Here is a 144179-nt window from a genome sequence, read left to right as displayed (position 1 = left end):
AACTCAATCCCAATATATTTAGAGCCTCCCTCTTAAACTCACCCAAGAAATTCTTATTTTCCTTTTATTTTTCCTTCAAACCTCTCACCCAATTTGATGACAACCTGCTTCTTGTTTGGCCCTTGATGGTTAGTCAAAATGGACAATCTTTGGCAATCTTTCGTCTTTCAATTCCTTGGAAAACACCTAATATATCCTTCCGTCGTGTTTCCGAGCGCTCACGTTTCACAGCTATACTTGACCATTGTCATCACTGTAGCTTCTAATAGTCTGATTTATGGCTGACTTATCTTCCAATAATGCCTAACTTTTCTTCTACTTAGTAGAAAAACATACTGGGCCTTGGCTATTCTACTGTTAACACCTTCAATCTTCTACCGTCTTGTCAATAACACTACCTAGGTAAGTAAAGTTATCCACTTGATCGACCTTCTCGATACCCAACATTACCTCTTCATCTACACTTCTTCAGAGTTCAAGAAACTTAGCCTTCTTAACGTTAATTTTAAAACCTGTTGGCTACTGGCTCCTCGAGCTCCCAAAAACTCCAATAATCATTCATTTCGCTAAAAACCTTCATCTAAGACGCTAAAATTATTAGGATAACCAAACTCTCTAGCAGAATTTATTCTGCTAGAATTTATTCTCCCATAATCTTTGACAAGTTTCTTAGGACCAAATTCGTAAAAATGAACCATAGAAATGGGGATTGAACACAACGCTGCTTAGCTCCTGATCAAACAGTGTGTGGTAACGAACTGTAGTAAGGAGTGACCCGGCGCAAGAGTAACTGAAACTCTAAAATATGGAATTTTGATACCAATAGTTACATCAAAAGATTGCATTTTTATGCTGATTTTAAATATATAAGTTTCATCAAGTTTAAACTTACCCATCAAAAGTTACGAGCCTGAGAAAAACACCCCCTAAAAATCACAGAATCTTAACGAAAATCGCACCATTAGATTCAGCGTATTAGAGAACCATACTGTAGAAGTTTCAAGCACCTATATAATCTCCAAAAATGTGACAGAATTGGCGATTGCTATATGTCACTTGGTTAATACCAAGTGCCATAAACATTATAGATCTCATCTAGATGATGTTTGCATTTATTAGAAAAATTCTGTTTTGCAATGAAAAATTTTGAATATTGAAAATTTTACTGTAAGTTACAGTACTATGCTTCAACTAATCGATTACCTATGAATGCGCATACACATCCTGTCAGTAAATCCCAGGTTTCCCCTCTAAATTTCTTTAAATAAAACAAAATTCTTTTAGTATGTACATTATTTTTCTAACTGAAACAAAGGGCGAATTCGCACTAACTATTTCACTAGTTATATTATATTTTATTTTAATGGATATTTTTATGATTTCCTCCGTTAGGCATAATAATGAAAAAGTGTAATTTAATTCAAGGATAAAAGGTAAAAGATCATTCCAGATTCCCTCGCTATTTCCCCCTCGCCCACAATCTGTCTATGTAAGCCCTTAAATGCGTATACTTTCAATTCAAGTTATAATTACAGAGAGAATCGCAATATCTATTTTTACACATAATTAAATATAAAAAAAAAGTTTTTTTTTTAACTGCAAGCAAGGAGCGACATTAAAACTTAAACGGACATAAATTATTCCGTATATGAAAGGGGTTGTCCCCTCCTCAACGCCCCACTCTCTACGCTAAATTTTGACTCTTACGACTCTACTTTTTAAAACAATGAAAAACTTTAGCGTAAAGAGCGAGGCATTGAGGAGGGGAAAACCCCATTCATATACGGAATAATTTCTGTTCTTTTTAGTTTCAATGTTGCTCCTTACTTGCGGTAAAAAAAAAACTTGCTTTTTTTATTTAATTTCTGAACGTTTTCTAATTAATATATGTTTTGATTTTGGCTCACCGCACATGAATAATTAAAACAAAATTTACATATTATTATTTTTTTTTTTTTTGCTAAATGGCTTTTTCATTGTTTTGATCGGACGATTGATTTTTGCCAGGTTGTCAACAACCCTAGAGACGGCTTTCAGTGTGCCACACATACCAGGGGGTACTAAGTAGAAGCCACTTGACAAGTCCCTAATTTCAGTGTTCAGGTAACTAATAAAGTAATTTAGATACCACTTTTGTCCATTCCTTGGGATACAATAAAATAACTACGAACTAAAATTGCGATGGTAGGAAAAATGGTATTCAGCGACGGGGGGTTATTACACTAAGAATTTTGTCATTTCGAAAGTCGGCTGGAGTTGGTCTAGAATTTTACTCGTATAGAATTTTCAACAATCAATTTTCAGAGTGAATTTACCTAGTACGAAAATGAAAGTATCTGTAACTCTTCTAACGAGTCAATGCAAAGGAAAATTTCGAAATTAATATTTTGATTATTATTACAAAAACAACTTTTTTTTGCTAGTTAGAAGTTCATAGATAAATTAAATTTCAATTTTATTAAAATACAGTAAGTTTTAATGTACAAGACATATATTTCCATTTTTCTTCCTTTCCGATAAAAGTAAATAAACAACGAACAGAAATTAAATAAAAAAACAAGTTTTTCTTAACAAAATCAAAGAGCAAAAATATGTCTTCGGTAGATTAAAAAAAAAATATATAAAAAATAATAGACATTATAATGAATAAACAACTAAAAGTTAAAAGAAACATTCTAATAAAAATGAAGACAATAGTGAAGTTATTGTTAGCAACAAAGTAAAATTAATATTCAACTCAAACTCAAAGCAAACAGAAACTTCTAGATAAATTAAAAAGGAAGTCGTCTTTTTTGTACCCCAATTAAAAAAAAAAGATTTTAAGTTAAAAGAAACAGGTATTTGACTTATCAAAAAATTAAACCACTAATGAACTTAAAATGTACCAAAAATAAAATTGATATTCTAGTCAAACTCAAAACATTCAGTCATTCAAGTCATTCGTGCCTTACTGAAAGTAATTAATAAAATTTTAAACAATTTCAAAGCAATAGTGAGCAAAAAAATTGAATTTTTTCAAAAATAAAATTCAAGACCAAATCTAGGGTGATGAGTTTACTTGGGTTCAGCTACATAAACTACTGTTACCACTAGAAAGACACAAGTACTGCTAAGGCCAAGGGTCTGGAGCAAAATTTCAAGAGAGCATTAAGGGGAAAGTTAAAATAAAGCAAAAAACTACACACATGCAGGTTATTAAACAGGCTTATCTCAGGAATGCTTCAGGAGACTGATTTGGAACTATAAGTAAAGGCGCAGGGGAAAGATTAACTGGCCAGAAGGTAATATGTGAATTTTACTACTATTACTGCTTCTGCTACTACTTCTACTAATAGGCTAAAACTTCAACTAATGCTACTTACTACTACTATATCACCATTGCTTCTGTTTAGACTAAGACTAAGAGAACTATGGTAAAAAAATTTAAGCACATTTTGAGGAAAAAGTTAAACAAAATTTAGATAAGCTATAAAGATTATCACAAACGTATATCGGCAACATCATAGTAATGACTTGGTATATTAAGTTTAAAATTCCAAGTTTTTAATTAAGAGAATGTTCAACTCAATAAAAGTGATAGTTAGCATACTATTGCTGGAACTACAACTGTTGCTTTATTACTAATAGGCCTACTAATCCCACTACTACCACTAGTACCTCTACTGCTACTACCACTACAACTACTTCTATGACTAATTTACGCCTGCTATACGCCTACCAATACCACTGTAACTACTACAAAACTAAGGCTAAGGGTTTTAAAGGTGAAAATTTAAGAGAACATAACGGGGAAATTTAAAAGAATGAAAAGATACTTTTGTGCATGCACGCAATCTTAGGAGTGGTGTAAAGAATGATTTTGAAAGTTACAGGTCTTAAAAATTGCATGAATACTGGTGACATCTTAACCCTCGCATGTCTAAAATGAAAAAGATTCGGGTAAAATTTAGAGGAAATAATCCCCTCTCGATAAGATATTGTAATTGCAGGAGATAAGGTCATGTTTAAAGGCATTTAGATATTAACTGACCGTCGTGGATGCTGAGGGCATTGAGAGGATGGGAATGTTGATATGTTGGGAGTGTTAAAGAGCCGTTCGGAGCTTTGAAGAGGCATTGAAAGTTTTGAAGAGCTGTTGGGAGCATTGAAAAACAATTGAGAGCGTTATATAACTACTGTGAGGGATAAGAAGCTGTAAGGAGCGTTGAAAAGCTATGGGGAGAGTTGTAGAGTCGTTGGAAGCCTTCTTAAATTGAAGAAAATTTACTATGAATAGGCTACAAGGGAAATGGTGCCCATTGACTTAACGATAGAATACTTAGTGTGATTTGGTTCTCAGAGGAGGAAAAACAGATTGGAAATAGGAACTAAATGATAGGGGAACTCCTTTTTCGCTCGGGGCAGATTAAGGGAGTTAAACTTAACAATGTAGGGAAAACAATAAAATTGTATGATTCTTAGATATTTTAGCTCTCTCTATTTTTTAATTAATTAAGAATTTGAGTTGGGAAGAATTTAACACTTTATTCATTAAATTTCCCGACAAAAACTTTGCAACATTTTTATATATCTGTCTTAAAACTAAACAGTTGCCAACTATATAGGCTACAATAGTGGGTTTACCAGTCTAGAAAAAGAATACAAAATCTGAAGTTAGAGCAAGGAAGAGAGCAGTCTTGGAAATAAAACTTAGAAATATCTCTACTTTTCGGCTATCTATCTTATGTATTTATTTTGGGATCAAGTTCATTTTTCGAGAGTTCTTCTTAAAGAGATATTTCTTGATAATTCAATTTGGGTCTATGCTTGATAATATAATTTAAGTTATATGTAATTTTGATAAAGCTATGACTATCTCCCAGTTTAGCCAATAACACTTAACGAAAGAGTGCAAAGTCAAACATAAGGTGTCTCGCTTTCATGAAAGCGCCTTTTCCCCGTTCTTAGCATTTATCTCTACTCTACTGATAGTGGAACTTTGGCCAATGATATTTAAGTACACTGAACATAAAATAGTTTTAACATCCCATTAACCACTTTAATGCTCCCTTTGATACTCTGAGCTCCAGACTGGCGCATTTAATGCATTTCAGAATTGGCTCAAATTAGCTAAGAAACTTCGGTAGTCTCTAGGATGATACATTAAAGAGCTGTATGACTCAATTTTAAGCTAGACATCTTGTTTTCCTTCCTAGAGGGTATACAAGCCCCTAGAATCAGCTTAGCCCTGAACATAGATAGTATATCCTGATTCTCAGCCAACGTTCCCTGAGTACCAAGGGAATACCTGCTTGAGAATTCTAGAGGGTGTGTCGGAAACTAGACCTGGTTCAAAAATACTTTCTATAAATAACTAAAGGTCCTTGAGTTTAAAACTGGCAATAAAAAACTAGTTTAAAAAAACTAGCCCATGCTGTAATAAGATTTTGTGAGCGTTAGGAATTCAAGAACATCTTATAATATTTAGATTAAAAGAAGGGATAACTGTAGGGGAATAGGTCCATAAGAATTCTTGTCCTGAAGGTTAATAGTAAACAAATAAGAAGTTTGTGACTGGCCCAAATTCCACTGAAGACTAAAGAAACAGCAAAATTAATCTGCCTCATTCTTCGTTCTTATGATCTTCAGATAAAACCCAGTTCATAATAAAGAAGAGAGACAAATCCAAAGACAAACCCCTTAAAACAAGAAAAGCTGTTAACAAAACCATCAAATTATTTAATATTATAAAAATTGTTAATAAAAAAAAGTTTTACTTTGTCCTCTGAGTCTAAAATCTTAGCAATTCTTTTGAAGTTTAGACCACACTACCAATAATCCTGACTTAAACAATAAATCATTTAGCGCAAGTATTGGGGTTTAATCCCACCATAAAGCAACAGAAGCAGCCGAAAAAGCGGTCGTTGTATTAGTAATATCGTCGATATATATCCTTTTGGTTAATTGATAATTCCTTTCAAGCATTACTTGGAATATTTGCAACTGAACACCTTAATCATTACTGAGATAATATTTTTTCACAATCTGTATGCGCAGAGTAAGATTTAATCTAGTTCCAATTCACCCTCGGTATTCTCTTAAATTTTCAACTTCATACCCTTAGCCTCAAGAGTGCCAGTAATACTAGCAATGGTGTTAACATAGTAGTAGCAGTAGTTGCAGCAGCTTATCATAGCCGCAGCAGTATGAATGTGTTACTTACTGATCAGTTGAAAATCCTTTTCATGATGAACAGAAGGTTTTAGCTGTATATGGTAACATTCAGCAATACCATATCAAACTGTAACTGTATCAAGCTTGTTAGGTAAGTCTAGCAATATCAGAAAAGATATTGCAGACACGATTTGCTTACAATCTTTATATACATAGTGTGCTTTGAACTAGTTAAAGTTTTCCCACAGCATTTCAGGAAATATTCACTTCAATTTCGTCAGCCTTGGTAGTAATCACTAGAAAAGCAGTAGTTGCGGTAGTAGTGGCAGTAATGGTAATAGAAGTAGCAGCAGTAGTAGTAGCAAATAAATATTACCTTTCTGGCTTATTCGTCATCCCCTTCATTGTTTCCTGATAGTTTGAACTTGATACGGCTAGTCGTTCAGTTATTCTTAAGTTATACCGTTGTGACAGCCCGTGCCGGGATGTTTCACCTGAATGCCATGAATCCTTTGGACACCAAAGGTCAAAAATACCTGCCTTTCAATACAACAAATGTTATACACATGTCAAGAGAAATTGCATTACTTACAGCCCTTGCTGGAGGGCCAAAATCACAAGAGACATAGTTCTGGATCTTCCAACTATATTGAACAAAATGACTCTTAAAATTTTGATTTGAGGCGTTTGGGGAATGGATGGGCACAGAAAATGTGCTTGTTGCTTACCAATTGCTTTACTCTTGAAAAAAGACTCAAATTTACAATTCTTTGTCCACTGAACTTCTTCTTAAGTCTCTACGAGAACGACTTCTATATATAGTGCCTTGATAGAAAAGAAATACTTTGTGCCCATATCGTTCTTTAATTAGGCAGTACTTTCTTGCTCTCTCTCTGACAATTTCACCACTATTTCTTTACCATAATACTACCTTGTTGCAACATATTCTTACCTCAACCCTGTCAATGGCAAAATCTTCCCTGATATTCCTGGTAATCTTCCATGTCGCATTCTCCAAGTCTAATTCGGAGTATTCCAATTTGATATTTCTGAAATAGGTAAAAAAAATTATCGTCTAAAAGGAAAAATAAAAAAAATTGTTATATTAAATAGATAACACTGAGTAGACAAACATAGTTTTTCAACTTGCTGTTTGAAAGGAGAAACAGCGATTCAATTGAACTTCATATACAAATTATTAGGTAAGGAAAAGCAATAGCTAAGGACGTTGATAATTCCAAGGGCGTTGACAAAATTTTATCGGTAAGTTTGAAGCAGAAGCTGGTAAAACCACAAAAGATGTAACGGTGAGAATCACACAATTTCCAGAAGAAAACAAATCCTATAAAATTGATGATTCTTCTATATATTAACAGGAAGGGAGAATTGAATTCACACCGGATTTTCTTAGCTCAATTGTGACAACTTATTTCACATCTCGTGAATTAAAACACAAGAATAATGAATATATATACTCCCTTTAACCGAACAACTGTGTCTTTATTTACAATATATTTTTGTTAGAATTATAAAAAAAATTAGTATTTTCCCAGGTTGGTTCCATCAAACCTAAACTGAAGCCACGACACTATGATGAACCTGATATAATGTCCAGTTATAAGAGAAGCGACAACCAGAGCCAATATATGCGAGCCTGCCGTTTGCCGGGGCCCAAACTTGAAAGCGGCCACATAGTTTTATTTTCAGCTTGCATGTTGAGATATCTGGTGAAAAAACTACTACTACTACTAATAACTCACTGCAGCACCAAGCTGACTGAGGCCAACACAGCTACGCACGCTCCTCCTCCAACCTAATCTATTCAAGGCCTCCCTCTTTACACCCTCCCAGGAAGTTCCCGTTTATTTATGATTTATATCTTTATTTATGACATCCTCCCAACCCAGACGAGGACGACCTGCTTTCCGTGAAGCCCCAGACGGTTGGCCAAAAAGGTCAATCTTCAGCAATCTGTCATCCTTCATCCGCAGAACGTGGCCTAGCTATCTCAACCTTTCTTTCATTATAGCCCTAGAAAGCGGGATTGAACCACATTTTTCGTACAAAATAACGCTTGAAATACGGTCAGTCAGCCGGGTACCCAGAACAATCCGTAGGCAATTTCTCTAGAAAACATCTAGTAAAATTTGCATCTGCTTTTTGGAGCGCCTATGATTCAGAGCCATATTTGACCACTGTCATCACTCCAGCTTCCAATATTCTTATTTTGGTTTGCAGACTTATCTTTCTATTCTTCCAAACTTTTTTTAGCTGTGAAAAAAATACCCTGAACCTTAGCTATTTTAATTTTAACATCTTCACTGCTCCCACCGTCTTTGCTAATAATACTACCAAGGTAAGTGAAGCTCCCATTCTGATCAATCTTTTCGTTATCCAACGTCACCTTTTCATCTTCACTTTTTCCTAGCCTTGGTGACTTAGTCTTCTTAACATTAATTTTCAAGCCTATTCTAGCACCCTGAACTTGCAAAACCTCTAAAAATTCATTCATTTTGCTCATACTTTCATCTAATATGCTTAAATCATCAGCATAATCTAAGTTCAGGAGCGTTTTCCTCCCCATTTGATTTCATGGTCTGCAATCACCGCTACTGTACTCCTTAAGATGAAGTCCATCAAAATGATCCATATAAAGAGGGATAGAACACAACCCTGATTTAATACAAAACCAGTTGCTAACCTCATTTCCTACTTTATCCGCAGCCGTATTATTCTCATACATAGCAAAAATCACTTCAATGTATATTTCTAGTATACCATATAAGGATAAGACCTTTGCTAACGCTCTTCTATCAACAGAATCGAAAGCTTGCTCTAAAACCGAGGACTAAAGGTGTTTGACAACGAAGAGACTTCTCAATTATTAACTTAGGAGTGAAAACTTGGTCGACACATCCTCTACCTTTTATAAAGCCGTCCTGTTCTATCCTTAAAACTTTGTCTACAGCATATCTCAGTCTAAAAAGTATCATATTGCTAAGTAATTTGCTACCTACAGAGACCAGACTAATGCCTCGATAATTACCACACTCACTCTTGTCACCTTTCTTATACAGTGGTTTGATTAAGGTTTTCCTAAAATCATTAGGTACTTTCCCTTTTTCAAAAATCATATTCATAATCTTCCGTAGCTTATTCCTAACCGCAGAGCCACCATACTTAAGAAACTCATTTATCACACTATCAGCACCTGGAGCCTTATTATTTTTGAATCCTTTTAGTACTGTCGCTAATTCTTCCTCACAAAACAAATATTCCTTCACATCAAAGGTATCACAAACTTTTTCCTTTTCAACAATATCTTTTTCTCCAACTATCACGGTTTAGCACATTCTCAAAATATTCAACTCATCTTTTTTTAACTTTTTCCTTATCACTAATTGTCACCCCATTCCTATCTTAAACTGAGACTAGTCCAGATTGACTACTCCCTTTCAATTTATTAACATGTCAGTATAATATTTTACTATTATGGCATCTAGCTGCATCTTCCAGATCCTCAGCAATTTTATCCATGGCCTCCACTTCACATCTCCTTAGTTCATATTTTCATACTTTCTCAACTGTCTTTAAATTCCTTTTGTTTTCATACGACTTATTACTCAGATAATTCTTGTACAAACCCCTTCTACTCTCTATTAAACATAAATCGAAAGCTTTTTCACTAATATTCCTACTTGCAGTCTTAGCGCTCTTCCGTAAGACACCATCAGCAACTTCACAAATTGTTTTTCTAAAACTATTCCATCCATCTTCCACATTGTCAAATTTTAGACTCATAAGTTTAGTATTCAACTGTTCCTGGAAGGTTTTTCTCAAATTTGTATCCTGGAGTCTACCAACATCATAACTTTCTAGGACATAGTTACCCTTCCGAAATATCAGCTTTAAATTAACCTTAGACACTACTAGATGGTGATCTTTACTTTTAACATCAATAACAGCATTCCTATACACTTTACTACCTTGTATTGATCCTGCTAGTCTTCGGTTGACAATAACAATCAGTAAGGTTTGCTGTCTTACCATCACGTGAAAACCATGTCAACTTATGGGTCATTTTGTGACCAACCACTGTATTGGTCATAACTAGGTTGTTATACCTACAAAATTGAAAAAGTCTATAGCCATTACTGTTTTCTTTTCCTACACCAAATTTACCTAGGCTAGGATACCATCTATCCCTATTTCTACCAACCTGGGCGTTAAAATCTCTAGCAAAAACACCCTATTTCTAACTGGTATCCTGTCTATTTGCCCCTGTAACTGTAAGTAAAGTTCATCTGAGTCACTAGTATCTCCGTCAGTTGGTTCAACAGGGGCGTATACTACTATAACTGATACTCTGAACTTTTTAGTCATAAAGTGAGCAATTAGTATTCTATTATTAATACCTTCCCAGCCAAAACAAGACTTAGCAGCTTCCTTATTTATCATGAGTCCTACTCCCTGTCTATGTACCCCATCCTTCCTGCCTGAACATACAAACTCTATGTCACCTAATTTCATGCTTCCTACCCCTGGGATTTGAGTTTCTGGTGAAAATAAGTCCTAACAACAATCTGGTGAAAATAAATCACAACTTTGAAAAATAATTCAGATTTTTCTCAGTGTGGTTATATTAAATCTATGGTAACAAAATTATTTTCGCACATACAATATATCATTATTTAAGATATCCTCTTAGACAAAAGGGCTAAACAATTATTAGTTGGAATAATGTTTTCCCAAATCACGGCTGGTCTTTTTGAGTGAGCTGATTTAAAGCCCCATAATTGTGCATGCGAAACGCAGGGGAATTATTTAAAGTCAATGATACTGAAATAAAAAATAGAATGAGGAAACGGGCAAATTAAATTTAAGGAGGTCAACTTCAACTGAATGAAGTAGATTGTTTCCATTTTTAACATAATAATGCTCCGACTCAGCTGCAACTCATTATTTTTGTCGTATTCGTGTACAGGGTTTTATTTCATGTATTACCGATTTCAGAAATTGCCGAAATGCCTTCTGCTTAAAATAATAGTTACAATAGCTTAATTATAAATCCCCACTTTAAAATACAGTTAAAACTTGAGCAAGAAAACATGAAAAAAAGGAACCAGAATGAAAAATAACTGGATGAAAAACATGAAATAAGACCATGAAATGGCAAATTCTTCAAAATAGCAGGCCTTGAGAGTCGTTCACGTAGCAAGGCTAATTTTACAGCAGTGTCTGAAACATTAAAGTGAGTATCCGAAGCTTGGTCAAAGCCCTGGATAAATGGGGAGCAAAGATATTTAGGCTATCATTTCTTTTCGAAGCATGGATTGAAAGAGAAGAAAGAGCCCCACTGGGCATGCTGACTGTCAAAACCCCTCTAGGTTTCATTAAACATTTAAACAATATCCGAAACTAGGTCAAAGCCCAGGATAAATGAGGAGCAAAGATATTTTGGCAACCATTGCTTTTCGAAGCATGGATTGAAAGAGAAGAAAAAGGCATTGGACATATTGACAGTCAAAACCCCCTGTGAAACCAAAGCCAATTTTTCGCGAAAGGAATTTTTAGAAATATGTGACTTTACTTCTAGTAACAGTGAACCATATCTAAATGACTGGTAAGGTTTCTTTTATTCTATAAACTTCGAACTGCTAAGTTGCGTAATTAGTGTTTACATATCCTCTTCAAAAGTAGTATAAGACCTTGAAAAATCAAACTCATAATTTAGAGATATAACTTTAACCTCGAAAGCAACATTTTTCAATTCAATTTACTATAACACTGAAAAACTGTTATTTTCATTTATCTGACAAAAGACTTACGTTTATAAGCTACGGCCGACGCTCATGACTATAATATGTTTCTAACTACAGTGGAGAGGTATAAAATACCCAAAAACTAGTTCTGGAAGCTAGACTGTGTTTCTGAGGATTCACCTGCATTTGAACGTTGGTTAACTTTGGAGCATTAGGTACATCTGAAAAAGAAAAGTTAATTAAAAAAATGTTAACGACATAAATAACCTCTTTCCAAATCCCCCTTTTCAACACAGTATTCACAGGGAAAATGAAAGCTAAGCCTCCTATTGCTAAAATTCTGATTATATCCTACTCTTTCATAAAATTAATAAAAAGTTTTTAAACAAAAGTAAAAAGTGAAGCTATGTCGTAAGTAGAACAAAAACAATAACTGAAATTATAATTAACAATGAACTAAAATTGAAAAAAAACAAATATTATGCTTAATCAAAAAGAAGTTTTTTCTAGGTTAGTTAAAGTTTTTTTTTTTTTTTAAGTAAAACATGCCAACTGTCTTCAGTATATGTGTTGAAGATGGTCAATGTATATGGGACCGAAATAGCCAGAGATTTTGTTATTGTTTTCACTGTCAAATAAAAGGATTTATCCCTACTAAACTGTTATTTGTACGTAATAAAAAGGTAGTGTAGAATTTGAAAATAACTACAAGGGACTTATTTTCCGCTCCAAAGTCCTGTGGTGGCGCAGTGGATTTGACCTTAGCTTGGTAATACGGGACCCAGAGATCGAATCACGCTGCAGGAATGCACTGCAGGGCCGACGCAGGGACCTTAGTAGTCAAGAAGCGTCGTTAATTCTTAAATAATAATTTTCCCCTCCTCCCAAATGATTATCAACTTTTAATAGGATTCTTACTGCGTATTCAAAAATAACTCATACGATCTCCCTATTTCCTTTGGTTGACTTACTCAGTTTTCTACATCGAATAGAAATCAAGCTATTTGTCAACTTAATCACCATTTAATTTATTCAAGTCAGCTCTGCTTTCCGTTTGAGTGGAAGTATGACTTTTTTGGAGATTAACAATTTTGGCTAGTTTAAGCAGCAAAGTAGTGGGTTACCATATCAATTTTCCAACCAATAAAATGTCCTAACTTTCATAGTTTGGTTACTTTTCATCATTTTTTTTTAATATTAAATAAGAAGCAATGCTATAATTTAATTATATTGATCAATAATAGGCCGTAACTTTAGCATGGTGCATAAAACTACAAACTGAACTTTCAGCTGTATGTTAAAATTGGAAGCAAAATATGACTAGTATTTCCTACCTATCGTAGAACATTTGCAACTCTGTAACTACAATGAGCAGAAAAAAAATACATAATATATACTATCCTTAAAATATTCTCCTCCTTAAAGAATTCCGCCTCCCTACCTTGGCAGTCCAATATGTCACTCTATACTAATTTTGGGAATAATCTGCGTTGTAACCAATGCTTTCAATGTATGCTATCAGCCCCTTATTGCTCTCTAAAGGACTGTTTATCATTGTTTTGGCCATATGGTGGTTCAGTCTGATATACTAAAGATTATCCAGAAGAAACCCCTGAATATTATTTAAAGTCAGGTCCACCCTAAGGCCAAAATGCCACATTGGACATGCATACTCAAGCAGCAGAATGACAAAAGATATGTAAAGGTGGAGGATATGTGATTTTGGGCATGAAAATTTAGCAAATAGCTTAAGGAGGGACAGAAATCCACTAGCCTGTTTAACAAGAGTAAATGTAGGCCTCTCATTTCAAATCGCTAGTCAGTGTGACCCATAAAAGTGTAAGCCCCCCCCCAAAAAAAAATTTTTTTTAGAATTTCAGTCCAATCCCTTTCAAAATATCATATAAAACAACAACCCTGAAATGTTGGCTATATATACAACAATAACTTCTCTATTAAATAATAAATAAAATTAATAGAAGGTAAACCACCTGCTATCAGCAGGCAATAATTCTACCAGCATGATCTTAATTGCATTTTTATCTCCAATTATTGGCAGTTTTGGGCATTTTAAGGGTGAAAAATAGGTGGTTTGCTGACAACGTCTACCTTGAGGAAAAAAATTAAGCTTTTTATAAAAAAAAATCTATATCAAACTACTTAAATTCAAAAGCTGGCAAACTAGTAAAGTCAAAATGTTTTTAGATGCCAGCAAATAGTACAGAACATTATTCTTCAAACAAAGAATTGTTTGTGTTAAGACAGTATAATTAATTATACATATTTCCAATCTTTATGAGGAAGCCATACACTTTTTTTAGTGGAAGGTGACTTTCCCTTATCCTTTAGTAAGAATCCCCCCCCCATACACAGGAATGTTCAGGATTTTTTTTTCTCTCTTGTAATGGAGGTAGTTTTTTTTTAAGACCACACTTGCCACACTACACAGGAGAATTATCGCCAGCAGATATACTCAGTCTATTTGCCTGTGACAGCCACTTTATATGTGATCAAAATAAGTAGAGATTATTTTGTTGCAGTTCACTGTCTAATAAAAGTATTTTACATATTGATATGTTATTCATAAGTAATGGAGGTTGAACCACTGTCTTACAAATACACAAAAAAAGCTTACCTATCCACAGTGTAAGCAGCCTTGTGTAAGCCCCTTGTGAGGCCATCATTGATAAGAGCGTGTTTAAGGACCTCTTGAAGGGATGAATTCAAATCCATAGGCCCAGAACCAGCAGGGACATCATCCCTAAAAAAAGGTATCCAATAAAAAAAAAGCTTGAACAAGCAGTGAATAACCATATTATTTAATCAAAATAAATTAGTATTTAGTCTTAGTCTTTATCATGGCAAGTCTGTGCAGATGGTTGAGTTAAATTGAAAACTTGGGATAGACTTGTATAGAAGTGGCAATAGTATCTACATTGCAACATACTTGAATAGATCTACTATAAATAATCTTGTGAATTACAATTTGAAGTCAAGATATTCATTAGGTTTTCTCATGGGCAATGAAGCAACACAATTTCATTTTTTGTAGCATTGTAAATGAAACACAATTTCATTTTTTGAAAATGTAAATGAAGCAACACAATTTCATTTTTTGTAGCATTGTAAATGAAAATGACCACATTCCCTATGAATGTGCCTTATTTGATTTATAATGGAAAAAAAATTCCTACATCATAAGTAAGCCAACCGAAATGGAACAAGTAAACTGAAATGAAAAGCAAAAATGAATAGTTGGTTAAGAATTCAAAAAACCTTCAGCCAAATTTATGGTTAAATATGGTTGCCCTGACTCCAAACCTGTCTCACTGTGGCTAATTGTAACTACAATTGGAAGCAAGAAGAAGAAGATTAGAAGCAACTGAACAAGTGAAAAATTTGTATGAAGCTAAAAGCACTGTTTGGACTCCAAGTGCTGGTTTTCAGAAGAATAAGTTATTTTGTTTTTTAAGATGTTGAGAATGTCTATAACACTTAACCTTCCATATTTCTTGAAGATTGTTTTAAGCTTCAAGTTAGGAACTCCTTCTAGAATAAAATATTATAAATAAATATCTTCACTGTAAAGCTAAAAAATAATAATAGCCATAACAAGAGCAGAACATATAAAGTTGTGAGAAGAAAGCTCAGAAATAAAGATGATTTGAAGAGGAGTTCAAGTCCAATGATGTATCATTTTCCCAATTTCAGGCCCCATTAATAAAACATCCCAGCTTCCCTAAGGATCAAACCTGGGCGTAGGCATGGCTAATGCCCATAGATGGACAGTTATGTACAAAAAAAATGACAGAGCACCAATTTATGAAAAAAAAATCTCAAAATCTAGGGGCAAGGGACAAGTCTTTTGCTTTTTTTTACTGAAAATATATAAAAAGGATACTTTTCAATAAATATACCAAAAGTTATTTTTCAAATCTAGAGGACAAAACACAGGGGGAGGACACGTAATCCCCTCTTCAATTGGTGCCAAAGAGGGGGGGAGGGCAGGATTTCCCCAAAGGATTGAAAAAATACCAAAAGTAGGGAAGAATTTTCAAACCCCTACAACTTCTCTATGCAGACTTTATCTGTTCATGAAACTTGTAAGACCCTGTACTGCAAGTTTGTGACCACACAAAGAAATATCTTCCAGCATACATCAAAACTGTCCACCCCCCCCCCCCCCCTGGATGTATCTACCCAAGGCTCCAATACCCAAAGTTAGTAAGTGTGCAGCTGTGACCTTTGGGTATAACAATTTCATAAGCTGTTTGTCAATTATGACATTGCCTCTCAACTCCCTACAATCCAAGGCTGGCCCATGCATCTGGCAAAACACTGATAAATAATTAACTCTCCTGAAAGCTAGGATAAAAAAACATATCTAGCATAATACTGACCCAACAATTAGCCCCTTAGAATTCAAGACTAGCTAGACCCACATATCTAGCATAACACTGACAAAATAATCAAATCTCCTAAAAGCTACAATATAAAATTATCCTAAGATGATTCCAAAGGCAAAGGGTGTCAATCCTTTTTGCTACCTTATAGTCTCTTTCATTCAGATAGTAATGCTGTAGCTATGAAACAGGATTATGATTACAAGAACACATGTTGAAAATGACTTACATGAAACCAAAGCAAGAGAAATATTAGTCCTTTTCCAGGAGAATTATATATAGGCCTATAATATATTACCAGAAACCACTAGGCCAGGGCAAAAAACTAGATTAAAAAATTGTATCTAAATAGGATCTTAAGAATATAAACAGATTTACATTAAAGCTACACAAAAGTCTAGCAGTATGTAAATGTAATTTTTCACTTCACTTTCAAAATATGTTACAGTAATTGGGAAGCAAAAATTCAATTAGGCTATACAGGCAGATCACTCGCTGTACCACTGCAGGTTTAACCAAGATATTATGACATAAACCTAGAATTAAGGCAAGGAACCATATTAATGAAACAACTTCAGTAAATATTTTGCTGTTCATTATTGACTAACAAATAAAGCAAATTTACCCCTTGATGTCTTTTTTTTAATGCTCTTTACAAACATAATAATTGTTTTTCTTGAAAATTCAAATTTAATCCACAGCAATGAATTAATAATCCACAAGCATTGATTTATTACAATTAAGTTGGATAGGATATTCAAAACAATTCCTCCATTTTTCTGTCCACCATGTTTCTTAAATCACAGCTTGGAGTGACATAAGGATTTTTTATCCTTGTGATGCTCCAGTGAGAAAAAAAATTTGTTTGGTGTAGATTGTGGTTGTTGATCTAGACTCTTGTGGAGGACTCCCAATTGTAAAGGATAGGGAATGGCTCTGCCAGGAGCCATTCCCTATCAAGGTGGGACTCTTGTGTCAGCTTTTATATTTTTTGACATATAGGTTAAGTGGCATAAAACTGAATATGGTGGATTTATTTTGAATTTCTTTCATCAACTTAATCTTGACAAATCAATGTTTAAGAATTAGCCTATACAACTTTTACAAAATTGATTTATAATGAAAGATTAAGTTTGAAACAAATGTTATAACCTAACTGATCTGGTAAATTTATGGCAAACCATATACTGGTAACTGGCTTTTGTATAAAGTGAATATACCACTTGATGCCTTTTTTTTATGCTCTTTACAAAAATAATAATTGCTTCTACCTTAAATTCAGATTTAAGCACTTTTTTTGCTCTGACTTAGCTCTGACATATAACTGACTTACCAATAAAGCAAACATACCACTTGATGCCATTTTATGTTTTTATGGATATAACAATAACTTCTACCACAAATTCAAACTTAAGCACTTTTAAAGCTCTTAAAAATTACAAATTTTAAATTAAAATGTGAGTTATCTGTTGTTTCTGAAAAAATAATACTATGTTTTCTCCATGCTGTTTTAGACAAACTAACTAAGCTACATTTTCTCAGTGCTAAAATTATTTGTAATAAGGTTAGTTTATGTTAGGTTAAAAAGTACTTAAATCTCAATTAAAGGTAGAAGCAATTATTATATTTGTAAAGAGCATAAAAAAGGCATTGAGTGGTATATTCACTTTGTACAAAAGCCAGTTAGGATAGTGGTTTGCTATAAATTTACCACTGATCTTTATATCCCAAAAGTATAGAATGAAATTATTTTCTTGGGTCCTACCAAGGGCTTAAAATTGAATTGGCAAGAAAAAAATTATATTCAGAAAGAGCATCTAGTGGTAGGCTATGTTCAATTTATGCATAGGTGAATAATATGAACAACAAAATAGGTAAAATTCTAGTTGATTGACTTCTTGCTATCTTGGAAAGGGGTTAGGTTAGGCAAATGAAACTTTCAGGGATGGATCTAAAGGCTAAAGTATGTCCAGGAAAGGTATTTTGAAGTACCCACCTCCACTCCATATCCCTCTAGAGGGCCCAAAAATATGCTTACATGAATGGTCTATACCTATTGAAATTTTGACAAAACAACATTTTACCTTAATTTTCAGTTACCAGTTGCTTTTTCTCTGCCTTTAGTTCTGAAAATACAATTCCTGTTATTTGAGTAGAATTCAGAGCCATGTCAATGTTTTTTTTTCAAAATTTAGGAAATGTATTTGCATATCTGTAAAACTTCATAAATTGGGATTAATCAAAATTGTGAAGCTGAAAAAAAAATTATTGTACTTCATTTGAAGCAGAAGATCTATTTTGCAATGTTTCACTTTTATAACACACATATTTATAGGGATCATCAAAAGTGTGGACCCTCTAGAGGGAGAAGGAGTGGAGTTGGGTACTTAAAAAAAAACCTTCATAGGACATATTTTAGCCTTTAGACTCATCATTGAATTTTACCACAAATTTTACCACAAAATGTTTACCACAACTTTAACTTCATAATATGCAGAAGAATAGTAGGCCTAGTTGTCAAATTTTGAAAAAAAATTCTACATAGCCTACTTTGCCCAAAACCTTTACCTAATTTGCCAATATATAGCCCAGATTGCATGAACTAGGCTTGACTTCAGATCCTTTTTTCCATTTCTTGACTTGGTCATCATTAATCAAATTTATTTTCATTAATAATGACCAGTAACATGGCAGAATGCAAGAGAAATTCATAAGTTGGGCTATATATTTGCATTATGGAGGGAGAGAGTACACCATAGGCCAATCAAATTAATTTCAAAACTTGCCAACTATAATTTTTCTCCATATTATAAAGCAAGAATTGTCTTCTAAACATGTTTATTTCTCTAAAGCCTAATTTGCTAGGCTGTCAACTGTAAGCTGTAGATTTCAATAGAGTACCTTCATCAGGGCCTCTATGGCCTCAGAAGGGCATAAGGCCAAGGTGCAATTTCAATGGTAGTGGCTGTAATATTTGGAGAGCTTGTTTTAATGAGATTTTTAGAATCAGATCTGAAATGCAAATAAATCTCAAGAAGATTCCTTTGAACCAAATGGTTCCTTAGGTTATGGCTTAATATTCTCAATGGATCCCAAGTCTAAATCAAGAACGAGAACTGTATTTGGAAACAGCTACGTACATACAACCCTCCCCCCCCAAAAAAAAAAAAATTGATACACTTACCAGACTTAAAGTTTCATGATTAATAGTCATAAAACTCGCAAGATTCCCAAATTGATTTAAAAAAAATATTTCTTCTTTAATCAAGAGTCAAGACCGACAAAATCACTGAAATAACTACGTGGGTGAAATTTGAAATCCTTTAAGCAATCCAGAAAGTCCTTGCTTATTGGGCATTTTAATAATAATATTAAGAATTTATTTATTATTCACAAAACACTATACAATTTTTAAAATGTCTGGTAAAAAAATTAATTACATACAAAACATACAAAACGCGAAAAATAATAACTATAGGAAAAAATTAACATTAAATAAACGCAAACGCACAAAAAAAGAACTAAAGAAAAATAGAAAATTTCAACATTAAATACACACAAGAAATGAAATTCTCGACAAAAGCACAACGATTATGTGGAGAAACCCCATCAAGAGTAACATCAGAGAGCTTTCGGTGCAGCATTTCCAATTTTAATGTTTATCAGGTATATTATATTTATTAATTATGGCACTTGGTATTTACCAAGTGACATATAGCAATCGCAAATTCTGTCGGTCTGTCGGTTTGTCTATCCCGGTTTTGCTAGTTGATGCACTTCCAGATAAGCTAGGAAGATGAAATTTGGCAGGCGTATTAGGGAACGGACCAGATTAAATGAGAATAAAATGTTTCCCCGATTTGACCATCTGGTGGAGGGGGGGGCGGGTTATTTCAGAAAAATTAGAAAAAATTAGGTATTTTTAACTTACAAAAGGGTCATCAGATCTTAATGAAATTTGATATTTAGAAGGATATCGTGTCACAGAGCTCTTATTTTAAATCCCAACCGGTTCCAGTGACATTGGGGGGAGTTGGAGGAGGAAACCTAAATTCTTGGTAAACACTTAGAGATGAGGGATCGGGATGAAACTTAATGGGAAAAATTAGGGAAAGTTCTAGATACTTGATTTATATAACCAGAACGGATCCGATCTTTTTGGGGGAGTTGGGGGGAGGGTTAATTCTGAAAAGTTAGAAAAAATGAAGTGTTTTTAACTTACGAGGGAGCGATCGGATATAAATCAAATTTCATTTTTAGAAGGACCTCATAATTCAGACCTCTTATATTAAATTTCGACCGGATCCTGTGTCATTGGGGGGGACCGGAAATCTTGGAAAAGGCTTAGAGTGGAGAGATAAAGACAAAACTTGGTGGGAAGAATAAACACAAGTCCAAGATACATGACTGACATAACCGGGCCGGGTCCACTCTTTTTGATGGAGATGGGGGGGAAGGCGTAATTCGAAAAAAAAAGAAAAAAGAGGTATTTGTAACTTACGAACAGGGCTCAGATGCTAGTGAAACTTGATATTTAGAAGGATTTTTTTATTCAGAGCTCCTTTTTTAAATACCGACCAGATTTGGTGAAATTGGGGAGGGGGGTTGGAGGGGGGAAACGGAAAGTTTGAAAAACATGAAAAATTGAGGTATCTTTATCTTACGAATGGGTGATTGGATCTTAATGAAACTTGATATATAGAAAGATCTTTATGTCTCAGATGCTCCATTTTCAATTTGAATTGGATCTGGGGACATAGGAAGCTGAAGGGGGGAAACAGAAATCTTGGAAACCAGAAATCTTGGAAAACACTTAGAGTGGAGAAATCGGTTTAAACTTGATGGCAGGAATAAGCACAAGTTCTAAATAAGTGATTGTCATAATTCGAACAGATCTGCTCTCTTTGGGGAGTTCTGGGGTGGGAGGGGGTATTAATTCCGAAAATTTAGGAAAATTGAGGTATTTTTAACTTAAGAATGGGTGACCGGATCTTAATGCAATTGGATATTTAGAAGGATCTCATGTCTCAGATCTCTTATTTTAAATTCCGACCAGATATGGTGACATGAGGGGGAATTGGAGGGGTAAACCGTAAATCTTGGAAAACGCTTAGGGTGGAGAGATAAGGATGAAACTTTGTGGGTAGAATTAGCAAATGTCGTAGATACGTGATTGACGTAACCGGAATGTATCCACTCTCTTTGGGAGAGTTAGGGGGGTCCAGTGCTTTGGCGAGTTTGGTGCTTCAGGACGTGCTAGGATAATGACAATTGATAGGCGTGTCAAAGACCTGCACAAATTGACTTGATAAACTTGTTTTCCTCTATGGACCCTCTGGAGGGCTAAAGGGACAGGAAAAATTAGAAAAAATGAGATATTTTTAACTTACGAGTGGGCGATCGGATCTTACTGAATTTTTTATATTTGGAAGGACCTCGTGTCTTAGAGCTCTTATTTTAAATCCCGACCGGCATTAGGCCTTTGATTTTCCTTTTAAATCACTCTATTGATTTTTAGACTTTTGCTAGAGCTCATACAATATCAGCTCTTGGTTTTTCCGACCTCGTCACAAGCGCCACATATCATGAGCTCTTAGCTCTTGTTAGAATCTGATTATCTGTTCAAGTAGGAATGGAAAGGAAAACCTTACAATGTCTGAAATAACTACTCTGGATTTTTTTTAAATCAATTTTTCTCAGGATGGGGTAAATTATGGCCTTGTAAAGGATTGATTGATCGCAATATGTAGAGTAGAGTTTTTCCAGAACCAGTCTATTGCACTTTTCTCGATTGGGAACAGTTTCCCCATATCTAAGTTGTAATCTTTTAGAAATTTTGTAAACACCACGCTGATGGAAACTTAAAAGATTACTAGTAAGGGTTATGCCCATAGATTTATAATTTTAAATGATAATTTTAATAATATCTCTATGGTTATGCCCAGCCACTGCAAAAAATCAACAGACGGAATAGAAAAATTATCACAATTAAGAGGAGATGAAGAAGTTGAAGTGAAAAATAAAAACTCACATTTCTCTTCGTTCAACGAAAGGCCAATCCCAGAAAAAGTATTGGAGACACAAGATGCCATTTTGGAGAAACCAGTCCTAGTCTGACTAATCAGGAGCAACTCGTCAGCACAAGCAAAATCAGAAACATCTGAAACATCGCAGAAATACTTAGAGGATATTTTCGCAAGCACGCCATAGATACAAATTTTTAAAAAGTGTAGGTGACAAAACGTCACCTTGTCTTACGCCTCTTTTAACTTTAATAGCATTAATTGAAGAAGATTTCAAACTAAGGAAAAAATTAGAATACCAATTCTGCAGAAGTAGAATAACGGAAAAAATCAACACCAGAAATATAAAAGGAATAAACAAGCTTTTAATGGATAAACTTTGAAATGCTTTGGAAAGATCTAAAGCACAAATGTAAATTCCTTTACTCTTAGCATTGTTATACAGAAGAAAAGATACTTAAATACGATGAGGGTGCTGACAGCCCACCCAAGGCCAAAAATCAAACTGGTTCTCTTTTTCACTATTCCTATCAGTTAGATGGGGAAGAATTATATATTCAAGGAATTTACTTATGTTACAGGAAACAGTAATGGGCCGGTATGAAAATCAATAAGAAGAATATTTTCACCGTTTTAATATTGAATTAAATAAAAAAAACAAGTTTTTTAACTGAAAATAAGGAGCGACATTAAAACTTAAAAATAACAGAAATTACTTCATATATAAAAGGGGCTGTTCCCTCTTCAACGCCCTGTTCTTTGCGCTAAAGTTTGACTCTTTTTTTCAACTCTACTTTTTAAGACAGTAAAAACCTTTAGCGTAAAGAGAGGGGTGTTGAGGAGGGAGCAGCCCCTTTCATATACGAAGCAATTTCTGATCGTTTTAAGTTTTAATGTCGTTCCTTACTTTCAGCTAAAAAAAAACTTTTTTTATTCAATTTCTGATCGTTTTTTAACTAATACAAGTTTTGATTTTGGCTCTCCACAAATGAATAATTTAAAAAAATTGCATATTTATTTTTTTGTCTAAATGGCTTTCTCATAGTTTTAATCGAATGGTTTTGAGAAAAAAAGGCCTCCAAAAATTGGAGGCCTAGTTGCCCTCCAATTTTTTGGTTACTTGAAAAGGCAACTAGAACTTATAATTTTTTACGAACGTTTTTATTAGTAAACGAAATACGTAACTTACAAATTAGCCTACGAAACGAACTTCTGTATTCGCATGTCTCTATTACGTATATGAGTGGGTTCACCCCTCGTCAGTACCTCGCTCTTTACACTAAAGCTTCAATTTTGTCCCAGTTCCTTAAGAATAACCCCTGAATCACAAAGACCGTAGAATAAATAGTTGAAATTACTAAAAACACTTTAGCGTAAAGAGCAAGGTATTAGGAGGAGGTGAACCCCTCATATGCGTAATAAATAATAATGCCAGAAAATCCTGCGCCCCCTTCACGGAAATTTTCTTCCCGCATGACAAATTCCTCATGGAAAGTTCCACCAACATATCCCCCTCTTCTCAACCCTTCCCTCCCCCCCAAGCCAAAAAATCCCCCTGAAAACGTCTGTACACTTCCCAATAACCATTACTATGTGTAAGCACTTGTCAAAGTTTGTAACTCGCAGCCCCTCCCACGGGGACTGTGGGGGAGTAAGTCATCCCCATAGGCATAATTATATGGTTGGTTTTTCGACTATGCTGAAGAAAATGGCTATCTCTGAATTTTGAACCGGTGACTTTGGCAAAATAATTGGCGTGGGAGGGGGCCTATGTGCCCTCCAGTTCTTTTGGTCACTTTAAAAGGGCACTAGAGCTTTTCATTTCCGTCAGAATGAGCCCTCTGGCAAAATTCTAGGACTGCTGGGTCGATACGATCACCCTGGGGGAAAAAAAGAAAGAAAGAAACAAATAAACACACATCCGTGATCTGCCTTCTGGCAAAAAATACAAAATTCAACTTGTTTGTAGATAAGAGCTTTAAGCTTCTACAGTAGGGTTTTCTGATACGCTGAATCTGATGGTGTGATTTTCGTTAAGATTTCATGACTTTTAGGGGATGTTTTCCCCTGTTTTCTAAAATAAGGCAAATTTTCTCAGGCTCGTAACTTTTGATGGGTAAAATTAAACTTGATGAAACTTATATATTTAAAATCAGCAATAAAACACAATTCTTTTGATGTACCTATTGGTATCAAAATTTTGTTTTTTAGAGTTTTGGTCACTATTGAGCCGGGTTGCTCCTTACTACAGTTTGTTACCACGAACTGTTTGATATTTGTGCCACAGAGAACACTCTCTGGTACACTAGATGTGCATATACACATCTGGAAAAGTACTCTGTAAATGAAAAACAAATGCAGGGCAACTTAGCGAAAGATGAAATTTAAATATCCCTCCTGTATCAATAGAATCAAAATCTTTTATTTTTAATATGCCTACATACAGCTAAATATGTAATGGGAATTGCATGTCGCTCTGAAATATGGATAGAAAAAAAAGGCAAAAAGAGACAAGAATACACGGCTTGTATGAAATAGTTAACAACCGAAAAAATAGAAGAATAATGCTTCTGCCAGATAAATGGTGGCATGGCATCACTGCTAGACCAATCATTTTCAAGCTTTAGAGAATTAATTAAAAAAATTACTGAAAGTAAGAAGCGACATTGAAACTTAAAACGAACAGAAATTATTCTCTATATGAAAGGGGCTGTCCCCTCCTCAATGCCCCTCTCTTTACGCTAAATTGTTTTATTGTTTTAAAAAGTAGAGTTTCGAGAAAAAGTCAAACTTTAGCGTAAAGAGCGGGGCATTGAGGAGGGGCAGCTTCTTTCATATACGGAATAATTTGTGTTCGTTTTAAGTTTTAATGTCACTCCTTACTTTCAGTTGAAAAAACTTGTTTGTTTTTTTTATTTCTAAACATTTTTGAATTAATGCAGGTTTTGATTTCGGCTCAACGTACGTGAATAATTAAAACAAATTTGCATATTGATTTTACTTTTATTTGGTTTAATGGATTTATCAATGTGTTGATCAAATGATTTTTTTAAAAATAGGGCGGGGGAGGGTGAAAAGTGCCCTCCAATATTTGGTCATTTAAAACGGCAACTAGAACTTTTCATTTTATTTACAAACAATTTTATTTGTAAAAAAATACACGTAACTTACAAAATAAACTTACGTAACGAGCTTTTATAATCGCATGTCTTTATTACGCGTATGAGGGGGTTTGCCCCCTCGTCAATACCTCGCTCTCTACAATAAAGTTTTATTTTGTTCTTATTCCTTAGGAATGGCCCCTGAATCATAACGGCCGTTTATTTGAATAAATTGCCCTTTTAAAATTGCTAAAAATACTTTAGCGTAAAGAGAGACGCATTGAGGAGGGGACAAAACCCCTCATATACGTAAAAATTTCTGTTCATTTTAAGTTATAATGTTGCTCCTTACTTTCAGATGAAAAAACTCTTTTTTTTCTGTTTAATTTAAGAATGTTTTTAAATTAAATGCAGGTTTTGATTTTGGGTCACCGTACATGAATAATTGAAACCAAATTTGCATATTAATTTTATTTTTTGGGCTAAATGGCTTTCTTAAAGTTTTCATAAGATGATTTTGAGGAAAAAGGGGCCGGGGAGGGGGCGTAGGTGCTCTCCAATTCTTTTGGTTGCTTGAAAAGTGCACTAGAACTTTTAATTTTATTTTAAGAACGTTCTTATTAGTAATAAATATACGTAACTTACAAATAAACTAACACAATAAACTTCTATATTTGTATATTTTGATTACGTGTATGAGAGGTTCGCCCCCTCGTCAATACCTCGGTCTTTACACTAAAGTTCGAATTTTGTTCGAATTCTTTAAGAATGACCCCTGAGTCACAAAGGTCGTTCAATAAGAATAAATAGCATTTTTGAAATTACTAAAAATAATTTAGCTTAAAGAGCGAGGTATTGAGAAGGGGACGAACCCCCTCATATACATAATAATTTCTCTTCGTTTTATGTTACTCTTTACTTTCAGTCGAAAAAAAACTTGCTTTTTTATCCAATTTCTCATTGTTTTTTTTTAAATAATGCTGGAGGATTCAGCAAATCCTTCGTGGAAATGCTATTCCCCCATGATAAATTCATCCATGGAAAGATCTTCTCACTTAACCGCCTTCACCACCACTAAAAATACTTCCCATCACCACTATATATATATATATATAAATATATATATATATATATATATATATATATATATATATATATATATATATATATATATATATATATATATATATATATATATATATATATATATATATATATATATATATATATATATATATATAGCCATTCCCCTGGGACTGTGGGAGATTAAGCCGTCCTCAAAGACATAGTTATTAGATTTTTTTTTACTATGCTTAACAAAATAGCTATCTTAAAATTTTGATCCGCTGACTATGAGAAAAAAATGAGCGTGGAAGGGGGCCTAGGTGACCTCCAATTTTTTGCTCACTCAAAAAGGGCACTAGACTTTTTAATTTCCGTTAGAATGAGCCCTCTCACGACAATCTAGGACCACTGGATCGATATGATCGCCCCTGGAAAAAAAAACAAAAAAAAAACAGATAAACGAATAAACACGCATCCGTGATCTTTCATCTAGCAAAAAACGCAAAATTCCACGTTTTTGCAGGTAGGAGCTTGAAACTTTTACAGTAGAGTTCTCTGATACGCTAAATCTGATTGTGTGATTTTCATTCTTTTCCTGGTTTCAGACCAGGGCACTCCGTATAAAAGGAATTGTCGTAGAAACTTTGAAAGAGGCTCCTTCGATTGGAAATTGCAACGTCTAGTGTACTCTTTACTAGTTGAAAGGGATTGGAAAGAAACCATCTGTCCGCTTACGCCCATGATTTCCCCGAATACACCCAATCAAAATTTTGATATAGTCATTTTTTTCAGCGTAGGTGAAAGCTCCAGTAATTATATCTTTGAAGATGACCCCCCCCCCCGCAACCCTTAAGGTAAAGGTTGTAAACCATGCCCTGAGGAAATATAGGGTTTTTATGGAAAAGATGGTCGCATAAACTTCACAGAGGGCTCGTTGGATTAGAAATTGGAAGTTTTATTGCACTTTTAAGAGTCAAAGTGATCGGAAAACAACTAGCCCCCCTTGCGGTCTATGTTCCCAAAGTGCCTCCAGAAGAAATTTTAAAATAGTTGTTTGTTCAAAAACAATCCAACGATCACATAACGAGACCTTTGGGGTAGACAAACACCCGCCTGAGTCTGAAGGCAAGGGCTGTAAATTATACACCTGGGGCATATAAGCTTTTTGGAAGGAGCAGTTATTTGAGCTTTAGAGGAGGCTCATTTGATTGGAAATTTTAAGCTATATTTCCCTTTTAAAAGTCAAAAGTGATGGAGGGCCACTAACTCTTTCTCTGACACCCTCTTTTGCCCAAACGTATTCGATCAAAATTCTGAAATAACCATTTTGTTCAAAAACTACCATTTAGTCCAAAGAGCAGATATCAAAGCCTTCAAGGTAAAAAAGAAACCCTCCAGAGCCCAGGGGAAAGGGTTTAAGTTGTGCCCCGGGCATATAAGACTTTATGGATGGATTGTTGTACAAACTTCGGATCAGATGGGCTCATTTGATTGAAAGTTGGAAGATCTAGTACCCTTTTTAAGAGTCAAAAGTGAATGGAGGGCAACCATCCCCCTCCCCCACAAGCCTATTATTCTCCAAATATATTCAATCAAAATTTTAAGTGATCTATTTTGTTCGGGGGTTTGGGGGGTGTTAACCTCCCCCACAGTCTACAGGTTAAGGGCTGTAAGCTTGGCAATTTGTTCATTGTTTTAATATAATACATGTTATTGAGGAAAGTATGCCTTTCTGGACTTTATTTACCATAAAACGAATAGAATTCTGATGAGTTTTTCAGAGAATGTTGAGGAGAGTGATAAACTAAATCAAAACACGTTATGTGTATACGAAACGTCAAAAGGGGCATAATCTATGAATAAATGGGTACACTAATTTGGAAGTTTCAGGAAATGATAAGGGACATGACCAAAAAGGGAATATTTGTATGCTACCTCTACTACTACAACTAACACTATCACTAGTGCTATCACTACCAATACTACCTCCACCAGGAGCGCTATTAGCCAAAATGTTTGGAAGGGGGGGGGATTGATTTTTACCGTATGGCTCATCATTCATACCGACTTTTTTCAACAATAATTAGCATAATGTCCATTTCTAATATGAAACTTGGAATCGCAATTCAGCCTGAAAAATCACACAATCTGAGGAAGAATAGCTGCTGAGTTCTTTTTCCCACAAGAAGCGTATGAACCATGTCATATTAAGAGAAAAGTGATAACAAGATTTATATATAAAAGATTCAAGAGGTGTAAAATCTGCAAATTTAAATTAAAATACACAGATTAAACAAAAAAAGAAGAAAATTCAACTATATACCTTCAGTTAAAAATTCAAACGTTTTGGTTTCGAATACAGTGAAACTTTGAATAATTCGTCGAGTTTCAGCTTGTCCGTAATGCCAGTCTCACAGCACATCGTGACAAAGTGATCCAAACGGTCATCGTTCATCATTGTGCGTAAACGTATCAAGACCAGTTTTAGTTTGCTAAAATTTCTTTTTGCTGTGGTCGCAGTTGGTGGCACTGTCGCAACCCACTGGTAAACTGACCAGAGAGTCGGGAATATCAATCTAACAGCGTTATTTTCACGGAATAGTCCCTCAACTATACTGTGATTTATGACTTTGCTTTCAACCTCATTCCTGGTCAAAAAGTGCCCGAAAGCCTTTAGCTCTAACATTGTTTCCGCTGACCTAATCCTTTTTTAGGAAACAACTTCATGAGATCCGAAAGGCTTTCATAGCTGTCATCCATTTTGCCCAGTAAACTTTGGTATGCTGGCCCCAGAATAGATGAGTTATCGTAGACTGCGTTATCCAAGCCGTTCACAAGGGCTCTAAGGACACCGCTGAGATCCGTAGCATAGAAACATTTCCAGTCATCCAGTGAGTTGGCTCCAGAATAAGAAATTGTCTCTGAATAACAAGCAGGTGGATGTCTAGGATGATGTTTAAGCTGGAATCATTACCAATTTTACTGAAAAACAAACGAATGTGGATTGACAGTTCAACATATATAATGATATTCATTCTTGAAAATCTTAAAAATTTTGGATTTATTAAAGTAAAACAAGAAAAAAAAATTAAACACTGTTTTGTTTTCAGTAAAAAGCAAAGTTTGTTCTGGCTAAAGAAGACTTCATCCCTATTCCTCTTAAATACACTCATTTATCCTAGAGATGCATGCGCAATACCAGCATGCACAAAATTTATTTTGATTTAGTTACAAAGCAACATATACCTTCCGTGAAAGTTTCTACTTTATACCCAATTCCAGTTCTTAGATATTCCGCCTGCATATCTTGACAACAAGGATGTACTTAGACAATTTAGATTTATTCAGTACCTTTTGGTTGGTTCAAAACCCCCCTCAACATTCAATGAAAGTTCCATCTTAGTAATCTAAGATGTTCCTGGGATATAGATATTACGCCCTTTTAATAACCTGCATCGAGATTATATGTTTCGTTTCAGTTCAACATTCCTTGAAATTTAAACCAAAATATGTTTAGTTTCATTAGTACTAGTAGTACTAGCCTTCGCAGTTAGTGGTAGTAGTCTTAGCTGCAGTTGTAGTAATAACAGTAACAGTTGTAGGATTAGTAATAGTAGTAGCATACGTATAGTGGCTATTGGTTAGTCAACATCCCTGAACCTACGCTGAAAGTTTTAACTGAATAACCTAGACCAGGGGTTCTCAAACTTATTTAGACACTCAACCCTTTACCCACAACACATTTTAGGTACCCCTTTTCAACTACCGATATGAAGTAAATTACGATTGTTTTGTTGGTCGGCCGTACCTAAGAAATTTGGTGTACCTCCAAGGGATACGCGTACCACAGTTTGAGTACCACTACCCTAGATCATGCCCAATGGCATAGTCATTAGACCTTCCAATTATGCTGAATGAATAGGCTAATCACGCCCTTTGTAATTGTAACTACAATTACTACTGCATGGCACTTTGGCTCCATTAATCCCAAATTGGCAGGGATAGACCACCTGGTAGGCTTTCAAGCTTGAAATCCCCAACTGTCACTACACAAGCCTGAAACCACAAGATTGGGTCAAGCAACAAGCTTTAACAGGGTCAATATTGGACAATTCTTCTCAAACCTGAAGTTGGTTCTATAAAATTCTCTTAAAAGTTCCACCCTCCTTAATACCCTTGGTCAAAATAATTACAATAGTGACAGTATCAGTATTAGAATTAGTAACAGTAATCACATAGCCCCTACTGTTTCTTTTTCAACATCCCCCTCGACACATACTGAAAGTTTTAACTTCATACCCTAAGCAGTTCCTGAGACATTGCTGATACATCTGTGTAACAACCTGCATGCATATAGTATGTTTTGATTTAGTCCAATATGCTCTCTATCTTCCCTGATAATTTCTGTTTAATAGCCTTAGCTTTATTAGTAGTTGTAGCAATAGTAGTAGCAGTAGTAGCATGTAAATATTGCCTTATGGTTAGTTCTACATCTACCGCAACAAGCCCTGAAAGTTTCCAATTTATACTCCAAGCCGTTCCTAAGATGTTGTTGATACACCCTTTTAACAAATTGCATTCAGCGTGTTTTGATTTTTTAAACTCTCACCTTAATATCTCTTTAAGTTTTTACTTTGCATCCTTAGCCTAGTGGTAGCAGTAGTCTTAGAAATAGTAGTAGGAATATTAGTAGCATTGGTAATATTAGCAGTTGTAATAACTATAGTTGCAGTAGCATAATGCTCACATTGCCTTTTGGTCGGTTGAACATCTCTCTCATCATGCCCTGGAAATTTCTGTTTTAAGCTTTTTGTAAATACATTGCTAATCCGCACTTTTGACAACCTATAACACATAGTGTATTTTTTAGTTAAACTTCCCCATCAGCATTTCCTGAAGTTTCCACTTTAAAACCCTTAGCTTTAGTAATAGTCACGATAGAAATAGTAGTAGTGGTAGGTGTTGTAGTAGTAGCATGTACCTATTGCCTTTTGGGCAATTTTTCATCCCCCTCATCATTCCCTGAAAGTTCCAACTAAATACCCTAGGCCATTCCGAGATACGCCCTTTCGTCAACCTTCTTGCTCCGAGTGTGTTTTGATTCAGCTCAGCTTCCCCTCAATATTCCAGGAAATTTTCTTCCTCATGACCTAAGCCTTTGCAGTAGTAAAAGTTATAAAAGTAGTAGTAGGAGTAATAGTAGCTGCAGTGGTATGAATATTTTTCCATTTGATCAGTTGAACATCCCCCTCATTTTGCCCTGGAGTTTCAACTCAAGAAACTACTGTAGCGTGAATTGGCTCGTTTTTGGCAGATCCTTCACAAAAAGTAATGGGAATGGGGGCTGGAGTTCACCCCCTTGGGAAATCCCCCGGGAAAATTCACATCGTGGGAAATCCCCTCCAGATAATTCCCCCTTCCCCCACAAACATTTTTAATACACTGAAAAATTTAACCGTAACGAGCAAGGGATTGACTAAGGGGCAACCCGCTTCATCCACGGAAATTTCTGTTAGCTTTAAGTTTTAATGCTGCTCTTTACTTTCAGTTGAAAACTTTTTATTTCTTATCGTTTTTCAAATCATGCCGGTAAATCCCCTCCCCTATCTGTGGAAAATTTCCCAATGAGAAATCCTTCCCATGTTAAATCCCCCTTCCCTGTAAAATTTCCTCCTCTTTAAAAACTCCTCTCGGCAGTTTTCTTTGCTTTCATTTGATAAAACTCATTTTTTCATTAAATTTCTGATCTGTTTCAATCAGTCCAGAATTTACCTCCCCCTCTCCACGCACAAAAAAAAACAGACAATTCCTTCCCCGCTAATACTTTCCCCCGGGACATTCTCTCCGCATGTATAATTGAGCAGCCAAAGAAAAAGTTAGATAAATAAAACTAAATCTGTATACAGATTTGGGAAAATTACCCTCATGTAAAACTTCCCCTGGAGAATCCCCAATGTTTAAAATATCCCCTGAAAAATTCTGCCAAAAATTTTTATCCCACGAAAAATCCTCCCCCACAAAAATTCCCGTCGAAAAAATATAAGTATAAAAACAATGGGGAAATTGTATGACTCACAGCCTTTCCTCATGGTTGGTGGAGGGTATATCACCCCCAAAGGCATAGTCATTAGACCTTCCAATAATGCTGAACCAATTGGCTATGTCAAAATTTTGATCGGGGGTATTTAGCGAAAAAAGGGCGCAAGAGGAAAGCTAGGGGCCTTTCGATCTTTTTGGTCACTTAAAAAAGGCAGTATTACTTTCTACTTTCTGTTTTAATGAGCCTTCTCCTGATCTGCTTATTTTCAAGACGATCACCCCTGGGACAAACAAAAACAAATTCTTAAAAAAAAAACAAGCATATATCCACGATCTTCCCTCTGGAAAAAAAAATTCAATTTTCCAATTTCTTGTAGAATAGGTTTTACCATATAGTTTTACCATACCTCTAAAACAGGGTTCTCTGGTAAGCTCAATCTGATGGAGCAATTTTCAATTTATTATTTTGTATTATTATCTAAAATTTAAAATATTGTATTTTATTATTATTTTAACCTCAATTTATTATTGTGTATTTTATTGAGGCAATCACACACTCAAGTGTATCTGTTGAGGTATTTCCTGCTTTTAAGGTCTACTTTGAGTTTGTGCAGTGGTAGATACAGTAATCACTTTAAAAGTGCAACATATGCCATTTTGGTCAAAAATAAATTATGCATGATTCGTGGGTAAAATCAGCACAAGGAATTAAATGGTGCAGTCAGACCCGTCCTATCTTGTACCGTTACAAAGGCAAAAAGAGACATAACCCTCTATGTGGTATATGTCTCTTTTTTATCAGGTCTTATCAACTCAGAATGACAAAAAAGGATTATCATGTGGAGCTATAACATGGGGACCTGGCACTTGTCCTCTGTTTTAGTCAAGGAAAAAGGAGACATACGTCATAAAATGGAATAATTTTAAATTCCCTTGGAATACTTGAATTTAATTTATACCGCTGAAGAGCATATAAAATTGGTTTAGAACTTGTTTTCTTTATCCCCATTAGCCTTATCCTTCCAAGCGGCCATGGCGACAAGCTCTATTTCGTTTTTTGGCTCTACAAAAATTTCATGTGTCGCAGTTTAAATTATCACAGCCGAAATTTGGATGAACATAATTTCTTTTGATTTAGTTTAACATCCACAATAATATGTTCTGGAAGCTTCAGCGTACCTCCACCTTTTTTTCTTGGGATATTGCACATACACCCTTTTGAGAATCTGGATATGTACTGTAAATTTTTCTTTAATTTTACTCCCTCTTTAGCTCTGAAAATTGAACCTTAGTGACTAAAAAAACTTTGTTCCTTAGTCAATGTATCTTGCTTCTTTGACAACTTGGATGTACTAAAGCCCTTTTGGAGAAAATTACCTTTCCGATAAAAAAAAATATATCCCTTGGTTTTGTAAATGGGTGTCATCTAGTATATACTGGGATATGTCCCCCTGTGTATAATTTTTTCCTGTTCCAATATATACCAGATGACAGCCATCTACAATATCGAGTGTTATATTTTTCTTATCAATATTTTGAAACAAGATGGCCACAGAACATGACCTTATAATTGGGTTTTCGTTAGGTACCACAAGCTCTAAATTTTACTGAACAAAAAAGAATAGACAAAGGAAATCTAAAGGCAAAACATTTGTCAGGGATATTTTCCGAACTTTGAGGCAGGCTTACTCAAAGATAAAAATGATAAAATACCAAAATAATTAGTTTTGGATGGTTAAACATTAAACTAAGTATGCTAGATGGCATTTAAGGATTTTTGAGAATTCCTAGATGACGCTCGCTTTCACTCTGTTGTGTATTGGTGTGGTGTGCAAAAAGGTCCGTCTGGTGAGTTGCAGAGAGGATCTTACGGGCGACACCAAGACGGCTGGTGGGTGGCATTTGGCCCGCAGGTTACCAACCCATAGTCTGGGGTATTAAGTTAAGACTTTCAGGGTGTGTTATGGGGGATGCTGAACTAACCAAGAGCCACTAAGGTCAAGCTGCTACTACTACAACTGGTGCTACTGCTCCTATATCTGCAACTGCAACAACTACTAAGAGCATGCTACTATGACTGTTACAATTACTATTGCTATTACTACTATAACTGGTACTATAGTTACTAAAACTACAACTACGACTACTATCAGTTACTGCTAGAACTATTGTAACTAAAGGGATTACAATGAAACTATCAAGGAAAGTTGAGGAGAATGTTGAACTAAATCAAAATACATTATGTTGATACAGATTATTTAAAGGGCGTGACATTTACATCCCAGAACCATTTGGATTACTAAGATGAATCTTTCAGTGCATATTGAGGGGGATTTTGAACCAACCAAAAGGTACTGAATAAATCGAAATTCTTTATTATGATCTGGTAAGTTAAAAGTTTATACTTTAAATCATATTAACAATTTATGCTATTATATATGTTATGTTTATACTTTATACTAAAATCAATACTTTAGATGTTAATTTACTATACTTGTAGTAAAGTCAAGCTTTACTACAGCTTGAAAACTTCTACACACATCGATTAAAATTATGTTTTTTCCTGTTATTGTCCAGTTGTTTAGCCTTCCAAAATGTGGCAATTAAAAAGAATAGATGTCAGAAGCTCCATTAATCGCAACTTATAGGGGAAGATTTTACCCAGTTTTTTAAAGCTAGAAAGTTCTGGACAATTCGAGAAATAAGAACGATGCGGACAAACAAATGAGAGCGATATATAAGAGCAAAAGTTCAAGAACTTTTGCTCTAAACATTTCAAGATAAACGTTTATCTTGAAATATAGCTTACTAAACAATTTTTTTTTGTCTGCGTCAGTGGTTCTTTTCACTATTTCGTTTTTTATAGATCTTTGTGTTCTTCTATTGATTTGTTTGATTTGTTGATAAGTGATGCCTAATTAATATTTGCAGTTGAACATCTGAGACGACACATCGACTTTTCTTTCTGTTTTGATTTTGAGTGGGAATGTGACTAATAAATCTAAAAGGGGTGGCTTTAAGGGTTTAGGTGTAAATGTTTCAAGTGAAGGGTTTAAATTTCTACGTAACAAGTTGTTCATTTGTATATTAGCTACTCTTCTTCTTCTCTGGCTTTATGGGCTATTAAATTTGGTCCAAATAATCTTTTTCTTATTTCTTCAGGAGAAGCTTTGATAAGCAAAGTTTAAGGAAGCTGAAGCTGCACTTTTAAGACATATATTGATTTCTCCTTCTTCTTTGGTTTGTTGAATAAGATACAGAAACATGGGAATCGGACTAATTGATCAAACCTGTGAGTTTAAGGTTTTGCCTTTAAGCGTAAATTAATATCAAACCTGAATTGTTTTGAAAGATAAAGAGACTATCTCCTTAAAAAATGTGTATCTAAATAGTAAAACACTCTGTCAAACGTGAAATTTCGAGAAAATCTGGAACAGAAACACAAAAGATTAGGAACTAATCTGGAGCTACAACACATAAATATCACACACAGCTATTCTTCTCATTATTCCGTTTTCTTATGGACCTTTATGGTAGTTTATTAATTTGTTTGATTTTTTACCGTTTGATAAGCGATGCTAAAAGTAACTTCTGGAGCTATACTTCTGAGACGTCATATCGAATTTTTTTTCCCGCAGTGACTTTAATCAACTTCTCCTTCTTCTTTGATTTGTAGACCAAGATAAAGATACGCGGAAATGGGACTAATCAATGGGACATTTGACTTTAAGGGTCCGGCTGTCAGCGTAAATTATTACCTAGCCTGAATAATTTCAGAATGAAACACAAAGACCACATCTCCTTCCAAAAATGTATGTCTAAAGAGCACAATCCTCTTTCAATGGTCAAAAGTTCGCCCGAATCTGGAACAGAAACACAAAAGACTGGATAATGAAAAAAAGCCAAATTAAAACGGGCTAGCTAAAATCGAATTAAAATCAAAGTTATGTATTTTTTCCATTTTTGAAGGTTGTAACTACAGCTTAGCCGATAAAGCCGATTACGTAAATTCATGACGTCATACGAGAAGTCTATTTCAATTTACTGATGGAATTGATTGTCCCTAGAACTTTTATGAATGTAAACTTCCCTCGTTGGCCATCCAGACACAAATTCATTGTGTGTTATATTGATTTAATCGAATGTTCTTATTTCTTTCTTGACGTCATAAAAACGTAAGGATCCCAAGAAAATAGGATAAGGTTAAGTTTCCTCCTTTTGAACTGATCTAGAAAACACTATATATTCAAAACTCTAAATAAAGATTTGACAATTAAATATGATACCATTTTTAGCGAAAAAATATGACACATTTTGTGGAAAATTATGGAATCTGAGATGACACAAAAAGTACATTTTCGGAAAACTGTGATATACCCCTTAAAAAAAAATTGGCAGCCCTGTTACCAGACATCTCCCAAGAATTATGTTTACAAACTGACGAATCAGCCTACGGAATTGGAGCAATACAACTAAATATAAATTCTGAAGGGGGTATAATCTAATTCGCCAGGCACTCTTTAACTTAGGCAGAAAGAATATATTCAACACTTGAGAGGGAATGATTAGCATTGGTAGTTTACTATGAATATTTTGACAGTTTTCGCTCGCTAAAAAGTCAACCTGAATCGTAGATGAAAAATCGCTTTGGCTGCATACTATGCAAAATATTCCAGCACAACTGACAACATGGGCTCTCTACTCACAAGGGTATACCTACAATCCTGTATGCATAAAAGACCGTACAGATATCTTGCCAGATTATCTTTCAAGAAATCCAGAAGAAAATGAAAAATTACATATAGCAACAAATATAATCAGCGGCCTTGTCGATACAAATTTATTTTCAAATAAAAATATCTCGTCACATCAAGACAAAGATGAATTTTATGAAGCCATGAAATCCTTTTTATTAAACGGGAAAGAGCTGCTGAAACATTGCTAACGCTCTCTGAAAGAACTAGATTATTTGGATTTCTACGATAGCAAAAATATTTTAATAAGATATTAAAGAACGCCTCGGGAGTACTGAACAAATGAATTAAAAATTATTCCCGTAATTCCAAAGTCACTAGAGGGAGAAATATTACAGATGTCAAACGGAGTTCTTATGTCGAACATTTAAATTATTAAAACACTAAAATGGTTGCCAAAAAAAGTAGGGCCGAAATTAATTTTATCCGCCTATTGGATGCAACAACAAATGCAATTAGCAATGAAAACACAAAGGAAAGTTTTGGAAATAAGCTGAAAAAGTATATTGAAGCCCTTGAAGACTTTCATTTTGAAATGAAAAATTCTCCCAACCCACCTTCAAATCAAGCACTGGAAGGATATACCAAAAAATTAAAAGTTCGGCGAGGACTTATTATCTCTGATGAAATGCCATCTGTTGAAGAAAAGAATGCTGCATTAGACTGTGTTAGTCATGGTGAAGCATCAATAGGTGAAGGCACCACTTTGAAGATACTCCGTCAGCGTTTGAAGACTGACTGTAATAGAAAAATGAAAGAAAAACTTCTGGAAAAGGACGAAAAGGGTGGCCAAGTAGTTGAAGATGAACGAAAAAAGTTGCTAGGGCGCAGCAATGCGGATGAGAAGACGAAAACCAGTTCAAAAAAACTGTTAGAAATCCAAAGGCAAAAGGAGGTGGAAACTATTAGCAACATTTCTGGTCTTATCAGAGAGATGAAAGACCAAGCTCTGATGTCAAATAAATTCATCAACGCCGACATAAAGAATTTGGATAGCTGCAATGATTTTGCTGATGAAAATGCAATCCAACTCAGCACACATATGATGCGCCTAAAAGGGCATAACTCAAGTTTTTGGCGTCTCAGCCGATGGTTTTTTCTCATCTCAGCTTTTATGTTTTTCTTAGGAATTGTGTACATTATCAACCTTTTCCCCAAAAGAATCTACCAAAAGGAACTTTAGCGTTTTGTTCAATCTTATATGTGTTTTGATGCTTCCATTCGGTCTATTTTTTCAAAATTGCTGCAATTAATAAAACATCAAAAACTGAAAAAAAATAGTCGTTGTTTAGATTTCAATAAGTACACATCTAAAATTGTATATCCTTTTGTAACAACAACTGACTTGAGATTAGTGACGAATAATCCTCTTCTATGGTTACCAATTAATTCAGTGACCCAGTGATTAAATGAAGTAACTGGATTTTTACTGAAGTTGTTTTCCCGGAGGGAGTTCATATTTTCGTCTTGCGTATATAGAATGATTGTTTGGATTTTGACCTGCCAGATCTATGGACTGTTTTTAACTTTGGATTGGCATTGCCGTTATTGTTGGTGTGACGTGAGCAAGATAGTAGTGGAATACGTATATTCGCCTGTTCTGAATTTTATTCAATCGAATTTTCCCGAAGGAATCGATGAAGTGACGATAATTAATCACGCACTGGAATTTTTTGATGAAAAAGACATTAAAGATGCCAAAGCGAAGTTTTGGGGAACAGCAGATCTGAATAAAGCTGTTCCAAAGAGGCAAGGTGACCTAACTTCGCAGAGAAATTTGAAAGATATTTTGGACTTGCTGTTTCAATGTGACTCTGATAATTCCCAGCTGCCTATGTTTGTTATTGTCTCGCCTACTGAAGTTCCAGTTATCCCCGCAGTAGCGTATTCCAGGTTGGCCAGTAAGATTAGCTCCCTTGACAGAACCCTTAATGAGATAAAAGAAAAAGTGACATCTTATGATCTGAATTTTCTCTCCTAGTGATTATCAGTACTTACCTACCTCATGATAAAAACACTTCTGTCATTTACTATATTCCCAAAAGTTGCGTCATCTCTGATGAATTTCCTTCGCAATATTGAAAGTCGTAGTTATAAGCGGATATTCGTGGGAGACCTAATTTGTAACATAAGTAGAGAGTCAACTCGGTCTGATCTTGTACTTCAGTCTTTGCAAGATGGATATCAGATAGTAACTAAGAGTGAAAATTTTTTGTATATTCATACAGACCACTGTGTTTGCTCGGCTGGTGTGATATGCTATAATGTTGAGGTTCATGATGAAGAACGAGCTTTTGATCACCTCACCCTATCTTGTACCGTCTCTGTTTCGCATTCTTCTGGCCCAAATCAGTGTGGGTCTTCTGTACGAGGCACAAAATGGTATAATAAGCATGAATAGAATAAAGCTAACTGGACTTTTTATATCTGTGCTTTGGCAACTCTGCTCTCATGTGTGACAGTTCCCTCCCATTTTCTTTTGTACCAGTGTCTTATCACCAAATGCTCGATCACAACTAAATCTTACGATTTTAAGATTGTTGCCTGCCTCAAACAAGCCGAGGCCATTGCTAGCCCTGTTTAGTGTATTCGTTAGAAAACTAGAAGTTCTTTATGGAAAGAGGACCCTCAGTTAAAAAGTGTTAAAAATCGGGCAAAAATGTGGTTTTGGATATGGAACGCGTGTGGCTACTCCACTTCAGGTCATGTATTTAATATTAAAAGTACAACTAAGTCTGAACTCAAATCTTACTTGCGAAGTGTCCGGTATAAGGATAAGGAATTTCTGAAAAGTCCTTGGCAATGGAGTGAAGTGGTGAATTCTAGCAAGCTAAACCCGACTACTTCGTCCAGTTCAATTCCTGGTGATTCATGGGTTTGTCATTACTCGGCAATTTTCAGTACAGTGAATTATGCATTCCATTCCGGGTTTTCTAGACTGCTTGATCCAGTTACTCCGCGTAGGTTACGCCAGAAAGATATTATCCCTCTTAGTGCTGAGTCTGTCGTGAAAAGCATTGAAAGACTAAAATCTAAGGATTTGGATGGAATTTGTGTTCAACATTTAAGAGCTGATTCTCCCGAGTTGATTGGCCATCTGCAACTACTTTTTCAGATATGTGTTAGTAGCTCACTGGTGCCTGCCTATTTCCTATGTGGTACCCTTCACTCTGTTCTGAAGCGAGGAAAGGATCCGATTGACTGTGGATCCTACTGCCCTATCACTATAGCGTGTAATTTAAGCTAACTATTTGAATATGTATTGCTCCCATTTTTTCTAGATAAGGTAAACTATGATGCGAATCAGTTCAGTTTTAAGTCGCGTATAGGATGCCAGCATGCCCACCGTTTACTTGCAACGGTGTTACAAGACACTCATCGCTCAAAACGAATGTTCACTTTTGTGTGTTAGACCTATCTAAAGCTTTGTATACAGATTGGGAAAACTTACCCTCATGTAAAATCTCCCCAGGAAAATTCCCAATGTTTAAAATTTCCCCTGAAAAATTCTGCCGAAAATTTTCTTCCCGCGAAAAATCCTCCCCCACAAAAATTATCGTCGAAAAATGTAAGTGTAAAAGCAATGGGACAATTGCATAGCTCACAGCCCTTTCCTCATGCTTGGTGTGGGGGTATATCATCTCCAGAGGTGTAGTCATTAGACCTTTCCTACAATGCTGAACCAATTGGCTATGTCGAAATTTTGATCGCATGTATTTAGCGAAAAAAAGGGCGCGATAAGAGAGCTAGGGGCCCTCCGATCTTTTCGGTCACTTAAAAAGGGTAGGATAAATTTCAATTTTTCGTTTTATTGAGCCTTCCCCTAATCTCCTTTTTTTCTGGTACGATCACGCCTGGGAAAAACAACCAACTTCTTAAAAAACAAATCATGTATCCACGATCTTCCGTCTGGAAAAAAATTTATAATTTCCAATTTTTTGTAGAATAGGTTTTACCATAAAACCCCTACAGCAAAGTTCTCTGGTATGCTCAATCTGATGGAGCAATTTTCAATTTATTATTGTGTATTTTTACTGTGTATTATTATCTATATTTAATTATTTAATTTAATAATTATTTTAATCTCAATTTATTATGGTGTATTTTATTGAGGCGTTCACACACTCGTATCTGCAGAGGTATTTCCTGCTTTTAATGTCTTCTTTGAGATTGTGTAGTGGCAAATACAGTAAGCACTTTAAAAGTGCAACATATGCCATTTTGGTCAAAAATAAATTATGTATGATTCGTGGGTAAACTCAGCACGAGGAATGAAATGGTGCAGTCGGAATAGTCCTATCTTGGACCGTTACAAAGACAAAAATAGACATCAACCCTCTAAATGGCATATCTCTCTGTTTCCTCAGGTCTTGTTGCAACTTAGAATGACAGAACAGGATTATTTTGTGAAGCAATAACATGGGGACCTGGCTCTCGTCCTCTGTTACAGTCAAGGAAAAAGGAGACACAAAATCATAAAATGGAATAATTTTTAATTCACTTGGCATACTTGAATTTAATTTATATCACTGAAGAGCATAAAAAATTGGTTTAGAGCATGTTTTCTTTATCCCTATTAGCCTCATCCTTCCGAGCAACCATGGCCGGCAAATTCTTTTCTGTTTTTTGGGTATCAGGAAAAGTTACAAAAATGTCATGTGTCGCACTTTTAATTATCATAGTCGAAACTTAGATGACCATAGTTTCTTTTGATTTAATTCAACATCCATAATAGTATGCTTTGGAAGTTTCAACATACCCCCCCCCCTTTTTTTCCTGGGATATTGCACATACACCCTTTTTAGAATCTGGATATGTATTGCAAATTTTGATTTAGTTTTACTCCCTCTCTCGCTTCTCTGAAAATTTAAACTTAAGGCTTTATTCTGTTCCTTGGTCATTGTATCTTGCTTCTTTGACAACCTGGATGTAAGTGAACCCTTTTGGAGAAAATTACCTTTCCAAGAAAAAAACTTACCCTTAGTATGGTAGATGGGTATCATCTGGTATATACTGGGATATGTCCCACTGTGTGTCATTTTTTTCTGTTCCACTATATACCAGATGACAGCCATCTGCAAAATCCAGTATTACTTTTTTTTCTTATGAATATTTTGAAACATGATGTCCACACAACACGACCAGATAATTGGGCTTTCGTTAGGTACCACAAGCTCTAAATTTTACTGAACTATAAAGAATAGACAAAGAAAATCTAAAGGCAAAAGTTTGTCAGGGGCATTCCCCAAACTTTGATGTAGGCTTACTCAATAATAAAAATGGTAAAATAACAAAATAATTAGTCTGGATGGTTAAATATTAAACCGACTATGTTAGATGGCATTTAAGGATTCTTTGAGATTTCCTAGATGGCACCCTTTCACTCCGTTGTATATTGGTATGGTTTGCAAAATGGTCCGTCTGGTGAGTTGTGACGAGGATCTGCCGGGCGGAACCAAGACGGTTGGTGGGTGGCATGCGGTCCGCAGGTTGCCGACCCATAGTCTAGGGTATTAAGTTAAAACTCTCTGGGTATGTTAAGGGGGATGCTGAACAAACCAAAGGCCACTAGGGGCAAGCCGCTACTACTACAACTGGTACTACTGCTGCTACATCTGCAACAGCGACTACTACTAAAACCATGCTGCTATGACTATTAAAACTACTATCGCTATTACTCCTACAACTGGTACTACTGCTACTAAGACTACAATTATGACTGCTACCAGTTACTGCTAGTACAAATGAAACCAAAGATATTACAGTGAAAATTTCAGGGAAAAGTTGAGGAGGTTGTTGAACTAAATCGAAATTCATTATGTTGATAAAGATTATTTAAAGGGCGTGACAGCTATGTCCCAGAAACCATTTGGATTACTAAGATGAAGCTTTCAGTCCATGTTGAGGGGACTTTTGAACCAACCAATAGGTACTGAATAAATCAAAAATTCTTTATTTTGATCCGGATTTTCAAGATGGCCAGGTATGCAATCTTAGAACGGGAATAGGGTATAAAGTAAAACTTGCATGGAAGGTTTATGTTGCTTTATAACTGTATCAATAGGCTTTTTGTAGAGGCTGAATGTCAAAAAAACATATATCAACAATATCTCAAGAACTAATAATACATCAGAGATGTATCAAACAAAGGTATAACTAAAAAGGTGTAACTATACAAAAAAGGTATTCACCATGTCTAGTTTATGTACTGCAACTGCTTATGTTAGACTTTCTGATAAACGCCTTCCTCATTTCTATCCCCACACAGGTTGAGTCTGTTTCAGGGACGTTGTTTGATATGGGGCATGGGATTGCAACCTCCCCCTCTAGACCCCAGTATGCCCCCACCATAGACTGCAGTTTTCTCCCCCTACCCCTTTTCCTGGAATTAAGTTTCTTCAAAAATCTTGTCAAAAAGAAGATAAGCCAGTATAATTTAGAGAAACGGGTCAGTTTTCTTCAGTGTTTCTTTGTATTTATGGCTTATTTTTCAAATATGTATATATATTATATATAAGGCTTATTTTTCATTTCTCACTGTCATTTTCGTTTGATCTGAGAAAGTTTGGTCCACCTTCCCCCCCCCCCCCCGAGGATTTTGACGAAATTAGGCCCTTGGTCTGTTTCTGATTCCCAAACGACATAACTAGGACACAAACTCTTATTTGTCACCGAGTTTAGTCAATAAGTGATTATCCCTTCTGGGATATCTCTGAACTACTCCTTCTAACTGATTTTCTTTTTGAGGGTACTTGCTTTAACTCCTTATAAAGTTTGGTTCGCATGCGACAACCTCTTCTGGACATTTATAGACGACAAAAATCTGGAGAATTCCAAAGAAGTGTGCTTTTACATATAGGATAGTCTTGTTTTGCTTCTTGTCTAAAGTGTTCAGTGGGCTGAATAATACTAGTTTGAGCTTTGCCTGGAAAATTAATTGACATTTGGCGAATTTCAGTGGAACTTTTCTCTCTCTCTCCCCCTCTCTCTCTCTCTCTCTCTCGCTCTCGCTCTCTCTCTCTCTCTCTCTCTGTCTCTCTGTCATTTTTTTTGCTCTTCATTTGTTTTTTTTTTTTTTTTTTCTACTTTAGATATCATGTTTGCCAAAGGAAATAACGAAATACCTCCTATTTGGAAGAAAGTGTTTGTTTTCGACGCACTATAACCTAGAGAACCTGTGTTTTGCTGGTTTGATCCAATTTGGCCCATCTTTAATGAAAGGCAAAGACCAAGTTATGGTATATGTAAATAAGCACGGAGGCATAAGAGATACCACGACAACTCCTCCAAGCTTTTTATGTGTGGATGACAATTTGACGTATCAAACTAAAGCTGACACCTTTGAGAAGATGGAAGATTTATACAAGTACTGGGAGGATTTGAATTTAGGTGCTCGTGGAACATTACTTAGAAGCTATGAAGGTATTTTAGTTTTCTACCGCTTTTTATTGGATGATGAAAGTACGTATTCTGAAAAAAAGATGTAAATCAAACTTGGCGTCTGAGCTCACCTCTGGCAACCACTTCCTCATAAGAATGAATAGATCACTTCCTCCTCTCCACCACCACTTCCTCATATGAACAGTTTCTCAACCATGTTGAATACATCAGTTTTGGTTATTGATTTTTACGCCTAAAAATGGTAATACTGACGTAAACGCAGTACAACCCTAAAAAACTTCAAAATTTTTAAGCAGCCAAAAGAAAAATCTGAGAAAATCAGGGTTCTAGGGTATGTATAGACCTAACACTGTTCCAGAGACCAGAAAATGTTTTCATTTTGATTGCCTTGGTACTTAAAGTAACATATGAAACAAAGTTGGATATAGCCTTAAGTTGTTTTTTTTTTTTTTTTTGAAGTTTTCGAAAAACAAAGAGAAAGAGTGAGCAATTTCATGAATAGAAAACAAACGGGACAACGGCCAATAGAAGGAAAAGACAAGACTAAATCGACGCAGGTATTTCGCCTGTATGAAACAAGGACTCTTCAACGCTAAGAAAACCAAGATAAAAACTAATATAATCTAAAACCAAATAAAATCTAAAACCAAGGAATAAAAACAACAAATAACTCCGTATACAATTGTCGCTAAATAGAAGCTAAATAAATTTTCTTCAATGAAAACATCAAAGCGACTGATTCGCCTTAGTTCTGTCATTTCCTTCTACTGACTGTAGTCCCGTTTGTTTTCTTTTCGTGAGATTTCTCACTCTGTTTTTCATCATCACTGGTGATTTTGGCTTTAGATCTTTTAAAACAGTCGAATAGTGACACTTATTAAATAAAAAAAAACAAGTTTTTTTAAATGAAAGTAAGGAGCGACATTAAAACTTAAAACGAACTGAAATTACTCCGTATATGAAAGGGGCTTTTCCTCCTCAAGGCCTCGCTCTTTACGCTAAAGTTTGACTCTTTCTCTTAACTCTACTTCTTAAAACAGTAAAATACTGTCCCAATTCCTTAAGAATGACCCTTGAATCACAAAGGCCGTCGAATAAATAGTTGAAATTACTAAAAATACTTTAGCGTAAAGAGCGAGGTATTACGAGGAGGTAAACCCCTCATATACACAATAATTTCTGTTCGTTTCAAGTTTTAATGCTGCTCCTCACTTTCAGTAGGAAAAACTTCTCATATTTATTTTTTCATTTTTTTTAAATAATGCTAAAAAACCCTGCGCCCCCTTCATTGAAAGTCTCTACCCCCATGAGAAGTTTTTCCATGGAAATATCCTCCCACGCACCCCCCCCCCCTACCTCAACTTTCCCTCTCAAACCAAAAAAAAATCTCCCTGAAAACGTCCGCACACTTCCCAGTAACCATTGCTATATGTAAACACATGTCAAAGTTTGTAACTTGTAACCCCTCCCACGGGGACTGAAGAGGAGTAAGTCGTCCCCAAAGACATACTTATTAGGTTTTTTGACTATGATGAATAAAATGACTATTTCAGAATTTTGATCCGGTGACTTTGAGGAATAAATGAGCGTGGGAAGGGGCCTAGGTGCCCTCCAATTTCTTTGGTCACGTAAAAAGGGCACTAGAGCTTTTAATTTCCGTTAGAATGAGCCCTCTCGTGACATTCTAGGACCACTGGGTCGATATGTTCACCCCTGGGAAAAAAACAAAAAAACAAATAAATACGGATCCGTGATTTATCTTCTAGCAAAAAATGCGAAATTCCACATTTTTGTAGATAGGAGCTTGAAACTTCTACAATAAAGTTCTCTGATACGCTGAATCTGATGGTATGATTTTCGTTAAGATTGTATGACTTTTAGGGGGTGTTTACCCCTATTTTCTAAAATGAGGCAAATTTTCTCAGGCTCTTAACTTTTGCTAGGTTAGACTAATCTTGATGAAAGTTATATATTTAAAATCAACATTAAAATGCGACTTTTTTTTATGTAATTATCTGTATCAAAATTCCATTTTTTAGAGTTTCGGTTACTATAGAGCCGTGTCGCTCCTTACTACAGTTCGTTACCACGAACTGTTTGATGACCTGCCTCAGAAAATGTATTTCAGATAGGCATTCAGGACTACTAGTGCGGGTTAGAAGACTATCGCCAAACCCATGTGCTTTCCATATGGGTTCCATAGAGAGAAAGAGAGAGAGAGAGAGAAGAGAGAAAGGGGGGTAACAGAGAGCGAGTGGTAAAAGAGAGGTAGAGAAGGGTAAGAGAGAAAGAGAGAGAGGGTGGGGGTAAAAGAGACCGAGTGGTAAAAGAGAGGAAGAGTAGAGGTTACTCTAAATGGAGAAAGATCAATGGATGAACGAAATTAAAATAATAAGGGATGCAAAGTTAAAAACACCTGAAATTATCACAAATAATAGATTAGCATCAATTCTTTTTGAATCTTGACTTCTTTAGTATTGCGTTGGTGGTTCAATCTTCTTTTCTTCTAATTAAGGTCAATCACCGAGGTTTGAAGCCAATGCTATTTTCCTATAGCAGTGAAATGCGTATTAGCAACAGACACGAGCAGATTCTTGACAACAGACACATGAATAGGCCGAACAAATTTGCATTTTTTTTCTTTAGAGCTTCATAAAAAATTAATTAGTGGGGATACCTCTAATTTTAAAAGTAGCAATAAAATTACTTTTAGAAGACGTAGAGAATTGTAAAGTAGCCTCTCGATTTCCCACAAGATTTCAAAATTTTTGGCCGTGATTTTTTTTTTTTGTTATCATCAGTTTCCTTTAAAATTTGCCATTTTAGGTATTCTTCCTTTACTGTTTAATAGGGTTGTACTAATCATATAGCCTTGATTTTTGTGTCGTTTTGTAGATCTTATACCGACAAATAATCCCAAAGATTTTTAAGTTTGTAGTTATAACAGATGATTTTTAGCAATAATTCTTAGTATTCAAGATTTCCTCCTTTCTCATTGGCTTAAGCACTCCTTGAAGGGTTTGCCAGAATATCATTAAGAATGTTGACATCTCCCTAGCATTAAGACCAGATTTAAAAGGAAGTTGAACACATGTGTAATTGGCAACAACACCTTGAGGCAATATCATTTTAACATCATACGAATTGGAATTTGTTAGGTTACAAAGTAGATAACAGTTTGGCTTTAAAAGTAAAGAAACACCGATTGTATGCCTATAAAATGTATGAACATTATTTTTAAAAAGAACATTATTCTTAAAAACACATTATTTTAAACATTATTGGCCTTTAAAAGTAAAGAAACATCGATTGTAGGCCTATAAAATGTATGAATATTATTTTTAAAAAGAACGTTTTTCTTTAAAACACATTATTTTAGACATCATTGGCTCTTAAAAGTAAAGAAACATCTATTGTAGGCCTATAAAATGTATGAATATTATTTTTAAAAAGAACGTTTTTCTTTAAAACACATTATTTTAGACATTATTGGCTCTTAAAAGTAAAGAAACGCCGATTGTAGGCCTATAAAATATACGAACATTATTTTTTAAAATCTAAAGTTGTAGGATATTCGTCCATTTTAGTTCCACGGGATCTCATTTTATTCCTAATAGTGCCGTATCTTAGAATATTTTGGTTTTCCCCATCATCTCCTATAGTTGATGATTTATAGGATCGTTCATAAATGACTGATTACCCCGGTTTGGAACCGGGGTAATCATATACTTTGCTTTACGGAGTAATGCATATACTTATTAAATTAATGTCATTTAAAGTGATAAGTTCCTGAAGGTACATAATAAACATTAAGCACCCTTGCCCTGGGGTCATAAATACAGGTAAGGGAGGAAGGAAACGCCTTAGGGGTATTTAATAAATTTTTGAAACTGCTTAATTTTATATACTATTCATCAAAAACAGGAGCTAAGAGCTCATATGGCACTTGTGACAAGGTCAAGAAGAGCCAAGAGCTCATATGATATGAGCTCTAGCAAAATTCTAAGAATCAATAGATTGCTTTAAAAGGAAAATCAGAGGCTTAATGCTGGTCGGGATTTAAAATAAGAGCTTTTAGATACAAGGTACTTCTAAATATCAGAATTCATTAAGATTCAATCGCCCACTCGTAAGTTAAAAATACCTCAATTTTTCTAATTTTTCCCCTCCCTTCAGCCCTCCAGATGGTCGAATCGGGGAAAACAACTATAACAAGTCAATTAGTGCAGCTCCCTGACATGCCTACCAATTTTTATCGTCTTAGCACGTCCAGAAGCACTAAACTCACCAAAGCACTGAACCACACCACCTAACTCCCCCAAATAAAACGGATCCAGTCCGGTTACGTCAATTACGTATCTACGCCATTTATAAGCGTTTTCCAAGATTTCCAGTTTCCCCCTCCAATCCCCCCCCCGAGACCTGAGTTTCTTCTAATTATAAAATTTTATTAAGGTCTGGTCACCCATTCTTAAGTTAAAAATACCTCAATTTTTCAAATTTTTCCAAATTAACAACTTTTAGTTCCCTCAAAGAGAACGGATCCGTACCAGTAATGCCCCCCCCCCTAATAACACTGAATATGGTAGGGATTTAAAATGAGAGATCTGAGTTTCGAGGTCCTTCTAAATATGAAATTTCATAAAGGTACGATCACTCTTTCATAAGTTAAAATACCTAATTTTTTCTATTTTTTAGAATTAACCCTCCCTCCCCAACTCCCCCAAAGAGAGCAGATCTGTTCCGGTTATGTCAAGCCCGTTTCTAGGGCTAGTACTTATTTTTACCACCAAGTTTCATCCCGACCCCTGTACTCTAAGCATTTTCCAAGATTTTAGGTCCCCCCCAACTTCCTCTTCACCGGATCCGGTCGGGATTTAAAATAACAGCTTGGAGACGTGATATCCATCCAAATATCAAATTTCTATAAGATCCAATCTCTCCTTCGTCAGTTGAAAATACCTTATTTTTTTTAACTTTTCAGAATTAACCATCCTCCTCCCAACTCCCCCGAAGAGAGCAGATCCGTTCCAGTTATGTCAATCTCATATCTAGGACTAACGATTATTTTTACCACCAAATTTCATCCCGATCCCTCCACTCTAAGCGTTTTCCATGATTTTAGGTTCCCCCTCCTATCTTCCCCCCAATGTCACCGGATCCGGTCGGAATTTAAAATAAGAGCTATGAGACACGATATCCTTCCAAACATCAAATTTCATTGGTGTCTGATGACTCTTTCCTAAGTTAAAAATGCCTCATTTTTTCTATTTTTTCAGAATTAACCCCCCCCCACTTCCCAAAAAAGAGCGGATCCGTTCTGGTTATGTCAATCGCGTATCTAGGACTTGTGCTTACTTTTCCCATCAGGTTTCATCCTGATCCCTCGACTCTAAGCGTTTTCCAAGATTTTAGGTTCCCCCCTCAATTCCCCCAATGTCACCGGATCCAGTTTGGATTTGAAATAAGAGCTCTGAGACGCAGCATTTTTCCAAACATCAAATTTTGTTAAGATCCCGTCACCCGTTCTTAAGTTAAAAATATTTCATTTTTCTATTAACCGAAATTTTTCTGAAATATTACCGGCCCCCGAAAAAAATATTATTTTTCCGAATTAACTGGACCCCACTCACCCCCCAGATGGTCAGATCGGGAAAATGACTATTTCCAATTTAATCTGGTCTGCTCCCTGATACGCCTGCCAAATTTAGCTGTCCTAGCTTACCTGGAAGTACCTAAAGTAGCAACTAAATCTCAACGTAATTAGAGTTTATTTATCAACATGGTTTGGACTTCGACAGAATTCTGAAATTCTACCCGTATATCATACTAATATACCCATATATCATACGGATGTTTAGTTTGGAGAAGCAATTTTTTGTTAATTGCGAGCTAAATGGCTTTCTCATAGTTTTGATCGGACGATTTCGCTAAAAAAAGGGGGTGGGAATGGAGGCCTAGTTACCTCCAAATGTTTGGTTACTTAAAAATACAACTAGATTTTTTTTTTATTTTTACAAACGTTTTTGTTAGCAATAAACATACGTACCTTACGAATTAGCTTATGTAACGAACTTATATATGTGTGCATTTTTATTACGTATATGAGGGAGTTTGCCCCCTCGTCAATACCTCGTTCTTTACACTAAAGCTTGAATTTTGTTCCAAATCTTTCAGAATTACCCTTGAATCACAAAGGCCGTAGAATAACTAATTGAAATTACTAAAAATACTTTAGCATAAAGAGCAAGGTATTATGGAAGAGACAAACCCCCTTATTTAAGTAATATTTTATGTTCGTTTTAAGTTTTAATGTTGATCATTACTTCCAGTTGAAAAAAAAATTCTCATTGTCTTTTTATAAATGATACTAGAAAATCCTGCGACCCCTTCATGGAAATTCTCTTCCCTCATGAAAAATTCCTCCATGGAAAGATCCTCCCACGTAACCTGCCCCCCCACGTAAATGTGCGTTGGAGGGAGCCTCGGCGCCCTCCAGTTTTTCGGTCACTTAAAAAGGACACTAGAACTTTTAATTTACGTTAGAATGAACCCTCTTGCGACATTCTATGACAACTTGGTCGATATATTCACCCCTGAGGAAAAAATCAACAAAGAAAAAACCTAAAATACGCACCCGTTATCTGTCTTCTGGCAAAAATACAAAATTCCACCTTTTTTATGATAGGGGCTTGAAACTTCTACAGTAGGGTTCTCGGATACGCTGACTGATGGTGTGATTTTGTTAAGATTATGTGACTTTAAGAGGGTATTTCCGCCTATTTTCTAAAATAAGGCACATTTTCTCAGGCTTGTAACTTTTGGCCGGTAAGACTAAACTCGATTAAACTTACATATTTAAAATCAGCATTAAAATACAATTCTTTTGATGTAACTATTTGTATTAAAACTTCGTTTTTTAGAGTTTTGGTTACTATTGAGCCCCATCGCTCCTTACTACAGTTCGTTACCACGAACTGTTTGAAAATGTAACTTGTGCATGAATAAAAGTAATATAATCTACAATAACGTTGGAATAGAACTTACCAATGTCTCAGGTTTTCCCATCCTTTATTTGTTCTTATTTTCTTTCTGCCCATTGTGAAAATTCAAATGCTTAACTGTTATCTGACTTGTAACCAACCAAATTTCAATGGTCAGCTGTTACCAATTAGACAAGTGAAAAAAAAAATTAAATTCCCTTTAAATCCGGTCGTAATATTCAACAGTATCAACAGAAAGGAGAAAATCTCGTTGTGTATTTCAATGCTATAGGAAATAGAATTTGCTTTCAACCTAGGAGATTGACCTTAAAAGATGAAATTTTGCTGAGTTATAGTTGCTGAATTTATTTTCTATTCTTCTAAATGCAAACGAAATGCTTTTGAATTTAAAGTCAGTCTATCATTCCCATATATCTTAAGCTGGTATTTTTTTAAGACCACATTGTCTTTTTTATAATAAAACCGGTTTGGAACTCTTACTTGTTTCGTAATAGAAAAGGCAGTATAGTCTTGGAAAAAAAATATGCCAAATAACGCTAAAAGGATAGAATGGCAGGGAACTCTGAATAGAAATTATTAATTCTGGCAATTAGCGGTCTATTATATTGATAGTTGGTTCCAATATATATATATATATATATATATATATATATATATATATATATATATATATATATATATATATATATATATATATATATATATATATATATATTTGAGGGAGAGAGATTGTTTGATAGAGAGAGAATAACTTATTAACAAAAATAACACTTACATCATTTTTAAACAATAATCGGGGAAACCGATTGGGTTGGATTAAACATGGGAACTAAAGAGCGGATTTAAAATTAAAACGAGTTAAAACCAGCTTATTATCAAACCTAAAGTAGTATTTGTTCTAAGCGGAGGAAGTTGAACGGATGAACAGAATATTCGGATAGTTGCAAGGAATTATTGTTGAAATTGAAGTTTAACCAGGTTTTCGATTTTATAATGGTGGCTTTTCCATTATTTTTCTTATTCAATGGCTTAATGTTAAGCAAAAAGTCACGGAAATATTGTTATGCCATACATAAAGGTTATTTGTAATGCTGCTTTATTACACTATTCTTGCACTTTGACATAGTGTTCAAAATGTTTATTGGGAACTCTGAATGGCAATTATTAATTTCGGTTCTCATCATTTTAGGAATGGAGGGTCAAATGATTGAAATAACTGAGCTTAAGAAGAAACAGGAATAATTCGTTCCTTGGGCCCTAAAACAAATGAAGAAGCGCTTGCGAACGATTTGGGAATCATACCTGGTGACAACTTAGGGGTATGTGGTTTTGATTAAGCCTTTTACATTCATCTAGGCAGAAACTGGACGTTTGTCTCAAATATGCCAACTGAGGGAGAAGTTGGCTGCTTTGAAAACATGCATTTATTTCGAGAATTTGAGAGTCCTGTTTTGCCGATTATATTCAAGAAAAAAACACAAAAAAAAAAACACAATGAAGCATAGGGAATAAAATTTGAAAATTAAGAACGGGCAAAAATTAGTTATGAATGAAAAGTATAACAGGTATAGCACCTTACTATGCCCAGGCCATCAATGGCAATGTTCTGGTGCTGCCTAACTAAAAAGCCACATGAATGCAAAAAAAGTATTGTTTATTTTGTTTCTCCCCTAAAATTGAAAATTCTGCGGACCTTTTAAAGGGTCGGAAGTAATTTGAAGACAACCAGCCCTTTCAAGAACCCTTATTTGTCACCTTGTACACTCTCCCCCCTCAAACTTCTCCGACATCAGATCATAATTTTGAGATAAACATTTTCATCGGTATAGTCGAAATATCTAACAAATATAATTCTGGATATGGTGTGAGCCCTAACAGCCCATGATTTTCTAACAAATATAATTCTGGAGATGGCGTGACCCCCAACAGCCCACGAGGCAAGGTTTGTAAATTTTGAAAATTGCCAATTGTTTACAGATGGGTTCTATAGATTATTAAATAAAGAAAAACAAGTTTTTTCAACTGGAAGCCAGGAGCAGCATTAAAACTTTAAACGAACAGAAATTAAACAGGGTTGCCCCCTCCTCTATACCTTGGTCTTTACGCTAAAGTTTGACTTTTTGATCAAATTATCTATAGTGACTCCAAATGCACAAGGATCGTCTTATTAGAATAATAAGCGTTTTAAAATTTCAAAAAACGCTTTAGTGTAAAGAGCGAGGTACTGAGAAGGCGTTAGCTCCTCATATAGTAATAATTTCTGTTAGTTTTCAGTTTTAATGTAGCTCCTTGCTTTCTGTTGAAAACCTTTTTTTATTTAATTTCTGATAGGTTTTTAATTAATGCTGGTAAATCCACCTCCCCTCCCATGGACAATTCTCTTCCCTTGTGAAAACTATTCAATAGAGAGATCCTCCTACGTAAGCACCCCCACCATACCTCCATCCCCGAAAATATATTTATACTTCCCATTAGTCAATACTATATGTAAGGAATGGGCAAAGTTCATAACTTGCAACCCTTCCCTGGGGGCTGTGGGGGTCAAGTCATCCTTTGAGATATAGTCACTAGATCTTTCGACCATGCTGAAAAAATGGCTAGCTTAAAATCTTCATCGGACAATTTTGGGTAAAAAAGGGGAGTGAGAGGGGGGCTTAGCTGCCCTCCAATATTTTTTGGATGAGCCCTCTCCCGATCTTCTAGGATCACTGGTTCAGTACGATTACCTCGTGAAATAATAATAATAAAAAAAATCAAACAAATACGCATCCGTGGTCTTGATTCTGGCAAAAACTTCAAAATTCCACATTTGTGTATATAGGAGCTTGAAACCTCTACAGTAGGGATCTCTGATATTCTGAATTTAATTGTGTGATTTACATTAACAACATTTGATTTCTTAGGAGTCCCCCCTCTTTTCAAAAATTAGTCAAATTTTCTCTCTTTTAACTTTTGATGGGTAACATTAAACTTCATGAATTTTATATATTTTGAGTAAGCATTATTGTTTTCATATATCTATCATTATCAAGGCTGTTTCTTATAGTTTCGGTTACTATTGTGGCGCATCGCTTCTTACTTGCAATTCGTTACCATGAACTGTTTTAAAAAAGGTGGTTTTAGACTTTCAACGATCGATTCCTGGGTGAAGGTGGCATTTTATAGAGGAGAAAGGAATCGGGTCTTTTGGGGAATGCGTCAACAAGCTTTGTTTCTGATTAGTTTAAACCTTACAGGCGTAAATTATTGAACCAAGACGAAAATAACGCACAAAAAAGAAAAATGCGTCTTAAAACTTGCGCCTGAAAAAGAGAAAAAAGCCTTCTTTTTCTGATTAGCTTGCAACTTTTTTTTCTTAGGTCTCAGGCTAAGAGGACTCCAAATGCACAAGAAAAAAGAGAAAAGGTATTGGTTCCTGCAGAGAAAGGACTGAAAACTTTTTTTTTCTCCGTGTGACTAGAAACTTGCACCTTAAGTTCCTGGTTGATGGAAACAGTTTTCTTTCGATTGGCATGAAACTTATACTTGAAATTCCGTTAGCCTGGAATACCCCAATTTACACTCACATACACACACACACAGACACACACACACGCACACAGAACACACACACATAAACAGAACACACAACACGCATATACAAGAAAACTTATGAACGTATTAAAATTGAAAACCGTAAGTTCCTGAAAGAAGCAGACTCTTGTTTAAGAATTTGTTTTGGGGGCCACGATCTTCCTCTTTTCAAAACAGACAAAACAAAATGCAAAAAAAAAATCTTCTGATTGGCTTGACTTTGAAGAATCATTGTTGGGATAAGAGATAAGTATAGTTTATCGTGGCGGGGAGGGGGTATTGTATTTTGCGGGCCAAAAAAATTTGTTGTTCTTGATGAGTTTAAAACTTTCATTTTTTAGTCCGTGGGCGATGTTGAGCATAGCCGTTTGGTCACAGTGGGACTGAACAATAGAGTCCTCAAGCTTGTTTTCTAACGGCAGATTCGTAAAGCTATAGATAGATATTTCCCCGTTGGCTTTAAAATTAAATTTAGATCCGGCCAAGAGTAATGAAGATGAATTATTTTGAGAAGTTTTGTTGCATCGATTTGTGGATATGGTCAAATATGACTTGTTCTTTAAATATGCTTTAAATTACCTTTGCTTAAGAGAAAGCGATATAATTCTCCGTCACTGTAAAAAAACATAAGTTCAAACGTGATGATTTGAATTTCTTAGCGATAGTAACTAAACTTGTCTTATCATAAAAAAAATAGCAGCTACAAAAAAAAAAAACAATCGTGTAAGTAATTGAGAGAGAATTGTTTTTACAGAAATCAAATATAATTTGTGAAAACAAAATTCCATGCTAATTTAACACCCGACATTTACCTACAATTGGTTTTGTCTCTGATGAGCTTGATGCTTACATAGGTAGGGTAATTAGACTTAACTGAGTAGACCTCAACGAAGACGAAGCATTTTGAACTTCGGTTGATTGGCTGAAGCATTTTTTTGATTGACTGAAACATACAGGGACAATGGGATATCAGTGAAGTAAAAAACTACTGAAAATGAATTTGTTTTAAAAGTTGTGCTTTCACAGAGATTGGGTTTTATCGATTTGTGACATCCAAAGTGGGTCATACATGGTTTTTGTCCGATCGGTACGAAACTTTCAGGATAAGTTTACTTGACCAAGTAGCCTTGTGATGGACAACCAATTTTGGGGAAAAATTGGGATGTATCAATTTTTAGCGTAAAAAAACTCAATTCTTTCTGTTAGTTCGCGTGAAAATTTCAGGGTATTTAGGCCCTGAAATTTTTGTTATCCTTAAAGGAAATCTCTAGAAATCAATTTTAAAGAAAGGCTAAAACGTCAACGTCAACGAAAAAGAGAAAGTTACTCTTCTTAGCACAAAGCCTCAAATTGAAGGCGATAAAGGTAGGCATGGCAAATCTAAAGTTATCAAAAAACAGGGGAAAAGCCAAATAACAATAGTGCCTGAGCCAATAAAAAGAAAGAGGGTGCCTATATATGACAAAAAGGACCAAATATCCCTAGAAAATATTCATATAGAGTTCTTTTTCATATAGAGTTCTATCCGAAAGACGTAGTTAGGGAAGTGAGTAGACCTTAGACTTCAAAATGACATTATCTGGCTTCGTGATAATTTCATTGTCGATATTCATAGTAAATAATTTCACGTATTTTTCTTATACATGGTTCTCTTATGCAATAACATTCTATCGCAAAAAATTGGGATAGTAGAGGAGCGTGTACAGCTATGTTGGGATCAGACAACTTGATCCTGTTGTTAGTTTTTGGTAGTAATCAACGCCATATCCCGGGGTGGGGTAGGGGGTTTGACCTCCCCCCGAAATGTTTGTCCGACTTACAAAAACGTAACAAAAATGGATGTAAAAAGTTTTTGATACGATTTTTAAAGTTTTTTTTTCGCAGTAGAAAATGAATAATTTCACCTACTTTTTCTTATACATGGTTTTCTTATGTAATAACAAGTTAACTTTTTTTCTTTTGTTATGTCTATTCTATTCATTCATGAATTGCATATTGGCAATAGCCCAGTTTTGCGAAGTTCAGGTATTACTTGCTACTAGTCCTAAAAAAGCAAAGGCTTGACAATCCAGTATTTTTTATCTCGACACCCAAATCGCTGGACAATTTTTTTAAATCAGTAAGTACAGTACCAAATTTTATAAGTTTATTTTTTTGTTTTGAGTTGCATGACAAAAATAGAAACGAAAGAGGTTTTCCCACTTTGTGAATAAGCCTGGATTCACACAACTGTGAAATGAAAGTGGGCGGTATAGAAAAAGAAAAACAAAGAGCTATGTTAGTTGTGTTATGCTAAGCTCATAAACAGCAAAGAACAAGAGATAAGAGCTTATATGGCACTTGTGACGAGGCAAGAAGAGCTAAGAGCCAAGAGCTCATCTGGTATGAGCTCTAACAAAATTTAATAATCAATAGATTGATTTAAAAGGAAAATCAGAGGCTTAATGCCGGTCGGGATTTAAAACAAGAGCTCTGAGTTACGATGTCCTTCTAAATATCAAAATTCATGAAGATCCGATCACCCACTCGTAAGTTATAAATACCTCATTTTTTCCAATTTTTCCTCTCCCTTTAGCCCCCCAGATGGTGGAATTTGGGAACACAACTTTATCAAGTCAATTTGTGCAGCTCCCTGACACCCCAACCAATTTTCATCTTCATAGCACGTCCAGAAGCACCAAACTTGCCAAATCACAGAACCCCTCCCCCCAACTCCCCCGAAGAGAGCAAATCCAGTACGGTCACATCAATGACGCATCTAGAACATTTGCTTATTCTATCCACCAAGCTTCATCCCGATTCCTCCACTCTAAGCGTTTTCCATGATTTCCGATTTCCCCCTCCAACTCCCCCCAATGTCAACAGATCTGGTCGGTATTTGAAATAAGAGCTCTGAGACATGAATTCCTTCTAAATATCAAATTTCATTAAGATCCGGTCACCTGTTCTTAAGTTAAAAATACCTCAATTTTTCTAATTTTTCCAAATTAACACCCTCCAGCTCCTCCAAAGAGAACGGATCCGTTCCAATTATTTCTATCACATATCTAGAACTTATGCTTATTCTTCCCATCAGGTTTCATCCCGATCTCTCCACTCCAGGCCTTTTCCGAGATTTCTGTTTCCCTCCTCCAGCCCCCTATGTCCCCGGATCCAATTCGAGTCGAAAATGGAGCATCTAAGACATAAGATCCTTCTATATATCAAGTTTCATTAAGATCCGATCACCTATTCGTAAGATAAAAATACCTCAATTTTCACGTTTCCCAAGAATACCGGTTTCCCCCTCCAACTCCCCCCCAGTGTCACAAGATCTAGTCGGAATTTAAAATAAGAGCTTTAAAGCACAAGATCCTTCTAAATATCAAATTTCATTAAGATCTGGTCACCCGTTCTTAAGTTACACATACCTCATTTTTTCGAATACCCCCCCCCAACTCCACCAAAGAGAGCGGATCCGGTCCGGTTGTTTCTGTCACATATCTTAGACTTGTTATTATTCTTCCCATCCAGTTTCATCCTGATCTCTCCGCTTTAAGTATTCTCTAAGATTTCCCCCCCCCCAACTGCCCCCCCCCCATTTACGCTGGATCCGGTTGAGATTTAAAACAAGAGATCTGAGTCACAAAGTCCTTCTAAATATGAAGTTTCATGAAGATCCGATCACTCCTTCGTAAGTTAAAAATACGTCATTTTTTCTAATTTTTCAGAATACCCCCCCCCCCCCAATAGAGAGGATTCCGTTCCAGTTATGTCAATCACATATCTAAGATTTCAGCTTATTTTTCCTACCAAGTTTCATCCCGATCCCTCCACTCAAAGCGTTTTTCATGATTTTAGGCTCCCCCCCCCAAACTCCTCCCAATGTCACCAAATCTAGTCGGGATTTAAAATAAGAGCTTTGAGACACGATATCCTTCTAAATATCAAATTTTATTCAGATCCGATCACCTGTTCGTAAGTTAAAAATACCTCATTTTTCTAAAAAAATTTAGAATTAACCCCCCCCCCCCCAACTACCCCAAATAGAGCGGTTCCATTCCGGTTATGTCAATCATCTATCTAGTACTTGTGCTTGTTTTTACCACCAAGTTTCATCCCGATCCCTCCACTCTAAGTGTTTTCCAAGATTTTAGGTTTCCCCCTCCCAACTTCTCCCCAATGTCACTAGATCCGGTCGGGATTTGAATAAGAGCTCTGAGACACAATATCCTTCCAAACATTAAATTTCATTAAGATCTGATCAACCGTTCGTAAGTTAAAAATACTTCATTTTTTTTATTTTTTTCCGAATTAACTGCCCCCGCCCCCAGATAATAAAATCGGGAAAACGACTATTTGCAATTTAATTTGGTCCGATCCCTGATGCGCCTGCCAAATTTCATCGTCCTAGCTTACCTGGAAGTGTCTAAAGTAGTAAAACCGGGACCGACAAACAGACAGACAGACCGACAGAATTTGCGATTGCTGTATGTCACTTGGTTAAAACCAAGTCCCATAAAAACAGTTGTCAAGCCTGAAAAGGGCAGTCTGGGGAGCATTTCATTTTACCTTTTGTTATCCTCTTTATATATATATATAGTAGACCGCTCTATTCTTGAGTAAAATTCATCAGCTAAGGAATCAGTTTTTTTTTCTTTGCTAAAGAATTTTAATTTTAGGGTTTCCTTTCTTGTTACGTAGAAATAATAGAAAGCTTTTACTTTTTCTTAGAGAGGGAGGTAGAAAAGAAAAACAAAGAGCTGTATAAGCTATGTATTATACTAAATTTTTATTTGGTAAAAATACGGTTTCTAACCGGTCGGACGGTCGAGGAAAGCGGCTGCTTAATCTGGGAAGCGTTTCAAGTGAGCTTCTTTTTTTCAGGCACAAAAAAGCCTGGCTGGTCGTTTTCCTCTCTCTGTTTATATCTATTTAGTAATCTGTTTCATTTTTGAAGAATATATGTTAACAATGTTTTTGTAACTAAAAGTTTTTTTCCTGTTTTCTATTGGATTCAAACTAAAAACAGAAAAAATTAACGTGAGTAGGGCTAATAACCCCTATGTTTTACTGAAAAAAAAAATAACAAAAAACAAATGACCATGGGTTGTCACTTAAATTGACATGTACTGACATGTTTTCGTTAAGGTTTTATTATTGTCCGTTTACGAAAGTAAGAAAGGTAAAACAATTTCAAACGTATTTGTTTTCAGTAAAGCGTAAATCGTGTTCTGGTCTGGAGAAGGCATAGTGGTTATAAACCCTACCCATGTTAATGTTTGCTCGTTTTGAATTTGACTTGGCTATTCATTGTAATTTCTTTTCGTTTTTAGTTTTGTCTATTGATAGTGATTTATGATAGTTTTACGCTTGGAAGATTATTTGACTTTATTTTTGCTCATTCTTGGCTTAATGGAGCTCTTTACTTTTCTTTGAAAAACTTGTCTATGGAAGTTTTTTAAATTAATTTATTTTCTGTTTTTATTGACATATTCTTTTTTGTGAGAAAAAAATTATTTATCTTTTCGGTTTTCAAACAGTTCGTGGTAATAAACTGTAGTAAGGAGCGACCCGGCTCAATAGTAACCGAAACTCTAAAAAATGGAATTTTGATACCAATAGTTACATGAAAAGAATGGCATTTTAATGCTGATTTTAAATATATAAGTTTCATCAAGATTAGTCTTACTCATCAAAACATACGAGCCTGAAAAAATTTGCCCCATTTTAGAAAACAGGGGAAAACGCCCCCTAAAAGTCATACGATCTTAACGAAAATAACACCATCATTTTCAGCGTATCAGAGAACTTTATTGTAGAAGTTTCAAGCCCCTATCTACAAAAATGTGGAATTTCGCATTTTTTGCCAGAAGACAGATCACGGATGCGTGTTTATTTGTTTTTTTTTTTGTGTTTTTTTTCCCAGGGGTGATCGTATCGACTCAGTGGTCCTAGAATGTCGCAAAAGTGCTCATTCTAACGGAAATTAAAAGTACTAGTGCCCCTTTTAAGTGACCAAAAAATTGGAGGGCATCTAGGCCCCCTCCCACGCTCATTTTTCCCCAAAATCACTGGATCAAAATTCTGAGATAGCCATTTTATTCATCATAGTCAAAAAAACTAATAACTATGTGTTTGGGGACGACTTACTCCCCCGCAGTCCCCGTGGGAGGGGCTGCAAGTTACAAACTTAGACCTGTGTTTACATATAGTAATGGTTACTGGGAAGTGTACAGACGCTTTCAGGGGGATTTTTTGGTTAGGGGGGAAGAGTTGAGGGGGGGTTACGTGGTACGATCTTTCCATGGAGTGTCTTCTCATGGGGGAAGAGACTTTCAATGCAGGGGGCGCAGGATTTTCTAGCATTATTTAAAGAAACAAGGAAAATACAAATACGAAAAGTTTTTTCTACTGAAAGTGAGAAGCAGCATTAAAACTTAAAACGAACAGAAATTATTACGCATATGAGGGGTTTACCTCCTCGTAATACCTCGCTCTTTACGCTAAAGTATTTTTAGTAATTTCAACTATTTATTCTACGGCCTTTGTGATTCAAGGGTCATTCTTAAGGAATTGGGACAAAATTTTAACTTTAATGTAAAGAGCGAGGTATCGGCGAGGGGTGGAGCCCCCTCATATTTGTAATAAAAATATACGAATATTGAAAGTTCGCTACGTAATTTAGTTCGTAAGTTACATATATTTTTTACTTATGAAAACGTTCGTAAAAAATTATAAGTTATAGTTGCCTTTTTAAGCAATCAAAAAATTGAAGGGCAAATAGGCCTCCTCCCTTACTCCTTTTTTCTCAAAATCTTCCGATTAAAACTATGAAAAAGCCATTTAGCCCCAAAAAATTAATATGCAAATTTCGTTTTAATTATTTATATGCGGAGAGCTAAGATCAAAACATGCTTTAATTCAAAAACGTCCAGAAATTAAACAAAAAAGAACAAGTTTTTTTTAATGAAAATAAGGAGCGACATTAAAACTTAAAACGAACAGAAATTAGTCTGTATATGAAAGGGGCTTTTCCTTCTCAACGCCCCGCTCTTTACGCTAAAGTTTTTTACAGTTTTAAACTGTAAAGTTAAGAGAAAGAGTCAAACTTTAGCGTAAAGAGCGGGGCGTTGAGGAGGAAAAGCCCCTTTCATATACGGACTAATTTCTGTTCGTTTTAAGTTTTAATGTCGCTCCTTACTTTCATTTAAAAAATCTTTTTTTTTTATTTAATCTTCTATAAGAATCTATAGTATGGGTTGCTATTTGTATGCTGGAGAAACTTTTTCAACAATTTTTAATCCTAACACAAAGGGTATTTTTTTATTAATTTTTTTGCTTCTGAAGTTGACATGAACAATCAAACTAAATATCGTTCCCAAAAGATTCTATCTATACTTTTTGACAACATGCACTTAAACTCTTTTTATTGCACTTGGTATTGACCAAAATGACATATAGCGATCGAAAATTCTGTCGGGTTGTCTGTCTGTCTGTTTGTCGGTCTTTGCCGGTTTTGATACTTTAGGCACTTCCAGGTAAGCTAGGACGATGAAATTTGGCAGGCGTATCAGGAACCAGACCAGATTAAATTAGAAAGTGTCTTTTCCCTGATTCGACCATCTCGGGGGGGGGGGGGAGGGAGCGGGGGACGGTTAAATCGGAAAAGTTGGAAAAAAGGGATATTTTAAACTTACGAGCAGGTGATTGGATCTTAATGAAATGTGATGTTGGGAAGGATATAGTGTCTTAGAGCTCTTATTTTAAATCCCGACCGGATCAGGTGACACAGGAAGGAGTTGGGGTGGGGAAACCTAAAATCTTGGAAAACGAATCTTGGAAAGTCCTAGATACGTGATTGACATAAACGGAATGGATCTGCTCTCTTTGGGGGAGTTGGGGGGAGGGTTAAATCTGAAACATTAGAAAAATGAGGTATTTTTAACTTATGAAGGAGTGATCAGATCTGATTGCAATTTGATATTTCGAAGGCTATCGTGTCTCAGAGCTCGTATTTTAAATCCTGAACGTATCCGGTGACATTGGGGGAAGTTTAGGGGGAGCCTAAAATCTTGGAAAATGCTTAGATCCGAGGGATCGGGATGAAACTTTGTGGGAAAAATAATCACAAGTCCTAGATAAATGATTAGCATGACCGAAACAGATCTTCTCTCTTTGGGGGAGTTGGGGGGGGGCTTAATTCTAAGAAATTAGAAAACATGAGGTGCTTTTAACTTACGAAGAAGTAATCAGATCTTAATGAAATTTGATATTTGGAAGGAAATCATTTCTCAGAGCTCTTATTTTAAATCCCGACTGGATCCGGTGACATTGGGGTGAGTTGGGGCGGGGAACCTAAAATTTTAGAAAACGCTTTGAGTGGAGGGATCGGGATGGAGCTGGTGGGGAAAATAAGCACAAGTCCTAGATACGTGATTGAAATAACCTGAACAGATTCGCTCTCCTTGGGGGAGTTGGGAGGGGGAAGGATTAATTCTAAAACATTAAAGAAAATGAGTTATTTTTAACTTGCGAAGAAATGATCGGATCCTCATGGAATTTCATATTTAGAAGGACCTCGTAACTCAGATCTCTTATTTTAAATCCCGATCGGATCCAGTGCATTTGGAGGGATTGGGAGGGGGAAACCGGAAATCTTAGAAAAAACTTAGAGTGGAGAGATCGGGATGAAACTTGTTAGGAAGAATAAACACAAGTCTTAGATACGTGATAGACATAACTGGACTGAATCTGCTCTCTTTGGGGAAGTCAGGGGGGGTTGTTAATTCGGAAAAATTAAAAAAATTGAGGCATTTTTAACTTAAGAACGAATGACCAGATCTTAATGAAATTTGATATTTAGAAGGAACTCATGTCTCGGAGCTCTTATTTCAAACTCTGACTAGATCCGCTGACATTGGAGGGAGTTGGAAGGGGAAACCGGAAATCTTGGAAAACGCTTAGAGTGGAGATGAAAACGCTTAGAGTGGAGATCAGGATGAAACTTGGTGGGTAGAATGAGCAAATTTCGTAGATACGTGATTGATGTAACTGGACTGGATCTGCTCTCTTTGGGGGAGTTAGGGGGGTCCAGTGCTTTGGCGAGTTCAGTGCTTCTGGACGTGCTACGACGATGAAACTTGGTTGGTGTTTCAGGGACCTGCACAAATTTAATTGATAAAGTTTATTTCCCCGATTTGACCATCTGTGGGGCTGAAGGGAGAGGAAAATATAGAAAAATTGAGGTATTTTAACTTACGAGTAGGTGATCGGATCTTAATGAATTTTGATATTTAGATGGACCTCGTGTCTCAGAGCTCTTATTTTAAATCCCGACCGGCATTTAAGCCTCTGATTTTCCTTTTAAATCAATCTATTGATTCTTAGAATTTTTTCGAGAGCTCATACCATATGAGCTCTTGGCTCTTGGCTCTTTCAACCTCGTTACAAGTGCTATATGAACTCTTAGCTCTTGTTTTTATTTAATAAGAGTCAAAAGAGACAGGAAGACAACTAAACTTGCAACTGCCCTCTTTTCCCCCAACGTATCAGATCAGATTTTTCATTTAGCCATTCGTTCAAAATAGACCAAAGATCATACAACAAAACTCCGGGGCAGAAAAAAAAGCCAGATCCCGGGGCCAAGTGTTGTAAGTTATACCACGGGTGTATATAAGGTTTTTATGAAAGGGGTGGTTGATTACACTTTGGAGGGGGGGGTTATTTGATTAGACATTGAAAGTTATATTTGTACTTTAAGAGTCAATTAATATAATTTAATATACTTTAGTTTAATAATGTAATTATAATATTAATTATTGAAATATCAAAATAAAAAATATTAATAAAATATAATTTAATTTAATACTTTAATATATTTAAGAGTCAAAAGGGATCGTAGAGCAGCTAACCCCTCCCCTACACCATTTTTCTTCAAACGAATTTGATCAAAGTTTTGGAGTAGTCATTTTGTTCAAAATAGTAAATACGTCATATAACAATGTCTTTGGGGTTGACACACTTCGCAAAGCCCAGATCAAGGATTGTAAGCTCTCCACCGGGGGCATATAAGGTTAATTAGAAGTCAATGGTCGCATAAACTTTGGAGGAGGCTCATTTGATTGGACACTGAAAGTTCTAGTTTCCTAATTTAAGAGCCAATTGTGATCAGAAGACAACAGCCCCCCCTCACACTCTCTTTTCCCCAAATGTGTCTTATTGAAAATTTGAGATAGCCATTGTGTTCAATTTAGTCCAAAAATCTTATTTCAATGCCTTCAGGGTTGATGAAACCCTTAGAGCCCCATGGCAAGGGTTGTAAGTTATGTCCCAGGGGCATACAAGATTTTTATGGAAAATATGGCCGTATAAATTTTGGCGGAGGCTCATTTGATTGAAAGTTGGAAGTGGATATGGATAATAGCTTCTCTTCACCTCCTCTTTTCCCCAAATGCGCCCGATCTAGCTTGTGAGACAGCCATTTGGTTCCAAATAGCCTGAAGATCATATAGCAATGCCATCAGGACCGATACAATCGCAAAAGCCCGGAAAAAGGGTTTGTAAGTCATGCCTCATGAGCATATTAAATTTTTATAAAAATAACGGTCGTATAAACTTTAGAGGAAGCTTATTTGATTGAAAATTTAAAGTTTTAGTTCCCTTTTAAGAGTCAGAAGTAATCGAAGGGCAACCAGCTCCTCCACAACCTCTTTTCTCCAAATGAATCGGATCAAATTATGCGATTGCCATTTTGTTCCGAATAGTTCAAAGGCCAAATAACTATGGCTCCGTGTTTGCACCCCATCCCCCCAGCCTTTGAGAAAAAGACTTTACATTATGCTAGTTGTCAATTGTTAACATATAAAGTCTGTTTGGACGACGTGGTCATTCGATTAAAAATCAAAATTTCTCTTACCTTTTTTTAAGAGTCGAAAGTGATCAGAGAGTAACCAGTCTCCCTCCCCTTTCGTGCACCTTTTCCCAAATGCATCCGATTAAAATTTTGAAATTGCCTTCAAAATAGTCCAAAATTCAAAAACGATAACTTAGGACTAAAAAATCCCCTATAGCCCTCACGGCTAGGATTGTAGCTTCTGCAGTTTTCCTGTGGCCAACATATACGGTTTTTGTCGAAGGAGATGGTCATTTTAACTTTGAAGGGGGCTCATTTGATTAGAAATTGAAATTTCTTGCTCTTTTTGTAGGAGTCAAAAGTGATCAAAGAGAATCAGCCACTACTCTCCGTCTTTTCCCCAGAATCATTCAGTCAAAATTTAAGATATCCATCGTGTTGAAAATGGTCCAAATGCCAAATAACTATGCTTTCGGAGTCAAACCCCTCTCCCACCTGACGGGGAAAGGGCTGTGAGTCATGCAAGTGGCTTATTGTTACTTTCAGACTTAGTTTACTTTGGTACTTCAATTTATCGTTTTACAGGGTAGTCTTGATTTACTGGACAAGGGCTGTGAGTTAGGGAAATTGCTTAATTTTACTTTGATACTTTCTTTACTACTAGCTTTGATACTACTTTGATACTAATTTTGATACTTTGATGAACCTCTAATGTTGGAAAAATTTGACTTTTGAAATAGGAAAATTTGAACAAAAACTAATTAAAAAACACTTTCCAAAAAAGAAGCTCTTCAAAGAAAGGTAACGGCTGTATTGAACTTAAGACCATTAGAAATAAATATCAATAATAATTCAAACTCAGAACGACCAGAAACTACTATTAAAGAATAAATGGAACCGAAACGATCAGAAATTAAATAAAGAATCATAAAAAACAAACAAAGAACAGGTAACATATAGATGAATAAATAAATATTAAAAATAGTGAAACTTAAATTGAATATACAAATCAAGCTTAAAACGAACGAAAAATATTTTACTGTTAAAAAATAAATTAAGTCCAAAACAATCAGAAATTGAATAAACAATCATAGCAAATAAACATACAATAGGTGTTATTATAAACGAATAAACAAATCTTAAAAGAAGTAAGACTTAAATTGAATATGCAAGTCAAGCATAAAACGAGCAAAAATCACTACAAACAAGTTTGGCTACTACCTACTGCCGTAACGGTGAAACTATAAAGCCTATTGTGATCTTTGCGCTCTGCTGAAAGTGTCTTGAATGGTTTAGGAATGAACTCATAAAATCAAGCTGAATATTTGATATATAATTACATTAATTTCTGTAACAGGTACAAAAGAAAATATTTGCAATATATTTCGTTTTCAGTAAAGTGCCAATGACGCAATAAGCTCTATACTTTTGCCACTAGGGAAAGGGGTAATAACCAAACATTTGTTTGTAGTGATTTTTGCTCGTTTCAAACTTGTCTTGCTCATTCAGCATAAGTTTAACCCGCTTTAAGATGTATTTTTATTAGTACCTGTTTCATTTGTGTTTGTTTAGGGTTTTATTCACTTTTTAATAGTAACAGATTTTTTGTTCGTTTTAAGCTTAAATTGTATATTCAATTTAATTTTTACTTGTTTTAAGATTTACTTGATCGTTTATATGGCAACGGTTGTATGTTTGTTTGCTATGGTTGTTTATTTAAATTTTGAATTTCATTTATTCTTTAAAAGTAATTTCTGATCATTTTGAGCTTGAATTATTATGGATGTTTATTTTTGGGCATTTATTTTTTATGGGTGTATTATTTTTAATACACCAGTAATTATTAATCTAATACACCAAAATTTATTTTAATATTATTAAAATAATTCATTTTATAATATTAGATTTTTAATCGTATTTTTCATGGGTGTTTAGTATGAACAAGCAAACTGCGTAGCAAATCTTCGACTGATCAACGTTGGATTCTTCGCGACTCGAGTCAAGAAATTAACAAATAACCTAATCGTGTTACGGATAGAATCAGGATAGCTTTAATAAGTAAGTGGTTAAGAAAATCACGATCATAAGAGAATCGAAAATTTTCACTTTTTTTTTACAAGGTTGTCCAATAAAAACCCATGAGCGCTTCAATGTAATTTGTAGTTTTCATAAAGAAAACTAGTGAAAACATATTGAAACTGCAATGAATGTTAGGCCTGGTGCCTGGTTAGCATTTTGGGTAAAATTTGGGTTATATTGTATAAATAATTACAAGAGGGTAAAATTCTAGTTAATTGACTTCTTGTTTTCTAATTAAGGGTTTAAGTTAGGAAAATGAAACTTTCGGGGATGGGTCTACAGGCTAAAGTATGTCCCGGGAAGGTATTTTGAAGTACCTACCTCCACTCCTTCTCCCTCTAGAGGGCCCTGACCTTTGATGACCTTTAAAAATATGTGTGTTATAAAAATGAAACCTTGCAAAATAGATCTTCTGCTTAATTGAAGTACAACAAAATTATTTTCCGCTTCATAACTTTGCTCAATTCCATTGTATAAGATTTAAAGATATGCAAATACATTGCCTAAATTTTGAGAAAAAAATATCGATATGGCTCAGAATTCTACTCAGATAACAGGAATTGCATTTTCAGAACTAAAGGCAGAGAAAAAGCAACTAGTAACTTAAAATTAAGGTAAAGTGTTGATTTGTCAAAATTTCAATAGGTATAGACCTGTCATGTAGGCAAATTTCAGGGCCCTCTAGAGGGAGAAGGAGTAGAGGTGGGTACTTTAAAATATCTTCCCGGGACAAAATTTAGCCTGTAGACCCATCCCTGAAAGTTTCATTTTCCTAACCTAAATCCTTTCCGAGATAGCAAGAAGTCAATTAACTAGAATTATATAACCAGAGCATAATTTGCACTAAAAAAAAATGAAATAAATAAATAAATAAAATTATTTAATTTAAAATAGATAAAACACTAAATAAAAGTAAATAGATAAAACACTAGATAAAATAGATTTTTTTTAAATTAAATCATACAATAAATAACCGAGTCAAACTCAAAACAAGCAAAATTTAACATAGAGCGTGGATGACAACCCCCATGCCTTCTCAAGACCAAATAGAAATGCTAATTCTTAGAGCGCAACCATTTTTGGCTGACCCTCCTCCTCCATGGGGCAAACTAATATGCGTGAACTATGTGAAGTGAACTAATATGCGTCAATTGAGTTAAAAAAAATTGCAATCTCATTTGTTGATTAAATTTCTCTGGGGATATAATGGGTGAGGGAGGGGGGTCAGTTGCCCTCTAATATCTTTCGACTACTAAAAAGGGCCCTGGCCCCTCCAATTTCCTATTGAATTAGCTGTTTTCGAAGTATCAACAACAACAACAACTGGCCGTCTCAAAATTTCTTTCAGATGCATGTCAGGACAATACGAGGTATGGTGGGGTATATCCACCCTCTGACCATTCTGAGTCTTAAAAGAGCACTAGAACCTCTGATTAAGAATCCAACAAGCCCTTCTGAAGCTTATACAATCACCCTTTCTATATATATCTTATATGCCCCCAGAGTATAACTTACAACTTTTGCCCTGAGGGTTGTGGCAAGAGGGGGGTGACCTTACTCAAAGATAATTTCCGAGCCTTTCAATTATGTTGAACAAAATGGCTATCTCAAAGTTTGGAGTGGATAGGTTCAGGAAAATTGTGGGTGTAAGATGGGGGTTAGTTACCCTCAAATCACTTTCAACTATTAAGAAGGGTACTAGCCCTTTCAGTTTCCTATTCAATGACCTTTTTCGAAGTTTCTAAGACAAAAAATGGCCATCTCAAAATTTCTATCCAATTTCCGATCGAATGAACCATTTTTGATGTTTCTACGACAGCTGCTTCGATATGAAGTCTCAACAAAACAAAAAATATACATTGTGCCCACATCGCTCATTACTTAGGCAGCCCTATTTTGCTGCCTATGATTGTCGTGCATGCAGTTCTAGGATATATAAAAAAGTAGAAGAAAAACCTAAAACAATGAAATCATTTCAGATAATATTTTATTCATAACTGGATTTCATAGTTAAACAGTTCGTGGTAACGAACTGCTAACGTGCTAACGAGTAGAGCCTTGGCTCTACTCTGATTAGACATATCTCTCAAGCTTTTCAACTCTTCCACTAAATTGGTGGTCGCTCCAATAAGGAGCGACCCGGCTCAATAGTAGCCTAACCGAAACCGAAACTCTAAAAAACGGAGTTTTGACACCAAGAGTTACATCAAAAGAATTGTATTTTGATGCTGATTTCAAATATATAAGTTTCATCAAGTTTAGTCTTACCCATCAAAACCCTTACCCACCACAAGCCTGAGAAAATTTGCCTTATTTTAGAAAATAGGAGGAAACACCCCCTAAAAGTCGTAGGATCTTAAGAAAAATCATACCATCAGATTCAGCATATTAGAGAACCATACTGTAGAAGTTTCAAGCTCCCATCTACAAAAATGTGGAATTTTGTATTTTTTGCCTGAAGACAGATCAAGGATGCGTGTTTATTTGTTGTTTTTTTTTCCTAAGGGTGATCATATTGATCCAGTGGTCCTAGTATGTCACAAGAGGGCTCATTCTAAGGGAAATTAAAATTTCTAGTACCTATTTTAAATGACCCAAAAATTGCAGGGCACCTAGGCCCACTCCCACGCTCATTTTTTCCAAAGTCGCCAGATCAAAATTCTGAGATAGTCATTTCATTCAGCATAGTCAAAAAATTTAATAACTGTGTTTTTGGGGACGACTTACTCCCCCACAGTCCCCGTGGGAAAGGCTGCAAGTTACAAACTTTGACCAGTATTAACATATAGTAATGGTTATTGGAAAGTGTACAGACGTTTTCAGGGTTTTGTTGGTTGAGTGGGGGGGAGTTGAGGGGAGGGGTTTACGTGGGAGGATCTTTCCATGAAGGAATTTGTCATGGGGGAGGAGAATTTCCATGAAGGGGGTGCAGGATTTTCTAGCATTGTTTAAAAATAAAGAAAAAATAAATATGAGAAAGTTTTTTCAACTGAAAGTAAGGAGCAGCATTAAAACTTAAAACAAACAGAAATTGTTACGCATATGTGAGGTTCACCTCCTAATACCCCACTCTTTACGCTATAGTATTTTTAGTAATTTTAACTATTTCTTCTACGGCCTTTGTGATTCAGGGGTCGTTCTTAAGGAACTGGGACAAAATTTAAGCTTTACTGTAAAGAGCGAGGCATTAACGAGGGGGCGAACCCCTCATATACGTAATAAAAGCATACGAATATAGAAGTTCGCTACGTAAGTTAATTCGTAAGTTACTAATGTTTTTTACTAATGAAAGCTTTCGTAAAAATTAAAAGTTCTAGTTGGCTTTTAAGTAACCAAAAATGTGGAGGGCAAGTAGGTCTCCTCCCCCGCTCCCTTTTTCTCAAAATCGTCCGGTCAAAACTATGAGAAAGCCATTTAGCCCAAAAAAAATTAATATGATAATTTCGTTTTAATTATTCGTGTGCGGAGAGCCAAAATTAAAACATGCATTAATTCAAAAACGTTCAGAAATTAAATAAAAAAAACAATGTCTTTTAACTGAAAGTAAGGAGCAACATTAAAACTTAAAACGAACAGAATTTACTCCGTATATGAAAGGGACTGTTCCCTCCTCAGCGCCCTGCTGTTTACGCTGAAGCTTTTTTTACTGTTTTAAAAAGTAGAATTGAGAGAAAGAGTTGAACCTTAGCTTAAAGAGCAGGGCACTGAGGAGGGAACAACCCCTTTCATATACAGAGTAACTTCTGTCGTTTTAAGTTTTAACGTTGCTCCTTGTTTTCTGTTAAAAAAAAACGTTTTATTTTATTTTATTTAATATCAAAGATGCCTGTTAGCTACCTTTTACACGACGCAATGAGAGATGATAAACAATTAGGAAAAGAAATATTAGGACTGTATGGGTGTGACCATCAGGGAGGATGAGGGGGGTGCATTCATAAAACATAAACAGGATTCATAAACTAGAACAGGATCTCTTCGGAAAGAAATGTGCTAGGACAAAAAGAGAGGTTAATTTTTAAGACAGGTAATTTTTTTTGCTTATTTTCGTGGTTTGATTGGCATTTTGAAAATTCATCCCTGGACCCTTTCCAATAGTCTCATACAGCCTTAGGCTATATTTTAATTTTTTAATAATTTTGACAATTTCCGTTTTGAGTCTTACTCTGAACCAAATTATAATTTAGAAGGATTGCCTTGAACCTTTTTTTAGAAGCAACATTAAAACTCATAGCGAACAAAAATTATTCTGTGTTTGGGGGCTACCCCTTCCTCAACCCTTGCTCTTTACGCTAAAGTCTTAGAAGATCTTTAGAAATATTTCTCATTCAAATTCGAATCCTCATGCCTTGTGCTTGAACGATCTTTCGTAAGGAATTGTGACAAAACTCACATTTTACCGCAAAGAGTGAAGGCTGAGAAAGGCCCCTCATATACAGAATAGTTTCTGTTCATTTTAAGATGATATTTTGCGCCTTACTTTCAGTTGAAAACTTTTATACTTAATTGCTGACTGCTTTTCAAATCATGCCAGGAAATTCATTCCTCCACCAACGTGTAAAATTTACCATGAAAGTTACCCTCGGCAACTTAATTCCCTATAGAATGTTCAGCCCGTGAAAAATACCCCCCCTCAAGATAAAAATCATCTAAAAAAATACGTGTATTTCCCAATGACGTATATTGTACGTAAGCAATTGGCTAATTGCGTAAGTTGCAGCTCCTTTGCCAAGGGCTGTGGAGTGGCCATGTCATCCACAAAGGCATAGTCGTTGAGTCTTTCATATATTCTGAATTAAATGGATATCAAAATTTTGATCGGATGTCTTTGGGGGAAAAGGGCCGTGGGAGGAGGGTTTTTTGCCTGGCAATCTTCTTATCCACTTAAGAAGGGCACCGGTACCTTTGATTTCAGTTTGAATAATTTGTCTTCCCATATTCCGGAACTACTGGCTCGATACAATCATCTCTCGGGGAAAACACGGAAAAAAAAAAATGAAGAACAAACAAACAAAGGCATCCATGATCTTCCTTCTGGCAGAAAATACAAAACTCTATTTTTATAGATGGGAGCTTGAAGCCTCTACAGTAGGGCTCACTGATATGCTAAATCTGACGGTTAGATTTTATTAAATTCGAATGCTTTATTGGTGTACTTCCCCACTGTTTCGAAAATTAGTCAAATTTCCTCGAGCTGGTAGTTTTTGATGGTTAATATTAAACTTGATGAATTTTAAATATTTGGAACCAGCATGTTGTCCAATTTTTTTGATGTAACAATTATTAAAATTTATTTCTTTTTTTTTAGTTCTAGTTTCCATTGGGCCGAGTCGCTTCTTACTTATAGTTTGTTACCATGAGCTGCTTGAAACATTCCTATCCTGCAGTGAATAAACTCAAATTCCATGTTTTTCCTTTGAAATTTTGAGTCAATTTTGTTGCACAAAATTAATTTTCAATTTAGTTCATTCCGGTAGTATTTTAAAATAGAAAAACGACTTCACTGATTTTACGGACTTAATTTCATTTTTTTTCTGACATTATGGCATTTTATTTATCTTTACTAATAAAAGGTCTTTCCGCTAGGTTTAACAAAAAATTTTCAGTTGCAAAGGTGTTTCCACGTGCAAATAAAAACTTGTAATTAACAACTTCACTGAATTTGTCTAACAAATATAAATGTTACCTGAGAATAGGCATGTTTCTGGGAACTTACAGAATATTCTCACTAATAATCGTGTTCATTAGTTTCTCTAACAAGTTAACTGCTGTTCGAGTATATTTTAGATGGAATTTAAGCGCGAAATAAAAAAAAAAATCTGGCAAATTACTTCATTTAAGACAACTACAATACAAAACGTCTATTCTAAACATCCTGAAATCTAAATCTGCAAATTCTTTGGACAAGGGAACTCAAGTGTAAACAAAAATATGTTGGCGACACAGATTTTCAAAAATTTAGCCCAAAAATTGGCCAGGAAACGGTCTCTGATCGGTTCGGAACACACCCGTAAGTCCTTGGGCCAAGAGACCCTGATCTGAAATTTATTTGGTTATGAACACGAGCCCCTAAGAGCAGGGCCCGAAGATGGATGAAAAACTTTTTTATCAGCTTGAAACTTCTATTCTTGAACAGGAAGCCAAACAACGTGCACAACAATTTTCTTGTCTTGGTGGCGTGGATTTTATATGTAAAGGCTGCTAGGCCAAGATAGTATAAGTAGAAAAAGACAGGATTGAGCATGAAACCTCAAATAAACGGCCAACAAACTTTCCTGAACGTCTTGAAACATAAGTAGATCCTCGAACAGAACCATAAATCTTTGTGGTGGAGGAAAATGGGGTTAGACGACCCAAAAATAGGCCGGACGGATTTTGCTTTTGACCAGTTTGACGTTTGAATATTTAAATCTGTCGGATTCCATTTATTTTCAAAATAGTTTACTTAAAAAGACACTTTATATGGAGGCGGTGCATGCAGATTTTTTTACACGAGAATACTTTGTAAAAAGAATGTTTTTTCTTCTCGTAGAAACTTTATTTGGGGTATACATTTGTCTTTTAAATAGAGGAGACTGTCATTCTGCCAACATTCTTTGGGGATGCCCATCAATTTCTGACTTTAAGATAGCATTAAATTGTGATAAAATTATCTGATGAGCCCTTATTTATGGTGATCACTTGGTAATAACACTGATGGATCCAAGGGCTTGTGTAGCCTGGGTGTCCATCCCCAAGTCTGGTGCCCTCGTTCCTTTTTTCCCTGTTTTTCACTCTTTTTTTTAAATAAATTTTGTCAATTTGGTTAATTATTGGCACCCTTGTCACATTGCCCCACCCCACGATTTTGCTTATTGGCTCCCTTGTCATATTGTACCCCCCCCCCCCAGATTTGCATCTAGATCCACCGCTGGGTAATAATCCATTATATTTACGGTGTTTTTACTTTTAAGTTTACCTTGGCTTTTATTTACTAACTACAATGTTGCATGTCCATGGATCCTTCTTTCTGGTTGATTGCATTTGGCAGTACTGTCTTTCTAAGATAAAAGGATGGGTGAGTAAAGTCAAGGCCATGTTCATATGCTAATCTGTCTGAATTTTTAAAGCTGGAAAACAGTTATTTTTTTTTACCAAATTAAATACCTTTCAAGAATATATTAAATTGTGAAATAAAAATCGGCATTTTATTTGAAGTTATAATCACAATAACTGACAAATGTTACTAGAAATGCTAACTGGCCACACATCGAATACAAAGTAATAACGACTTTCTGATCCAGGATAGAAAAGCTTCCGATTTTATCTTATACGGTCATCTTGCTAAATTACGAAGTTGGACGGCACATGGTTTTATTTCTGTACTTCAGCAACTGATGCAAAAATACGTGTTTGTGAGTAGCTAAAGATAAAGCTAAGGGAAATAAATTGGATGGTCATCTAGGATTGTGGACAATTATTGCTCAAAACAAAAGACTATTGACAATTTAATTGATTAAAAAAGCCGATGATTGAGTTTTCAGAATGATCTGACTTTTTTTCATTTTTAGCACTGATTAACCATATAAATACCTGTTTTGCATGATTCGCATTTTTATTATCAGTATTTAGTAACTTTTTTCCGTCCATAATATGGAAATAGAAAAATTATACAAAATCTCAATTTCAGCAGTTTGTGTTATTGATTTTTAAAGATACTTGATTTTTTAATTACAGTGAATTGTTATATTTTGTTTATTGTATTTTTTTTAGTCTTCCAACATTTGAAAATGGCACAGCAAGAGTCGCAACAGCCAAGGATGCAGAGACAGCCATCGCAAGAAGTTGATCAATATCGAGACTGGGCCCACCCAGAAGAGAATCAAAAGCCAATCTACCCACAAATGCCTAAAGACACTCCTGTTGACATACCAGAAGACAGGCCAGCTGTTGGAAAGGCCAAAAGCTGGATTGATGAGAAACAGGCCAAGATAATTGATTACAATGATATGCCTCATATAAATGTAAATGAACCTCCCAGACAGTAACAAAGCAGCATTATTGATTCTTTGTGATTTTCCCTAATCGTGATGTAATGTGATTTTTATGTATTTTTAAAAGTTTAAATCCACTTTTGCTCTAAATCGGATCGTTTATTTTGTGACCTTCATTAGTAGGCAAAAAACAGAAAATAGTATTTTCGTGTTGTCTGCTTTACAGTTTTGTGGAGAAGAATCCCTTATCAAAACTGAAATAAGGTTAATTAAGTAATAATCGACTTCGTGTTATGGTGAATGTCATAACTTTTCCTGCGCAAATTCTAAAAACCATCTGAGAAATTCTTTTATTGACAATGGTCTAAGACACACTAGTTTAAGCTATGATTCAAAATGTTCAGCTATGATATTCATAGTAGCATGGGTCTAATCGGCTGCCGTGATTAAAGAGGTGGTGTATTGCACAATATGATACAATAGAGCAGAAAAAACTGGAAACAACTTTTTTCTTTTTTTTTACTGCAACTTGCTCCAGTCAGTAGCAGATACACTTGTCAGGCATCCAAATTATGGCAAAAATAGTTTTTTACGTTAACAGCTTCAATTCCTAATCAAGTAAGAGGAAAAAAGGGAAATAAGGCAACTACAATTTAAATTGAACAACTTTGTAATGTCTTCTTTAAAACAAAGTAAGATAAAAAAAAAGATAACTAGTTTGACTTAACAACATAAATTATTGAGTTTATGAGGCGGGCCTAAAATTGAAGCTCACCAAAATATTTCAAAAAATGTATTGGTATTATCACAACACTTGCACTGACATTTGTTTAATGCAATAACTCTAAGAACGGTAAAGCTTAACGCTGTTAAAAAAAGTTATTGAAGTTTAGTAATTGAGTTTAGTTATTTAGTTATTTTACTTCAATAAAAAGGTAAGTCACTAGGCACCCATGCCCTCTCTCACGCTTACTTTTATGGCGTTTGGTATTAACAAAGTGACATATAGCGATGGTAAATTCTGTCGGTCTGTCTCTGTCTGTCTGTCCGTCTGTTTGTCTGTCCCGGTTTTGCAGGTTTAGGCACTTCCAGATAAGCTAGGACGATGAAATTTTGCAGGCGTGTCAGGGACCAGACCAGATTAAATTAGTAATAGTCGTTTCCTTCGTTCGACCATCAGGGGAGGGGAGTGGGGGGACAATTTGGAAAAATTAGAAAAAAATGAGGTATTTTTAACTCACAAAAAGATGATTGGATCTTAACGAAATTCAATATTTAGAATAATATCGTGCCTCACAGCTCTTACTTTAAATTCCGACCGGATCCGGTGACATAGAGGGGAGTTGGAGGGGGAAACCTAAAATCTTGGAAAACGCTTAGAATGGAGGGATCGGAATGAAACTTGGTGGGGAAAATAAGCAAAAGTCCTAGATACGTGATTGATATAACTGGAACGGATCTGTTATCTTTGGTGGAGTTGGAGGGAGGGGTAATTCTGAAAAATTAGAAAAAATGAGGTGTTTCTAACTTACAAACGGGCGATCAGATCTTAATAAAACTTGATATTTAGAAGGATCTTGTGCTTCAAAGCTCTTATTCTAAATCCAGACCAGATCCAGTGACATTGGGGGGAGTTGGAGGGGAAACTGGAACTCTTGGAAAACGTGAAAATTGAGGTACCTTTATCTTACGAATGGGTTATCGGATCTTAACGAAACTTGATATATAGAATAATTTTATGTCTCAGATGCTCTATTTTCAATTCGAATTGGATTCGGGGATATAAGGGGTTGGAGGGGGAAACAGAAATCTTGGAAACCGGAAATCTTGGAAAACGCTTAGAGGGGAGAGATCGGGATGAAACTTGATGGGAAGAATAAGCACAAATTCAACATACGTGATTGACATAATTGGAACAAATCTGCTCTTTGGGGAAGTTGGGGGGGTGTTAATTCGGAAAAATTAGAAAAATTGAGGTATTTCTAACTTAAGAACGGGTGATCGGATCTTAATGAAATTTGATATTTAGAAGGAACTCATGTCTCAGAGCTCTTATTTTAAATCATTACCAGATCTGGTGACATTGGGAGAGTTGGAGAAGGGAACCGGAAATCTTGGAAAACGCTTAGAGTTGAGAGATCGGGATGAAACTTGGTGGGCAGAATAAGCAAATATCCTACGTACGTGATTGACGTAACCGGACTGGATCCGCTCTCTTCGGAAAAGTTAGGAGGGAGGTTCCAGTGCTTTGGCGAGTTTGGTGCTTCTGGACGTGCTATCAATCAATCAATATTTATTAATTCAAATTAAAATATACAAAAATAATATTATGCCCCAACAGAGAGCAGAGCTCGTAAGGCTAGGGCAGTACAAATGCATAGAAAAAAACACAGCGTCTCGTCATACTAAGAATTACAAAAAGAGAAAAGAAACTAAGACAAAAAAGCATACAAGGTAGGAGATCATAGAGAAGGCCATCCCAGCGTAAGAACACCACAGCAAAATACATACTAAAACATGTTATTAATCAATCGCGACATCCAGGCAAAGAATTATTTTTGAAATATGTTTTTTCAAAGAAAATCGACTTCTGAAACTTCGGGACATTTCTGCTAAGTTAAGTTTATTTACAATATGAGGAATCTGGTATCTGATTGAGAATCTAGCTCTTTCTGATTTGATTGGCGGAAGGCGATACTTCTCGGAGCGGATTCAGTGGGCAGGAGAAGTGGGAGTTCCAATTATACCCAAATCATGGAAATAATTTGCTGAGGATTGGATATCATAATACCACATTGCTGTATGCACGTCCTTCAATTGTTTGAGATTAAGTGTATTGAGAAAAATAAATAAAGTTTGGGTTTCTGGCAGATTTTTAAGTCTCGCAGGGTGATGAACAAAAACACCCAGAATTCTAATTGCCTTATTTTGAATTATCTGAAGAGGCTGCAGATGGACCATAAATGTGTTGAGATAAACTACGGGGCAATAATCAAACAGTTCGTGGTAACGAGCTGTAGTAAGGAGCGACCCGGCTCAATAGAAACCAAAACTCTAAAAAATGGGATTTTGATACCAATAGCTACATCAAAAGAATTGCATTTTAATGCTGATTTTAAATATATAAGTTTCATCAAGTTTAGTCTTACGCATCAAAAATTACGAGCCTGAGAAAATTTGCGTTGTTTTAGAAAATAGGGAGAAACACCCCCTAAAAGTCAGAATCTTAACGAAAATTACACCATCAGATTCAGCGTATCAGAGAACCCTACTTTAGAAGTTTCAAGCTCCTATCTACAAAAATGTGGAATTTTGTATTTTTTGCCAGAAGGCAGATCACGGATGCGTGTTTATTTGTTTGTTTTTTGTTTTGTTTTTTCCCAGGGGTGATCGTATCGACTCAGTTTTCCTAGAATGTTGTGAGAGGGCTCATTCTAACGGAAATGAAAAGTTCTAGTGCCCTTTTTAAGTGACCAAAAAAATTAGAGGGCACCTAGGCCCCCTCCCACGCTAATTATTTTCCCAAAGTCAACGGATCAAAATTCTGAGATAGCCATTTTATTCAGCGTAGTCGAAAAACCTTATAACCATGTCTTTGGAGACGACTTACTCCTCCCCAGTCCCCGTGGGAGGGGCTATAAGTTACAAACTTTGACCAGTGCTTACATATAGTAATGGTTATTGGGAAGTGTACAGGCGTTTTCAGGAGGATGTTTTGGTTGGGGGGAGGGGTTGAGAAGAGGAGGATATACTGGGGGAACTTTCCATCGAGGAATTTGTCATGGGGGAAGAAAATTTCCATGAAGGGAGGGCAGGATTTACTAGCATTGTTTAAACAAACAAAAAACAAAGAAAAAATAAATATGAAAAAGTTTTTTTCAGCTGGAAGTAAGGAGCAGCATTAAAACTTAAAACGAACAAAAATTATTACCCAAATGAGGGGCTCACCTCCTAATACCTCGCTCTTTACGCTAAAGTATTTTTAGTAATGTCAACTATTTATTCTACGGTTTTTGAGATTCAGGGGTCATTCTTAACGAGTTGGGACAAAATTTAAGATTTAGTGTAAAGAGAGAGGTACTGATGAGGGGGCGAACCGAACCCTCTCATATGTGTAATAAAAACGAGAATAAAAAATTCTTTACGTAAGCTAATTTATAAGTTACGTATATCTTTACTAATAAAAAGATTCGTAAAAAATTAAAAGTTCTAGTTGCCTTTTTAATTAACCAAAAAATTGGAGGGTAACTAGGCTTCCTCCCCCGCTCTTTTTGTCTCAAAATTATTCGATCAAAATTATGAGAAAGCCATTTAGCCAAAAAAATAAATAAATATGCAAATTTCGTTTTAATAATTCCTCTGCGGAGAGCCAAAATCAAAACATGCATTGATTCAAAAACGTTCAGAAATTAAATAAAAAAAACAAGTTTTTTCAACTGAAAGTAAGGAGCGACATTAAAACTTAAAACGAACAGAAATTACTTCGTATATGAAAGGAGCTGCTTCCTCATCAACGCCCCGCTCTTTACACTAAAGTTTTTTACTGTTTTAAAAAGAAGAGTTGAGAGAAAGAGTCAAACTTTAGCGTAAAGAGTGGGGCGTTGATGAGGAAGCAGCCCCTTTCATATACGAAGTAATTTCTGTTCGTTTTAAGTTTTAATGTCGCTCCTTACTTTCAGTTGAAAAAACTTGTTTTTTTTTTATTTAACTAAGATATGATTCAATTAGAGAAGGGTATAAAATTTTAAGGATGGTGTTAAGGATTAGGTTGTCTTCAATCTATGAAGACAACCTAAGTGATGGGGGCAAGTTTCAGTCTCAAATCATCAGAATGCTTACGGAAAGATAAAAGCTCATCGAGAATAATCCCAAAGTAACGAAATGAATGTACTCTTTTTATCTTACTTTCATTTACAATTAACTCATCTATGGTAATTTTATTTATCGCAAGCTGTGACCACCCAACAACCATGAATTCAGTTTTAGAAAAGTTCTTAGCTAGGGAGTTACACGCAAACCATTTATTCAAAGATTTCAGTGCTGTCACCATTTTATCAACCAACAAAGATGGGGTTTTAGTTTTTACTGTCACAACCGTATCATCTGCAAAAATTACTGCTAAGCTATTATCTTGGGGTAAACACCTTGGGAGGTCATTAATATAGATCAAAAATAGTAATGGCCCCAATACTGATACCTGGGGGACTCCAACATCATCAATAACGATATGGCTTGATAGATGTCCATTTATTTCTATCTGAATTTTTCAATCATGCTGGTAAGATTTCATTAGATCTAGGTCTTTACCTCTAATACCTGTGTTATCAAATGCTTAAGATTTCATGGTGTAGCGTATCAAATGCCTTTTTTATATCATAGAAGAGAACAGACACATGATTATGGTCACTTAGTGAATCATTAATCTCTAAGATTAGCGCAGCAATAGCTTGTTCAGTGGAATGACCCGACCTGAATCCAAACTGATTTTTAGTAAATAAATTCCTTTTATTAAAATAGGATACAATTCTTTTTTGAATATTTTTTTTCTAGAACCTTAGATATTGGAGAAAGAATAGCTATTGGGCGATAGTTGCCTACATCTGTCTTATCACCTTTCTTATGAATTGGAATAACTCGTGCAGATTTCCATACTTCTGGAAAGATCCCTGATGATAGATGCATCTAAAATATGACGCAATGGGACATGGATTACACAATCAAGTTCGTTCAGAATATTTGTGGAGAGCCCATCTAGACCTAGGGAATTACCACGTTTTAAATTCGTAATTACTTTCTGGAATTCACCGAAAGTAACAGGGGCCAGGAACATACTAGAATTTTCGGATGACGGTAGATAATCTTTATATGAACCAAATAAAGATTCAGGGGATTCCAGATCAGCAGTAGCACTAAAATGGGAAAAGTAATTACAAAAATAATCTGCAACAACATCCTTCCCCTTCAATTTAATACCACTTTCATTTATGATCACTTCAGTTTGTGATGTCAGTATTGTTTCCAATTTTTTCCTTGATTAATTTCCATGTAGTCCGAGGTGAATCCGATTTTTTCAATGAATTTTCATAATAAATTTGTTCACTTGTTCTAAGAATTTTAACCAGCAATTTTTTATAATTTTTGAATCGCTGTACATTATGAGCTGATGGGTATTTCATTTTTATCTTACAGAGCCGATTTTTTTCCTTGATAGATTTTAAAAGCTATAAACTTATCCAAGGTTTTTTGGGTGAGCTTCTTTTCCGGTATGTAGCTCTAAATGGGCAATGAAAATTCGGTTTTTCGTTCAGAATTCGATGAAATACATCCAAGGATGTATTTGAATCATTCTCGTTAGTAACTTCACTCTAATCTATATCGCTAAGACTAGATTTCAGTTGATTCATATTTATTTTTGAAAAATTTCTCCTTTTCATAGGGTTTTCTTTATTGGCTATCTTTTGCGCTCTGAAGTCAGACATTAAAATACAATGATCAGACGTATCTTCCATAACCACGAATGTAGCCTCACATGGATAAGGTGCAAAAATGTTATCAATCAGTGAAAAAGATGAATTTGTAATTCGTATCGGAATAAAACATACTGGGCTCATACCATGTGTAAGGTTACATGCTAAGAACTGAAGGACATGTCGGTCAATCCTTTGCAGGCTTGATGAGAGGCATCCCATTAAGTCAATATTGAAGTCCTCAAGGATAAAAAATGGCATTCGAAGATTTGATATCACGCTTAACACATTTTAAAATTTGTCAATAAAGTCTGCCATGCTAAATGAGGGAGGACGATAAATTACAGCAACTACGTTTTTTTCATTATTTGGTAAAAAAAAAACATTCAACAATGCAGCTTTCAAAAACCATCTCAGTATTCAGATATAGAAATTCTTCTTTCAGTCGCGCCGGAATATAATTTTTAACTAGTATTGCTAAACCACCTTGCTTTTTTTTATTTCTGCTTACGTGAAAGAATTGGAAATCACTAATATTAATTTTATTTGCCGAGTTTTCATCTAAAAATGTTTCACAAACCCCAAGAATATCCGTGCCCGATTCAAATAAAAAATTTTCAGTCGCACCTTGCCCACTCCTCCAACCACGACAGTTCCAAAAAGATATTCTCCTCATATTTTGGTTTTTATGAGCTATTTCATGAGAAAACAAATATTTATTTGGGGGGACTAAAAATAGAGTTTAAAATTTGATTATTATCATGGGCTAGGGGCGTTTGGAATACATTACTAAAGAGGGCTGATTTTCTTTCAAATTCTTCCAGCCTAGATGCAGGGATCCCATGAACTTGATTAACCATTATCGTGCATTGGACTCACGCCAAAGAGTACCCCCCATGCCTCTCCCGTTGAAAAATGAAAGCATTAAAACTCACAGATAATTCAACATGAAATACGAAAGAAAAAACACGGGAATCCATAGACATTGTAAGTACCGAAATGCAACAACCAAGCAAACTCTCCCAACTACAACTAAATGATCAAAAAAGAAAAAATCACACAAAAAACTTTCTTCACTCGTAATTTTGTTACTACCCTTCATTTCATTCAAATTATCCCTTCGCGCGTCCAACCCAATCTTCAAACATCAAATACATAAAATAACTGAAAAAAGGAAAAAAATTCACTTTTCCATAGAACTTCCAAATCCACCCCTATGAATATCAACTCTATAAGGGATATGCGCCAAAACAGAATCCATAAAATCCTTATTTACTTTGTCAACAGTCAAACAGTTCGTGGTAACGAACCGTAGTAAGGAGCGACCCGGCTCAATAGTAACCAAAACTCTAAAAAATGGAATTTTGATACCAATAGCCACATCAAAAAAATTGCATTTTAATGCTGATTTCAAATATATAACTTTCATCGAGATTAGTCTGACTTATAAAAAGTTACGAGCCTGAGAAAATTTGCCTCATTTTAGAAAATAGGAGAAAACACCCCCTAAAAGTCCTACAATCTGAACGAAAATCACACTATCAGATTCAGCGTATCAGAGAACTCTATTGTAGAAGTTTGAAGCTCCTATCTACAAAAATGTGGAATTTTGCATTTTTTGCCAGAAGACAAATCACGGATGCGTGTTTATTTGTTTTTTTTCCCAGGGTTGATCGTATCGACCCAGTCGTCCTAGAATTTCGCGGGAGGGCTCATTCTAACGGAAATTAAAAGTTCTAGTGACCTTTTTAAGTGACCAAAAAAATTAAAGGGCACCTAGGCCCCCTCCCACGCTCATTTTTTCCCAAAAGTCGCTGGATCAAAATTCTGAGATAGCCATTTTATTCACCATAGTCAAAAAACCTAATAACTATGTCTTTGGGGACGAATTACTACCCCGCAGTCTCCCTGAGAGGGGTTGCAAGTTACAAACTTTGACCTGTGTTTACATATAGTAATGGTTACTGGGAAATGTACGGACGTTTTCAGGGGGATTTTTTTTGGTTTAGGAGGGAGAGTTCAATGAAGGGGGCGTAGGATTTTTTGCATTATTTAAAAAAACAAGGAAAAAATAAAATAAAAATAAAATATGAGAAGTTTTTTCTACTGAAAGTGAGGAGCAGCATTAAAACTTAAAACGAGGAGAAATTATTGCGCATATGAGGGATTTACCTCCTCGTAATACCTCGCTCTTTACGCGAAAGTATCTTTAGTAATTTCAGCTATTTATTCTACGGCCTTTGTGATTCAAGGGTCATTCTTAAGGAATTGGGATAGAATTTAAGCTTTAGTGTAAAGAGCGAGGTATCGACGAGAGGTGAACTCCCTCATATACACAATAAAAATATACGAACATAGAAGTTCGCTACGTAAGTTAATTCGTAAATTACGAATATTTTTTACTAATGAAAATGTTCGTAAAACAATTAAAAGTTATAGTTGCCTTTTTAAGTAATCAAAAAATTAGAGGGCAGCTAGGCTTCCTCCCTCTCCTTTTTTCTCAAAATCTTCCGATTAAAACTACGAGAAAGCCATTTAGACAAAAAGAAAATTGATATGCAAATTTCGTTTTAATTATTTATGTGCGGAGAGCCAAGATCAAAAGATGCATGAATTAAAAAACGTCCAGAAATTAAATAAAAAAACAAGTTTTTTTAAATGAAAGTAAGGAGCGACATTAAAACTTAAAACGAACAGAAATTACTCCGTATATGAAAGGGGCCTTTCTTCCTCAACGCCCCGCTCTTTACGCTAAAGTTTTTTCCTTTTTAAAAAAGTAGAGCTAAGAGAAAGAGTCAAACTTTAGCGTACAGAGGGAGGCGTTGAGGAAGAAAAGCCCCTTTCATATACGGAGTAATTTCTGTTCATGTTAAGTTTTAATGTCGCTCCTTACTTTCATTTAAAAAAACTTGTTTTTTTTATTTAATCACTTTTAGAGGCTCAATGTTTGGACACTGGCGTATACACAAAAGTGGTGGGATCGATTTATTCAACCAAACATCCCCACGATTAACTCCACTGTTAAGTAATTTTATCCTCACAGCAAATAATTTCCTTCAAACTTCTCGGACCGATTGCGGGGCATCATCCGTCACAGAGATATTAGAATGCTCTAAAATTGACTTGTTTTTCAACCTCCTAGCGTTTTTCAATATAAGAATTCGGGCTTCTTTTCTTGCAACTTCCACTTTGATAAATTGTTTTTCACGGTTAATGTCTACCATTGAATAGCTGATTCTTCATCATTAACTGGGACATTCCAAAGCAATAAATTTTTTTTCAGTATCTCTGCTTTCTATTCTCATTGTTCTCCCTTTCAATAAAAATAACTCAGATGTTAAACGAGCATTTTCTTCCGCTAATAGAGATAAATTACTTTTTATCATTTTTGACTCACTTTCAACAGTAGCTATTCTAGGTTTTAAGGTCATTCTCCCAGGTTTGAAGCCAATGCTATTTTCCTATAGCAGTGAAATGCGTATTAACAACAGACACGAGCAGATTCTTTGATGAAAAAATTACTGTCGCTTCATTGAAAGCTTTAACAAGATTAGTCCGAACTAATTTTCATTTTTTTCTTCTTTAGAGCTTCATAAAAAATTAATTAGCGGGGACACCTCTAATTTTTTAAAGTAGTAATAAAACTACTTTTAGAAGACCTAGAGAATTGGGAAGTAGCCTCTCGATTTGCCACAAGATTCCAAAATTTTTGGCCGTGAATTCTTTTTTTTATTATTATCATCAGTTTCCTTTAAAATCGGCTATTTAAGATATTCTTCCTTCACTATTTTAAAGGGTTGTATTAATCATACAGCCTTGATTTTTGTGTAATTTTGTAGATCTTATACGGATAAATAATCCCAAAGATTCTTAAGTTTGTAGTTATAAGACGTGATTTTAGCAATAATTCTTAATAATGGGTTTGCCCCATTATTTATTAATTATCCCATTATCCCATTAATAATGGATTTGCCCCATTATATTAATGGGTTTGCCAGAATATCATTAAGACTGTTGACTTCCCCCTAGCATTACGACCAGATTTAAAAGGAAGTTGAAAGCATGTATAATTGATAACAATACCTTGAGGCAATATCGTTTTTAACACTTCATACGAATTGGAATTTGTTAGTTTACAAAGCTGTTACAAAGCAGATAACAGTTTGGCTTTAAAAGTAAAGAAACACCGATTGTAGGCCCATAAAATGTATGAACATTATTTTTAAAAAGATTATTATTTTCAAAAACACATTATTTTAAACATTATTGACCATTAAAAGTAAAGAAACACCGATTGTAGGCCTATAAAATGTATGAACATTATTTCTAAAAAGAACAATATTTTTAAAAACATTATTTTAAACATTTTTGCCCTTTAAAAGTAAAGAAACACTGATTGTAGGCCTATAAAATGTATGAACTTTATTTTATAAAGAACATTATTCTTAAAAACACATTATTTTAAACATTATTGGCCTTTAAAATTAAAGAAACATTGATTGTGGACCTATAAAATGTATGAAAATTATTTAAAAAAAACATTATTCTTAAAGAACATTATTTTATAACATTATTGGCCTTTAAAAGTAAAGAAACAACGATTGTAGGCCTATAAAATATATGAACATTATTTTTAAAAAGAACATCCTTCTTAAAATCACATTATTTTAAACATTATTGGCCTTAAAAGTAAAGAAACACCGATTGCAGACCTATAAAATGTATGAACATTATTTTTAAAAAAGAAGATTATTCTGAAAAACACATTATTTTAATCATTATTGGCTTTTAAAAGTAAAGAAACACCGATTGTAGGCCTACAAAATGTTTTCCAAGATTTCCGGTTTTCCCCTCCAGCTCCCCCCAATGTCAACAGATCTGGTGGGGATTTGATAGAAGAGCTCTGAGAGATGAGTTTCTTCTAATTATCAAATTTCATTAAGATCCGGTCACCCATTCTTAAGTTAAAAATGCCTCAATTTTTCTAATTTTTCCAAATTAACAACCCCAAGCTCCCCCAAAGAGAACGTATCCGTACCAATTATGTCAATTTCCTCTTTATAACTTGTGCTTATTCTTCCCATTAAGTTTCATCCCGATCTCTCCACTCCAAGCGTTTTCCAAGATTTCCGGTTTCCAAGATTTCTGTTTCCCCCCTCCAACCCTTTATGTCCTTGGATTCGATTCGAATTGAAAATGGAGCATCTGAGACATAAGATTCTTCTATATATCAAGTTTCATTAAGATCCGATCACCCATTCATAAGATAACTCGATTTTTCACGTTTTCCAAGAATTTCGGTTTTCCCCTCCAACTCCCTTCACTGTCACCAGATCTGGTCGAGATTCAAATTGAGAATTCTAAAGCACAAGATCCTTCTAGATATCAAATTTCATTAAGATTGGATCACCCGTTCGTAAGTTACAAATACCTCATTTTTTCTAATTTTCCAGAATTACTCCCCCCCCCCCCAACTCCACCAAAGAGAGCGGATCCGGTCCGATTATGTCAGTCACCTATCTTGGACTTGTGCTTAGTATTTCCACCAAGTTTCATCCTGATCTCTCCGCTTTAAGCGTTTTCCAAAATTTCCGGTCCTCCCCTACCCCACCCTAATGACATTGGATCTGGTCGGGATTTAACATAAGAGATCTGAGTTTCCAGTTCCTTCTAAATACGGAATTTCATTAAGATAAAATCACTCTTTCGTGAGTCAAAAATACCTCATTTTTTTCTAATTTTTTAGAATCAACCCTTCCCCCAACTCCCCCAAAGCAATCAGATCCGTTCCGGTTATATCACTCCGGTTATGTCTAGGACTTGTGCTTATTTTTCCCACCAAGTTTCATCCCGATCCCTCCACTCTAAGAATTTTCCAAGATTTTAGATTCCACCCCCCTCCCCCCTCCAACTTCCCCTTCACTGGATCCGGTCGGGATTTAAGATAAGAACTCTGAGACACGATATCCTTCTAAATATCAAATTTCATTAAGATCCGATCACTCCTTCGTAAGTTAAATACCTCAGTTTTTTTAATTTTTCAAATTAACCCTCCCCCCAACTCCCCCAAAGAGAGCGAATCTGTTCCAGTTATTTCAGTCACGTATCTAGAACTTATGATTATTTTTGCTACCAAGTTTTATCACGATCTAAGCGTTTTTCAAGATTTTAGGGCCCCGCCCGTACTCCCCCCAATGTCACCGGATCCAGTCGGGATTTAAAATAAGAGCTCTTGAGACACGATATCCTTCCAAAAATCAAATTTAATTAAGACCCCATCACCAGTCCGTAAGTTAAAAATACTTCATTTTTTCTATTTTTTCCGAATTAACCGACCCCCCACTCCCCCCAGAGGGTCAAATTGTGAAAACGACTATTTTTAATTTAATCTGGTCCGGTCCCTGATAGGCCTGCGAAATTTCATCGTCCTATCTTACCTGGAAGTGCCTAAAGTAGCAAAACCGGGACCGACAAACCTACAGAATTTGCGGTTGCTATACTACACTTGGTTAATACCAAGTGCCATAAAAACAACAAAAAACAAATAAACACACATCCGTTATCTGTTTTTCTGGCAAAAAATACAAAATTTCATTTTTTATGATAGGGGCTTGAAACTTCTACAGTAGGGTTCTCGGATACGCTGAATCTGATAGATGATTTTGTTAAGATTCTATGACTTTTAGAGGGTATTTCCCTCTATTTTCTAAAAAAGGCAGATTTTCTCAGACTCGTAACTTTTGACCGATAAGACTAAACTTGATGAAATTTATATAATTATCAGAATACAAATAATTCTTTTGATGTAGCTATTGATATCAAAATTCAATTTTTTAGAGTTTCGGATACAATTGAGCCGGGTCGCTCCTATATAATTTATATATTTAAAATTAGCATTAAAATGCAATTCTTTTGATGTAACTATTTGTATCAAAACTCCGCTTTTTAGAGTTTTGGTTACTATTGAGCCGGGTCGCTCCTTACTACAGTTCGTTACCACGAACTGTTTGCAAATGAACTTGTAAATGAATAAAAGTATTATACTCCACTATAACGTTGAGATAGAACTTACCAATGTCTCAGGTTTTCCCATCCCTTATTTGTTCTTGTTTTTTTCTGCCCAATATGAAAATTCAAATGCTAAACTGTTATCTGACTTGTAACCAACCAAATTCCAATGGTCAGCTGTTACCAATTAGACATGTGAAAAAGCTAAATTCCCTTTAAATCTGGTCGTAATGTAGAAGGAAGTCAACAGTCTTTAGATATTCTGGTACACCCCTCAAGGAGCAATTAAGCCAATGAGAAAGGAGGAAATCTCGGTACGTATCTCAATGCTATAGGAAATAGAATTCGCTTTCAACCTAGGAGAATCGCGTTAATTCGGAGACTTCCTTTTGGGAGCTAGCAACAGAATTCTCAAGGTGTGATAATCAAGAATCAATGGACCTAACTGATCCAGATAAATCATAAATCATTCAGACCTTCAGTATTTGACTGAATTGTGGCCAAAATTGTGCTAATATTATTAGCTAACGACCTCAGTGAAATATTTTCTACTCCTCTTGAATCGGGCGAGCTGGAGTCATTCAACATTGAATTATCCGATGCCGATATAATCGCCATAGCTTTTTCTCCCCGTTTGACCTTCTTCCTTTTTCCAGCCATTATTAACACTAAATACAGTACCAAAAAGGATTAGAAGGGGAACCAAAAATTGCAAATCGCCTACCTTAAAAAGCTTTATCTTAGCTTTAAACATAACCATGGCAAACAGCTTTAATCAATCTCAGTCGAGCACTACTATTATAAAAGCTTCAATTTTTCTTTTCCTTTTTTTCAATTTGTCATAGAAAATTCACTACAATTTTTAATCTTCCAATCAATCTTGGCAAATAAATGAGTCCATACAGGTAATATTTTGTTACAACAGAATAAATTTAGTCTCTAATTGATTCAGAATATAATCCTTTTTCCACGCTTGTTCAAAAACTGGTTATTAATCCTTTTAAGAGAATGAATTGGTCTTAACAGGTCAGAGACTGAACAGCGACTGAATCGTGCTAAAACGATGAAAATTGAAAGTCGTCTTTCCCGATTCGACTATCTGGGGGGCTGATGGGAGAGGAAAAATTAGAAAAAATTAGGTATTTTTAGCTTACGAGTGGGTGATCGGATCTTAATGAATTTTGATATTTAGAAGTACCTCGTGACTCATAGCTCTTATTTTAAATCCCGACTAGCATTAAGCCTCTATCCCTGGAGGAGGGGCTGCAAGTTACAAACTTTGACCAGTGTTTACATACAGTAATAGTTATTGGAAAGTGTACAGACGTTTTAAGGTTTTTTTTGGTTTGGGTGGGGGGCCGATGGGACGAGGCTACATGGGAGGATCTTTCCTTGGAGGGATTTGTCATTGGGGAAGATAAATTCAATGAAGGGGGTGCAGGATTTTCTAGCATTGTTATAAAAAACAATGAAAAAATAAATATGAAAAAGTTTTTTCGACTGAAAGTAAGGAGCAGCGTTAAAACTTAAGACAAACAGAGATTATTACGTATATGAGGAGTTCTTTTCCTCCTAAATACTTCGCTTTTCACGCTAAAGTATTTTTAGTAATTCCATCTATTTATTCTACGGCCTTTGTGATTCAGGGGTCATTTTTAAGGAATTGGGACAAAATTTAAGCTTTAGTGTAAAGAGTGAGGTATTAACGAGGGAAAAACCCTTCATATACATAATAAAGATATACGAATATCGAAGTTCGTTACGTAAGTTAATTCTTAAGTTACGCATATTTTTTACTAATAAAAACGTTCGTTAAAAATTGAAAGTTCTAGTTGCCTTTTTAAGTAACCGAAAAATTAGATGGCTACTAGACCTCTTCAGCCACCCTTTTTTCTTAAAATTGTCTGATCAAAACTAAGAGAAAGCCATTTAGGCAAGAAAAAAGAAATAATATGCAAATTTTGTTTTAATTATTTATGTTCGGAGAGCCAAAATCAGACATGCATTAATTCAAATTGTTCCTAAATCAAATATAAAAAAAACTAGTTTTTTTAACTGAAAGTAAGGAGCGACATCAAAACTTGAAACGAACAGAAATTACTCCGTGTATGAAAGGGGCTGTTCCCTTCTCAACGCCCCGCTCTTTACACTAAAGTTTTTTACTGTTTAATAAAATAAAATTGAGATAAAGATTCAAACTTTAGCGTAAAGAGCGGGGCGTTGAGTAGGGAACAGCCCCTTTCATGCACGGAGTAATTTCTGTTCATTTTAAGTTTTAATGTCGCTCCTTACTTTCAGTTAAAAAACTAGTTTTTTATATTTAATCTTCTCAAAAGATTTTTGTGAGTAATATGGTTGTACCAATGTAAGCTTTCTTATAATGCACTGCTGTACTAGCTAGTCAGCCAGTATTGAGAAACTGCAGCGAAGCAATATCTAACGCAGAGATCAAACAGTTTGTGGTAATGAACTGTAGTAAGGAGCGACCCGGCTCAATAGTAACCAAAACTCTAAAAAATTAAATTTTGATATCAATAGCTACATGAAAAGCATTTGCATTTTAATGCTGATTTTAAATATATAAGTTTCATCAAGTTTAGTCTTACCCATCAAAAGTTACGAGCCTGAGAAAATTTGCCTTATTTAAGAAAATAGGGGGAAACATCCCCTAAAAGTCGTAGAATCTTAACGAAAATGACACGATCAGATTCAGCGTATCAGAGAACCCTACTGTAGAAGTTTTAAGCTCCTATCTACAAAAATGTGGAATTTTATATTTTTTGCCAGAAGACAAATCATGGGTGCGTGTTTATTTGTTTGTTTGTTTTTTGTTTTGTTTTTCTTTTTCCCAGGGGTCATCGTATCGACTAAGTGGTCCTAGAATGTCGCAAGAGGGCTCATTCTAACGGAAATGAAAAGTTCTAGTGCCCTTTTTAAGTGACCGAAAAAAATTGGAGGGCATCTAGGCCCCCTCCCACGCTCATTTTTTCCCAAAGTCAACGGATCAAAATTTTGAGATAGCCATTTTGTTCAGCATAGTCGAAAACCATAATAACTATGTCTTTGGGGGTGACTTACTCCCCCACAATCCCTGGGGGAGGGGCTGCAAGTTACAAACTTTGACCAGTGTTTACATATAGTAATGGTTATTGGGAAGTGTACAGACGTTTTCAGGGAGATTATATTTTGTTTGGGGGTGGGGCTGAGGGGAGGGGGCTATGTTGGAGGATCTTTCCTTGGAGGAATCTGTCATAGGGGAAGAAAAGTTCAATGAAAAGGGCGCAGGATTTTCTAGCATTACTATATGAAAACAATGAAAAATAAACATGAAAACGTTTTTTCAAATTAAAGGAAGGAGTAGCATTGAAACTTAAAACGAACAGAGATTATTACGCATATGAGGAGTTCTAAACATACTTTAGCATAAAGAGCGAGGTATTTAGGAGGAGATAAATACCTCGCTCTTTATACTAAAGTATTTGTAGTAATTTCAACTATTTATTCCACGGCCTTTCTGATTCAGGGGTCATTCTTAAAGAGTTGGGACAAAACTTACGATTTACTGTAAAGAGCGAGGTATTAACGAGGGTACAAACCCCCTCGTATACATAATAAAAATATAAGATTATGAAAGTTTGTTACGTAAGTTAATTCTTAAGTTACGCATATTTTTTACTAATAAAAACGTTCGTTAAAAATTAAAATTTATAGTTGCCTTTTTAAGTAACCGAAAAATTGGAGGGCAACTAGGCCTCCTTCTCTACCCCTTATTTCTCAAAATGGTCTGATCAAAACTAAGAGAAAGCCATTTAACCAAAAAAAGAATTAATATACAAATTTCATTTTAATAATTTATGTGCGGAGAGCCAAAACCAAACATGCATTTATTCAAAAACGTTCAGAAATTAAATATAAAAAAATCAATTTTTTTAGCTGAAAGTAAGGAACGACATTAAAACTTAAAACGAACAGAAATTACTCCGTATATGAAATGGGTTGTCCCCTCCGCAATCCCTCGTTCTTTACGCTAAAGTTTGACTCTTTGCCACAATTCTACTTTTTAAAACAATTAAAAGCTTTAGCGTAAAGAGCGAGGGATTGCGGAGGGGACAACCTATTTCATATACGGAGTAATTTCTGTTTGTTTTAAGTTTTAATGTCGCTCCTTACTTTCAGCTAAAAAAACTAGTTTTTCTTTTATTTAATTGACTTAGCAGTGAGAGTATTCACGAAGCTGGTTTCTAACTCACAGCACTGTAACTATCATAAGAAAATATCCCTTGAGAAAACATCGCTTGCTGATTCTTTAACTTCAGCAAAATCACTTTCTCCAAAAGTCAACATGGCTACAACGTCACGTTGTTGGGAACGTTACTGCCTGCAGCTGCAGACATAGTCTGTGGCACAAAAAAAACTCTCTAAGCTAGATTTAGTTTAAAAATATAATTGAATATCTGGTCAGTGTTGGGTCCAGTACTCTAAAAGTATAAACACCGAGTACTCAACCAAAATTATAATCAAGCATACACGTACTATGTACTCAAAGAAAATTGTACTTGAAGGCGTTTTTCGTATGATAAAGAATATACTGAAGAAGTGAAAATGAACTCCATACTAGTACCACCAGGGCTGTATCCAAAGGGGGTTACTAGGTTTACCCCCCCCCCTCGAAATGGTTCACTAACTTTCAAAATCATCAAAAAGAGGCAAATAGAAAAAGTTCATGGGAGGATTTTTTGGTAGCCCCCCGCCCCGAACAATTTTTTTCAGTAAAACCCCTCCCAAACGAGAGTCTTGGATACGGCCTTGATTACCACCCAGAACAACTCAGCTTAAACCATATTAGAACTATTTTAGCAAAAAAACGGAAAAAATCAGGTTCTCATTCATTATAATAAAAATAAACTTTTCAGGAATTATACCAGTAGCCTATAAACTATCATAGCGGCTTCATTGGGTGAACATGACATGTGACGTAATAAGTATGGCATTTCGAATTATTTTTTTCAAATGGGCTTTTCTACCTTTGTCAGAATTTTATTTTCTTTTGTAGCCCGTCTGAACGCCGCATTAAACATTGTTCACGTTGGCGTGATAAGAGGAAGAAGGAAAATGAAGCTTGTTTATATTTTCTCGCTTGCATGACCAATAAGAATACTTAATTGGTGGTGTCGACGCGCCAAGAAAGATATGGAAGTCAAAATGAACAAAATTTTAGCTTTATGTGGCTGCTTTATTGCATTTGGATGTATTAATGTAACATTGCTAATCCCAGGAATGTGAACAATGCGTTACATTTTCTTAAAAAACTGAAGTTCAGTCTTCATTGACAGATTCTGATTTCTGGACCAATGAAGACAGGTCATTTTAGACAGATAGACAGATCCGTCAACAGATGACTGGTCTTCATTAGTCCAGAATCCGGAATCTGGTGCCAGAAGCTGTCAATGAAGACAGAACTTTAACTAAGAAAACTTCGTCTAAACGTTTGCCATAGCACTATGATCAATAGCACAGTTTAATATCCCACTACTTCAGAAAATATATCTGAAAAAACTATATTCTAATGAGGAGTTATGACATCTTTTGTTACTTTTAGTACGAAAAGCTTCATAAAATTAGCATCTTCTTAGCGGTTTCTTTTTGTGGTCAATACATCTTCTGCAGCGGAAAATAGGCGTTCAATAAATGCAGATGACCGGAGAGGGTATTAAATTTCTTACAGTTTTCCAACTTTCGGGCAGTTTTTCAGAGAATTGAGGATCCTCATATCTTGAAGAAATTTAAAGAATTCAGCTTTTGAGACTAGTGTCCATATTTACATCTCGATCACTCACAGTATCATCATCTTCCATAAACGAAAAAAAAATTATTAGTATCATTTGTAACAGACTTTCCAGCACCTTCAGCCAACTTATCGCTGGAGACAAGCATCGGGTGAAAACAAGTAGCTATGAATAGTTCACTGAAGGTTTTCTCTTCCAATTCTACTGAGGAAACATTCAAGAAACGTTAATGCAAACCATCTAAAATGAAAAAGCATGCTTGAGAAAACGAATATTCTTAAATCCTTTTAGTTTAACCTCCAAACCATAAATTATTGGCGAATCAGCACCAAGACAGCAATTTTTGTTGCCTTGCAAAAAACTTAAGACTTGGCATGATGGATCTGTAATAAGCACATACTCCTTAAGCAGATCCCTCTCCACTGGCATCAATTTTGAAAGTTTCAGTTCATCACTGGCACTGGGTAACTTTTCAGCATCAAATATGTCTACAATACGCTTTACTACATCATAGAGAGAGTTTAACCGTGTAGCATTTGATATGACTAAGCATCTACCAGTAATTTCCTAAAACTCGTTGGCAGCTTTTGTTCTATGCTTTGTTGCATTCCATATGCTTTGACACTTGGACATGGAGGATTGATAAAGTCTTTAAAATAAAGCATTAACAAATGCTTGCTCGCTATATTTTTGTGCAACCAGGTTCAGAGTATGACTGCAGTATCTCAAATGATCTGGGAGATAAAAAGTTTCCCCGTCAATCTCCTTTACGCTGTTTTCGAAAATGTGACCAAAATAGTCTATGGTAACAGTGCCTCTATTGCAGTAAAACCCATCTTAAAATCTTCCGGAACTCTAAAAACTGGCAGTTCACTCTATCTCTGTCATTGATGGGGTAGCATACTCCCTGAATGTTTTAACAAAGTTGCTGCCATTATCCGTAACTGTTTTGACTATTTTTCTCTGGCATAACATAAAGTCTTCATTGATTATGTTTAGATGGGAAGCACCAGAAGAAAAATCATAGGTTCCAATAAAAAACCTGCAAGAAATTGCAGCCGACATCTTTCCATAATCAGTGTCAAGCCAATGGATCGTAACACCTATGCAGCTTTTGTAATGTGTGCTGAAAAGGTTAGCAGTGGTGCAAAGATACAGTTTCACGATATAGTTCAGTCCAGAATCTTTTCATTGTTATATACTTCCATTCAACATATGAATATAACGCTTTTTGTGTCATTACGGTTGCAAATGGGCCTAACCCTTGAACCAATTTTATGAAGGTAGGTTTCTCAACTGTGTTTGAAAGCCAAGTAGACTCAATTACATAGTTGTCTATCAAATCATCAACTTGGCTTTTACTCAGTTTAACCAGTCTTCTCTAAAAAAATTTCTCCACTGAACACGAATCTTGCGGTGCCCCTTCTTCCAAGCTTTCATCACTTACTCAATCATCCATTAGGAGTTTTTTTCTTTCAGAATGATGTTTTTCTGCTTCCTCCTTAAATTTGACCGCATCTGCTAAATGCCAGATGCGAGTGAGGGTGAACATGCCACAAAAAATGGCCTAACCAATTCAAGCTATAAAGATGACAACTCAAATTTCTAATTTTAAAAATTGTATGAGATATTTCGTATTTGGACTAGATTTTCGCACATTCACACGGCAAGTAACTTCTTTAGCATCACAATTGATTTGCATTAAAATTGACGGCTTCAAAAATAGCCACTTAGCAGTTCTAAATAAAAATTCTATTCTTCATTTATAATAAGCCCAAAATTTTTGAAATTAATTCAAATTTTTAGACGGTTTTAGAAAAGTTCAAGACAAAAATGTACCAAGTACTTAAGTAGCAATAAGTACATGAAAAATGTATTTAAGTATGTACTTCAATTACTTTCAAAAATGTCTTTAAGTATGCATTTATATACTTAGAACTTTACTTAAGTACATGTATCTAGATACCGACTCAACACTCTGGTTGCGAGTCCGTGTGCCTGAGTTGCCGATTTTCTGTCACTACATGTTTCGGTGATCAATAAAGCGGCCGAAATACAGTCACATCTATTCAATACTTTGCTTGTGAATCTATACCACTGCACCTATCTTGTGGTAGATGACTACTAAATTTTTAGAAACAATTTTCCTAGTAGTTTTTCTGTACATTAACCTATTGTTGGTAACGCGTATTACTATCCGTGATAAGAAAGACCGATTTCTTTTTAATATTCTTTTCTTAACCAATAGAAAAGACTTTTGTCAATTAAAACGAACCAAGATTAATTTTAAAACTTTTCACAAAAATAGGTTGTAAAGAAAAGAAGATAATTTAATTAATCCAAGAATGAGTAAAAATTAAGTCAAAGAATTTTTTAAGCCTAATGCTTTTTTTTCTTTCTTTTTTAATTTCAACCTGCACGGTCTAAATACTTGAACGGAATTTGCACTTAGATTGTTTTTCACTTAATCTCAGTAGTAATTTTCTTGGTTCTTGTTCAATAAATAACTATAATTAATTACATTAAACTATATTAAACGTGGGGTTAAGCACCAATCTCACTGCCATTGCTATTTTTGAAATTCTCAATGCCGACCCTTTTTTACTATTAGGGAAAAACGCCTTGTCCGGGCATTACTATATGCAGCATTTGTTGCCAACACTGGTATATAATTTTAGCAACAAGTATAAATGCAAAAAACCAGGAAAAGGTAAGACCCTATGAATCTGACAGTGCTTTATCTCAGACATATATTGTTTCTAGATTAAAATTGATTTCTTAAAATATAAAGCTGGTACTTAATATTGGACATGATGCACTTAGGTTTAGATGGACACTTGTCTTAGATTAAATATGTCAAGAATGGGTCTTTCTATGAGTCAGAGACATCGTTCTGATATTAATACCCTTAATACAAGATAAAAGTACGTTTTTAAAGGTTAGGTTCAAGCTTCAAATATGTGTCCAAGATTGGGCATACCTAATGACTATCAATATAGCCCACTTAAAGTATTCAGCATTATTCATAGCAAAATATTCAAGCTAATCATATTCTTATTAAGGAAATGGTAAAATTCTAGTTAATTGACTTCTTGCTATCTCTGAAAGGGTTTAGGCAAGCAAAATGAAACTTTCAGGGGTGGGTCTACAGGCTAAAGTATGTCCCAGGAAGGTATTTTAAAGTAGCCACCTCCACTCCTTCTCCCTCTAGAGGGCCCTGAAATTTGCCTACCTAACCTAACCTGAAATTTTGACAAAACAACATTTTACCTAAATTTTCAGTTACTAGTTGCTTTTTCTCTGCCTTTAGTTCTGAAAATTACATAAAAAAAGTAGTTTTTTTTAACTGAAAGTAAGGAGTGACATTAAAACTTAAAATGAACAGAAATTACTCTGTATATGAAATGGGTTGTCCCCTCTGCAATCCCTTGCTCTTTACGCTAAAACTTTTAATTGTTTTAAAAAACAGAATTGTGGCAAAGAGACAAACTTTAGCATAAAGAGCAAGGGATTGTGGAGGGGACAACCCATTTCATGTATGGAGTAATTTCTGTTTGTTTTAAGCTTTAATGTCACTCCTTACTTTCAGTTAAAAAAACTAGTTTTTTTATGTAATTTCTGAATGTTTTTGAATTAATGCATGTTTTGATCAGAAACAGCTTTCTCTTAGTTTTGATCAGACAATGTTGAGAAATAAAGGGTGGGGAAAGAGGCCTAGTTGCCCTGCAATTTTTCGGTTACATAAAAAGGCAACTATAAATTTTAATTTTTAATGAATGTTTTTGTTAGTAAAAAATATACGTAACTTAAGAATTAACTTATATAACAAACTTTTATATTCTTAAATTTTTATTATGTATATGAGGGGGTTTATACCCTCGTTAATACCTCGCTCTTTACACTAAATTGTAAGTTTTGTCCCAATTCTTTAAGAATGACCCCTGAATCAGAAAGGCTGTAGAATAAATAGTTGAAATTACTAAAAATACTATAGCATAAAGAGCAAGGTATTTATCTCCTCCTAAATACCTTGCTCTTTATGCTAAAGTATTTTTAGAACCCCTCATATGCATAATAATCTCTGTTCATTTTAAGTTTCAATGCTACTCCTTACTTTCAATTGAAAAAAATCCTGTTATTTGAGTAGAATTTTGAGCCAAATCAATGTTTTTTTTCAAAATTTAGGAAATGTATTTGCATATCTTTAAACCTTATAAAATGGGATTGAGCAAATTTCTGAAAACAATTTTGTTGTACTTCAATTAAGCAGAAGATCTATTTTGCAAGGTTTCACTTTTATAATACACATATTTTTAAAGGTCATCAAAGATCTGGGCCTTCTATAGGGAGAAGGAATAGAGGTAGGTACTTCAAAATACCTTCCCGGGACATACTTTAGCCTGTAGACCCAGCCCTGAAAGTTTCATTTTCCTAACCTAAATCCTTTCCAAGATAGAAAGAAGTCAATTAACTAGAATTTTACCAAGGAAATTAAGACAAATCCAACAGTGAAACAATCTACTTTTGGTAAATGTTTAGTTTCCAGTTTAGAGCACTTACAAGTGCTAATTCTATAGAAGTGCATCCATTTCTGGTTGACCCTCCTCCTCCAATTGGGCAAACTAAATTTGTGTAAAGTGGGCAGGGTTTTGAAGCCAAGAGAAATGTTAGGGTTGAAAAATATGAATAAAATTAAATTTGGAATACTATTTCCTGTCATCACTGGTAATTTGTGTATAGTAATAAGTCTAACGATAATTAAAAAGCTTATATATCCATCAATGCTAATTATCCACTTTCACTTTCCAGTTGGAACTAGCCAGTGAACTCATGAAAAAGAGTGATTAGTTGAATATTGCATTTATGTTGTGTTGATTTGAAGTCATGCCTTCTGACACAATGGAGATTATGCAGTTTTTCAGTTCAAGATTAAATTTGTTTTAAAAGATTCTTTGGCTATGGGAAGGCCTTGGTGAAATAAATTTGGTTGAATAGTGATTCTTGCAAGTGAATATTACCAATAGAGCAAAGCAAATTAGTCCATGAGCCCTGCAGGCAGCATGGCAGGTCTGTATTCTATATTTATTGAATAATTATTTGGCCTGAAGCCTGAAAGAGCAAACAAAAAGTAGGTCATAAATATGAACTAACAATTCAGCCAATCAGAATACAGACCGTGCCCCACTGCCTGCTGGGCTCATGGACTAATTTGCTTCAATATGTAGGTAATATTCACTTGCAAGAATCACTATTCAACCAAATTTGTTTTAGCGAAATCTTCCCATAGCCAAAGAATCTTTTAAAACAAGAACTGAAAAACTGTATAATCTCCATTGCATCACAAGACATTTCTTCAAATCAATACAACATAAATACAATATTTAACTAATCTTCAGTTAAATATGGGCAAACTTCAAAACCCTGTCCACTTTACACATTTTTAGTTTGTTGAAGGGGGATTTTAGGAAGCTAAAAAGTGGATTTTAGAAATCTGAAAATGGATGCACTTCTAGAATTAGCATTTGTAAGGGCTCTGAACTGGAAACTAAATAATTACCCTATTTCCTTGGTAATATAATAAATATTTTATGCCCAGTAATTAATCTGTTGAAGCAGTAGTTTGTTAGACAGCTATGATGATTATCTGTCAGAGTTCTGGGTATTTTACTCTACAACAATATTGTATATTTTATACTCTTCCCAAATATCATATTTATATTTTTTACCATGTACCTCCCCCCTCCCCAATGGTTTAAATAGGCTGTAGCTCTACTCCTAAATAATTTGTCTGCTTTGTCTGTCATCTTATGATGTGTCATGTCTATTTTTTTTTTAAATATGTTTTTTGCAGCCTTCACCCATGAAAACTGCTTTGCCTAGCCTAATTGATTTAGATTGAAGTGTTCAATAAAAGTATCATTTAAAAAATAGAAAAAGACATGATAGTATGACTAATAGAAATACAGGCTATTAGAAATTGAAAATTGTCAGAGTTGACAATCTGAGCTGTATTCAGGATTATTTAGTGTTCAGTATACTACTCTGATCCATAGCTTCCCAGTTCATTTTACGCTTCCTGGGGGACAACTCAGTATCCAGTCTTTGTTTTAAGATGTCCACAGATTCAGAAGTAGTAGTTTCTTCAGAGAGTTTATTTCATCATTTGATGCTTCTTGAGGAAGAGAATTGATTGTGGACTCTGGATAAGGTAGGCTTCTTATTAAGTTTCAACTGATGACCTCTACATCTTGAGTTAGGATGAACTGTGGGAAATAATGCTGAAAGTATATCAGCCCTAATTAAATTATAGGTTAAAATGGCATCTCCTTTATTTTACCTTTATATAAGTGTTGAGAGTTTCAGCTTTGCCAGTCTTGCAGGGTAGGAAAGTTCCTACATGCCAGATATCATTTTGGTGGCACATCTTCTAGCACTTTTATGTGTTTTTTTTTAAATAAGAGGAGGCTATAGACATTCCAACTTCAAGCTTGGGACAAAAAGTCCCTTATACAGAAGACTGATGACTTTAAGGGAACAAGTGGAAAGAGTACGCTTAATCAGCCTCATGGTTGAACCTGCACCAGCAGCAAACTAGCATTAGTGCTAAATTTTATTTCATTGTCAATAGCAATTCCAAGATCTTACTATGCATTACCTTAAATTGCAGCTTGGAGCAATATAAGGATTTCTCCTTGTAGAAACTCCGGAGTTGATAACACATGACACATAGTTGAATACATACACTTGACTAGTGGTTTGATGTTGATGCTGATTCGAGTGCTTCCCAGTTATACTTCCATTCTTTTTTTGACCATTCGTTGTCAAGATGGTTCTTAAAGCTGTCTGTGGTTTGGGCAGCAATGGTATCTGGCTGTAATTTGTTCCAGAGGTTGGCAACACGGTTGGTAAGAAAATGGGTGTGTTGCCGTTTTGAGGAGAAAGGCATGGATAACTTCAAGTTATGTCCCCTTTTACAAGAATCCTGAGACGCCAGAGGAAGAAGACCAGGAAGTGCCTTTGAATTAATAAGTTTATGAACCTGAATGGCATCACCCCGTCTTCTTCTAATAAACCAGATTTGGGAGTTTCAGCTTGCATAGCCTTGTAGGGTAAGGTAGCTCATGCAGTCCATTCACCATCTTAGTTGCTCTTCTCTTGACATCTTCAAGTATTTTAACGTATTTTTTGAGAAAAAAGATTCTTTGCATGAGTGCTAAATTTAAGATCATTGTCAACAATTACTCCTAGGTCACGTTCTTCCAACACTGGAGAAAGGAGCTGACCGTAAAGAAAGTAAGTTGTATTGATATTCTTGTGCCCAAAGTGTAAAACATGACATTTTGACACATTGAAATTGAGTAGCCAAGATTTCGCCCAAACGCTAAGGAGATCAAGGTCATTTTGAAGTTGGGAAGTATCTTCAAGAGTGCTAGCTGGACCAATTACCTTGGAATCATCAGCATATAATGTCATCCTGCTGCTAAGCGCTGGAGGAGCATCATTTATGAAAATTTTGAACATGGTGGGGCCAAGAACACTACCCTGTGGAACCCCACTGATAACATTCTGAGAGGAGGAGAGAATAGGATTGCCATCTGCATCAAACAGTCTTACATGCTGAACACGATTCCTCAAGAAATCCAGAATCAATTTAAGAATTTGTTCCTCCAAACCAATAGATTGTAGCTTAAGCTCAAGTCTCCTATGACAAACTTTGTCAAATGCTTTTGAAACATCAAGGAGGATCATGTCAACAGGGATTCCCAACTCCAGTAGTTTGGAATATAGTCATATGACTCAAGCAGATTAGTGTCAGCTGATCTGTTGCATTGAAAACCATGTTGAGAGCCGTTAAGAAGATGATATGCTCAATAACTGCTTTGTTGACAATATGTTCAAGAAGCTTAACAACAACAGAGGTAATACTAATAGGCTGGTAATTTTCCACAGAATCTTTCCTTCCCTTTTTGTGAATGGGGGTAATATATGCCACTTTCCACTCTGCAGGAAGCTTTGAGCTATCAAGAGATAGTCTAATGAGCTTCGAAAGTGGGTATACTATTTCTGTTCTGCACTCATGCAAGAGACAGGGTTGGAGGCCATCTGGCCCTGCAGATTTATTTACATCCAACAAAGCTAGCTGTTTCATAACAGACTCCTCAGTCAGCTCAAGAGGTGGCATTGGTTGAGTAACAATATATGAGGGGGGAGCTGGGAGCTTACCAGCAGTTTCTGATGTAAAAGCTGATGCAAATTGGTTATTTAGGATCTCGGCTTTAATAGCTAGGTCTGGAACTGTCTGACCATGATGAGTCAAATCAGGGACATAGTGCCTATTTTGACATTTAACAGAAGCATACTGCCAAAACGGCTTGGGATTATTTTTTATATTTTCAGCTAACCTTTCTTCATGTCTCTTCTTCAGTTGTTTGATGGAATTGGTGGCCTCATTCCGTGCCTTTTGATACTTCTGATAGCTTGCATCTGTTTTCTTTTTTTTTTAAGTGTTTCCAGGTTTGATTCTTCCTATTCAGTAGTTTGCTAGTTAGACAAGTCATGAAGGGTAGTGTTTTTGCCTGTCTCCTCCAAAATGTTCTTGTGTGAGCTTTGTCAAAAACTAGCAATACAGCTTTGAATTTCTGCCAAGATTCTTTGATATCTGAAGTGAATATGGTATCCCAATCAAAGTCAGCAAGTCTCTCAGAGATACGCTTGTAATCAATAACTTTTTGTTGTTTAGGAAGAGGTTGAGTAGTAGACAAGAGCAATTCTGTGAGGATAGCAGCATGATCACTGTTACCAATAGGGGCAAGAAATTCATTTTTAGTCCACAAATCTGGATTATTAAGAATAACCAGGTCCAGTATGTTGGATGCTTGACCATCTCTGTACCCTGTAGGCTGGTCGACAGTTTGGAACAGCGAATGTTCAGACAGACAAGTAGGAAATGGAGATTCCTGTTCTTTGGCTGAAAAAACAGAACCATCAACCCAATCATAATCGGGAAAATTGAAGTCTCCAAGAATCACCACATGTTGGTTGCAAGAGTCTTTGATAATATTGTAGAATTACCATTGCAGAATTACCAAGACCACTGTTGTAGAATTACCACACTGCAGTCTAACCCAGACATTCTCAACCCAAACACAGCAATGGGAAGATGGAATCAAAGTGCTTACCTTGAAACTGCTTTTTACATATATTCCAACACCTCTCCTGCAGGCATCGGACTCAATGTTAGATATGAGTGGGTATCCACTGATTTCAAGTGCTTGGGCTGTAAGAGGCTGTTTCACATTTTTGGGGCATATCTCAGATATGGCTGCAATATCAACTATTTCTTTTGCTAGGCGGAGATGAAGTTCTGGACTCTTGTTGAAGAGACCATCAGCATTCGCACTAAGAATCCTTAATTTTCCAATATCATTTTTATGACGAGTTGCACTTTTGGTTGCACTGTGCTGAGATGATTTAATAGAAAAAATTGCACCAGCAGAAAGAAGTTCAGTTGATGAAGCACCAGAAGAAACTGTTTAATTAGCTCTGAAAAATGGGAACTACTTGAAGACAACCCACTAATACATGAAACATCATCATCAACTGAAACAAACGAACTATTTGCACTCTCATCTGGTGACAATAGTCTGTCCAGATGAGAAACATTACAGCTTAGTTCAAAATCATCTCCTGCTGTGGAACTGCAGTCTGCAGCAGGTCTGCGTCGTTTTTTATGATGATTTCTAAGTTCCTGATTACAAGATTTTTTTCACCTGATGCTTTTCTCTCTTTCAGTTGCTGAACAAGCTCTCTATGTTTAAGGCAATCCTCCCTGGATTGGTCGGCTTGAAACTGGATGTCCGCTCTGAGCTCAAACCATTTCTGAAGGATTTTTTCTTAACCTCGAAATAGGACACAGTAAAAATTACTGGTGGAGGACGTTGGCATGGGGTTGAATTTGGACGAGATGGCAAACGTCTAACATTAATTAGCTCGCCAGGATTGATGTAATACTGCTGTACTAAATAATCTTGAATAAAAATAGATGGCTCACCAGACACTGGTATTCCAAGTGCAACAATATTTAATTTTCGATTATCATGATTCTTTTCAGCTCGCACTATTTGTATAATATCGGATGCACTCAGGGCTGAGACGTTAGCTGATTTGATTTCTTCTCGGGCAATCGACCGAGTAGTCTTTTCATCACACTTTGTGGAGAGGTTTTGCTCAGTAGTAACCACTTTAGTGTTTAAAAGTTTGAAGTCTACTTTCAACGTATCCATGGTACTATTGACCAGTTCAGTTAGCGTCTGGGTGATAGTTGTCTGGAAGGGCAACATGGCGGCGGAAACGGCAGATGTTATGTCCGCTACAATGGAGGCATGAGTTGGTGGGCTTGTAAGGCATTTAAAACAGTTCCATGCGCACTCAAGCGTACTAGTAGCCGAGCTCAATGCAGCAAATTCTTCATCATTCAAATTTAAACAAACAGCACAAATCTATTTGCTGCAAGAGTCGCGCTGCAAACATTTAGAACTCTCGTCAAGGCCTGTCAGGCATTTCATACAGCGGTCTGACTTGGAGGGGCTTTCTCGAACGCGCTTTTCAGGTCTATTTCCCAATTCATCAGACACGCCAACGCTTGTTACTGTCGATTTTGGCATAATATTGGCAACACTTATTACAACTGTGAAGAAAACAGTTGAAAGATAATCAATATTAATTCAGTGACATGGCACTTATCACAAATAAAGTAATTGTCTAATTAAAAACAAAATAAGACGAAAATGGTATTATTTTGTTAAGCGTTTTTTTCTGCATCCATTAGTATATAACACATTGGGAAAGAAGCACTCGGTCTATAGGAAATGTTGGATAAATTTAAACTAGGTCACAGCACATCAATAAAGTTTGTATCACCATCATCAGCTGTTTACAGAGGAAAGTGGGTGACTTGAGAAAATTTAAGAGCAACAAGGCTTTGTTTTGCCAAAGTGAATGACATGGAACTTGACAGCATTAAATTTAAGAAGCCAAGCCTCAACCCAATGATCAAGCAGTTCAAGATTGACAAAGTATTTCATCATGATAGATGATAGATAGATAAGCTTTTATTTTCACCAAAGTTTTCATGGCACTGCCAAATTTCTTTGGCACAGTCACATTAAAAAGCAATGCAAAAAAAAAAAAACACTTATAAATCCTCCTGACATTTTTTAGACATTTTTATAAAACTAGGTATAGAACTCTTTGCTAACCACTGGTGGGCACAACATACCGGCTGAAGTTTCTCAACATGCACTGCAACCCTGCACGGTAGTCGTTTTGTTGTGGATTGAAGGGGGAAAAGGTTTTTGTGTATTGGTTGGATCAGAGATTTTCTTTAAAATGCAGAGGTTCTCTCTTCTTTTTTCCAGAGTTTGCACTCTAAACTTCATACAACATTTTTGCCTGCTTTGAAACTATTATTAGAGCTCTTTTCTTAACTCTTTCAAGCATGGCGCTTTGCTCAGCCATCAGTCCAAAATGCCATACAATAAAAGATGTAAATATCTGGAGGGGGGCTATGTTTTGAAATAAGCTTGAGCATCTGCAGCCCAGCATTACCCCTTCTTTTAGACTAGTTGTGTTTGCTTCCAATTTGAAATCACTGGTAATAATAATTCCCAAGAGTTTAATCTTACTTACTTTAAGAGAATCAGAGATAGTTGGTAGGACATTTGGTTCAGAATTTAAAAATGAAATAGTTAAAATAGAAGATTTACTGTGATTTACTGTCATATTTGAAACGGAAGCTTTAATTTTCACATAATCGATTAAAGTTTGAGCTTTGCTACATTCATTTGCTTCACAAATTTCTCCAAGGGTAAGGTCATCAGCATATATGTTCAACAGTCTTCGCAATCATTACCAAAATCATTTATCATAACTAGAAAAAGACTAGGACCCAGGATGGTACCTTGAGGCATTCCACAAAAAACTGGCTCCAGCTCAGAGAAAGAAAGACAGAGAAATGTGGAACTTTTTATTAAAAAACTCATAATGATTTTCACAACAGCAGGGTTCACTCTAAAATCAATTGAAAGCTTATAATTTAGAATGTTATGATGAATCAGATCAAAACCCTTTTTAAACTCAATTGTTATTAAGTTTAGCCATTTACCAGACTCATCAATATGCTTAAAAATAAAATCCAAAAGACTGACTAGATAATGGGATATTGATGTTATCTTTCTGTTACTGTACTGATGAGGATCAAGGAAGGGTTCAACTTCAGCTTTTAGTCAATTTGCTACAAAGCTTTTGTATATTTTGCTGAACAATGGGTTCAAAGTGATTGATCTCACATCATCGAAATTAAGTTGAGTATTTTTTTAGGGATTGGATTAACATATCCCATTTTCCATATCTGTGGGTAAATTAAAGAAGTTTAAATGCAATTAAAAATTTGTGTTAGTGGCTTAATCAATTTGTCAGGAAGAAATGCTTTTATAAGTACAATTGAAATATCTATGGGAGTTATACTAGTTTGTTTAAGTTTCTTTATTTTACTAAAAACTTTATCCTCAGAAATAGTAGGTTGAGGTCATCATGTGGAATTTTCTGATACTCTTGGTTCGTTTTATTTACATCAAGAGGCGGCAAAGACTGAATTATTCTGGCCAAATGACCATTTAACTGGTTAGCAGCTGTTTCATCATTGAATTCTGAACAAAAATCAACACCACTAGGGGATTTTCCACAAATTTGTTTTATTTTCTTATACTACATGCTAGGCTTTGATTCAAAGAGCTTATCAATTTTTTTTTGGTAGTACTCAGCTCCAGCTTTTCTTGTCTTTTTACATACTTTGTTGCAGAGCATATTAGCATCTCTCATTTTCCCTTCTTTTCTTAGTTGAATTTTATACTAAATCAAATCTTTAATTTCTTGGGTTATGTAAGGATGATCTGTGTTGCACTGCTTGGAAGTTTTCTCGGGGAAGCATTGCTCATATTTGTTTCTTAATTTATCTTGCAGAAATTTAGCTTTCTCATCCGAGGACTTTAAAATTGCAACCTCATCCCAGGACTTGGATGTAATCCGATGTCCGAATTCTAATATACCCCTATCTGAAAGATGCTGGTAGGAAACTTTCTCAACTACATATTTTACTTTATACGAAGGTAGCTGAGACCACTTTAATGTAGTGGTAGCTACCACCAAGGGGAGGTAGGTCTTGAGTTTCATTATAATGTTCTGATAAATTTGTGCAAAATATGTTGAATTTAGTATATCTTTAGTAGTTGGAAACTTTATTATCTGGTTGAGTCCTTGATTTCTGAGGAAGTTTTCAAGTCTTAGATCATTTGTATCACCAGTAATGCAAATTCCAACATTTGGGGACTTAGAAGTAATAAGATCAACACACAAATCTAACTTTTCAACAAAGACCCTTTTTTGGAAAGATAGAAAGATAGAAGGCAGAGTGTAAAAGTGCTTGGAGAAAAAGGGTCAGGCATTTTGCTCAGATAGTACTGAAGGGGAAAGTAGAGTCCCACAGGGAACAATCCTTGGTCCAACATTATTTAACATCTATATTAACAATGTCCCACAATATGTCAAAAATAAAATGAACCTAATGCTGACAATTTGAAAATCATCAGCCCTGCTAAAACTGCCAAAGAGCAAGCCTTATTACAAGCCGACCTAGACAAACTCTCGGATTGGGCAAAACTCTTTAGGCTAGAATCCATAATTAAGAAATGCAAGACAATTCATATTGGCAGAACAAATATGAGGGGTCAGTATGACATAAGAGGAATAGATGGTGTTAAAGATGGTTGATTCCTTTCATGCTGAAAGAGACCTTGGTATACATGCGGATGAAGAATCAAAGTTTGAGCAATATACTCAGTCAGTTGCCTCCAAAGCACTCCAGACCCTGGGAATTGTAAAAAGAACATTCCGCAGTAGGTTACCAAAGTGGATGTCAGAGCTCTATAAAGGACTTGTTTGACCAAAACTGGAATTTGGTATGTGTGTGGCAACCCCATTAAATAAAAGTGACAAGAAAAACTTAAGAGTGTCCACAAGTGAGCAACTACATCAATAGAGGTTTTTAGAAGCCAGGCCTACCCACCCCACTCTCCAATCCTATTGGTCACTTAAAAAGGGCGCTAGAGCTTTTGATTTCCATTTGAATAAGTTCTTTCCCTTGCCATTTTCTAGGACCATTGGTTTGACACGATTATCTCTAGAGAAAAAAAAATCTGATGGTGTGATTTTTATTAAGATCACCTGACTTTTACAATTTTTGAAAATTAGGCAAATTTTCTTAGGCTCATAGCTTTTGGTGGGCTATATTTACTTAATGCCTGTTATATGTTTGGAATCAACAGGGAATGCCAATTCTTTTGATATGTCTACTGCTATCAACATTCCATTTTTTAGAGGTTCAGTTTCTATTGGGCTGAGTTGCTCCTTACCTACAGTTTGTTACCCCAAACTGTTTGATGACTATCAGGGGCACCAGCAGAAAATTTTCGAGGGGTAGGGGGCAGACTCCAAAATAGCAGTGGTGGCTGGGTGACAGTTTAGGTACTTTAGGGCACCAAACTACAACTTTATCCCAAAGAGGACAAATTTGTAATCAGGATATCATCATGGTATACAGAATGCTGCATACTCAGTCCTTGCAACAAAACATGCTTGAGCCTGGCCAGTCAACAAGAACTAGAGGACACACCATGAAGCTGTACTGCAAACAAGCCAACACCAGACTACAGAACAAGTTCTTCCCAAATAAAGTCATGGGGCTCTGGAACTCTCTGAAGCAATCTCAGCCCCTAGTGTGGAGACCTTCAGGGAGTTGTGGACAAAGATTGGTTGTCCAAGCCAAGGCTCTGAGAATAGGATAGAGCAGACACATTGAATCAACCTCTTCACTAACCAGCACGTACAGGATAATACCTTATTCACTGGACAATGCGATTTAGGGTAAGATTATTTTGTAGAAGGGCATGATCTTCACTAGAAATGCTGGTTCAATGAGCTTCAGGTTTTCAGCATGGAGTTTCAGTATACTGGTGATAAGGGAAGGAGCATCATTGATGAAGATTAAATAAAAAAAAAACTAATTTTTTTAGCTGAAAGTAAGAAGCGACATTAAAACTTAAAACGAACAGAAATTACTCCGTATATGAAATGGGTTGTCCCCTCCGCAATCCCTCGCTCTTTACGCTAAAGCTTTTAATTCTTTTAAAAAGTAGAATTGTGGCAAAGAGTCAAACTTTAGCGTAAAGAGTGAGGGGTTGCGGAGGGGACAACCCATTTCATATACGGAGTAATTTCTGTTCGTTTTAAGTTTTAATGTCGTTCCTTACTTCCAGCTAAAAAAATTAGTTGTTTTTTTTTATTTAATTTCTGAACGTTTTTGAATTAATGCATGTTTGGTTTTGGCTCTCCGCACATAAATTATTAAAATGAAATTTGTATATTAATTCTTTTTTTTGGCTAAATGGCTTTCTCTCAGATTTGATCAGACGATTTTGAGAAATAAGGGGTGGAGAAGGAGGCCTCGTTGCCCTCCAATTTTTCGGTTACTTAAAAAGGCAACTAGAACTTTTAATTTTTAACGAACGTTTTTATTAGTAAAAAATATACGTAACTTAAGAATTAACTTATGTAACAAACTTTCATAACCTTATATTTTTATTATGTATACGAGGGGGTTTGTACCCTCGTTAATACCTCGCTCTTTACACTAAATCGTAAGTTTTGTCCCAATTCTTTAAGAATGACTCCTGAATCAGAAAGGCCGTAGAATAAATAGTTGAAATTACTAAAAATATTCTAGCATAAAGAGCAAGGTATTTATCGCCTCCTAAATACCTCTCTCTTTATGCTAAAGTATTTTTAGAACCCCTCATGTGCGTAATAATCTCTGTTCGTTTTAAGTTTCAATGCTTCTTCTTCCTTTGATTTGAAAAAACGTTTTCATGTTTATTTTTCATTGTTTTCTTATAGTAATGCTAGAGAATCCTGCGCCCTTTTCATTGAATTTTTCTTCCCCCATGACAGATTCCTCCAAGGAAAGATCCTCCAACATAGCCCCCTCTCCTCAGCCCCACCCCCAAACAAAATAAAGTCCCCCTGAAAACGTCTGTACACTTCCCAATAAACATTACTATATGTAAACACTGGTCAAAGTTTGTAACTTGCAGCCCCTGCCCCAGGGATTGTGGGGGAGTAAGTCATCCCCAAAGACATAGTTATTATGGTTTTTGACTATGCTGACCAAATGGCTATCTCAAAGTTTTGATCCGTTGACTTTGGAAAAAAATGAGCGTGGGAGGGGGCCTAGATGCCCTCCAATTTTTTTGGTCACTTAAAAAGGGCACTAGAACTTTTCATTTCTGTTAGAATGAGCCCTCTTGCGACATTCTAGGACCACCTGGTCGATACGATGACCCCTGGGGAAAAACAAAAACAAAAACAAACAAATAAACACGCACCCGTGATTTGTCTTATGGCAAAAAATACAAAATTCCGCATTTTTGTAGATAGGAGCTTGAAACTTCTACAGCAGGGTTCTCTGATACGTTGAATCTGATGGTGTCATTTTCGTTAAGATCCTACGACTTTTAGGGGGTGTTTCCCCCTATTTTCCTAAATAAGGCAAATTTTCTCAGGCTCTTAACTATTAAGACTAAACTTGATGAAACTTATATATTTAAAATCAGCATTAAAATGCGATTCTTTTGATGTAGCTATTGATATCAAAATTCAATTTTTTAGAGTTTTGGTTACTATTGAGCCGGGTCGCTCCTTACTACAGTTTGTTACCACGAACTGTTTAATATGAAAAAGTTTAGGACCCATAACAGTTTTCCTAAGAACTCTGCTCAAACCATGCTTATACAAAGAAAGAATTCAGCTACCAGAGTCATCAATAATTGAAAACATTGAGATTGTATACAAAGAAAGTCAAGGATCTAAAGAAGGGACTTCTTGTCAATCTTGACAGTATGTAATTTGATTGCAAGTCACTTGTGACAAACTTTGTCAAAAGATTTTGAAAAGTCAAACAGAATCATGTCAGCAGGCATCCCTGTATCAAATTACTTAGTGCTATGATCATATGATTCAAGGAGATTGGTATCAACACATTTTCCAGAGCAAAAACCATGCTATGAGCTGTGCAAGGGATTATTTGCTTCAAGATGTCTAATAACTGCAGAAACGATTATTCTTTCAAGAACCTTAACATCTGCTGATGTAATGCTAATTGGTTGGTAATTTCAGCAAGGCCCTTTCCACCTTTCTTAAATATTGGAATGATATGGGCTGTTTTCTATACAGAGATTGGACAATAGAGAAGAAGAAAATTTGGTGTCTCATGGGGAATTTACTGATGCAATGCTCAGGAAGATTAATCTAATCTGCACAGTCAATCTCAAACCAATGACTCACAAAAAAATAGAAATAGTTGCCTCCATATCTACCAATCAGTGTCTTTTCATTTAGATAGTAGGTTATTTTATTTATCTTGTGTTTTCTCTGTACTGCGAAAAATATTTTTGCTTCTTTATTAACCCTTATCCAGGATGGTATTACAGTTGGTATTGCAGTAAGATTGTAATTGGTGCATAATCAAGGCTGGTCAACAGTGCTTCCTATGTTTGGGGACGACAGGCAAGAATTATTCTCAAAAGTTCCTGAAGTTTTCACTCCATAAGTTGTAACAAATAAGATAAATCTTTATACTGATAGTTCAAAAGTTAATGGATCTGCAGAATCATTAATGACAAGAGCTTTTATATAATGACAAGAGCTTCACTCTCATTTTGAGCTCACAAGTGAAAACTTGAATTCAATATCCAAAAATGTAAGACTGCTTTTGGCATTAAGAATGGAATATGGCAGCATCATATGATAAGAGGAGATAACTCCAGACAAATCATTGCCTATTCAGTAGCTAAATGAGATTTGGGAATTATTGTTAGAAAGGAATTGAATTTTATTATCATGCTCAGACATCAGCTGCCAAAAACCCTTGGTTTAATTGAGTGTGCAATATATATCAGCTCTCTTAAAGTTATAATCAAGCTGCATTAGGATCTTGTTTAATTTGGGGTGTGTGTTGTCAACACAGGGATCAGTAGAAAATAGATTCTATCCAAAGCCAGGCGAAAAAAATCGTTTATGGATGCTATTATCTTCACTGCCCATCTTGATTTAATGAAATAAAGCTCCCAATATTTATGTAGACAAACCAGAAAGGGGATGCCATAATGACTTGTACACTTTTAAATTCCATTTTCATATCAAAAGTCCTTTCAATTCAGCAAAACCTTCAAAATAGGAAGGCATACTAAAACTTTATCCCAGAATATCACCACTCCAGTTTGTTGAGGCTTTTAAGATTGATATTGACAGAAATTCTAATAGGTTAATAAAAATAATTATGTGGAAAATATGTGAAAATTTTTGGTAGTTTTTTTTTGTGTTTTCTTATGATTTTGTTTTATGAATACCCAAGGCCCAGGGCATTTTTCACAGTTGAAAAAAGTTTCAAAAAACAGGAAGATAAGTCTTCCAACAAGATCAGAATATTGTAAGCTTTGGTGATGACAGTGGTCAAGTATGGTTCCAAAGCATGGGTACTCCGAAAAATGGAGGAGGATATGCAAGATGTTCTCCAGAGAAATTTCCTATGGATTGTTTTGGGTACTCAACAGGGAGGCTGATTGAAAGTTAGGTACTGACCACATCTCAAACAGTAAGCTGTAACAAAGAGTGGTTCAAACTTGGTTTCTAGGGCTATAATGAGAGAAAGGATAAGATAGCTTGAACATGCTCTGCTGATGAAATATGACAGATTGCCAAAGATTGTCCCTGTCAGCCAACCAGTGAGCCATCTACGGCAAAATAAAAAGCAGGCTGTCCCTAGATGGGGGGGGGATGTTGTAAGAAAAGATTTAAGGGAAATGGGAGAGTGTAAAGAGTGAGGTTTTGAATGGATTCTTATGGAGGAGCATGTGTAGCTATGTTAGCCTTAGGTCGATGGTGCTGCAGTAAGTTGTTAGGAGTAGTAGTAGTATTATGGTTTTTTGTTTGTTGTGTTTTATTATTGATTCTGAGTTTTGAATTTAGCCTTTAAGGGCTTCTGATAGCAATTTTTGTTAGTATGTTTTGTCGCTCTACTGTTATAAAGTTATATACTAATGATTAGGAAAGTTTTCAGATAAGTAATATTATCATCTATTTTGGAATTGCCCTAGTAGGTAGCATACCAATAAGAATATCTATGAAAATATTGCATACCAGCAACAGACACATTTCCTTAATGCTAGAGAAGCATACTGTAGGCCAGTTTTGATTTTTTTTTTTTTTTTTTTTTTTTGTTCGTTTTTTTAAGTTAAGATTGGTAGATAATATACATCTTCGCATAAACTATGAAGCCTCGAAAGAAGAGAAGGGAGCCTTAAAACACTTTCTTGGGACCTGACTAAGCTGTAGATTCATTTCTGACAGTTATATTAAAATACTTTCCACATCACCTTTAATGAATATAGGTGTGTTTCTGACACTTTCTTTCACCTAGCTTAACAACTATCCAAGCTTGTAAAAAGCTGCTTAACCAGATTAAAAGACCGACAAAACAGCAATGCTTCTCAATGATTGCCAAATATGAATAAGGGAAAGACAGAGCCTGGAAAACAGTTTCACAGGCCCAAACTTAGACTGTAAATCCATTCCTGATCATTTTCTTCCCGGGGGAAATAAATTCCCCCGTAAGTTTCCAAAATTTGTGAAAAGCTGCTAAACCAAAAGTCCAAACATTGGTTTTGGTTTAGCATACCAATTTTTAAACCAAATTGGACTTTAAAAGTCCAAAACATAATAAATAATTTCTGAGACAAAACAATATAAGAAAAACAGAATAAGAAAACATAAGAGAAGAAAGAAAAAAGAGGCAAATCAGTCATCCCACAGTTCAGTAGTGATCTCAAATCAACTTTATTCAGCCAGTGTGATATGGGCTGCAAATCAACAAGAATAAAACAAAGTGATGAAGTTCAACCCTCTGAAACATGATCTCTTCTGTCTAAAACCATGGTACCCAGTTGTGTCAACTGCGGTTAAACTTTGTGCCAGTTTTGCTCAGGCTGCTCCTTTAGCCCACATGTTGCAAACCTAGTACAGAGAGGAATTTAAACCTTAAGATCATTGGTTACTTTGCAGCACCAATGTTTCTTTACAAGGTGACTCATATGCAGGAAACTAAATATAGGAAAAAGAATAACCATAGATTAAAGTCCTCAGAACAGTACACAGTCATAGCGTTATTTACAATGCTCATATTAATTTGGATCTTCCATATTTCAACAAAACCATTTTGCAGTCTACTGGGATTTCTGACAATTCAAAAAGCCTTACACAAAACACACCTTACAAATGAAAATTTATCTACCATTCAGTATCAGGTTTTTTATGTAGTTTTCTTTTCACTATTAGTCTACTAATTATCTATATTTTTCTTATTTCTGCACCAAGAAGAGATGAGCTGAGTTCTCGACTCAAATATTTATGGTTTTCTCTCTTTTACTGCTAGCTGGGATTTACCCTTTTTTTTTGTTACCTTACCTTAAATTACCTTACATCGCACATCCAACAAGATAAAGTGGTTTGAACCTCCCATAGAAAACCTCAATGGTGCTGTTTTCAGTTGTGAATCTGATCTTATGATCTGGCATCTTAGTTTAGCTTCCATTCAGCATTGACCCATTCTTGATTAATTCCTTTCTTTAAGGCTTCAAGGGTTTGGGACTGGACAGTGGCTTTGAACAGAGTTGGACAGAACAGATAAATGAGAAATGCTGGTGCTCTCACCTGGTGCAACGTGGGACCTGCAGATTCCTGGTTTGTCCTCTTGTTGAGAGTGATAGGGTAACTAAGTGATAGCTGATATTTTCTTCCACAGAAACTTTCACGAAAAAAAAATGGGGAAGAAGTTGCCCAATCCTGGAGCCATATCCACATGTATTTAATTGGTACTATACCACTTTGGATTTTACTATACAAGCGAAGGTTATTAGATTTGTTACGTTATTATGCAACTTGTCTCAAGACAAATTTAAGGTATCTGAGAGACTCTTCAATGTGTTCTTGAAAACCTGTACCTTCATTCCAATTATATGAGAAGCTTGTGCTTTCAGGTATATGTCTGTACAGACAATCTCAACTCTATTACCTTTGGCTCATTATATATCCATACCAACAAATATTATGGTACTGTGGGGAAGCAACCCATAATAGATAACTTTATTTGGAAAGGGTTTTTCAGCCCAAAAAAGCCCACGAAAACAGACAATGAATTAGCCATTAATCAGAAGTCAGAGCAAATGCCTTGTTGTTTACAATTTTGTTTAGAGAAACTCGTAAAAGGTCCACCCTGATGCCACTCTGAGGCCACGCAAGCAGGATTTCCCTTCCCGCAATAGGGACAGAGAAAGGAACTTATGACGGAGCAGAAACCTCAAACTATCAGACAGCACCAGAACAGTCCCAACCTTTTATACCCAGCCTATCCTCGTCAGGATAAAAATAACAATCCAAAACCTAATAGGGTAATGACTTAGGTAGTGAGGCCGTTACTGGAATACCATATTATACCAGCACTCTCCTATTGGTAGTTTAGTCTTTTATTTTTCAGCAATGTTTTCCGAATTTTTGAAGTTTGAGAATTTCATTAATTTGTACCTTAAAACATCAGCCTGTAAAAATAGCCTTCTGAATAGACATTAAAGTTCAAAGAAGATGCAGTTTATTCATGATATATGAAGAGTAAATTTGAAACATTACAAGCATAAATCTTCTGTAAGATATCAAACTCAAATAAACAGGATTATTATGAATGAAAAAGTGAACCCTAAAATAAACAGAAATTACAACAAACAGTGAAGTTAAACTCATAACAAACGTGAAATTACTGGAAATAAATGCAGTGTAGCTCCTCCCCTCAAACGCTCCAAATCGTTTGAACATTTTATGTGGATTATTGAAAACAATGATATTTTTGAGAAGTTTCCTTTCTGTATAATAAAAGCCAAAGTACTGCTCAAACTGGCCAATCTTTTTTGGAAAAAAAAAATGTATAAATTCTCTTCTAATTATTTATGTAAATTTATGAGCGAAAAGGATGAAGCGCTTTTAGAATGTCTGTATACTAGCCTCAAAATTAAGACTCTAATAAAAGGGAAATCAAACATCTTAATATTTGAGGCTTTTATTGCCTAATGGACGAGTGGGATGTTCACATTGGTGGATCCCAGGGCGGGGAACCCCGGCCCACCCAAGACTTTTTTTCTGGCGCCTTCATTCCCTGTTTTTTCTGTTTTTCACCTTTTTGTTCAAACAAATTTGTCTATTTGGTCAGTTATTAGTGCCCTTGCCACATTGCCCCCCCCCCCGAATATTTTGCTGTAGGTCTTATCCTAGATCTTTATATGCCTCCATACGTACCAATGGCATGTATAATGTGCCATAGGTTAAAAAAGGCTTATTAATTTTGTTCTGAAATATACCATGGTTTGGTTGATTGTTGAGTCTTATGCTCAGAAGCCTTATAGATCAAGTTAGTCAAGGAAATAGCCTATGTCTTTTAGTCATGCTTATCTAATACCACATATTTTTGTTTTAGGACTTTATTGGTGTTCTAAAGAATAACGTATTCTGTCATTATATGGATTGCAAGAAACAAAAACAACTTTCAGAGGAAGCATGAATTTTCTATAAGAAAATCAAAATGGTATTAATATGTTTTAATGTATTTTATGGTAGCTACTATTTAGAAAGTTTTTTTTCAGGAAGGAGGAGGGGGATCAATTTCTTTATTGACTATAGTATTGCATTCATAGCTGCCTAAGTAAAGAGTGATGTTGGCACAATGTTTTTTTTTGGTTTTAGATCAGGGCATTTCGTATCGAAGGAGTCGTTGTAGAATCTTCAAAAAAGACTCAATCGTTAGGAAATTGAAAGATTCATTGCTCTTTTTAATTGTCGAAAGTGATTGTAGGGCAAATAACCCCCCTCTAACGCCCACCATTTCCCCAAACAAATCCAATCAAAATTTTGAAATATCCATTTTGTTCAACATAGTTTAAAGGTTAAGAAATTATGTATCTGAGGATAACAACCCCCCTATAGCCCTCAGGGCAAGGGTTGTGTTTTATGCCCTAGGGGTATATAAGGTATATATATAAAGTGTGATTGTATAAACTTCGAAGGGGGCCTCTTGGATTCTTAATCAGAAGTTCTTGTGTCCTTTTTTAAGATTCAGAGTGGTCGGAGGATGGAACCCCCCTCCCCCATTCACACCTCGTATTTTCCCAAAATGTGACTGACAAACCCCATGCCTACTCAAGACCAGAACATAATTTGCTCTTTACTGAAAACAAATACATTTAAAATGTTTTCACTTTGTTTTTATTTGTTTAAAATGTTTTTACTAGATAAATGAAGGGGGAATCTCCCTCTTGCACTCCAATTATAGCGCGAGTGTCTGGTCCCCTTTTTAAGAGAAACAAGAGATTGGAGGACAAGCAGCCCTTCTCTCAAGCCCATTCATTTTCCAAACACATCCAGTCAAAATTTTGGGATAGCCATTTTGTTTAGCATAGCAGAACGGACCAGCAACTATGTCTTTAGGGATTTTAGGTATGTCATTCCCCCACAGTTTTGCAATTGGCCCATTATGCTTTAAAACTAAATGTTGCTTTTAAATTATTCAACAGGCATTGTGTTTATGGTTGCCAATAAGACACCTCGGCAATATATCGAAAACGATCGGGGGTATCAAGTTGAAACTTTTGGGGATGCTAAAATTGTTACTTCTGCTCTAACAATTTAAATAAACCAAAAGAGTTTAAGTGTATCCAGGTTGTCAAAGAGTATAGATAGAATCTTTTGGGAATGGTATTAAGTTTTGTTTTTCAGGCAAACTTCTGGAGGTATAAAAAAAAAATACTGTTTGTGTTAGGATTAAAAATTGTTTAAAAAGTTTCTCCAACATACAAATAGCAACTCTTGCTATGGATTCTTATAGACAAAATGGGAAAGATCTAAAATATTTTTTCCATCAAGAAGACTACGCCAATAAAAACGAATAGAAATTAATTTAATTTTTTTTCACAAAGCAAGTTTTTCAAGAAAAGTAAGAGCTTCAATAAACCAAGAATGAGCAAAAGTAAATTCAAATAATCTTCCAAGCGTAAAACTACCACAAATCACTATCATTACATAAGTGAAACTCAAAACGAACAGAAATTATAATAAATAGCCAATTCAAACTCAAAACGAGCAAAAATTATCATGAGTAGCGGTGAAAACCATCAGGCCTTCTCAAGACCAGGACACAATTTATGCTTTACTGAAAACAAAATATGTTTAAAATGTTTTCACCTTTCCTACTTTCATAAATAAAAAATCATCAAAATCTTAAGGAAGAAATGTCAGTATATGTCAATTAAACTGACCATCCACGATCATTTGTTTTGTTTTTTTTTTTTTTTGTTTAGTAAATCGCAAATTGTGTTCTGGTCTTAAGAAGTCATGGGGATTTTCAGCCATACTCATGTTAATTTTTGTTCGTTTTGTGTTTGAATCGGCTATTTATTGTAATTTCTGTTCGTTTTGAGTCTCATTTATTTATTGGTAGTGATTTATGGTAGTTTTACGCTTGGGATATTATTCGACTTTACCATTGCTCATTCTTGGCTTGATGGAGCTCTTTAATTTTCTTGAAAAACTTGTTTGTGGAAAAAGTTTTTTAAATTAATACTACTTCAAGGTCAACACTGTTAATAAAACAGAGAAAAGGAGAGGGGGTCGCCACTTAAAATACTAAGCAAAATAATCCATAAGAGTTTTACTTTTTAAAATTACTTAAAAGAGTAAATGCCCTTTGTGTTTTGTATCACAGGTAGTCTGTGATAAATAATGTGGTATATAGGCATTATTTTCTATATATGTATATATATATATATATATATATATATATATATATATATATATATATATATATATATATATATATATATATACATGCCTTTTGGTAGCATGTGGATTGATCTTCTGCTTGGAAATACGGGGTTCAGGGTTGGATTCCCGTTGCTACAAGAATGGGCTACAGGCTTCCTACCTGTCTTGGTAAAAAAAAAGCCCTATCAACTGAAACGTCGATTTCACACACTATAGATCATAAATGGATCTGGAGGATATATATATATATATATATATATATATATATATATATATATATATATATATATATATATATATATATATATATATATATATATATATATATATATATATATATCCCACCTTGTGGGCTCTTTTTTTGCAGAAACCCACCTAGCAGGCTGTTTGATGGTCCAAAATTTGCTTGTATAAGATTGTAGTAGCTTAGGCCTTTTGCCCTCGCAAATGATTCATATTACATATTGCAATGGATTAAATCATTTTGATGGGAACTTTATGGGTATTTCCTTTCTGCTCTGTTTGAAAATAAGACTGATCAATCTATGTTTTTTACATTGTTAACTACATAGTATGCGCAAATCTTCTTAGGCTAAATAATCCTCTCCCCCACATTGTGGAATCAGAAATGTATAAGCAAGACCCAAAGTCTTAAGAAAGATGTAGAACTTATGACGAAAATCCATCCTTCAAAGATTCCCCCTTTTTTTATATTTTTCAAAATGGTCCTCCCAGCTTTCTGGATAAATATCCTTGGGGCCTTATGCTCTTCTACATTTTTTGTAAAGAAGAAATTAAGATATTTTAGTTTTTTTTTGCAAAAGATGTACTAATTCTAAACTAGTGTGAAGAGAATTTTATTCAAACTTGAATAAGGATGAAATACAAATTAAATGAAATTTTGAAAGTAAAATAAGTTTATTTATGCACATTTCCAAGATACCCTGGTATGAAAATGAATGTTTTCAGTCTGTTCTTGGCAGTATAGGCCTTTCTTATTGTTTGTCATTGCGCATTCGCAAAGACGGAATCATGACTCATGAGAAATGAGCGGGACTGATCTGTTCCAAAAATCTTTTACGGAGAAAATATAAATTTTCCACACTGTATAATCCTTAAAGTCAATTAACTAATAATTTGAAGTGTTTAATTTTAAATGGTTTAATAATATCCATTTGAATGCATAGTTTAGTTTTATGGTAGTGTTTGTCTTTGGCTGTAGCAATCAGAAAAGTCACAGTTTTTGGATCTCCGTAGTGATAATTTGTTTTGCTCATTTTCTGCTGATTTCGGACACAAAATCCTTATTTTTAAACTTGGTGCCCGGTTGCCCGGTGAGCGTGAAACTAAATAACTATTTATGGACGTGTTTTTCGTTAAAAATTGAGCTACTGGGTTTTCCTAATTGTCAAAAACGTACATGCTTGTGTAAATTCTCCAGTAAATGTTCTTTTATAGATTTGTTTATTATTGCCTGCCAAGATTCTCCACACCAGCACGAATGTCTATCTTCTTTTTTAGGCATGCTAGTTCTTTTTTCGTGTTCTTCTTGTTCGATCAGCTTCAATTTTTCACTGTACAAGGCAGTTGAAACTCCTTAAAGGGTGCTGAGACTTTTTTTTTCTTTAGGTTAAAATAGAAAATAAAGTTGGAATGTCTGTTTTTTCAAAAAAATTCTTTCATGAATATTTTTAGCTGAAAACAGACCTATGATGGCTCTTCCAAATGAATAAATATTTTATTTTAAAATCAGAGTAATTTGGCTTGATTAAGTTTTCCTGTATCGTGCTAAATTGGGAATTATTTTTCTTTTTATCTGATCAGTTCATGGTGTTTGTTATATATTCAAATTTTTTTATACATACTTTTACAGGACTCTGCCATCGCTAAACAGGATAGGTTATACTGCAAATTTAAGGACTGTCGCTACAATGAAGATTTCGCAAAAGGAGGAGACTTCTTTTATAGCAGATCAAATTTAGAAAACGTAAGAAATAACTTTGTTTACAAGTTTTAGTGTGATACTGTTTAAAAAAAGATATTATTCTTAGGTAATGTAGTAACTATTCTGCCAATACTGCTAGGTAAACATCATTGTTTGGTCACCAAATCTTTTAAGTACCCTAAGTTAAGTCAGCAGTAAGTTTTTTTTTGTTTTTTTTTTTACGATGATGAAAAATGGCTCACTTACAATAGAAATAGTAAAATTACAAAATGATTAATGCCAAATCGAGCCAATTTATGAGTGTTTTGATATGAACTCTTTTGTAACTTACTGACTTACTTACTTACTTACATTCGTTGAAGCAGTACCAGGTCATATATGACATTTTTGCATTTCGTTTATTAACAAGATTTTTATTCATTAACAAAATTTTTCTTTTATTTAAATCTAACTTGTCTTACTTTAGCCTCAACAAAGTTAATTATCTCATCCTAATTGATTACTTCTAATTCTTTTGATTCGGTCTTTTTACTTTTTAAAAAAAAATTAATTCAAAATTGCTTAAATTCGGTCTACTAACTTTTATTTTCAACTAATGGTAAAGAAAATATCAGAAAAATTAAAATTTAGGATCCAATTTTTTATACTTACTGCCAACTGCGCCCTCTGCTTGATTTTAATAAAAATGATATTACAAAATGATTATAACCGTTAGATTATTTATCTAAAATTTTGGGTCCCTAAAAATTTTTTACCCGTGGCTAGTGCCCCCCTCTCTCTCCCCCTCCCTAAAACTGCCTCTGACCTACCTAACCCATCTATTAACATACAGTATACATGCAACCTGGCAAACATGGGGGGGGGGCTTTGGGTTTGTCCTGAACTCCCTCCAAAATCTCCATTTATTTACAAAATCCTTCTAAAACTTATATTTCCTACCTTTTATTTTTTACATTTCTACAAAGTCGCTCATCTCCTCATAAAAAAAGAAAAAAACTTGCTTACAATAACGAAAAATGTTTAATGTCAAAATTTTCATTTCCCAACTAACTCTTTGGCTGATAAAAGAAATAACTAAAACTGGAAAGAGCAGAATATCCCAAATATACTGAGAACTATAATAGATAAAGAAATGGACTGGAATCACCATTAGATCACATTTAGGCTAAAGGAATGATCTGTCAAGCACACTTTTACGAATGATGTCTTTTAAAACTCTTTTAATTACTGCAATGCAACCCCGCGACATGAAATTTACGACATTCATATGTTGTGAATGAAATTCACATATTCACGAAATGAAATTTCATATCAGGACAAATCTACCTGAAATATGGTCATATTTTCTCAATACAAATAGGTCAAATTGCTTCAAATAAAGTTGGACCTTTGATGTCCGCTACTGTATATGTTTGACCAACTCTTTTATTTTGAAGTGGGCTATACGGAAATGCGTCCAACGGATCTTTAAACAAAAATAAACAGATACACGGAAATTGTGCTGTCATTGATGATAGTTCATTTGACGAATCTTTGAGGATCTTTTTTCTCATGAGTTTATTGTTTAATAATTTAGAGAATATTTGAAAATTCGTCTTAGAATGGAAAATAGTGATGTAGCCAAAATACTTCAAAGATTTTGGGTGTTCTGATAAATCTTGTCATCTATTTCGCATTTTTTGCCATTTTGCTGCTTTAAAATAGGTGTTGAGTATTTTTTTGTGATCATAAAGGCTTTTTTAATTTTTTTGACCTGAGAGATTTGTGTAAAAATCAGTATATGCACCTCTGGGTTTGAAATCTTTGAAAAACAAACATTTGGTTAAGTTTAAAACTAAAAAATTACCACGTTTTCCACTTTACAGTCAACCAGTTCCAAAGCCATGTTGCTTGTTTTTCCATCAGATAAATATAACTTCTGTTTACAGGACTTAACCCCACTGAGGATGTACTGTCACATTATGGCAATATTGTCACATTATTGTTAAAATATGCTTTGTTTTCATTATTTTTTTTCAGTTTATTGGTTTCTTTGTCATACTTACGACCCACTTCTCCCTTGTTTGGCGGTCCCATCATCAGGGTTTTCATATTTTCCTGTATTTTTTCCTATTTTTGTGTATTTTTTCCTATTTTTCTATATTTTTATGGCACTTGGTATTAACCAAGTGACATATAGCAGTCGCCAATTCTGTCGGTCTGTCTTTCGGTCTGTCGGTCCCGGTTTTGCTACTTTAGGCACTTCCAGCTAAGCTAGGACGATGAAATTTGGCAAGCGTATCAGGGACCGGACCAGATTAAATTAGAAATAGTCGTTTTCCCGATTTGACCATCTGGGGGGGAGTGGGGGCCCGGTTAATTCGCAAAAAATAGAAAAAATGAAGTATTTTTAACTTATCAGCGGGTATTTGGATCTTAATGAAATTTGATGTTTGGAATGATATTGTGTCTTAGAGCTCTTATTTTTAATCCCGACCGGATCTGATGACATTGGAGGGAGTTGGAGGGGGAAAACCTAAAGTCCCGGTTTTGCTACTTTAGGCACTTCCAGGTAAGCTAGGACGATGAAATTCGGCAAGCGTATCAGGGACCGGACCAGATTAAATTAGAAATAGTCGTTTTCCCGATTTGACCATCTGGGGGGGGGGAGAAGGGGCCGGTTAATTCGGAAAAATAGAAAAAATGAAGTATTTTTAACTTATGAGCGGGTGATTGGATCTTAATGAAATTTGATGTTTGGAATGATATTGTGTCTCAGAGCTCTTATTTTAAATCCCGACTGGGTCTGATGACATTGGGGGGAGTTGGAGGGGGGAAACCTAAAATCTTGGAAAACACTTAGAGTAGAGGGATCGGGATGAAACTTGATGGGAAAAATAAGCGCAAGTCCCAGATACATGATTGACATAATCGGAACTTATTTGCTCTCTTTGGGGTAGTTGGGAGGGGGGGGAGTAAGTCTTAAAAATTAGAAAAATGAGGTATTTTCAACTTACGAACGGGTGATCGGATCTCAATGAAATTTGATGTTTAGAAGGATATCGTGTCTTAGAGCTCTTATTTTAAATCCCGACCGGATCTGGTGATGGGGGCGGGGAGTTGGGAGGGGGAAACCTAAAACTTGGAAAACACTTAGAGTGGAGGGATCGGGATGAAACATGGTGGGAAAAATAAACACAAGTCCTAGATAGATGATTGACATAAACGGAACGGATACGCTCTCTTTTGGGTAGTTGGGGGGGGGGGTTAATTCTGAAAAATTAGAAAAAATGAGGTATTTTTAACTTACGAATGGGTGATTGGATCTCCATGAAATTTGATTTTTAGAAGGATATCGTGGCTCAAAGCTCTTATTTTAAATCCTGACCGGATCTGGTGACATTGGGGGAAGTTTGGGGTGGGGAGACCTAAAATGATGGGAAACCCTTAGATTGGAAGGATTGGGATGAAACTTGGTTGGAAAAATAAGCAAAAGTCTTGCATACGTAATTTATATAATTGGAACGGATCCGCTCAATTGCGGGGGGGGGGGGTAATTCTGAAAAATAAGAAAAATAACGTATTTTTAACTTACGAAGGAGTGATCGGATCTTCATGAAACTTCATATTTAGAAGGACCTCGTAACTCTGATATCTTATTTTAAATCTCAACCGGATCAAACGTAATTGGGGGGGGGGCAGTTGGGGGGACCGGAAATCTTAGAAAATACTTAAAGCGGTGAGATCAGGATGAAACTGGATGGGAAGAATAGAAACCTGTCTAAGATACGTGACTGACATCACTGGACCGGATCTGCTCTCTTTGGTGGAATTGGGAGGGGGGAGGTAATTTTGAAAATTGAGGTATTTGTAACTTACGAAAGGGTGACCAGATCTTAATGAAATTTGATATTTAGAAGGATCTTGTGCTATAAAGTTTAACTTTAGGTTCTGACCTTCTCACAAGTGCCAAATGAGCTCTTGGCTCTTGGCTCTTCCGACCTCGTCCAAATGAGCTCTTGGCTCTTCCGACCTCGTACCATATGAGCTCTCGGCTCTTCCGACCTCGTCACAAGTGCCATATGAGCTCTTAGCTCTTGTTTTTTCCTATTTTCTATATTTTTTCTATTTTTCTATATTTTTTCCTATTTTTCTATATTTTTTCCTATTTTTCTATATTTTTTCCTATTTTTCTATTTTTTTCCTTTTTTCTATATTTTTTCCTATTTTTCTATATTTTTTACTATTTTTAGCTTGAGATACCTTGAATAGACAGTGTTCTACTTGACATTCCGTAATGCGTTACTTTTTATGTTTTTAAAAAGCTCTTGTTATCTTTTTTAACTATAAGACTGTTAACGTGTTAAAGTTCCTTCTTAGTTTTTGCCAAAATTTGAACCAAATTTCCTATTATTAAGACTACTGTTCCTTATTCAAAGTTTTACTGACGACCTAGCTAAAAGTTCAGAAAATAGACTATAAAATATGAAGATAAATTCATTGGTTTAGGGAGGGCTTTTCCCCATTGATAAACCCCTTTCTTCAGAAAATAGCAAAAGCTTAAGAAATCTGTTTGGGTTTTTTCAATAAGATTGAGCTGTTTAACAGTATTATAGGAGCTTGGGCATCACAGTTCCAGATTAGAGTTGGATCAGGCTCAAGTACTATGGAGCTCGGCCCACAGTATGCAACTTTACCAAGAAATCAAATAGATGCCGTAGACGTTTCTGACATTAGTTTCTCCTTCAATGTCCATGTACTAGTAAATGTTATTAATATTTTTCAACTTTCTACCAGCACGGCAAAAAGTCGTTTTTCTACCTTAAAAAGATTGAAACCTATCTTTGAGACACATTAAGAAGAATGACTGAGACTGGGCAGAATGTACATACAAATCTGCATACTCGCAGAGATGTTCTCGGTGACGCAGAGAAGTGAAGTTGTTTGAGAAAATTATACCGAAGAAACTCAATTTGCTTTTGTGAAATAAAATATCAAATCGTATAAGTAACATTCAATTGTATAGATTTATATAGGCAAATTAAATCCTCTAATTGTATATTTTCCATATAGTAGTTGTATTTGCAGCTTTGGCATCACTGTGTGGGCAGGTCTATTGCTTTGTGCTTATTTAGAGAGCCCGTATTTTCAGTATTCTCTGTAGCAACGAGAATAATCTCGTAGTACCCTCGACGAAAAAAAGAGCAAAAAACTGAATGAAAAAGAATATAAGCAAAAAAAAAAACTTCAAAGGTCTTTGAAGCTATTGATAGTGTTTTAATTACTCACCTCCACAGTGAGTAAAGCATATGGATTGAACTGTCAGCGAACTTAAAAGATTTTATTTGAATATTCTGTTTCTTAGCTTTACATATGATATCTCTCACGCAAGTAGTTTAACGACGGTATTTATTAAAAATCTTCAAGTTAGCATCAACACATTAAACTTGAAGTATCTGATACAATTATCTATAAAACCATAACCAAGTCTCCTTTTGCTATTAATAGCAATAAAGAGATTGTCTGATTTGTCTCAGACATTAAAAAAGCTAGAGGTTCTAAATGAAACCTAATTCTTCATAAGTATTTGGCTATAGATTTATTGTGAGGGAACGTAGATGATTGGTACATTTGATATTAGGGTGCTTAATTCCAGCGGCTAAAAATGAAAATACTGACTGGAAAACCCAATACTCCCCCCCCCCCCTCCTTAGGAAAAAGGCTCTAATACCTTGAAGGGCAGATTTTAACTGATAGTAATATGTATTTCCTATTTTTAGTCCAATGTATAGAGTCCTATTTGTATTTCGGATAGCCGGAATATAGATAGCAGGGTCTGTATTTTGAAAAAAAAAGCCGTGTTTTCAGTGTGTCCTGGGAACTAGTCTTGGTACACGCCATTTATAATAAGTTTATATTAATTTCAGCATATCAAAAGAACACATCTGAATCAACGTTATACTCGTGAAGAATGCCGTGCCACATTTCCTACGTCAGAACGATTATCATTTCACAAGTTAAACTGTGGTATCACATTTGAATGTAAATGTGGAAGGAGTTTTATAAGCGTTGACAGCTATCAATCACTTTGCAATAAACTAGGACATCCCTTTGTAAAAAATCTTCGAATTCTGCTGAAGTGAGTTGATTTTTTATTTCTTTTTTTCTTTCAAAGCTTTTTTTTTAATCTTATCCCGAGGACGAAATTTTTGTACCTTAATAAGAAGTTATTTAAAAAAAAATAGATCCCAGATTTTGAATATTTTTGTGCTCGTATTACAAAAAAGCCTTACTTGTCTGATTTCTTAACTGTAAAGGATATTAGTGTCTTAAGAAGCTATTTTCCGGTTTTCTAGATAGCTAAAGTTGGCAGATTTATTTCCAATACCGAACAAAACTACTACTGCTAACAACTCACCGCTGCACCAAGCTGCCTGAGGCCAACACAACAACGCACGCTCCTCTTCCATCCCAATCTATTGAAAGCCTGCTCTTTACACCTTCCCAGGAAGTTCCCATTTCTTTTAAACCTTTCTTCATGACACCTTCCCACCCAACCCCTAATGAGCTGCTTTCTGTTTAGCCCTAGACAGTTGGCAGAAAAAGAACAATCTTTGGCAATCTGTCATCCTTCATCCGCAGAACATGCCCTTGCCATCTCAACCTTTCTCTCATTATAGCCCCAGAAAGTGGGATTGAATCACACTTTTCGTTCAGTCTACTGTTTGAAATACTGTCAGTCAGCCAGGTACCCAGAACAATCAGTAGACAATTTTTTGGAAAAACATCTAGCAAATATTCATCGGCTTTCTGGAGTGCCCATGCTTCAGAACCATATTTGAAATAATTCAGCATTTAATGTCACTGTTTATCTAATCACAATATTTGCATAAACTTTATTTATGCAATATTTGTTAAGTATCTGCGCCTCGTAGTCCGGTATTGATAGGTTGTTCAGCATTGACGGCTGGGAAGATCAAAAAACAAATTAGATGCTGAGAGTTCAGTACGGCTTCAGAATAGAGTAAACACTTGCATTCCATACTATTGTATAATAAGAGGCATATGACTTAGTTGAAGAATGAGTCTTTATTCTCAAGATCTAACCAGGGACAGTAAATTTAGACTTTCTTAGAAACCGAAAAATACCTGCAGACCTTCATTCTCATCGAACTATTAAGGTGCTTCAAGGATGCATTTTCTTCAAGAAGAGTAACTAGAAATCTGACATTCTTTGGCCTGGTGATTGAACTATTTTGTATATGGATTTCTGGTAACTTCAGACAAGCTTCAGAAATTCTCAGGAAAACTATGGGTCTTAGAAATATTTTAGGACAAGATAGTTAGGTTCGAACCATAATAGTAACCTCTCGTACATATTCACTAGATTTGAAGAAACCTCCGATTCTATTCCATAAACAATAGTAAGAGCGCTCTCGTTAGCAAAAGCAACAAGAGTATCCAAATGAGGGGAAACATTATTATGGGCATGGAAAGGCATGAGAAGTTGTATATTCGAATCTTTCTTAAATCTGGAAAAGTAAGCAGTGCTAAAACTCTAAATTAGAATCCTAGTAGCTGCCTTGAAGAAGCTTGTGGATGAATCAAAACAGGTTTTAAGCCGTAATATTCTTTTTAAGATTCTTTTTTACAAAGTTAAGAATTTTTTGTCGTTAGTATTGGGGATAGAAACTCTAAAACACTGTCACATCCTAGAATTGAGGCTATACCTTTCATGACCGAATGTTTCATTCACCTGGAATACTTGAGACGTGACTTTTTGAGAAAGTGCTTTCCTATACTATTGTACTTTTTTTAAACTGATAACCCTTTTGTCTTCAAACTATTGAAAACACCGTCAATGGCAAAAGAATTTAATTAAGAAGTTTTATAGAAGCTTAGAAATGAGCTAAAATATTCTAGATTCAGGACTTGGTATTACTAAGGACATATGCTCGGATATTGGTCTCATCAGTTCACGATTTTTTTTTGTAAATACTGCAAAATAAAATTGCTAGAAGCTAAAAAGCATAAAACTTGAGATTACTGGGCATTGCTGCCCTGCTAAAACTTTTTTTTTTTTTTTTTTTTTTTTTAAGCCTATCACACTGTCCCTTGAGAGTGTGTCATAAAAGTAAGGCAGCTAACCCTGGCCTTTTGCTTGTTGTTGTATTTACATTATGTCTAATTTTGAGCCAGTCGGCGCACAATCTGGCTGTTTATATATATATATATATATATATATATATATATATATATATATATATATATATATATATATATATATATATATATATATATATATATATATATATATATATATATATATATATATATATATATATACATATATATATATACATATATATATATATATATATATGTATATACATATATACATATATATACATATATATATATATATATATATATATATATATGTATATATATATATATATACATATATATATATATATATATATATATACATACATATATATATATATATATATATATATATATATATATATATATATATATATATATATATATATACATATATACATATAAATACATATATATATATATATATATATATATATATATATATATATATATATATATATATATATACATATATACATATAAATACATATATATATATATATATATATATATATATATATATATATATATATATATATATATATATATATATATATATACATATATACATATAAATACATATATATATATATATATATATATATATATATATATATATATATATATATATATATATATATATATATATAAACACATATTTGAGTAATAATGTGTGTTACAAGTACAGTTCATTTCCCTATGCTACTAACAAATGTAATGGAGTTAGGGAAATCCTAGAAATATTTTATGTTAAGTTTCTTTTTATTGGTATTCTCAGAATAAGAATTTTTTCCAAGACAAATATGTCTTTTAACAGAAGAGGATATGAATATGTTTATGGGGGGGGGGATTCAACTCTAAAAAGGCTGAGCAGAGTCAACAAACTGAAATAACAAACAAATAGAAAGTTAAAATTTCTGTCATGTTGTCACAAAAGAAAACCCAAGATAAAGATGCGCCTGAATAAAACCAGAACAGCCGTAAAAAGAGTAAATTTAATATAAATGTCTTATTTATGAGTGAGTAAATTTTTCCCCATACTTAATGTTAGAGTATTGCAATAGGGGGGGGGGGGTTAAGGTAAGCTAGAGGGGTTGATTAAAGTATGTATATAGAGAAGGATTTTGGTGGGGACAAATTTTCTCTGCTGAGGGCTTGAAGAGCTTGTGAGTTTTTTGATGTTTTTTTTTTAATGTAAGTATGAATAAGTACTATTACTTCGTCAGTCAGTTATGACTTTAAGCTGCAAATGCTTTTTATTGGTCGCTACTACTAGATAAATAGTAGTACATCTTTTTGTTTTCTTTTTCGTCTAAAATTCTACTTTGTCAGCTTTTTGTTTGTTTTTTGCTATAGGCATCGGAAGAATCATGGACGTTTTCCAGATAAAGACCTTCATTGTGAAATATTAAACGAACATACTTCTCGTGAGTTCTGTTTCATTTTTTTAATTTATGTACCCTTTTTTTGAATTAGTAATTATTGACGATCGACTGTTGTTGTCTTTTCCTTGTTTCTTCTTTTGACCAGAAACTATTGTGTATCTATAACTTAGCATTAACTTTGGAACTGCTTAGAAACGGAAATTTTACCAATAATTTACGATGTTTCAAATCAAAAGTCTTTATAGAAAGAAAAGATGTATAATAATTGATTGAATGTAGCTAATACTACTTACTCGTCAAAGGGCCCGTTGGAAGATAGGCATAAGAACAAAAGAAAAATATCCTTATTCTGTAAGTCTTGTCCTACTCCTTGTTCCTTCTGGTAACGTTCTTCGTGGTTTTTATTCGGTCATCAAATAACAGATCGGAAGTACCGCTATCTTTGTTGACTGCTATCTTTGTACACGTATGACACCTCTTACTAGGGGCTGGAGTGATTTAAAAGCTAATTATGAGGCTGGTAACGTAGTCTTTCCAGTTTATACTTGACATCTTGCTAATGTAGTTATTTTTTAAAGTAAGGATCCTTTTCTCCTGTCGCATATATAGATTCTAGAATTAAAAGCTATAAATGAATGCCTAAAAGACGTTACTGATCAACAGTCATCGTTTTTCGGTTGAGATTTTTTTTTTTTTTTTTTTGTATACCCAAACTGGTTTTAGCTAATTCAAAGGTCCAGTGGTCACCAATCCTAGACTAAACCTCCTAATTGCAGGATCACTTTCGTTGGACTTGATATCCATGGTACCCTAATTCTCCAACCAGCTGCATTACTTTACCCCCGTATTGTGTGCACAGTGGCGAGTTACTTGCTGTCATTAATTTTTTTTTTCTTTCCGAGCTGGTTTCCAAAAGACTCGGTTTCTCTTGGATTGCAGTAAGAGATCCTTGAATCTGCCCTTGTTTGTCTCAGGATAATTCCATCAGCAAAATCAAGATCTGCTACTCATTTGCTACAGATTTGGATGCCAAAGTCCTTGCAATTCCAGAGTAAATAGTCAATTACAGGGACAAAAAGCTCAGAGAAAAGGACAATCGGTTACTCAACTCCGAAGATTTTATGGACACACCTTGCATTTACTTTGCTGGTTTGGATGAACACTGAGTATTTTTGTTCAAAGCAATGATCAAGGAGGCAAGTTTATCTCGAATACTGTAATAAGGGAAAATTTTGAAATCCTCAAAGACAAGCTACATCTTTTGCCTCTGTTCAATTGTACTCCTCGAAGAACCTGCGTAACAGTTTCCTCTGGACGGAGAGAAGACTGATAACCTCCAGCTACTGCATTTTGATGCGTCTTCTTTCTTGAAAAGTTTGATGAGTTAATGTTTCTCAATGATATCGGAAATTACATATTATACTTAAAAGATGTGAACTTGAAGTACGATTAGTTTTCAAAACACGCAAATATAATTTACTTTTGAAACAATCTGAAGTTGCCGGGTAAAAGTTTGTTCTGATATTAGTGGTAGATGAAATATTATTTGTCATATTTCCACCATATTTGTGGATGAGGTATATCGGTATGTAGTTTTGTACCTTAAAGCAAATAACCAAAGATTCTGGAATGCACAATGGATTGGGCTTGTTGGTTTTTAGTCCAATTCTAAATTAGAGCACTCAGGAGTGATAGATATCATATTCTTTTATTCTCATGAAGCGCTGAAGTGTTTCTTTTTGTATGGATTCAGTATACTTAAAATCAGTCGTCTGTGGGCCATCTTGCTCCTCGACAAGCGTCAAAGGGCTACCTGGGCTCTTGGCGCTTGGGACAATTTTCACTCTACTAATTATTTAGCTTTTGCATCTAAACGTAATACTTCTATAGCAATATTTTCCTTTCGTCCCGTACATTACAGAAAAAAAAATTACCGAAACATCCCGCTAGTTTCTCACTTCTTATTACTTTTACAGATGTTTCATATATTTTGTGTATGTTCGCTCGTTTCCTTCCTTATTACGTTTTTAATAACCCTTTTAATTATATATTAATACTGACGCATTAATACTCGGCAACCAGTGTGGAATATTCACCCAGAGCTTAAACCTATAAAAAATAAAGCGAAGTTTTGGCTTCGAATTTGGGTAGCGTGTGCCAGACCTTCGGGAAAAGTGTTTGATATAAAGCAGTCTACAAAGATTGCGTATAAAAACATCTCGGAAAAACCCGTCTTAGTGAAAAAAATTTCCCTAAGAATAAGAAAGATCGGAAAAATGTTTCAAATAGTTCCAAGTTTGACGAATATAATGCTCAATGTAACATTTCTTCATCTCGATGGCTGTCACACTACTCCCAAATTTTCTCGAAGTTAAATCATTATGTACATTCGGTGTATAGTAAGTTATTAAATATTTGTTTGCCTCTTAACCTGTCACAGCGACATGTCTCACCTGTTTTGTATGACCTTATCATTAAGTCAGTGAAGCGGCTCATTCGGCCTGATTCCAAAGAACTGATATTTCATTTGCAGTTATTATTTCAAATGCGTATGGTTAGTTCAATAGTTCCTTACAGTTTACTCTCTGGAACTCTTACATCAATATTGAAACGCGGAATGGATGCTTCTGCTTGTTCTTCTTATCGCCCCTTTGCAGTCACGTGTACGTCAACGCAAATTTTTGAATATGTTTTATTTCCGTCAATCAATGAGAGCGCATTTTATAGAGAAAATCAGTTTGGGTTCAAGCAAGGAATAAGTCGTGCACACGCCCAAAGGGTACTCGCGAATATTCTACGTCAAGCCTCTTAACGAAATGAGGAAGTTCATTTTTGTTCGAAGATATTTCTAAGGCGTTCGATAGTATTGTTCATAGTCAAGCTTGAAAAATCCCGAGTATATTTGTTTTAACGGTACCTTGCCAAATACTCCTCTTCAAATTAAAAATACATCCATTCCCTCTGTTGAAAATTTTCGGTTGCTTGGTTTAACAATTTGTAAAAATATTTTGTCCTTCCGCCAGACTGCAATATCTGAAGCTTGTAAAAAAGTTTGATTTGGATACTCTAAGATTGTGTCAAACCGGTCTAAGTATAATCGAAAGGCTCTGGTTTCTTTGTATTCAGTTTTTTGTGATCACTCTGTACTTTATCTTTCTGGGACCTTCATTCTACTGAAAAAGAGTGACTTATGTAAACTACGTAGATGTTACTATAAATACTGTAAATACCTGCTTTATCTACCTCTATCGTATCGAAATCGGAGAATAATCCGAAAATACAAAGCTCCCGATATAACTGCAAAACTAAGGGAGCTTCATGATAAGTTATCGGCACAAGCATATCGACGGCTTACCCCATATCACGGGCTCATCCGTTTGTTCTGTTAACCTTTTCCCTTATTGATTTTGTTGTACTTATTGAGTTGTACCTTTGTTCTCATCCTTTTTTTCTGTTGGTTTTGTTGTACTTATGTGTTGTTTTTCTTTTCTTGTGTTGTTTTCTTTTCTGATGTTTATTTTTGTTTTCTCTCTTTTTTTTCTCTACTATCCTCACATTGTTTTTTGCAGTGGGTTATAAATAAATTATTTTTATTATTATTATACATATTTATATATATATATATATATATATATATATATATATATATATATATATATATATATATATATATATATATATATATATATATATATATATTTATATATGATAATCCAAATGCAATAAATAAAATTAAAATATAATAATTACTACCGTCACGATTGCTTCCCAGTCTCTTCCCCCTCCCCCAGCTAAATGCGGCTGCATATCTATGACTCCCTATCTTTTTGATCTTCCATGCCTCCAAAGGCTCCATATCCTTCCCTTCAACTCTGCAGGTAGCGTACAGACTTAAATAATGCTTATACAACTATTAAGGAGATTCATGATGTTAAGACAGACTTTTTTTTCTCAATTTAGATCATTATCCTACAACTTGACAACATCAATGTAAAATTCATCTTGTTAGATATCGAAGAAAAATAAACAGGATTCATTTATTAATTAGGTTGCTGGAGAGTGGTATAGCCTGCCATCAGAGGTAGTGGAAAAAACTAACATACAAGCATTCAAGCATAGAGTTATTAATACATTATTTCATAAAAATCAGTTTTCTACCTCTTTGGCGATGTAAAAAACATTTTATGTATTTATTTTCTTTCAATTTTTCATTTTCTCCTTTTTGCCCCATTTCCTCGTTGCTAATTTCGTGACTTTTTTTTACATGTGACAAACATTATGCTTAACGATATCTGTATTAATAAATCTTTAAAAATAGCCCAATGTTATGTAGAAAAGTTTGACTTTTTTTATTGGTTTTATTTGGCATTATGAACTGACTACTTATGAGATAAGCACCTGATCGCTTTCAAGACTTGGGTACTTTCAAGATCAGCAAGCTTTTGTTTATAGCATGGAACTAACGGAGGGGATTCAATTGTCACAGTGTTTCTTCCTATATTTTGAAAGTGCATTGAATGAATAACCAATGGTATATTCCTTTTTCCTTCTATCTGATTTTCACCGTAGCAAGTAAATTGACCATGTTTTTCTAATTTCTACTGCGGTTTCTTTTATCTATTCAAATTTTCATTTTCATTTTTTTTTTTTTTTAGTTTACCTTGAGCTTTATTCAGGATTGAAGCTTGTTGTTTCTTCTTCTTCCTCAAGAAGTTGCGAATTAGAGTCAGTCGCTCAAGAAGTTGAAATATCTACCTTGAGTGAAAACAGTGCAGCATTAGAGGCTTCATCAAATGAGTCTAACCTAAGTTTTGCCGATGGCAATAAAAGTGAAAGCAGCGTTATGAAATCGAGTGGAGAAATCAGTGATTTTAAACTCGAAAATGGTGTGCTTCATGTTCAAATACCCATTAGTAGTAAGGTGAAAAAAGTATCATTCTTAAGAACTAATAAGGGAAAAATAAAATCAAGCAGACTATCTAAGACATGTTTCAGCAATAAAGCGAAGAAAAACACAAGTACAGAGACTGATCAAGTACCCAAGAGAACACTTCAGTCGTCAGTAAGTACGGAGACAGATAATTGCACCTTTATTGGAGCCCCATGTGATGGCTATAGTGTATTACCCGGGGTGTCGACCCAGACTGATTTCGAAACGCCGGTAGAAAAGGGAACTCTTTTTGAAGACCTTTGGTTTTGTGACAGTCAAACACAAACTGGTATGTCTTTTTTAGAGAACTATGGAGAGTTAATGGACAATCAGACACAAACAGCGTTATCTGCTGCTTTTGGTGAAGTAATGCCAAGTTTTGGAATTGAAAGTGCAGATGTTGCCATCCAAACTGCTGTTGACTTCAGTTGATGTTGTCAAATTTTCAGGAAATACAATACAAATTTAGTTTTACAAAATAATTAAATTAACTTAACAAAGTTGTTGTCGTAACTTTTTCTGTTATCTACAAAACCGTCCAAATAAAGCATTTTTTGTGTCTTTATAAAATTTGCTCTGTAAATACAAGCGTAAATACACGCTTTTGTCGTAGCATTGTCTTCGGTACCCTATTTGCCCTGAAATCGCATCCAGAGTATGAATCTGGAAATCGAGTCCTGGAGCCTTTGTGCAATAACTATAGTAATATAATTTATTTATAACCCACGGCAAAAATGTGGAGTTACAAAAAGAAACAAACACTTTAAACAAGGGAAATCCCTAACAACAACAACAAAATTACACCAAACGAGTAAGGACAATGCGGATAGATAGATATATGTACTGTGGGGTAGTTTGCCAGAAAGATGGAAAACTTTTAAAGCGATTTTGGGATTCCGTAAACAGATATGATGTTTTGATTCATAAACCACGGAAGCAGATTTAATAAAAACGGGCAAACGGAAATAATACGATCAGATTGACTGGATATCTTTGTTATCACGAATAGGGTAAACTCCTGAAAGAAAAAAAAACTGAGTGGTAAGTAAAAACTGAGTACAATTTAGCTACAGATTTTCCATTATATCCGTTTCGGTCGGCTACAAATTTGGGAAACTAAAAAAAAAAAAAATTCCTTTTGTGACTAAGTTCGCTGAAGGTGGTAATAGTTCTAGTTCCCCTGATTTTTCTAACGTACTACTTGTAATGGTGCTTGCAGCAGGAAAACCGGTTCTCACCTGACACCAGAAACTCAGATGTTTTGTGGGAATTTGTTTAACAGTAAACTCTGTAAGCTTCTCCTTACGTCCACAAAACTAACAGTGTTGACTTTATCCAATGAATGTAGAATCAACAACGTTTCGGGTTTTGCTGATACTTATATAATTTTCTACCAAGATTGAGAATGTATGTTTAAAAAAAAAATGTAGTTAATTTGTTGCATAGTGAATATGGGAAATCGTCCTTCCAAGAAAAATTTCTTCTCTGCCTTATTTTTCTCTGGTAGCTTATATATTTATGCTAAAGTTACATGTTTGACATCTGTATAATTGATTAAGCCCCTTTGTATTATTCATTTTGTTCAAATTCGAGAATTTAGATAGGTATCTTGAAAACGCCGGTATAATAATACAAAAAAGACAACCACCATCAATGCAGTGAAGTCATGGAGATTTTCACATGAAAATTTCTGCATTAGTTGCTTGAAGGATTAGGAGCTTTTTAATCTAAAACAACCATGTCTCCTAAGTTTTTTAGTCCTAAGTGTATTCTTTCTGGTTCCACTATGGAGTTTCTTCACTTTTATTTTTTAGCAGAAGCAAGTTTGAGTTATATTCTTCCACTTTTGTGGATAGCTTCTCAAGCTGCCGCTTTGGGCTCGTAAGCAGTACGTTTCCAGTAGGTGTTTTTTTTTTACATTTCTTCGAAAATGAACCAGCTTGTTCATAGATATTGTAAGCGTTGTAAAAGTCTCGTGGATGTTCCGGTTTACTGTGTAGCTTAGGTCCATCTAAATAGTTGTTTTGTCTTGTGAATTTTTGCCAGTGCTTTCATTTTTTTTTTTTTTACTCTTCTAAGTGCATTCATGTTTTGCATCGAGGGTTGAAATGTATTATTATTATTTGTTGTTATTTTTGAGCTATAACCTTCATAGCTCACTGCATAAAACAGATTAATACTACTAATAATAATAATTTACTGGAACAGCAAGTCGCCTGATGCCAAAATAGCTACACATGTTCCTCTTCCGTCCCAAAATATTTGAAATCCTCTTTACACCATCGCAAGAAGTTCCTATTACTCTTATATCTCTTCTTACTACTTACTACTTCTTACATCCTCCCACCCCATTCGGGAACCACCTGCTTTTCGTTTGTCCCTAGACGGTTGACCGACAAGGGCTATCTTTAGCATTCTGTCATCCCAGAACGAGTCCTAGTGATCTCAAACTTTCTCTCTTATATAGTCCTCGAAAGGATGATAGAACCATGTTTTTCATATAGCTTACTGTTTGAAATACGGTTGGTCCAACGGGTACCCAATAGAGTTAGTAAACAATTTTTCAGGAAAACATCTAACAATTTTATTTGGTCTTTCGGACACCCCACGCCTCAGAGCCTTACTTTACCTCTATCTTCTGTGTAGCTTCCAATATTCCAACCTTGATTCGCAGACTTATCTTCCGGTGTTTTCCAACTTTTTTCAATTGTGAAAAGCACGGTTAGCCTTGGCTATTCTATTTTAACATCTTCACTACACCCACTGTCTTCACTGATAATACTACCTAAGTAAGTGAAGCTGTTTACTTGATTGATCTACTTGTTGACCAACATCATCTCTTCAGCTTCACTTATTCCTAGTCTTAGCGACTTAGTTTTCTTAACATTATTTTTTAATTCTAGTCTTGCACCCTAAACTCTCAAAACCTCTAAAAATGCATTCATTTTGCTAACATAAAAGAGATTGAATTATATATATATATATATATATTTTTTTTGTTATCAAATAATGGTTTATCATTATTGGATAGGACAGCAAGATATGTATATTACTAACGAAGAATAATAAACGAGCAAATAAACCTAATATCCAATAATGTTGCTCTACAAAGGCCATGTTAGTATTAGTACAGTCATTTCACAAAAGAAAATTGAACTTTACTCTTTCTTCGTGTTCAAAAATTAGACATGTGCGGAATTAATTGATGCATAAATGCACGTAGAGCTTAAGAAATACCAGTGAATTTATGAAAATAGCTTCGCAAAGGAGAAAAGAAAATGATATTGAAAGAAAACAAGGAGAAAAGAAAAAAATACTAATCTAGTCATAACTAGAGAAGAAGAAAGAGGGAGAAGATACAAAAACAATCATGAAAACAAGAAAGAGGATCTTTCACCGTACCTTATTTGTTGTTTCCACTGTAGTGGCAACACTCTTCTGCTAATGAAATCTGAGACACTAAATTTTGGAAATTTTGTCCTTACAAATGATTTATTTTTTCACGTTTCTCCCTCCTATTCTGTCTCAGAATTCTAAAATAGACTTTCCATAAAACATCATTTCAGTCTACCTTGGAGAAAGAGTACAATAACTAGACGTAGATGAAATATTCCCATGGAACTTAGCAAAAATTATAAATTTATCATTTAATATACTACCAAACGCTATACACCGAGGCTACAGAAATAACTGCGGTTTCCGAAACGGCCAACTCTTAACTTCCCCTTCGCCATTGAACAGATCTAAGAAAAAGAAAATAAACAAGAGAACTTTTAATTTCATTAATAATGATTAATGATTTACTTGTCATATAGATAATATATGTATGTATTTACTTTGTTTTCACACAATATTCAAACGTCAGAATTTAAGAAAAGCATTTTTGTATTAAATCCTGTTTTGGTTTATGTCGAAGAACAATAACGAGACACAGTTGAAATATTGTAATGAAAATTCGCAAAAATGATGTAAATTGTGACTGCTGTAGGATAAATCTCTTTACGAAATTGGCATTTGATGTTTCAGTTCTGTAAGAACCATTTAGTAATTACTTTTTTCCTCCTGAAAGGTAAAATGTTTTCTTATTATCAGGGTTTTTTTCACTTTATACTTTGATAAGGCATGGTAAATTAAAATGTGTTAATAGCACTTTTTCTTCTTCTATAGAGGCAGTATATGAGTTTATACTAAGGCCATCTGCAGAAAATGTACATGGAAAGGGGGTAGAAGGTGTGCAAATTTTCTTTGGGGGATCAAGCTGAAGTTTTATTAGACTTTCTTTTTACCATATTAGTATCATATTCTTTTCTGAATACTGGCAAAATTTCATGGTGTATTTATTTTTGGTCTTTTCGGTTCTGTGAGCCCGCTTTTGTCCCTTTCTATTGTTATGCTATAATGACGGTATATTTATATTTGCAAAGTGTGATAAACTATGATGAAAACAGGTGTATATATGAGCTCTATTATCCATGAACGGCGTTCAGACACTGAACCCTTACCTGGATTAAGTCTAAGACCTTACTTCAGGCGGTTCAGCTCTTTTGAATCCTATTTGAGCTGAGTTCAATCTTATCGAACTTCTGCTCACCACATCCATAAAAATCGGTAGGATTTTAAGACAAGTGAGAAAAAAAAGCTATGGAACTGTACAGATATGAATTAGTGAGAAACTTTACTTCTTTTTATTAATCTGTAACAAGTTCTTGCTTCATTACCCAAGCAAAGTTGCTTGTAAAAAAAAGAGTGCTTTCAGGTTTTTGAGTGAGTGTTCCCATTTTTGTAGTTCTGACTGGTCTCACCCTAAAGAGCTTACATGTTTTATGTTTCATTGATGAGTTCCTCCAGAAAATTTGTTGTGAACCCATTTACTCATTTGCTTGTTCACTCTGTTAATTCATTTTCCTTGAATTGAACTTTTGGTGTGGTTCATCAGACTCGATCCTTGACTGAATTTGCAGCGCGAAAAACAGTCTGGAGCTCAGGTTAAGATGAGGCCCAGGGCTTTAATTCTGCCTTTTTAGATCTAGAGCTATCATATTTCCTTTTTTCTGTTAATTTGAAATGTATTCATCAAGAGAGAAGTGTATTCACTATGTGCATACCCGAATGTAAATACAGGACTAGGAAAAGATCAGGTAGAATTTTTCTAGTGGATAAAAGGTTGACAGTTATTTGTTGCCAACTGAAGTAACCACTCTTGCAGGATGGGATACCCTTTATTCAATAAATAGTTCTACTGACTTTATTAATTAGCATAAGTAGTTTACACTAATTTCACAGCTGTCACGTAAGATCAAGAGAAGTTTTCAATATGCTAAGTGGTGTGCATATTAACAACGACAAAATTCATGAAAATAAAGACTTCTGTAAAAAAGTTGGTTACTTTAGGAAGTTTAAAATGACTTGGAATGACTGTTGGTCCTATTATGTAAAGGAAAACAAAACTGTATCAAATGGTAAATTTATTATGACAACTAAATCTAAAGGTATATAATTCGTCATTCAAACTGCTCCTTGCAACTTACAAATATTTGTCGATATGCTGCTGAATGACACTCATGATACTAAACATAGTCGAACCTTCTTACCTTGCAAACTCCAGACTGTTCACCATCAGCTTCATCAAAATAGCAATAGCTATAGAGGTTATGGTGTGCTATTTTCGTCAGAAAACTATTGTCTGGACTTGCCACACATTAATAATTAGTGCTACCTGTAAAAACTACTTAAAGATATTACGATCTTGTTCGGATAGAAAAATAAGTGGAAAGTATTTTTTTTTCAGCCGAATCAAGTTAAATCTTGAATGCTGTTGAAGTAGATTATCTGCTAGGATAAAAGTCTAGTCTGAGTAATTATATTTTAACATGAGGTTTTAAAAGTAAACGTTGATAAAGTTCTTGTTGAAGGACTTCTTGCTATCTTTGAAAGTAGGCTAGTTGTCAGTTCAATGAAACTTTCTGAAATATATCCTGGGAAGCTATTATTAAGCTACTATCTCTGCTCTTTTCTTATTTCTAGGGGTTTAAAGGCATTGGTGACAGAGGATCTCCCTGTCAATGTATTAACAAAACAGCTTTCTACCTTAGCTATCTTTTTTGTAGCCTATCAGCTCCAGTTTTAAATGCATAATTCCTATTATCTCATGAAGAGCTAAGCCATATCAAGGCTTAGTACTAGTTTACCACCAGGCCTAGGCTATAATTTATGTAAACAACTTTAAAATAATTTCTAATATCCTCACTTATATTATTTATAAAAGTGTGTCAATGTATTCTATCCCTCTCCCCTCCCCCAAATGTGCAAATACATGTGCAAAATACATGCATTTACAGGGTAGTGTTATTGTCCCCACCATGTTCAATATTCTCATAGATGATACTCCTCTAGTGCTTAAAAGCAGGATGACACTATATGTGGAGAATTCCAAGGTAATTGGTCCAGCTAGCACTCTTGAGGATACTTCCCAACTTGAGAAAGACCTTGATCTCCTTAGCATGTAGGTGAAATCTTGGCTACTCACTTTCAATATGTCAAAATGTCATGTTTTACACTTTGGGCACAATAATATCAATACAACTTACTTTCTTTACAGTCAGTTCCTTTCTCCAGCATTGGAAAAATTTGACCTAGGAGTAATTGTCAACAATCATCTTATATTCAGCACTCATACAAAGAAGGCAGCAGCATCAGCTAGCTCATCACTAGGGCTCATAAAAAGAACAATTTCCTCCCATTCTCCTAAAATTCTGAGCCTTTTGTCTAAAGGACTTGTTTGGCCAAGGCTTGAGACAGGCATGGTCCTTGCATCCTGCTTTTTCAAAAAAGATGTTAAAATTCTTGAAGATGTCCAGAGAAGAGCCACTAAGGTGGTGAGTGGACTGTATGAGCTCCATTACCCTACCAGGCCATGCAAGCTGAAACTCCCAACTCTGGCTTATAGAAGAAGACAGGGTGATGCCATTCTGGTTCATAAACTTATTAATTCAAAGGCAGTTCCTGATCTTCTTCCTCTGGAATCTCAGGACTCTCATACAAGGGGACATAACTTGCAGTTATCCAGACATTTCTCCTCAAAGTGGCAGCTTGCCCATTTTCTTACCAACTGTGTTGCCATCCTCTAGAATAAATTACTGCCAAATACCATTGCTGCCCAAACCACAGACAGCTTTAAGAACTGTCTAAACAATGAATGGTCAACAAAAGAATAGAAGTATAACTGGGAAGCACTTGAATCAGCAACATCAAACCACTGTATGTATTCAACTATGTGTCATGTATTATCAACTCTGGAGTTTCTACAAGGAAAATTCCTTAGATTGC

The 144179-nt window shown here is 35.1% G+C and overlaps 2 protein-coding genes and 2 long non-coding RNA genes across 6 annotated transcripts in view; 3 read left to right on the top strand and 1 right to left on the bottom strand.

Annotated features, from left to right (window-relative positions):
- LOC136034887 (uncharacterized) overlaps nt 1–19619 on the bottom strand; it is a 102047-nt gene extending 82428 nt beyond the window's left edge. For all 3 annotated transcript variants that reach the window (XR_010619271.1, XR_010619272.1, XR_010619270.1), the window contains exons 1-4: nt 19503–19619; nt 14551–14676; nt 11982–12136; nt 7106–7202 (exon numbers count right to left, since the gene is read on the bottom strand). This is a non-coding gene — a long non-coding RNA (uncharacterized LOC136034887). The remainder of the gene's footprint in view (nt 1–7105; nt 7203–11981; nt 12137–14550; nt 14677–19502) is intronic.
- An 18069-nt stretch (nt 19620–37688) lies between these two features.
- Nucleotides 37689–38483, top strand: LOC136034313 (vesicle transport protein USE1-like). Its single transcript, XM_065715449.1, has one exon. It carries the CDS (start codon nt 37689–37691, stop codon nt 38481–38483), a length of 795 nt encoding a protein of 264 aa, XP_065571521.1.
- A 29572-nt stretch (nt 38484–68055) lies between these two features.
- Nucleotides 68056–76311, top strand: LOC136035106 (uncharacterized). Its single transcript, XR_010619335.1, has 2 exons — nt 68056–68170; nt 75941–76311. It is a non-coding gene; the product is annotated as an uncharacterized LOC136035106 (long non-coding RNA).
- A 20200-nt stretch (nt 76312–96511) lies between these two features.
- LOC136034312 (uncharacterized) lies at nt 96512–137423 on the top strand. The gene is made up of 6 exons (XM_065715448.1): nt 96512–96556; nt 98034–98132; nt 122322–122435; nt 128300–128511; nt 131895–131965; nt 136579–137423. Exons 1-6 carry the CDS (start codon nt 96512–96514, stop codon nt 137283–137285), a joined length of 1248 nt encoding a protein of 415 aa, XP_065571520.1. The 3' UTR covers nt 137286–137423.
- Nucleotides 137424–144179: the final 6756 nt, after the last annotated feature.

Source organism: Artemia franciscana, chromosome 13, assembly GCF_032884065.1.
Source record: "Artemia franciscana chromosome 13, ASM3288406v1, whole genome shotgun sequence".
NCBI classification, from domain to species: domain Eukaryota; kingdom Metazoa; phylum Arthropoda; class Branchiopoda; order Anostraca; family Artemiidae; genus Artemia; species Artemia franciscana.
The sequence above is the reverse complement of the archived record's forward strand: the minus strand, read 5'-3'. Positions and strand labels throughout refer to the sequence as shown.

Coding starts and splice junctions, on each gene's coding strand:
- LOC136034313 (XM_065715449.1), top strand. CDS start 37,689: ATGGTTGCCAAAAAAAGTAGGGCCGAAATTAATTTTATCCGCCTATTG.
- LOC136034312 (XM_065715448.1), top strand. CDS start 96,512: ATGGATCGTAACACCTATGCAGCTTTTGTAATGTGTGCTGAAAAG. Junction 96,557..98,033: donor TTGTAATGTGTGCTGAAAAG/GTTAGCAGTGGT, acceptor TTTTACTATTAG/GGAAAAACGCCTTGTCCGGG. Junction 122,436..128,299: donor GCAGATCAAATTTAGAAAAC/GTAAGAAATAAC, acceptor TATTAATTTCAG/CATATCAAAAGAACACATCT.